Here is a 141,846-nt window from a genome sequence, read left to right as displayed (position 1 = left end):
GACACCAGGCCATCCTCCAAAAGTCTTCTTCTCTCTGTGCATGCAGATGCACTCACATCTGCCTGCTGCCATTCCTGAGCAAGCTCTGCACTGGTGGTGCCCCGATCCCGCAGCTGAATCAACTTTAGGAGACGGTCCTGGCGCTTGCTAGACTTTCTTGGGTGCCCTGACGCCTTCTTCACAACAATTGAACCTCTCTCCTTGAAGTTCTTGATGATCCGATAAATGGTTGATTTAGGTGCAATCTTACTAGCAACAATATCCTTGCCTGTGAAGCCCTTTTTGTGCAAAGCAATGATGACGGCACGTGTTTCCTTGCAGGTAACCATGGTTAACAGAGGAAGAACAATGATTTCAAGCACCACCCTCATTTTAAAGCTTCCAGTCTGTTATTCTAACTCAATCAGCATGACAGAGTGATCTCCAGCCTTGTCCTCGTCAACACTCTCACCTGTTAACGAGAGAATCACTGACATGATGGCAGCTGGTCCTTTTGTGGCAGGGCTGAAATGCAGTGGAAATGTTTTTTGGGGATTAAAATTCATTGTCATGGCAAAGAGGGACTTTGCAATTAATTGCAATTCATCTGATCACTCTTTATGACATTCTGTAGTATATGCAAATTGCCATCATCAAAACTGAGGCAGCAGACTTTGTGAAAATTAGTATTTGTGTCATTCTCAAAACTTTTGACCATGACTGTAGTTTGTCAGCAAATGGTACTATTGTTTGGAATAAATGCGTCAACTTGTAAAAACCTACAAGTACGTTCCGCTTGGCACATTTGTTCTAACCACTATAGGCATTGGTCTTTGAGCTGATTAAATAATATCAACTCATCCTTCTTGGTTTATGTCGCATAAAACCCTCATGGAATTGTTCACTCTCTCTCTTCCGAACCGAACAGCTGCACCAAGGTGCTAAAAGTGAGTTTGACTCGCTCAAACCGCAGAAGTTATTAAAACTGATGGTGTTCATGGCCTTAACTGACTTGATATTCCGTGCAGAATATAACACTGCTAATTAAATGCAAATGTTAACTTTTTAGTTCTCTTCAGTTAGTGAAAGACAGCGAGATTGAAAGAGAAAAAGCTCCCTCTCTCCCCGTCTAAATGACTAACCGCCTACCAGAGTGTATAGGCATATTCAACTTTTCTTGTGACGTGTTGTAAGGTCGTAACCTAGACATTTGTAATCCCTACATCTTTCTAAACAATGTATGTTTTGTTGGGTTAATGTTAACATAGTAGCCTGTACTGGTGTATCCCACTGGGCACACACTGGTTGAATCAACGTTGTTTTCACGCCATTTCAATAACATTACATTGAACCAACGTGAATTGACGTCTGTTCCCAGTGGAATGTTATCAGTGGCTACACATTGAGTTTAACCACGTCACAAGCTGACGTGATACTGGTTCCCTGTTGTGTAATACTGATAACAGCATACCACCGTATTCCCTTAGCGTGAGTGGTGATGATTATAGGAGCCGCCTCCCATATTGTACTGTCCCACACTATCATCCTATAGTCCCAAGGCAATGGTTATGTTTGTTATAGCCTTTGTTATGATGCAATTCAGCCACAGCCAAAATCCTTGGATTTGGCAATTTTGTCACTTGGTGTTCAATGAGCTTAGGATATTCTCCAAAATAAAAATTAACACAAAAAAATAAAAAAAAATAAACCACTTTAAACTGAATAGACTGTCTGGTAATGAACTGTTTGTGGTCATACTTGCCGTTTGTGGTTTAATTTGTCTGTTGTGGTGTGATATTACTGATCCTTTTTTTTCAACTTCCCCTCTGCTAGCGAGTGAAATTGTAAGTGATTGCTGATTCTTCTCCATAGCCGTTTGCGCCTTAAAACCCTTTAGGTGCATTCATTTTAACGCTTGTTCTAAGGTTGTACCCTAAAAGCAAGTTTGTGTTTGTACCTGTACCTCTCTATTCGGAATAGATGTACTGTTTTGCAGAAGAATAGCCTACTAGGTGTAAACTGCTGTTGGCTCCTCCTGGTGATATTTTGGACATTGCTACTAAGTTTGTAACTGGTAACCTGGAGTCTCTGTATTATTGCCTCTCTCTCTGAGTCGAGGTACTGTTTTTGCTAACAAATGTAGCTAAATAGGCTGTACAGTGTTTGACTGGTAGCCTACGGTTATTGAGCTGCTGCTAGCAATAGAGTATGGTCTGAATATCCACCCTATTGTTAAGAATTTTCTGCTAGTGAGTGCAAGGGGGGTTGCCATGCTTCCTCATCGAGACTAGATTTGACTTAGTCGTACATTTTGATTTAGACACTTATCTTAAGGTGATAATCTATAACTGTGGTGTCTCCAAGTACCCTTCTCATTGAGGTAGGTGTACACTTTTATTTTACCGAAGGAATGTTCAGTGTCAACTAATATCGCCATTGATTGTCCTGCCAGTAAGTGAAGTGAGGCTGAGCATCCCCACTTGCCTATACAACTGTGACTAAGATGTTTGTTTTGGCACTCCTGTAAAGGTGAACCTAACTATTGTGCCCACTAGTATCCATCTCTTTGTATTGGGCGTACTGTTTTTGCGTGTCCAAATTAGCATCGCTAATAGTCAAAGCCTATCCATGACAACCCCCTGGGCACACCCTGGTTGAATCAAATATGTTTCCACGTAATTTCAATGAAATTACGTTGAACCAACGTGGAATAGATGTTGAATTGACGTCTGTGCCCAGTGGGAAGGTACACAACCTTATTTATATAATAATTATAGGAGCCACATCCCATATCGTATTGTCCCACACTAACATCCTGTAGTCCCATAGTTTGGTTATGTTTGTTATAGCTAAATGACTTGTAAATACTGTAGCTATTGAAATAGCTGTTCTATGATACAGCCTACAGTAGCAGCCAATGTGTGATGTTCCATGTAGACATACATTCCATGAGCCTTTTGAAAACATTAACCTTTTTAGCCACTTGTCCTTCAGACAAGTACACTATATATACAAATGTATGTGGACACCCCTTCAAATGAGTGGATTTGGCTATTTCAGCCACGCCTGTTGCTGACAGGTGTATAACATCTAGCACACAGTCATGCAATCTCCATAGACAAACATTGGCAGTAGAAAGAGCTCAGTGACTTTCAACGTGGCACAGTCATAAGATGCCACCTTTCCAACAAGTCAGTTCGTCAAATTTCTGCACCGCTAGAGCTGCCCCTCCACACAACCAATTTTTCCCCTGCTAGAGCTGCCCCAGTCAACTGTAAGTGCTGTTATTCTGAAGTGTGTCACGTTCGTTGATGAACGGGTCAGACCAAGGCGCAGCGTGATATGTAAACATGTTTATTACACGAATAAACACACGACAAAACAATAAACCGACGTGACGTCCTAAGGCACACACAACAAACCTCACACGGAACAAGATCCCACAACCCACTAGTGCCAATGGGCTGCCTAAGTAATGGCCCCAATCAGAGACAACGAGCGACAGCTGCCTCTGATTGGGAACCACACCGGCCAACATAGATCTAGACATACTAGACTTATAACATAGACCTACACCACATAGAAAATACACACCCTGACTCAACAAATAAGAGTCCCCAGAGTCAGGGCGTGACAAAGTGGAAACATCTAGGAGCAACAACGGCTCAGCCGCAAAGTGGTAGGCCACACAAGCTCACAAAATGGGACCGCTGAGTGCACGTTAAAATCGTCTGTCCTCGGTTGCAACACTCACTACCGAGTTCCAAACTGCCTCTGGAAGCAACGTCAGCTTAAGAACTGTTAGTCGGGAGCTTCATGAAATGGGTTTCCATGGCCGAGCAGCCGCACACAAGCCAAAGATCACCATGCGCAATGCCAAGCGTCGGCTGGAGTGGTGTAACACTCACCGCCATTGGACTCTGGAGCAGTGGAAACGCGTTCTCTGGAATGATGAATCACGCTTCAATGCCCATGATTTTGGAATGAGATGTTAGACGAGCAGGTGTCCACATACTTTTGTTCTCAAAGTATGAACGAATTCACTGTCCTTTTAACCAAATTCAAGCAGAAACTCATGTCCAACCTGAAGGAAAACACACCCAGATTGTAATCTAATCTAGATTGTAATCTAATCAACTAAATTTAAATGATAGGATTTAAACTGTCGCTCCTTCTTTGAACTATCTGCTGTCCAATGAACTGAATAACACAGTTTTCCTGTAACACAACCTGGTCTCAGATTATTTTGTATTATTCTGTACGTAAATTCGGGAGACCCCATTTAGTATGATATGTTACGTTTCGTATGGTATGTATTAATTTGTGGATGTCCATCATCCATTTTGTATGATATGTTACGAATTACAATTTGTATATGTTATGAATTGCAATTAGTACAATATGTTACGAAGTGCAATTCGTACAATATATTACGAATTTGCAAATTGTACAATATGTTACGAATTTGTAAAACGTATGATATGTTACGAATGACGTTTTGTTGTTGCTAACGTTAGCTAGGTGGCTAAAGCTAACGTTGAATAGCTGGCTAACGTTAGCTAGGTTAGGGGTTAGGGTTAAGGTTAGTAGTTAGGTTAAAGAGTTAAGGTTATGGTTAGGGTTAGGGGAAGGGTTAGCTAACATGCTAAGTAGTTGCAAAGTAGCTAAAAAGTAGTAAGTAGTTGAAAAGTTGCTAATTAGCTAAAATTCTCCATGATGAGATTCGAACACACAACCTTTGGGCTGCTAGACTTTCTCGAATATGCCTACCTATCCACTCCGACCAACCACCCTTCTTTAGTTTTTTGCCTTAAGTAATCTTCTGTCTTATGTAGGGCTGTTATGGTGAGCTTCATGAAATGGGTTTCCATGGCCGAGCAGTCGCACACAAGTCTAAGATCACCATGCGCAATGCCAAGCGTCAGCTGGAGTGGTGTATAGCTCGCCGCCATTGGACTCTGTAGCAGTGGAAATGCGTTCTCTGGAGTGATGAATCACGCTTCATCATCTGGCAGTCCGACAGACAAATCTGTGTTTGGCGGATGCCAGGAGAATGCTACCTGCCCAAATAGTGCCAACTGTAGAGTTTGGTGGAGGTGGAATAATGGTCTGGGACTGTTTTTCATTGTTCGGGCTAGGCCCCTTAGTTCCAGTGAAAGGAAATGTTAACGCTACAGCATACAATGACATTCTAGATGATTCTGTGCTTCCAGGGACCACCTATACGTAAAAATGTATGCGCACATGACTGTAAGTCGCTTTGGATAAAAGCGTCTGCTAAATGGCTTATTATTATTATTATTAACTATGTGGCAACAGTTTGGGAAGGCCCTTTCCTGTTTCAGCATGATAATGCCCCCGTGCACAAAGCTAGGTCCATACAGAACTGGTTTGTCGAGATCGGTGTGGAAGAACTTGACTGACCTGCACAGAGCCCTGACCTCAACCCAATCGAACACTTTTGGGATAAATTGGAACGCCGACTGCAAGCCAGGCCTAATCGCGCAACATCAGTGGCCGACCTTACTAATGCTCTTGTTGCTGAATGGAAGCAAGTCGCAGCAGCAATGTCCCACCATCTAGTGGAAAGCCTTTCCAGATGAGTGGAGGCTGTTATAGCAGCAAAGGGGGGACCAACTCCATATTAATGCCCATGATTTTGGAATGAAATGTTTGAAGAGCAGGTGTCCACATACTTTTGGTCATGAAGTGTATGTGACTGAAAATGTTGTTGTATTGTGTTGTATGATGCAAGAAACCACAAGACGAAATAAAATGCATTATTATTCCCATACCATTAACATTAAAGAGAGTCAGACAAAAACATAAGCTAGCCTTTGCCTATTGGCTTAGCTTATTCAAGCCTGTCTCAAAATACAACACTGCCCCTTTAAGATATAAAAAATGCTGTTTACCTGACTTGCTTATCAATGATGCCTAGAAATGTACATGTTTTGTGCTCTTGCAGGAATCAATCACTCCCCAACTCACTAACTAGCAAAGAATATGCACAAATGTGCACACGCGGCTACATACATTGATCTCAAAACAAGCGCAATAGAATCCTCCTCCGGTCTGCTCTGCTTAAAACAAAATCACATACTAAGTCTTGTGTTTTTGGTATGTTTCATTGAAAGCGGCTAATATTATGTTGATTCGATCACAATTCCCACAGTACAGGGAAAAGTTGATATTATAAACCACAGGTGTCAAACTCATTCCGCCGAGTGTCTGCGGGTTTTCGCTCCTCCCTTGATTGATTAATTAAGGTCACTGATTAGTAAAGAACTATCCTGACTAGCAGACACTAGGCCCTACATGTATTGAGTTTGACACCCCTGGTGTAAACTAACGGGGCAAACTCTAGTAATCTCATGTGACTCTGCACGGGCTTGTATAAATCAGCTTAGAGGAAACATTGCTTCTGAAATCCGTTGTTTTGGACTCTGCGTGCTTGGAGAGTTCTCTGAAGACCGTTGGTTCCAGACAAATATGTAAGAGAGTTGTCCAGCTCGATCTCATCTTCCCAGATTTTAATGTGAGCGTGTAATCTGTGTTTGTTACTTTTGTATCTGTTATTATTGGATATCTTTCCCTTGAAAATTGCTGTCTCTATTCGTATTCAGGACATTCAAACTGCTTCTCTTTTTTCCATTTCATGAAATGATATGGAAATACCCCACATATTTTCCCTTCCTTTCTTAGTTTGATTCCATTTAGCATTTTGCCAAAATCTTTATTATTCATTCATCCTGTACATTCAGCACATTTCTTAATAAATCTGTTGTTTATAAAGTATCTACTGTTCTCCATGAATGCATTGCCTTGTCATTTAAAAGTACTAAATTGCCTTCAGATAGAATTATGTGATAAGTTGTATTTATCCCTTGTTGCTAAATGATAGTTTCTTAATGACTCAGAACAAACAAGTGGTGCCCGATTTAATTCACATAGACACTCCTTTACACCTGGGAAGTGCGGGAAGCGTCAAGGGGAGGGAAATGGTATGGTAATGTGAACTGTGCTGCCATGAGACTTAGCACCAGTACCTGTGGTCTCTTCTGGTGAGTGACAGACCACCTCCCCCACCACCACCACCGCACTCAGGCCCTCCAGCCAGCGCTTCAGAGGGGCCGCATCACACCTGCACTCCCATGGGTTCTGCTGCAGGTCCACCTGGGAGGAGATAATGACAAAAGGAATGTGATTGGTGCCGTACAAAATGATACATATCTGGACTTGTCCAGTTAGATGCTCTAGGATCCCCTTTACAGACAGACTGACACACACATCTGTGCCCATACACTTAACACTTTACACACAAACACCTATACCCATACACACCGCCCCACAACACACACCCTGTCTGCACACACACGTAACCCCCTACAAACACCCCTCCCCATCCCTTCCTCCCCATACCTGCACCAGTCCAGTGAGGTGCTCTAACACCCCCTCTACAGGCAGGCTGAGGAAGTGGTTGTTGCGGAGGTTGAGGCGGGAGAGGGAGATGCCCTGGAACACTCCAACAGGAAGTGACCTCAGCAGGTTAGCGTTGAGGAAGAGCAGCTGGAGAGACGGCATGGGGCTGAACACTCCCGCCTCCACCACACTGATCTCATTGTACTCAAAGTACAGGTACCTACAGGGAGACATGATCATATAGAAGCCAGGAGCGTGTGTGTGTGTTTGTGTGTGTGTGTGTGTGCATGTGTGTGCCTGTCAGTCCTACCTGAGGTTAAGAAGACCCAGGAACATGTGTGGGCTAAGCCTCTGCAGGTTGTTGTCGTTCAGGTAGAGACTCCTCAGGGTCGGCAGGCTGGAGAGCGCTCCCTCCTGGAGAACCAGACAGAGAGAAAGAGAGAGAGAAAGGAGAGAGAGTGACAAAGAGAGAGAGAGAGAGGGGGGGGGGAGAAAGAGACAGAGAAAGAGAGAGAGCGTGACAGACAGAGAGGGAGAGAGAGAGCGAGCGAAAGAGAGAGAGAGAAACAGAGAGGGAGCAAAAGAGAAGGTAAATACAGGGGCGTCTTGCCCATTGCGCTACAGGGCCCCTCAATTTTATCCATGTGTACGCTGTAATCTAGGTTATAGGCCTATTGTTTATTTTTTACGCATAATTAAATCATAGATATCAAACGTGGCCATTAGTGCTCCCCGTGTATGAAGCCTCTGGCAAAACATAATCTGAACCCTAGGAGATCCTCTGGCTAAAGATAACCTGAATAAAGGAGATCCTCTGGCTAAAGACAACCTGAATAAAGGAGCTCCTCTCGCTAACGACAACCTGAATAAAGGAGATCCACTGGCTAACGACAACCTGAATACAGGAGATCCTCTGGCTAAAGACAACCTGAATAAAGGAGCTCCTCTCGCTAACGACAACCTGAATAAAGGAGATCCACTGGCTAACGACAACCTGAATACAGGAGATCCTCTGGCTAATGACAACCTGAATACAGGAGATCCTCTGGCTAACAACAACCTGAATAAAGGAGATCCTCTGGCTAACAACAACCTGAATAAAGGAGATCCTCTGGCTAACAACAACCTGAATAAAGGAGATCCGGTTGTTTCCCAGGTGAAGTAGATCCAGACTGGAAAAATTCCAGAAATCTGACTTATAGATCCACTGGATGAGGTTGCCGCTGAGGTACAGCTTCCGTCCGTTGAGGGGGCGTGGCGTGAGCTGGGACACGTTATGGAAGCCCCTCTCCTTACAGTTGACTGTCAACCCTAGGTCTGGAACAATTATAGTGAATCAACTTTATTTGTACAGCTCTTTTCATACAACATTTCAGCCCAAAGTGTTTTGCATTGAGCACATATGCAAAGGTAGTCTCAGCAGTATGACATCATCAGACACAGCGGGGCGACTTCCTGTTTACAGACAACAACATCATTCAGATTTGTCACTGCTGGTGCGTAGTGCCATGATTGTCCCTGTAGTTTGTGTCCCTTGTGGCAAGGCCACATTGTGAAGAGCCCAATAGTAGCAGTCTTGGCCTATTCACATTTTGTTGTTGTTTATATCTATGAGCAGGAAGTCACCCCGCTGTGTGTGATGATGTCACACTGCTGAGCCAAAGAGGTACCATCCAAACTGTACCTGAGATGTGGAGGTTACAGGTGCACCCCAGGGGACAGATGATGGGGATGGGGGGGCGAGTCTGGTACCCCGCGATGGGAGGGGGCTGGTTGAGGAGAAGGCTACGCTGGGTGGGGGTCGTCCTGGAGGGCCGGGGACGCTTGGTGGGCCGAGGGGACCTGTCTCTCTCCCTCCGCTCCGCTGATGATGAAGACGTTGACGAAGATGAGGTATGTGTGTTCTGATGGTGAACCATGGAGGATGGCTTGGTGGGTCTGGGCATCCCAGGGTTGGGGTTCGCTTTGGGGTTAGAGGGCGGATGCTGAGGAGGCTGTACCCCTCCTTGCTTCTCCCTCTCTCCCTCCTTCTCCTTCTCCTTTTCCCCATCTCCCTCCACCTCTCCAGCACACAGCTCTTTGCGTGGTATCTCCCTCAGGTCTTTCCCGTGCAGGTGGAAGGGGTATTCGCAGGTGATGTCCCCCACCACCGCAGTGTAGGGGATGTGTCCCAGCCAGGTCTGCAGCTGGACAGCCTCACAGCCACAGATCCAGGGGTTCTCCTCCAGCTGGAGCTCCATCAGGCTGCGGCCCACGTACTCCAGGGTCCCGGCGTAGGCCAGGCTCTTCAGACGGTTCCCCCGCAGGTCCAGGTGGGTCAGAGACACAGATCTGGGGGTGGAAGGGATCATTAGGGCTGGGGTCAATTCCATTTCAATTCAGGAATGAAACTGAAATTCCAATTTCCACATTGCGAAAAATTGGAATTGGAATTGGTGATCATGTTATTGAAGAATAAGGAAAATTGTTATAAATGTGATTGAAAACAACTTTTTCAGACAGTTACAGTGGGGAGAACAAGTATTTGACACACTGCCGATTTTGCCGGTTTTCCTACTTACAAAGCATGTAGAGGTCTGTCATTTTTATCATAGGTACACTTCAACTGTGAGAGATGGAATCTAAAACTAAAATCCAGAAAATCACATTGTATGATTTTTAAGTAATTAATTTGCATTTTATTGCATGACATAAGTATTTGATCACCTACCAACCAGTAAGAATTCCAGCTCTCACAGACCTGTTAGTTTTTCTTTAAGAAGCCATCCTGTTCTCCACTCATTACCTGTATTAACTGCACCTGTTTGAACTCGTTACCTATATAAAAGACACCTGTCCACACACTCAATCAAACAGACTCCAACCTCTCCACAATGGCCAAGACCAGAGAGCTGTGTAAGGACATCAGGGATAAAATTGTAGACCTGCACAAGGCTGGGATGGGCTACAGGACAATAGGCAAGCAGCTTGGTGAGAAGGCAACAACTGTTGGCGCAATTATTAGAAAATGGAAGAAGTTCAAGATGACGGTCAATCACCCTCAGTCTGGGGCTCCATGCAAGATCTCACCTCGAGGGGCATCAATGATCATGAGGAAGGTGAGGGATCAGCCCAGAACTACACGGCAGGACCTGGTCAATGACCTGAAGAGAGCTGGAACCACAGTCTCAAAGAAAACCATTAGTAACACACTACGCCGCCATGGATTAAAATCCTGCAGTGCACGCAAGGTCCCCCTGCTCAAGCCAGCGCATGTCCAGGCCCGTCTGAAGTTTGCCAATGACCATCTGGATGATCCAGAGGAGGAATGGGAGAAGATCATGTGGTCTGATGAGACAAAAATATAGCTTTTTGGTCTAAACTCCACTCGCCGTGTTTGGAGGAAGAAGAAGGATGAGTACAACCCCAAGAACACCATCCCAATTGTGAAGCATGGAGGTGGAAACATCATTCTTTGGGGATGCTTTTCTGCAAAGGGGACAGGACGACTGCACCGTATTGAGGGGAGGATGGATGGGGCCATGTATCGCGAGATCTTGGCCAACAACCTCCTTCCCTCAGTAAGAGCATTGAAGATGGGTCGTGGCTGGGTCTTCCAGCATGACAACGACCAGAAACACACAGCCAGGGCAACTAAGGAGTGGCTCCGTAAGAAGCATCTCAAGGTCCTGGAGTGGCCTAGCAAGTCTCCAGACCTGAATCCAATAGAAAATCTTTGGAGGGAGCTGAAAGTCCGTATTGCCCAGCGACAGCCCCGAAACCTGAAGGATCTGGAGAAGGTCTGTATGGAGGAGTGGGCCAAAATCCCTGCTGCAGTGTGTGCAAACCTGGTCAAGACCTACAGGAAACGCATGATCTCTGTAATTGCAAACAAAGATTTCTGTACCAAATATTAAGTTCTGCTTTTCTGATGTATCAAATACTTATGTCATGCAATAAAATGCAAATTAATTACTTAAAAATCATACAATGTGATGTTCTGGATTTTTGTTTTAGATTCCATCTCTCACAGTTGAAGTGTACCTATGATAAAAATTACAGACCTCTACATGCTTTGTAAGTAGGAAAACCTGCAAAATCGGCAGTGTATCAAATACTTGTTCTCCCCACTGTACCTTGGTCAGAGTGAGAAACAGACCCATCATGTGGACATGGTAAGGCACGTGTAACACAGTGAAGGGTTAATAAGCAGGTAGATACCTGAAGAGGTGAGGAGGTAGAGCAGGGATCAGGTTGTCGTTGAGGATGAGAACGCGTAGTTTATGCAGGTAGCGTAGCGCCCCGCTGTCGATGCGTTTGATGACATTGTAGTCAGCCTGTAGGTAGAGGGGATAGAGGTAAAGTCAAATGACATTATGACACAAACAGGAACTCATCCGGCTCAGGAGATCACACATAACTTATTATCGTTGTCACAGTAAGTATGGATGATGACTGATCACAGTGATTATTGATGAGGATTGATCACAGTGTTTATTGATGGTTCTGATGGGTAGTAATGATGGCAGGCCTACCTGCAGGTACTCCAGTGCCTCCAGGCCAGAGAAGGTGTCGTTGCGGAACACCTCCAGTTTGTTCTCGTGGAGGTAGAGGCGTCTCAGTGTCCCCAGACCATGAAACGCTCCGGCGCGGATGTCCTGCAGCGCGTTGTTGCCTAGGTTTATCGCCACGGCATTGCTTTGGTGCAGGAAGCCGTTGCTATAGAGACGCCTCAAGGAGTTCCTCTGCAGGTTGAGCTTGAAGGGGCGGAGCCAGGACTGGGACACCTGATTGATTGATTGGTTGGTGGACATTATTTTTATCATATACAAATGCAGTACAGTGCAGAACAGGGCTGTTTATTAATATACTACTGCAGTATGTATATTATAATATGAAGTACATTAGATTAAGGTAATCACCTGGCTGGCGTTAGTGAAGCCCCGCCCATCACAGTGCACGTGCAACACGCCCTCTTTGACCTCGCACGTGCACGGCTCGAAGCACGGTTCGTCCACCTCCTCCTCCGAGCTGTCCACCATAGGGGTGTGTGTGGAGGTGGGCGTCAGGGTGTGAGTGTGTGTGTGTGTCGGGGTCACACACCCCAGGACCACCACAGACAGCAGGGAGAGCCACAGCATCCTGCCTCCTCTGCCTTCAGCCCAGCCCAGGGCAGCTGCACACACCCACCCCTCACCGCACTGCATACAGAAACACACACACACACATGGCTACTGTTAAATGGAATTCTACCAAACCCACCAGAGTGATGTTAATGCATGTCCCTTTGTTTAAGAACTACTGGCACCATCGCGTTAACGTTACTGTACCTAGTACTCTGGTTTCACATCCTGGAACCACCACTTGGACAGGTACCAGAATTAACTTGGTCTTCACATGAGTGAAAATATAGTTTTATATAGTTTTATTATATAGATATATGAGTTATAGTGCTATATATATTATTATAAACTGGGTGGTTCGAGCCCTGAATGCTGATTGGCCGTGGTATATCAGACCGTATACCACGGGTATGACAAAACATTTATTTTTACTGCTCGAATTATATTTGTACCCAGTTTATAATAGCAATAAGGGCACCGTCGCGTTGCATCATGCTTAAGAACAGCCCTTAGCCGTGGTATATTGGCCATATACCACACCCTTAATTATGATATAGTTATAGTTTATAGTATATATAGTTATATATAGGCGTTATAGCACGGTTCAGGGTACCTAACGCTCCAGGTTCCATACCAGACAATGACTTCAGAAAACACCCATTACATTCATCAACAAGGAACCTTCAACAGCAATCCAAATCCATTATAATAAATTAGGTTGATTACCATGATAATACAGCAAATAGCATGAGAGGGGATCTGAAGACCTCTTCGGGACATAAGAGGCTGCTTTAAAATCATAATGACAGTCAGAGCGATGCTGATGAAGATAATCAAATAATATATTAGAAACACGGGCCGGATGGATGAGAGGAGAAGACTGCACTAGAAAACAAGAGCTGCAATTTAATTCTACGCTGTCTTTCACCAGGAAAATAACATCTAAATCAGGAGTCTCTCTTTGCCTGCCTCATGTAACTTGGAGGCCACCATGCAGAAGGTAATGGGCTACTAATAAAAAATCAATAACAATCAGAAGCTACTAGCTAGTTCAGTAGTAACCTCGTCCCCAGGCTCAATTGCTCCTGCATATAGACAGACAGAGAGCCGGCCCCAGGCTCAATTGCTCCTGCATATAGACAGGCAAAGAGAGCCGGCTGGCTGGTGGACGAGATTAGTTTAGAAGCAGCTAGCACACACTTAAGAAGGCCATGATAATGAAGGTTTAAAAAAAAGAATGACAAGGTAATAATATTGATAATGCAATGATGGATAAGAGCGTTTGCTAAATGACTAAAATGTAAATGTAATAACAATAACAGCAATTACAACAATGATAGAGTAACAATAAGGATAATGTAATAAAGGGCAGTGATAATGTAACAATAATGATCATGTCATAAAGGGTAATGATAATGTAACAATAAGGATAATGTAATAAAAGGTGATGATAAGGTAATGACGTGAATCAGTGGCTGGGAACATACTGCAGTACGATAAACAGACAACCTGAGATGAGATGTCAGAGAGGTGATTATGACAGAGGGATGAGAGGAAGAGGATGAGGGGAGAGAAGAGGAGAAGGGGAGTGGAAAAGAGAGGGGGCGAGGAGAGGATGATAGATATGAGAAGAAGAGTGGAGAGCAGGGAAGAGAAGAGGAGAGAAGATTGGAGGAAGGGGAAATGAGCAGAGGAAGAGAGGGAGCAGAAGAGAGAGAAAAGAAGAGGAGAAAATAAGAGAGAGGACTGAGGGTCTTCTGAGAAGAGGAGGAGAGGAGAGGAGGAGCAGAATGTTATGCTGAAGTGAGAGGATTGATTGCGTAACCATGAGAAACCGTGAGTCAGTCAGTCAAGGCTATCGTGTCTCTCTTTCTCTCTCGCTATATCTCACTCTCTCTCTCTCTCATACACACGCACACAAACACACACACACACACACACACACACACACAGGATAGCTCCAAGTGAAATGGCTCAAATCTATTGATATTGATTGTATCAAAAGCCTTCCTTCTCCCTGCACACAGTGTTCCCTGGCTGGAGAGAAAGAGAGAGAGAGAGAGAGAGAGAGAGAGAGAGAGAGAGAGAGAGAGAGAGAGAGGGGGGGGTTTGTAGATTCAGTGGATAGATACATGCAAGTTTGTATTGGGTGGATAAATACCTGCAGGTTTGTGGACTCTAGTATCCTTTTCACACTATAATTCTGACATTAAACATATTGTGCTGGATCGATAATTAAATAGCCACTATTGAAGTATTGCAATTTGGTCCTCGTTGGGGAATGACTGTCTGACCTACAAGACAACACTGTTTACCTGCTCTAGCCACTTGATTGGCTAATAACTCAGCCCCCTCTCTCTCTCCTGTCTCCTGCTCTCATTTTTCATCTCTCTCTCTCACAGAAATCTATTCATCCATCCATCCACTCATCTATCCATTCATCTATGCATCCAGAACAGGTGTGGTTAGACCTACTTTGTTTTTCGTTCGTGACTCTTCTTCCTTCCTTGTTTCCTTCCTTCCCCTGTTCTCCATCCCAAGGCCCTGGACCCTGGCGCAAACCAACCAGCAATGATCGCGGCAGCTGCTTATTACAACACATATTCATGTCACATAATCCCAGCGTCTACCTTCGCTCACGAGCCCACTGTCCAACCAGGGCCGATACAGAGCTTTCCCTGCCTGGCGCAACCCGGCCCCTCTTCCCTAGAAACACAACGCACCATCCAAAACCAAGACTATGGAAATAGCTACATCCATCCAATAATGTCAATTAGTAACATTACTGGGCACAATTGTAATTATATAATTAGTGCGTGTCCAAATAGTCATTAATATAACCTATTAAGGCACTAAATCCTTGGCACTAAAGCAAACCATTTATATTCGCCTTTGTCTTCCTCCCACTTCCCCTCCCACTAGCGCTAAGAACCATACAGCGGCAGTGGAACTGCAGAGACACGGTCTTTACTCACTCAGGTCCCGCGAAGAAATCAACGAACAGCCGATGGGAGACTTTATGCGTTGGCTGTCGACATGCCTGTTTGCTTTTCAGCTGCACTCTTCCTTCCCTCTCTCCTTTCCTCTCCAGGAGCGGTTGAGGCGGATGGGGGGAGCAGAGGGAACGTGACAGGACTGCAATGTGGATGAGAGAGAGAGAGAGAGAGAGAGAGAGAGAGAGAGAGAGAGAGAGAGAGAGAGAGAGAGAGAGAGAGAGAGAGAGAGAGAGAGAGAGAGAGAGAGAGAGAGAGAGAGAACGCACGGCTTTAACGGCTTTAGAATGCAGGTCTGTCCCCTCTCCAGCGTTCAACAGTGCTGCCCGCGGGAACTCAGCTGCGGCGCGGGACTGCCACCTAACACGCACATGATGCTGCGCGGATTATATTAAGGAGGATGACTTGTCTCTCCATCTTTGATAACCGGGTAGCCTAATTAAAGTAAAGAAAAGGAAGTAGCCTAAAGGACAAGAAAATAAAGGAGGAATGAGTGGAGTGGGTAACTGGGGAAGTATTCGAAGAAGAAGCTGGGCAATAGGTTAGGTTACTCCGCTAAGAAATAGTTCAGTACTAGAGCGGTGGATCCTGCATGCAATGTAAATGTAATCGGTATCCATTTGGCTATTTGTAAATAAGGGTTTAAACGTCAAAGTAGGGTAGGTCTGTAAAAGTGACAAAATATTATTCGTTTTGAATTATTCCTCAATCGACGGCTGTTGACAGATGACGCTACGCATACATTAGGGCCTAATGATTAGGCTACCTAACCTGTAGGCCATGTGTATCTTCACATGCACAGATGAAAAGCACCCTACCCAGGCATTCAGCTTTACCGACAATAATTCATCATCTCATTACTTTATTCATCTCTGCTCATGCCCTTAAACACCAACAACAGATTTCTAGAGAACCGGTGTTTAGTTACCATGGCGACCCGCGCCAGCCGGTATCCTTGCAGCATCCTTGCACACCTCGGTAGACTGACTTATCTTCTGCTGTTCTACTGTACTGTATACACATAATCTACTGTATAGACCGGTTGTACACACAAACACACACACACTAGTTAATAATAAAAAGTGGAATCGGGCTAGAACAGTAATGTGCAGGAATGCATGGAGAAAGACTGGCCATAGTAGCCAACATAGATCAATGCTACCCCATGGTAGGGCAAGGCCTGAGTGCACTCTTCCCTCCCAGATGCTGATGAGCTATCCCCAGGAGGAGAGCCACCACCCTGCACTGTAAAGGGGTTGCCATTAATTTAACAGTAACTTCAAAGCAGCTCATTGGCAAGTAAGTTACCTTATTTCATATAGCAGTACACCTACTGTAATCTAAATACAGAATCAAAGCAAGAACTGTGTAATGACACAGTACAATACTGTAGAATTTACTGTATTATACAGTAATAAAGTAAATGCTACTGTAATCGTAATGAATGAGTGAATTAATGAAATTCATTGAGGGGAGATGGGGTTTCTAATTCACAGTATTCTATTGTAATTACATATAATTGGTGCAAGCAGGTTATAGCACGTCAATGAATATATGCTGTTTTTTATTACTTACGCTTCTGGAGGCCTTATTAGCAAAGGCTTCCAAAGTGGCAGTGACTAAAAGGCCAAACAGACCAACAGGACATGGCAGAATGCTCAACCATTAATGGTTTAATAAGAGCTGCTGCCACTCCAATTTGCTCCCTATACATTTTAAATTGATGAAGCACTACTAGGTGACGGGTGCAACAAACATAGCCTCTGACAAGGCACGCCTCAAAATATGTTAATGAGCCAGAACAAAAATACCATGCACCCACTAGTGGTCCCCCAAAAATTTGTGCTCCGAAAATATGGTATGGTGCTGTATTCTGTGGGATGGAATTACACAACCATTTGAAATACAGCAATTCTTTCCCTGGCCACAACATTTCACCCACTATGAACCATAATTTACAGTATGCTGCAGTAAAATGTATTTTACTGTTGATAATGTCCAAAATTACTGTATAAATTACAGTTTTCTTTTACAGTGTGGGTCTAACAGCACATCACAACATGTACATGCAGGCCTGGCCTACATACCATTACAACCATTTCCAGTTCAATTTCACATTGATCTCAGCTTACATTAATGTGAATTACCTACGGGTAATGGAGTAGTACTTACATCTCTCTTTCTCTCTCTCTTTCTCTCTCTCTCGCTCTTTCTCTATGTCTCTCTCTCAATCTCCTGACAGAGATTTAAAAAAAGGGGACTCTTTCCTCGTAGATGTTTATCAGAGAGAGAGAGGGAGAGACTGAGGCACTTCCAGTAATGTCAATGTGTGTGTGTGTGTGTGTGTTTGTGTGTGTGTGTGTGTTAGATTATGGTTATAGATTTCAGAGCTCTCAGGTGCATTAGAGTATGATAACAGTTTTCCCACAAAGCTATAATGCACAAACAATGGAAACACACACACGTATACGCACGCGCACACGCACGTGTACGCACACACGGTATAGGGCCAGATACAGTGCATTCGGAAAGTATTCAGACCACTCAAATTGTTCCACATTTTGTTACATTCTAAAATGGATTAAATTAATTTTTTCCTCATCAATCTACACACAATACCCCAAAATGACAAAGCGATTGCGAATTTATAAAAAATAAAAAACAGATATCTTATTTACATAAGTATTCAGACCCTTTGCTATGAGACTCGAAGGTGGATCCTGTTTCCATTGATCATCCTTGAGATGTTTCTACAACTTGATTGGAGTCCACCTGTGGTAAATTCAATTGATTGGACATGATTTGGAAAGGCACACATCTGTCTGTATAAGGTCCCACAGTTGACAGTGCATGTCAGAGCAAAAACCAAGCCACGAGGTCGAAGGAATTGTCCGTAGAGCTCCAAGACAGGATTGTGTCGAGGCACAGATCTGGGGAAGGGTACCAAAACATTTCTGCAGCATTGAAGGTCCCCAAAAACACAGTGGCCTCCATCATTCTTAAATGGAAGAAGTTTGGAACCACCAAGACTCTTCCTAGAGTTGGCCGCCTGGCCAAACTGAGCAATCGGGGGAAAAGTCCTTTGTCAGGGAGGTGACCAAGAACCCGATGGTCCCTCTGAATGAGCTCCAGAGTTCCTCTGTGGAGATGGCTCCCGAGTGACGCAGTGGTCTAAGGCACTGCATCTCAGTACTAGAGGCGTCACTACAGACCCTGGTTTGTTTCCAGGCTCTATCACAACCGGCCGTGATTGGGAGTCCCGTAGGGCGGCGCACAATTGGCCCAGCGTCGTCCGGGTTACGGTTTGGCCGGGGTAGGCCGTCATTGTAAATAAGAATTTGTTCTTAACTGACTTGCCTAGTTAAATAAAGGTTAAATAAAAAAAAAGATGGGAGAACCTTCCAGGAGGACAACTATCCCTGCAGCACTCCACCAATCAGGCCTTTATGGTAGAGTGGCTGGACGGAAGCCACTCCTCAGTAAAAGGCACATGACAGCCCGCCTGGAGTTTGCCAAAAGGCACCTAAAGGACACTCAGACCATGAAACCAAGATTGAACTCTTTGGCCTGCATGCCAAGCGTCACGTCTGGAGGAAACTTGGCACCCATTCCTTTGGTGAAACATGACGGTGGCAGCATCATGCTGTGGGATGTTTTTCAGCGGCAGGGACTGGGAGACTAGTCAGGATTGAGGGAAAGATGAACTGAGAAATGTACAGAGATCCTTGATGAAAACCTGCACCAGGACCTCAGACTGGGGGTGAAGGTTCACCTTCCAACAGGACAACGACCCTAAGCACACAGACAAGAAAACGCAGGAGTGGCTTCGGGACAAGTCTCTGAATGTCCTTGAGTGGCCCAGCCAGAGCCCGGACTTGAACCCGATTGAACATCTCTGGAGAGACCTGACAATAGCTGTGCAGCAACGCTCCCCATCCAACCTGACAAAGCTTGAGAGGATCTGCAGAGAAGAATGGGAGAAACTCCCCAAATGCAGGTGTGCCAAGCTTGTAGTGTCATACCCAAGAAGACTCGAGGCTGTAATCGCTGCCAAAGGTGCTTCAACAAAGTACTGAGTAAAGGGTCTGAATACTTATGTAAATGTTATATTTCAGTTGTTTTATTTTATTTACAGAACATTTGCAAACAATTCAAAAACAGTTTTTGAATTGTCATTATGGGGTATTGTGTGTAGATTGATGAGGGAGGGGAAAAACAATTTAATACATTTTAGAATAAGGCTGTAACATAACAAAATGTGGAAAAAGTCAAGGGGTCTGAATACTTTCCAAATGAACTGTATGCATTGATCCCCCAGGTGGTTCAGGTTACGATTGGAGTACACAGTAATCTGATCCTAGATCTGTGGTTAGGGGCAAATTGTAAGACAGAATCCTTTATTTTTTTAAACACTCAGTGTCCCCAAATTAAGGACAAAGTGCCATTTACTGGTTCTAAAAGCCGACCAATCAGCTTGCTGCTGGCTCTTAACAAACCTTTGGAAAAAATTGTGTTTGACCAGATACAATGCTACTTCAATGTGACCAATTGAACAACAGACTTTCAGCATGCTTATATGTATTTGTATTTATTATGGATCCCCATTATCTGCTGCCAAGGCAGCAACTACTCTTCCTGGGGTCCAGCAAAAATGAAGGCAGTAGTATACAGTTGAAATCAGAAGTTTACATTCACTTTAGCCAAATACATTTAAACTCAGTTTTTCACAATTCCTGACATTTAATCCTAGTACAATTTCCCTGTCTTAGGTCAGTTATGATCACCACTTTATTTTAAGAATGTGAAATGTCAGAATAATAGTAGAGATAATGATTTATTTCAGCTTGTATTTCTTTCATCACATTCCCAGTGGGTCAGAAGTTTACATACACTCAATTAGTATTTGGTAGCGTTGCCTTTAAATTATTTAACTTGGGTCAAACATTTTTGGGTAGCCTTCCACAAGCTTCCCACAATAAGTTGGGTGAATTTTGTCCCATTCCGCCTGACAGAGCTGGTGTAACTGAGTCAGATTTGTAGGCCTCCTTCCTCGCACACGCTTTTTCATTTCTGCCCAAATAGGATTCTATAGGATTGAGGTCAGGGCTTTGTGATGGCCACTCCAATTCCTTGCTTTTGTTGTCCTTAAGCCATTTTGCCACAACTTTGGAAGTATGCTTGGGGTCATTGTCCATTTGGAAGACCCATTTGCGACCAAGCTTTAACTTCCTGACTGATGTCTTGAGATGTTGCTTCAATATATCCACATAATTTTCCTTCCTCGTGATGCCATCTATTTTGTGAAGTGCACCAGTCCCTCCTGCAGCAAAGCACCCCCAAAGCATGATGCTGCCACCCCCGTGCTTCACGGTTGGGATGGTGTTCTTCGGCTTGCAAGCAACCACCTTTTTCCTCCAAACATAACGATGGTCATTATGGCCAAACAGTTCTATTTTTGTTTCATCAGACCAGAGGACATTTCTCCAAAAAGTTTGATCTTTGTCCCCATGTGCAGTTGCAAACCGTAGTCTGGCTTTTTCATTGTGGTTTTGGAGCAGTGGCTTCTTCCTTGCTGAGCGGTCTTTCAGGTTATGTCGATATAGGACTTGTTTTACTGTGAATATAGATACTTGTGTACCTGTTTCCTCCAGCATCTTCACAAGGTCCTTTGCTGTTGTTCTGGGATTGATTTGCACTTTTCGCACCAAAGTATGTTCATCTCTAGGAGACAGAACGCTTCTCCTTTCTGAGCGGTATGACGGCAGCGTGGTCCCATGGTGTTTATACTTGCGTACTATTGTTTGTACAGATGAACGTGGTACCTTCAGGCGTTTGGAAATTGCTCCCAAGGATGAACTAGACTTGTGGAGGTCTACAATTTTTTATCTGAGGTCTTGGCTGATTTATTTTGATTTTCCCATGATGTCAAGCAAAGAGGCACTGAGTTTGAAGGTAGGCCTTGAAATACATCCACAGGTACACCTCCAATTGACTCAAAGTATGTCAATTAGCCTATCAGAAGCTTCTAATGCCATGACATCATTTTGTGGAATTTTCCAAGCTGTTTAAAGGCACAGTCAACTTAGTGTATGTAAACTTCTGATGCACTGGAATTGTGATACAGTGAATTATAAGTGAAATAATCTGTCTGTAAACAATTGTTGGAAAAATGACTTGTGTCATGCACAAAGTAGATGTCCTAACCGACTTGCCAAAACTATAGTTTGTTAACAAGACATTTGTGGAGTGGTTGAAAAACGAGTTTTAATGACTCCAACCTAAGTGTATGTAAACCTCCGACTTCAACTGTACATTATAATACCATTTTTAAACATTAAAATACATTTTACAACGGATTTCACAATACATTAACTGTGTGCCCTCCGGCCACTACTCTATTACAATACAGGGCACTCAACATGAGAAGGGCACTCAACGTGTACTGCACTAACACAAATGACTGATGATCGGCTGAAAGAAATTGTCATGGCTTTACATCTACCATATCATGGGTTGAGAGCTATCTATCCAATATAACACAGAGGGGCTTCTTTAATGGAAGCTTCTCTAATGTAAAACATGTAGTGTGGTATTCCGCAAGGCAGCTGTCTTGTTCCTTTACTGTTCTCTATATTTACTAATGGCATTAAACAAAACCTGTGGGTCTATGTATGCTGATGATTCAACATTATATTGTCAGCAACCACAGCTAGTGAAATCACTGCAACCCTAAACAAAGAGTTAGACTGTAAATTGTCAATGTCAAGGCATATTGATTCAATTGTTGTAAAGATGTGGAGAGGTATGTCTGTGATAAAGAGATGATCAGCATTTTCAACACCACAGTCGACCAAACAAGTTCTGCAGCCTCTAGTTTGATTTAATCTTGACTATTGCCCAGTGAGATGGTCAAATGCTGCAAAGAAGGACCTAGAAAAGCTGCAGCTGGCCCAGAACAGAGCAACACGTCATGCCCTTCAATGTACCCAGATGTCAATGTCAACAGTATGCATGTCGGTCTCTCTTGGCTCAAAGCAGAGGAGAGATTCTTTTTTCTCATATAGCGCAACTGAACAGCAAACCTGATTTCAAAAAACTAATAAAGCAACTCCTCACATCACAACACCACTCCCCCATGTGACCAAATGTTTATGTGTATGTACTGACATGTATGTATAACTGATAGACAAACGCACACTTTAGTTGTCGTTTTTTAAATATTTATTTATTTATAAGTCTGTAATGTCTATGTTCATGTTTTAAATATATGTAAATTGTAAAGTATTTTTGTCTGTAATGTCTTTTTTTGTTATGTGTCAGACCCCAGGAAGACTAGCTGTCGCCATTGGCGTCGCCTAATGGGGATCCTAATAAAAATCATAAATCATAAAGGGAAGCCAACAGAGATGCTAATCAGATACCTCCGTCTATTCTCTGGGGGTAGAGCTGTGCACTGTGTGTGTGAGTGTACTTTTTAGACTGTTGGAGGAGCATCTAAAATAGGTAGTCTATTTATACTCAGCTGCTATCTATGTTAAGAGCTGTCCAGCACTGAAATGGAGTGCATTACGTCCCTCTCTTCTCTTCCTCTTTTTTTGTCCTTTCCTCTGCACTGTTAACCCTGACAAATACCTCTTCTTTCTTTCTTACCATACTCTCCTCTTCTGTGGACTGTACCCAGCCAGAGACAACACACCCTGCTCTGGCTTGTACTCACCTCTAGTCTCTTGCATTTGGTTCTGGAACACACACACACACACACACACACACACACACACACACACACACACACACACACACACACACACACACACCAGCTAATTAATTAAACCTCCTGCTTTAATTAGGGTTTTAATCAGTTGCCATGGGAACCTTGGCCCTTTAGAATCTAAAGTCAGACTAAGTACACACACATGTACACACGTACGCACGCACACACAAGCACACGCAGGCAGAGAGACAAATATAATATAAATAAATAGCATAGAATTACATAGAGTAGAATAGAGTAGGCTGTATTTTTTAAAGTATTGTTGAATCCTCCCTGGCCTGGTCCTGCATTAAACAGACTGAAGTCTGTGGTTTCATTAGTCATTATCAGGATATTCAGCACATTATCATTAGTCTTCAGTCTGTTCAGGAGAATGAGAGTGTAATCTGTGTCTCTGAAAACGGCCCAAAAACAAGGTCATGTCTTAAGCAGTCACTCATTCAACTGTAAGCCTACAGACCATCAACAGACAAGCTCTATCAATATCTGCCCTGTAGTCGCCTACCCCCTAGCGGCTAAACACTACCTCTGGAAGGTTTGGAATTTAGGAAGCAATTCAATAGAACGTATCACTTGTATTCTACTGTATCTGCATCACAATGTACAGTAGCCTATCTCAAGCCTATCCATGGACAAGCCAACAAGCGACTGTAACTACATCGATGTTGTTTTTATTACGGTGCAATGAATGAGTGCTGAAAAATATAAACTCATTATGGATTGCTGTAGCGCAGGACTGTGGTAAGTGTCGGTCCTTCCAGACAACTTGGCGACATTTTCCATTTGGTTGTTGCTGGTAGTGCTACAGTACTTGTTAGTTACAATGTAACAAACAGTCGCGTGTTGCTGCTACAATGTAACCACAATGTGAAGAGTAGAGAAGTTCCCACATGTCGCGTATTTCTGCCCAATCACGATGGTTCAAAGTTCCCGTAATCACGCCCCTGGGTGTGTCTGCCTTTTTTCGGAGCAATCAAATATTGTAATGTTGAAATGCTCTTAGTTTTCGACGAATCAAGGCGCTCCTTATTGCAAAAGGATCACCCTACGGGAAACATTAGGTGCCCTCCTGATTACAAGAAGCAAGGTATGGAAACATCGCCGGGGCCAACGCTATTTCTTTAGCTGTCAAATTTGACCAAGCATACGTGTCATTTCTAGGACATAGAGCCAATTTGAAGTATACGTTCCTGCAGTAGAAAAGTTGGGCGGGGGTTTGACGCGTATTTTGTGAGTCGCTAGCCTAGAAAAGTCTAAGGCTTTTTTGATAGACTGTTGTCGGTCGATCATGGTGAAGTAGCCTGTAGCCTGCCAGCTGTGTGTTACTGTATCTTACATTTTATTGCCATTTTGTAACCGATGTCTCGCTTGCTATAGTTTGCTACTAGCGGTATAAGTTGTCTGACTTGCAGTGCTGACTGAGCCTATATAAAGCCCGCAGTGAGTCGAGCCGGGGAAGGTGTAGTGTAAGGCACTGGGGGACAGTTATTTTTTTTTTTTTTGCTGACACACAGCTGAATACGGGCGAACAAACCAGGCAGGCGTTGGGTGAATAGATGTATTGTCGCCTCATCCCTCCCTCTCTCATCCCTCCCTCTCTATCTCCCTCTGCTTGGGCGTGAACTGGTCATTGCATCTGTTGACTGGCATGATCATAAGATTTTGACAGCTGATCAAACTAATAAATAGATGTTTGCTTCACAGAGTCTTACTTTCAATCACTGTCATTTATTGCACTTCTTGACAGACATGTCATTAAAATAAAATATTCGCAGGGTAGCCTGGCTTAAGCAATCCTTTTAAATTAATTTAAATCCAGCCCATCACCATTGCTGTCCTTAGAGTGACGCGCTGTGTCACAGTGTTGGCCAGTAGAGCAGGGCTATTCAGCTCCAGACCTGCAGGGCCCAAAGCCCTTTGGTTGTCATCCTTCCCTGCTAATCAGGGACTGAGTCAGACCTGGCACACAAGGTGAGTGGACTCTGCCCAATCAGTCACATGAATCAGTCAATTAACTTCCAAGCAGAGAATAGTCCCTCCAGACCTGGAGTTGAATAACCTGTCTATAGAGTAGGCCTATTGGTTTCCCAGTGTCCCATTCACCGTGGCTCGCTGTTGTCGCCCCACAGTACCAGAGTGTCATCGCTGTTCAGAATGCCACAGACCAACAAGTCCAGAAGTGCCTCGGCCAGTGGCTCTAATACCGGACCGGGCCGAGGGGAGGAAAGAGGAGGAGAAAGAGAGGCTGAGCAAGAGCCAAGGGTCCAAGTACAGGAAGCAGGGGATGGAGGAGGAGAGGAGAACACTGGAGACCCAGAGATCATCAAGTCCCCTAGTGACCCCAAACAGTACAGGTAACATCAAAGTTTACCTTACACACCAACGTGTGTGTGTGAGAGAGACTGTGTGTGTGTGTGAGACTGTGTTTGTCTTTCTGGCTCTCTTTCCATCTGAATTTCTGTCTGTCTGTGAGACTCTGTGGGGTGTCTCGGGGCGTAACAGGTCACATGTAGGCCAAGGAGCGGTGTAAACAGGACATCCTGCTGTCATTTAAAACCAACTGAAGCACACAGTAAACAGTAAACAGCAAACAGCTGGAGGGCCAAACTGTGTGTGTGTGGTTGTGTCAGCATCTTAGAATAAGAGAATAGTGTTTACCTCTGTCTAACCCCTCCCACAGGTACATCGAGCTGACCAATGGGCTTCGAGTTCTGCTCATTTCAGATTTCACTGGTCCCGCCTCCTCTGGAGATGACGAATCAGAGGAAGAGGAGGAGGAGGAACTGGGGGAGGAGGAAGAGGAGGAAGAAGACTCAGGAGAGGGAACAGAGGAAGAGTATGAAGAGGAGGATGACAAGGACAGTGACTTTGAGGATGACGAGGATGGAGGGAAGAGGAAGAAGGGACACTCAGAGAAACAGGTGAGAGGGAGAGCTGGAGATTAGGGCCCAGAGTGACCTGAACAGGAAATAATAGCGCATTAGCAGCAATAGTAATAAGGATATTGATTATTGTTTGATTGTTTGTTTATGTGTGTGTTTGTTTATGTGTGTGTGTGTGTGTGTGTGTGTGTGTGTGTGTGTGTCAGTCTGCAGCAGCGCTGTGTGTGGGTGTTGGCAGCTTCAGTGACCCCAATGACCTCCCAGGCCTTGCCCACTTCCTGGAACACAGTGAGTATGATGACCCCTGACCCTTAAGGATGAGATTGTTTGTTTTGTTGTGATAAATCTGATGCAATGCTGTGTTTGTGACACGAGGGGATATCAAAATACTTTCCTCTCCTCCCTCTCTCCTCTCCTCCTCCTGTAGTGGTGTTCATGGGCAGTGAGAAGTACCCGTCAGAGAATGGTTTCGATGCCTTCCTGAAGAAACATGGGGGCAGCGACAACGCCTCCACGGACTGTGAGAGAACCGTCTTCCAGTTCGACGTCCAGAGAAAGAAATTCAGAGAGGCTCTGGACAGGTCAGCAACACACCATCATTATAGTCTCTGTGTCTTGTCTCTTGATTCGGATTGGTCTATCTGATTCTATCCATGTCTCTGATTGGTCCCTCTGTCTCTGTACCTGTCTGTGATTGGCTCTCTCCAGATGGGCCCAGTTCTTCATCTGTCCTCTGATGATCCGAGATGCCATCGACAGGGGAGGTGGAAGCTGTCGACTCCGGTGAGAAGCATTCTGGGAAATTGTTGCTGTTGTTGTTGACCTTATTCAGACCTTATGCACTGGTTATGTAGTATCCTGTTCCCCCTTCTCACTTTCTCAGAGTACCAACTGGCCAAGCCGTCTGACTCTCACAGGAAAGAGATGTTGTTTGGGAGTCTAGCGAAACCAGGTCACCCCATGGGGAAGTTCTGCTGGGGTGAGGACAGACACATACACACAATTTCATATGTTTGTCTTTGTTTACCTTCTGTTAATTAGAGGCTCCTGGTTAGTCTGGAGAGCCGTCCCTGTGTTGTAGTTTAGAGATGTGATCAATCTATACAACGCTCTGTAGGACTACAAGTCGTTTACTGTGGTTGAGATATCGGCAGTAAGAGACAGGGTGTGTAGAGCTGGAGAAGAGAGAATGAGACAATGGAATATTGAGGGGAAAGGGAGCGAATTGAGGAGAGGAGGAGAGAGAGATGATTAGAAAGAGGCAGAAGGGCTAGGGAGGAACAGAGAAGGGGGCTGTAGAGTCGTAACATTCAGGTTGCATCCTCTGTGTTGTTATGTTACTGCACCTGTTGGACTAGTTCACTACCTGTTGGACTAGTTCACTACCTGTTGGACTAGTTCACTACCTGTTGGACTAGTTCACTACCCAGAGAGAGAGCTTTTGGGTTGCATCTTCTGTGTTGTGTTGAAATATATTGTAAGTATTACTGTACTGGCAGGACCAGTTTAGACTCCTGACAAACCCCTTTCAGCCCTGGCCTTCTGGAGACAATAGCACTGTGAGGAGAGGCACACACACGCCACACAAATACACACACAGACTAACTACTCTGACTACTGTGTTGCATGTGTAAACGAGACAGATGTTGTGTTATGGTGGTATGTGACTGAGCTGTTGTCATGGTTTCCCCAGGTAACGCCCAGACTCTGAAGACAGAGCCCAGGAAAAAGAAGATCAACGTTTACAAGAGGCTCCGCTCCTTCTGGAAGAGACATTACTCTGCCCACTACATGACCCTGGCTGTGCAGTCTAAAGGTGACGCACACACACACACACACACACACACACACACACACACACACACACACACACACACACACGACCCGGCCGTGCAGTCACACATGTAACTCTGTTGTCCTCTGTCGGTTTGTGTGTGTGTGTAGAGAAGCTGGACACTCTGGAGGAGTGGGTGAGGGAGATCTTCAGTGGAGTGCCCAACAAGTGAGTCTCAGCTGTACATAAATCCCTCACCATTCAACCATTCATATTATAATATGGCCATTTAGCAAACACTTACTGAACCCTGTTCCTCAGTGCTCAGCCCAAGCCGGACTTCTCTGAATTGCTGGATCCCTTTGATACTCCAGCCTTCAACAAGCTCTCACAGAGGTAGGAACACCTGCTCCATTGAGCTGACTTGTACAGAATTATCTCCTGATCTCCATTAGCACCGTACAGCTTCAGTTCAATTCATCTCAATGCTGTGTGTGTGTGTGTTTCAGTGGTTCCTGTGAGGAAGGTCCATGCTCTGACCATCACCTGGTCCCTGCCTCCTCAGGAGAAACACTACAGGTAAGAAACACAGCTACAGATAATACAGCTACTACAGATAGTACAGCTACTACATATAACACAGCTACTAAATATAATACAGCTACCACAGATAATACAGCTACTACAGATAATACAGCTACTACAGATAATACAGCTACTACAGATAATACAGCTACTACAGATAATACATCTACTACAGATAATACAGATAATACAGATAATATAGCTACTACAGATAATACATCTACTACAGATAATACAGCTACTACAGATAATACAGCTATGTAATATAGCTACTACAGATAATACAGCTATTACAGATAATATAGCTACTACATATAATACAGCTACTACATATAATACAGCTATGTAATACAGCTACTACAGATAATACAGCTACTACAGATAATACAGCTACTACATATAATACAGCTACTACAGATAATACAGCTACTACAGATAATACAGCTATGTAATACAGCTATGTAATACAGCTACTACAGATAATACAGCTACTGATAATACACTACTACAGATAATACAGCTACTACAGATAATACAGCTACTACAGATAATACAGCTATTACAGATAATATAGCTACTACACATAATACAGCTACTACAGATAATACAGCTACTACAGATAACTAGGTTCTAAATACTCTAGGTACCACATATACACTGCTACAGGTGGTTGACCCTCAGCTGCTACATCCACAGGAACTACAGTTGAGAGATACTACAGTTGATGATGCACCTCTCTCTCAGCCTCTCTGTCTCTGCCTCTCTCCGTCTCTCTCTCTCGCTGCCCCACCACATCCCGCTCTCTCTCGTCTCTGTCTCTCTCAGGGTGAAGCCTCTCCACTACATCTCTTGGCTGATTGGTCACGAGGGCACAGGCAGCATCCTATCAATTCTCAGGAGGAAGTGAGTCAGAACTACAGCAGACAGGACTACATAACCCATAATGCACCGCTTTACAGCTATGTTAATGTGGTAACTGTACTTAGGTGCTGAGCTGTGTGTGCGTGTGCGTGTGTGTAGGTGCTGGGCCATGGCTCTGTTTGGAGGGAACAGTGAAACAGGCTTTGACCAGAACTCTACCTACTCCATCTTCTCCATCTCCATCACACTCACTGACGAAGGATTCCAAAACTTCTACCAGGTTGGTACACGCAAACACACACACACACACACACACACACACACACACACACACACACACACACACACACACACAGCTATGTCTTACTATACTTGTGAGTATATCTTTTTGGGGAGCAACAATTGATTCCCATTCAAAATCTTATTTTTCCTAAACCTAACCCTTACCCTAATTATAACCCTAACCCTAATTATAAACCTAACCCCTAAGCCTAAAATAGTATTTTTACAAGTGAGTACTGGCAAAATGTCCTCACTTCTCTGAATTTTAGTTGGCTTACTATTCTTGTGAGCACTTCTGGTACTCACAATATATAGTAAAACGTACACACATTATCTGTGTTTCTCTACAGGTGGCTCACCTGGTCTTCCAGTACCTCAAGATGCTGCAGAGCCTGGGCCCCCAACAAAGGTACTTTACATTTTAGTCATTTAGCAGACGCTCTTATCCAGAGCGACTTACATCTTTTTTTTTTTTTTTCATACTGGCCCCCCGTGGGAATCAAACCCACAACCCTGGCGTTGCAAGCGCCATTCTCTACCAACTGAGCTACACGGGGCTTCACTATAGGCATGTGAAATGCAGAATATGTTGTCTATTTATACAGTATATGAGTATCTCTCTCGCTCTCCCTCCCTCTCTCTGCCTCTATGCCTATCACTCTCTCTCGCTCTATGTTTGTAGGATCTACGAGGAGATTCAAAAGATTGAAGCCAATGAGTTTCACTACCAGGAACAGGTAAATACTAGGTTCTATAGGTCCTCTGTTTTTAATGCATTCTCCTCCTATCTACAAGTACAGGAATGAATGCACCCAACCAACCGATGCACTCCTGTGTGTTTCAGACTGACCCTATAGAGTACGTGGAGGATATCTGTGAGAACATGCAGCTGTTTCCTAAAGAAGACTTCCTCACCGGAGACCAGCTCATGTTCCAGTATTCACCTGAGGTACGGTGTGTGTGTGTTTAGGTGATCGTATGCGCCTTAACCCTGCTTACTAAGCTAACCTGGTGTGTGTGTGTGCTGTTTAGAGAAGGTGCTTTCTGTGTCCTTAAGTGTCCATGCATACAAAGACCTTTGAAATGTTTGAATCCTTCTTGAATGTAATGTGATTTGTTGATTCAAATAAAGTATTTATAGTGTGTGTGTGTTTTGTGTGTGTGTGTGTGTGTGTGTAGGTGATCAGTGCGGCCCCTGTCCTTGCTGACTCCAGACAGATCCAACCTGTTGCTGCTCTCTCCAGACCATGAAGGCCACTGTCCCCTCAGGGAGAAATGGTTTGGGACACACTACAGCGTAGAGGGTGAGACACACACACACACACACACACACACACACACACACACACACACTTACACGGGCCTACTACAGTGGCTTCAGAAAGTATTCATACCCCTTGATTTATTCCACATTTTGTTGTGTTACAGCCTGAATTCAAAATGGATTAAATACATAAAACATCTCACCCATCTACACACAATACCCCATAATGACAAACTGAAAACATGTTTTTAGAAATTTTAGAAATGTATTGAAAATGAGTACAGAAATATCTAATTTACAGAAGTATTCACACCCCCTGAGTCAATACATGTTAGAATCAACTCTAGCAGCGATTACAGCTGTGAGTCTTTCTGGGTAAGTCTCTAAGAGCTTTGTACACGTGGATTGTACAATATTTGCACATTATTCTTTTTTAAATTCTTCAAGCTCTGTCAAGTTGTTTGTTGATCATTGCTAGACAGCCATTTTCAAGTCTTGCCACAGATTTTCAAGCCGATTTAAGTCAAAACTGTAACTAGGCCACTCAGGAACATTCAATGTCGTCTTGGTAAGCAACTCCAGTGTATATTTGGCCTTGTGTTTTAGGTTATTGTCCTGCTGAAAGGTGAATTTGCCTGTGCTTAGCTCTATTCCGTTACTTTTTATCCTAGTCATGCCGATGACAAGCATACCAATAACATGTTGCAGCCACCACCATGCTTGAAAATATGAAGAGTGGTACTCAGTGATGTGTTGGATTCGGCCCAAACATAACACTTTGTATTCAGGACATAACGTTTATTTCATTGCCACATTGCAGTTTTACTTTAATGCCTTACTGGAAACAGGATGCATGTTTTAGAATATTCTGTATTCTGTACAGGCTTCCTTCTTTTCACTCTGTCATTTAGGTTAGTATTGTGGAGTAACTACAATGTTGTTGATCCATCCTCAGTTTTCTCCTATCACAGCCATTAAACTCTGTTTATTTATATTTTTAACCAATGGTGCCCTTCTTTGCGAGGCATTGGAAAACCTTCCTGGGCTTTGTGGTTGAATCTGTGCTTGAAATGTACTGCTCGACTGAGGGACCTTACAGATACAGTTGAAGTTGGAAGTTTACATACACTTAGGTTGGAGTCATTAAAACTTGTGTTTCAACCACTCCAAAAATGTCTTGTTAAAAAACTATAGTTTTGGCAAGTCGGTTAGAACATCTACTTTGTGCATGACACAAGTAATTTTTCCAACAATTGTTTACAGACAGATTATTTCACTTATAATTCACTATATCACAATAATTCCAGTGGGTCAGAAGTTTACATACACTAAGTTGACTGTGCCTTTAAACAGCTTGGAAAATTCCAGAAAATGATGTCATGGCTTTAGAAGCTTCTGATAGGCTAATTGACATCATTTGAGTCAATTGGAGGTGTACCTGTGGATGTATTTCAAGGCCTACCTTCAAACTCAGTGCCTCTTTGCTTGACATCATGGGAATAATCAAGAGAAATCAAACATTATTAAAGTGACTATTGTTCCATTTATGAAAGTGGCCAGTGATTTTGAAGTCTGTATGTAGTCAGCATCCTCTCTGTGCTAGTGATGGCTGTTTAACAGTCTGATGGCCTTGAGATATAAGCTGTTTTTCAGTCTCTCGGTCCCAGCTTTGATGCACCTGTACTGACCTCGCCTTCTGGATGATAGTGGGGTGAACAGGTCGTGGCTCGGGTGGTAGTTGTCCTTGATTAACTTTTTGGCCTTCCTGTGACATCGGGTGCTGTAGGTGTCCTGGAGGGCAGGGAGTTTGCCCCCAGTGATGCGTTGTGCAGACCGCACCACGCTCTGGAGAGCCCTGCGGTTGTGGGCGGTGCAGTTGCCGTACCAGGCGGTGATACAACCCGACAGGATGCTCTCAATTGTGAATCTGTAAAAGTTTGTGAGGGTTTTAGGTGACAGGCCAAATTTCTTCAGCCTCCTGAGGTTGAAGAGACGCTGTTGCGCCTTCTTCACCACACTGTCTTAGTGGGTGGACCATTTAAGTTTGTCAGTGATATGTACGCCGAGGAACTTAAAACGTTCCACCTTCTCCACTGCTGTCCCGTCGATGTGGATAGGGGGGTACTCCCTCTGCTGTTTCTATACTTTCTGAAGGCACTGTTTGTGTTTGCATTATTTGAGGACCAGATCATATCAACATGGTCCCAACATGTAGAGAAAGAGAGTGTCCTGATAGGTGTCTACTCTCTGTCCAGAAATCCAGCAGGAGTGGAGAGAGCGCTGGAACGGAGACTTTGAGCACAACTCTGACCTGCACCTCCCTGTTGAGAACAAGTTCATCGGTGAGTGTGTGTGTGTGTGTATGTATGTGTGTGTGTGTGTGTGTGTGTGTGTGTTGTGAACCTTCCTAATGTGTTTATTTTTTGTGTCTTCCTTCCAGCGACTGATTTCAGCCTGAAGCAGTCTGACTGTCCTGATACTGAGTTGCCAGTCAGAGTAGCTGCCAGTGACCGAGGATGTCTCTGGTACAAGAAGGACAACAAGTTCAACATACCCAAAGGTGTGTGTGTGTTAGGGCTGTGACGGTCATGGAATTTTGGATGACTGTAATTGGCCAGCCAAATGACGCAGTCTCCGTAATAACCGTTGGAATAGTAATTTTAAAAAATAGAATGGGTGTCCCCATTCAAGTCACTGATGGCATAATGGGTGGACTGGCAGCCATTGCGAGAGTACCCACAGGAGCAAAGCAGGAATTAAAAGCAGGAACAACTTTATATCAGAGTTGTGCCTGTTGTTCACACACGTATCTGCCCTCTCATTGGCTAGAATGGTCCCACCTGAACGACTTCCATCTTTGAGGACATGTATTTCTATTGTTAGAGCGGTCACTCCACTATCTTGTCAATATAATCAAAAATCTTTGATTCAACTCAACTGACATTACAAAAAATAAATGTCATTACAAGAGCCACATCAGTTATCATTTGAATCAACATTCTACATTACCATGGACATTATTACATCACAATACAGCCATTGCGAATGTACCCATGAGTTTACCAGTCAAATTGCCAGAGTTAGAGGTTCCAAGTATAGAGATCCTATAAAATTATTATTCTAATTCATAATTCTATGGTTCCAAGCCCGTTCTATTCATGTGTCCTGCTGCTGCCTAGGCAACTCGAAGACTCATTTGCTACAACCAACACCTTGCTTGTTTCAACTAGGAGCAACAAAGTTTCATCATGTTGTTTAGAGTACATGTTACCGCAGAAATGGACTTAACCGCACAAATTCCAGGCCGTCCCTTCTTCAGTCAGCTGTTCGTTCCCCAAAAACAAAATGTATCACGGTTATTTTATTTTCGTGATGGTTTTCATCCATATGGTAATTGTGCCAGCCCTAGTGTGTGTGTGTGTGTGTGTGTGTGTGTGTGTGTGTGTGTGTTATAAAGTAGTTCGTTTTTTAAACAATCTTGCCTCAATGTCCACATGTTCTCTTAAAGGAAAATTCCACCCCAAAACGTTTTTTTCATTAGTCCATTGTTGATATAGTTCAAAATGTTTTCCATGTCAGCAGTTTATAGCTTTCAAAATAGAGAAATACAGCAGGCAAAATGCATCATACCGGCTGTATTTCTGTATTTTGATTATATATCTTGAAAACATGATTGCTGACATGCAAAACATTTTGGGACTATATCGACAAAGGACTAATGAAACAAATACCAGAAGATAGTTTTTGGGTTGAGTTTTGCTTTAACAGTGAACAATTAAAATGGTCAATAGCTATACTATTACATTGATCTTTCATTTATTCTCTCTCTCCTCCATTGATCTGTCGTTTCTACTCTCCCTCCGTTGATCTGACGTCTCCTCTCTCTCCGTTGATCTGACGTCTCCTCTCTCTCCTTCAGCGTACATCCGCTTCCATCTCATCTCTCCGGTCATCCAGCAGTCAGCCAAGAAGTAAGTCCAGGGTTTAGTTAGCCATTAGCCAACAATTGTTTCCCAGGTAGAGATTGTTCTAAAATCGTTAGCCTCTCGAGAATGCAGCCATAGCTAGGAACAGTTTTTCACAGTATTTTAATCCTGTTTCTCTCTGCTTATCTCTCTCTCTCCACTCTCTCTCTCTCATCCCCAACCCCCCTTCCCCCCTCTCTCACTCCCTCCCACCCCTCTCTCCACCCACACCTTCCTCTCTCTCTTTTACCCCTCCCTCTCTCTCTCTCTCTCCCCTCCCTAGCCTGGTGTTATTTGACCTGCTAGTGAACATACTAGGTCATAACCTAGCAGAGCCAGCATACGAGGCGGACGTGGCCCAGCTGGAGTACAAGCTGTCAGTAGGAGAACACGGGCTGGTTATCAAGGTCAAAGGCTTCAACCACAAACTGCCTGTGAGTTAGACACAGACACACTGCACCGCACGCCACACCACACACACTGCACCACACTCACACGATGATGATGATGGTGGTGTTGGTATCTTCCTCCTCTGTAGCTCCTGTTCCATCTGATCCTGGACCATCTAGCTGACTTCTCTGCCTGTCAAGATGTCTTCAGTATGTTCTCTGAGCAGCTCAAAAAGACCTACTTCAACATCCTCATACGACCTGGAGAAACTGGGCAAGTACGTCACGTGTGTGTGCAGCGGGGGTGGGGGGTCTGTTTGTATGTGTGTGTCCCAACTCATCATTTTCTTCTCTCTCCACCCCCCCCACACCCCCCCCTCCCTCCTCTCTCTCTCTCTCTCTCTCTCCCTCCCTCCCTCCCTCCTCTCTCTTCTCTCCCTCTCTCTCTCTCTCCCCCTCTCCTATCTCCGTCTCTCTCCCTCCCTCCCTCCCTCCCTCCCTCCCTCCCTCCCTCTCTCTCTCCCTTTCTCTCTCCCTCTCTCTCTCTCACACCAAACACACACTCTCAGGGACGTGCGGTTGTTGGTCCTGGAGCATGGTCGCTGGTCCATGATAGAGAAGTACCAGGCGCTGACAGACGGTGGTCTGACTGTAGAAGAACTGATGGAGTTCAGCAGAACCTTCAAGACCCAGCTCTATGCAGAGGGACTGGTGCAGGGGAACTTCACTAGCCAGGTGACTGGACCATGAACACACACACATCCACACACACATTACACACCCTTTCCACCAAACCCTCTTGTATAATTTCTGATGTTGTGATCTGTTTTCTCTACAGGAGTCAATCCAGTTCCTGCAGTACGTCACTGAGTAAGTTTATACACACATACACGCACGTGCAGGCATACACACACACACACACACACACACACACACACACACACACACACACACACCTATCTTTACTGTCCTCTCTCCCTGTCCTCTGTCAGTAAGCTGCAGTTCTCCAAGCTGCCAGCAAAGGTCCCTGTGTTGTTCAGAGTGGTAGAGCTGCCTCTGAAACAGCACCTCTGTAAGGTCAAAGCACTGAACAAGGGAGACGCCAACTCCGAGGTCACAGTCTACTACCAGGTACACACAGTCACACACTGGTACAATTCATCTGTTCATGACTCGCCTGTCATTCATTCACTCTATTCTCTCTTTCTCCAGTCTGGTCCTAAGAACCTCAGAGAACACACACTGATGGAGCTGTTGGTGGTGAGTACACCAACAACCATTCATCCTTTCATCCCTAACCCCTCATCCCTTCTTCCTCTGACCTCTGTGTTGTTGATATTGTTGTCGTTCCAGATGCACATGGAGGAGCCCTGCTTTGACTTCCTCAGGACCAAAGAGACTCTAGGGTCAGTGTCTGTCTTTCACTCTTCTCTCTCTCTCTGGTGACTAAATAGCCCATGGAACCTATGGAAAGAGTAGGAGTGTTAACCCCCTTCCTCAGTGTCCCAACCTTCCTCAGTGTCCCAACCTTCCCAGTGGCCCAACCTTCCTCAGTGTCCCAACCTTCCCAGTGTCCCAACCTTCCTCAGTGTCCCAACCTTCCCAGTGTCTCAACCCTCTCCAGCTTCCAATTGGCTCTGTCAACTTAACCCTCTCTCTCCTTCTCTCTCCTCCAGGTATCATGTTTATCCAACCTGCAGAAACACGTCTGGAGTCCTGGGCTTCTCCGTCACCGTGGAAACACAGGCCACCAAGTTCAAGTGAGATCCTCATACTTACTGTATGAACCAATGACTGCAGTGATTTTGATGTGGCCTTCCTGAGGCTGTAAGTACTATATCTTAGGACCTGTAAATGCCTTGTCTCTTATAGCAATGACAGTGGGCTCTCTCTGTCTCTCTCTCTCTCTGCCTCCCTCTCTGTCTCCCTCTCTGTCTCTCTCTCTGTCTCTCTCTCTGTCTCTCTCTGTCTCCCTCTCTGTCTCTCTCTCTCTGTCTCTCTCTCTCTGTCTCCCTCTCTGTCTCTCTCTCTGTCTCTCTCTGTCTCTCTCTCTGTCTCTCTCTTTCCATCTCTTTTCTCCATCTCTCTTTCAGTACTGAGCTGGTAGAGTTGAAGATAGAGGAGTTTCTGTCTTCCTTTGGAGAGAAGTTGAGTGCTCTGACTGAGGAAGCCTTCAACACACAGGTGTGTGTGTGTGTGTGTGTGTGTGTCTGAGTATATATGTCTTACACAGATGAGTTTACTTGTTAAGCTGAAGGTGTGTGTGTGTGTACAGGTGACTGCGCTGGTCAAGCTAAAGGAGTGTGAGGACACACACCTGGGAGAGGAGGTGGACAGGAACTGGGCCGAGTGGCTACACAGCAGTATGTTTTCAACAGGCTTCACAGAGAGGTGAGATACACACACACACACACCGGACAATTCCGTTTTTCAGTTTTTCTGGTGTGTGCAGAATTTGACATTTTCTGTAGTTGCTGCAGACGTTTCATGTATTTCATGTGTGACTGTGTGTGTGTGTGCTTATGTGTGTGTGTGAGTAGATTGAGGCCCTGAAGCAGATGACCAGAGCAGAGCTGGTATCCTGGTATCTGGAGCACCGCGGACACAACTGCAGAAAACTCAGTGTACATGTAAGTGTTTGTGTGTTGTTTTGTGTTGTTGTTGTGTTTTTGTGTGTGTGTGTGTGTGTGTGTGTGTGAGCAATGTAATCCATGTTTAAGAGCTGTGTGTGTGTACTCTAACATCGAAACCTAGGTGGTGGGTTTTGGGCCGGAGGAGGGCGACCCCCTGGAGATGACAAGCAGAGTCGTCATGGCAACGGAGAGAGGGATGAGGAAGAGTGTGGCAGTTCGTCCCTACGGAGAAGTGTCCAAACTGACCTTCCTCCCCGCCTCGCCCAAGATGGCCGCTACATCCATCATGGACATTCCTTCATTTACCCAGAGCCTTACCCTCTTCCCATACCACAAGATCATCCTATAGACTACCAATATCTATTTTCTCAATATTTCTTTCAAACTCTCTCTCCTTCATTGCCTGACCATAACATCATCTAATAAACTCAATGAGATACACTATCACTGTCTTTGGGGCTGACTCTCTTTATCACACACAGGGGCGCAACTTTCACATGTCCCACACACATTCTGGAAATTGCAATATATCACAGCTTATTGTTCATTACTATAATATCTCATAAGGCTTTAAAACTGCACCTCTATAAGGTGCTATGCATGTTTATCAGGCAATGTAACACTTCACAAGTGCATTTAGTAGGGTTACAACACTTTCTATGAATACAGTATGTAGTATACCTCTAATGGAGAATGCTTTAATGGGATGTCCTATCTCTGCATAATGTATAGCTTATGTAGACTTGTTATAAGCATTCATAACAGCTTATTGTCAGTCAGCAACCAGCTCCCTGCAACATTCAGGTAAGGGTCAAACATGGACGTGTCCTGGCCTGTCATATTCAACATGTCTCTCACTGCAGTCACCCTCCTCTCACACAACACACTAGGAATCAAAGATGGTCTACACACAGTTACATTAGATTTGTATTCAGCCAAACAAACTATTTTGTGTTTGGAATGCCACTGGTAAATCAGTTGGTGCTATTGACTCATAGAGTCAGGTGTGAGTACGCTGGTGTTCCTTTAAGTGCCCTGACCGACTGAAACTTCCCACACTGGGGACAGTGATATGGCCTCTCTCCTGTGTGAGTACGCTGGTGTATCTTTAAATGTCCTGACTGACTGAAACTCTTCCCACACTGGGAACAGTGATATGGCCTCTCTCCTGTGTGAGTACGCTTGTGTGTCTTCAAATTACATATCTGTGTGAAACTCTTCCCACACTGGGTGCAGTGATATGGCCTCTCTCCTGTGTGAGTATGTTGGTGTACCTTTAAGTCTCCTGATCGACGGAAACTCTTCCCACACTGAGAGCAGTGGTGAAGTCTTGGCTTCCCTGTGTCTCTGTTTCTGGGTGGGAAGTGTGATGGGGGTGCGATCTGAAGTTGTTGAACACAGCTGAGAGCCACTGGGTGGTGCTAGTGTCTGTGATCTAATCCCTCCACTCCTCAGCAGCCTGACGTACTCTTCCCTGTGGCATCTCTTTATGTGCTTGTAGAGGGAGATCTGAGCCGTGAAGGAGAACAGACAACCAGAGCAGGAAAAGATCTGAGACTGGAACGACTCATTCACACCTGAAAGGAAGAGGGAGGGAGGGAAGGAGAGAAACGGAAGGGGTGTTCAGAGAGGTCAAAGAGAATAGCAAGCTTGACAGAGAACTGAAGGGGTGTTGAGAGAGGTCAAAGAGAATAGCAAGCTTGATAGAGAACTGAAGCAAATACTGAAAGAAAAAGAAAGACTGATGATATCATTATATTCCACTTCACTTGAATAGAGAGATGGCAAGAGAGGGAAAATTGAACAGGTAGTTCTAGAGCAGTGGTAGTCACTAATATTTCTGGGGGAGACACTTTTCTGAAACAAACTCACTGGGTAAGCCGCCATAGCCAACTCATCGGAGAATGGGAGTTGGGGGGTCACAAAGTCAAATTGATTCATATAAATTACATGCTATTTAGAATACTATTAACATGGACCATGAAGCTATTTGATTCACAATTTCTGTACACTTGGGGGTATCATTATCTCAATAAAAGCACACAAATATGTCAAATCAGATAATGCCAAATTTCAGTCTGAAGGAAGTATGTTTTGGGGTGATTGAAATGCATCACAAAGGTATTGGAAAGTTCAGGAAAACATTAGGGATGCTCATCAAGCAATCTGTGTGTATGGTCTTCTGTGGATAATCCATTTACCTCCACTAGTCATTCAGTGCAGATACATTCACATCACTCTGCCTTCTAACAAGGCCTGCACAGCCTGTGTGCGTCGTAGATGGAAACAGACATACGTGTTCCTGAGTGTCTTAGCTTTCAGGCATGGGGTCATAGTTGCTAATAGCGCCAACCGTTCAAAAGCTAGAGCCACATTTGTCGGGAGAAAACTATTTCAAGACGCGCTAGAAACCGCTGTTACCTCTCCGTTTGCCCCAGCCGCTATAGCGGATATCGGAGATTACTCACGTAACCACGGTTCTATGAAGTAAGTGGTGCATTCAGCTGACTGAGGAAAACACATTCCTTCAGATTATTGCACAATGAATGTTCTAGAGGGTTGAGGAAAGGGAATAAGCAGAGAGGTAGAGAGAGAAAGCTCAAAAGTACCTCTAGCTGAGCTCTTTTTGTCCCAGAGGAAGTGGAAGATGATGCCCAGGTCTCTGGCGTACTCCTCTCCGTACCACACCAACATCTCCTCTTCCAACAGCTATATGCTTACAGCAGCGGTACAGAATCCCTCCTCTGTACTGGAAGGCCACCAGACTCTGCTCTTCTTCACTACGGGCACAGTTCACATACCTGACAGAGAGAGGAGGAGTGGTAAGAGAGAGGGAAGGTATTTTATTAGGATCCCCATAGCTGTTGCAAAAGCAGCAGCTACTCTTCCTAGGGTCCACACAAAACATTAAACATTACATAATACAGAACATTAATAGACAAGAACAGCTCAAGGACAGAACTACATACATTTTTTTTTTAAGTGGGAGAGACAATAAGAATTAAATCAATTTAGGCCAACTCAACATCATCGAACAAGATGAAAACACAGAAGGATAGAAAGATGTAGAGATTGGGAGAAAATAAGATGGGAGAGATGGAGAGAGGGATGGATGGAGAGAGGGACAGATGGAGAGATGGAGAGAGGTGATGGAGATGGAGAGAGGGACAGATGGAGAGATGGAGAGAGGGATAGATGTAGAGATGGAGAGAGGAATGGATGGAGAGATGGAGAGAGGAATGGATGGAGAGATGGAGAGAGGGAAGATGGAGAGAGGGAGAGATGGAGAGAGGGATAGATGGAGAGATGGAGAGAGGGAAGGATGGAGAGAGGGAGAGAGGAGAGAGGGACAGATGGAGAGATGGAGAGAGGGATGGATGGAGAGATGGAGAGAGGGATGGATGGAGAGATGGAGAGAGGGATAGATGGAGAGATGGATGAGAGAGGGAGGATGGAGAGATGGAGAGAGGGACAGATGGAGAGATGGAGAGAGGGATGGATGGAGAGATGGAGAGAGGGACAGATGGAGAGATGAAGAGAGGGAAGATGGAGAGAGGGATGGATGGAGAGATGGAGAGAGGGAAAGATGGAGAGATGGAGAGAGGAGATGGAGAGATGGAGAGAGGGATGGATGGAGAGATGGAGAGAGGGACGGATGGAGAGATGGAGAGAGGGATGGATGGAGAGATGGAGAGAGGGACAGATGGAGAGATGGAGAGAGGATGGAGAGAGGGACAGATGGAGAGATGGAGAGAGGGATAGATGGAGAGATGGAGAGAGGGATGGATGGAGAGTGGAGAGGGAGAGAGGGATGGATAGAGAGATGGAGAGAGGGATGGATGGAGAGATGGAGAGAGGGATGGATGGAGAGATGGAGAGAGGGATGGATGGAGAGATGGAGAGATGGAGAGAGGGATGGATGGAGAGATGGAGAGAGGGATGATGGAGAGAGGGATGGATGGAGAGATGGAGAGAGGGATGGATGGAGAGATGGAGAGAGGGATGGATGGAGAGATGGAGAGAGGGAAAGATGGAGAGATGGAGAGAGGGATGGAGGTGGAGAGAGGGATAGATGGAGAGATGGAGAGAGGGAGATGGAGAGAGATGGAGAGAGGAGATGGAGAGATGGAGAGAGGGACGGATGGAGAGATGGAGAGAGGGATGGATGGAGGGGAAGATGGAGAGAGGGATGGATGGAGAGATGGAGAGAGGGATGGATGGAGAAATGGAGAGAGGGATGGATGGAGAGATGGAGAGAGGGACAGATGGAGAGAGGGAGAGATGGAGAGAGGGACAGATGGAGAGATGGAGAGAGGGACAGATGGAGAGAGGGATGGATGGAGAGATGGAGAGAGGGATGGATGGAGAGATGGAGAGAGGGATGGATGGAGAGATGGAGAGAGGGATGGATGGAGAGATGGAGAGAGGGATGGATGGAGAGATGGAGAGAGGGATGGATGGAGAGATGGAGAGAGGGATGGATGGAGAGATGGAGAGAGGGACAGATGGAGAGAGGGAGAGATGGAGAGAGGGACAGATGGAGAGATGGAGAGAGGGACAGATGGAGAGAGGGATGGATGGAGAGATGAGAGAGGGATGGATGGAGAGATGGAGAGAGGGATGGATGGAGAGATGGAGAGAGGGATGGATGGAGAGATGGAGAGAGGGATGGATGGAGAGATGGCGAGAGGGATGGATGGAGAGATGGAGAGAGGGATGGATGGAGAGATGGATGGAGAGATGGAGAGAGGGACAGATGGAGAGATGGAGAGAGGGATGGATGGAGAGATGGAGAGAGGGATAGATGGAGAGATGGAGAGATGGAGAGAGGGATGGATAGAGAGATGGAGAGAGGGATGGATGGAGAGATGGAGAGAGGGATGGATGGAGAGAGGGGTGGATGGAGAGAGGGATGGATGGAGAGATGGAGAGATGGAGAGAGGGATGGATGGAGAAATGGAGAGAGGGATGGATGGAGATGGAGAGAGGGATGGATGGAGAGATGGAGAGAGGGATGGATGGAGAGATGGAGAAAGGGATGGATGGAGAGATGGAGAGAGGGACAGATGGAGAGATGGAGAGAGGGATGGATGGAGAGAGGGATGGATGGAGAGATGGAGAGAGGGACAGATGGAGAGATGGAGAGAGGGATGGATGGAGAGAGGGATGGATGGAGAGATGGAGAGAGGGACAGATGGAGAGATGGAGAGAGGGATGGATGGAGAGAGTGATTGATGGAGAGATGGAGAGAGGGACAGATGTAGAGATGGAGAGAGGGATGGATGGAGAGATGGAGAGAGGGACGGATGGAGAGATGTGAAAGAGATGGAGAGAGGGACAGATGGAGAGATGGAGAGAGGGACGGATGGAGAGATGGAGAGAGGGATGGATGGAGAGATGGAGAGAGGGACGGATGGAGAGATGGAGAGAGGGATGGATGGAGAGATGGAGAGAGGGACAGATGGAGAGATGGAGAGAGGGAGATGGAGAGATGGAGAGAGGGATGGATGGAGAGAGGGACAGATGGAGAGATGGAGAGAGGGATGGATGGAGAGATGGAGAGAGGGATGGATGGCTGGAGAAAAGACACACCTCATCCAGTTGGGAGTGAGTGTCTCTCTTGGCATCAATGCACTCGTCACTCTGCTTGTTTTTGTAGATCTGAGGACCAATTGCATCTCAGCAGTTATTTCACCCAGCCAATCAGAACTTGGTGTTGCGCTTTAATCAGACAGATAGTCAGACAGACAGACACACACACTCCTCTCACCACCCAGGAGTATCCACTCTCCATGGCCAGCTCCTTGTCTGTTAGTTCTCCTTCATAAGGTCCGTAGTGCGTCCCTTGGGGCACGGTGTGTCCGTGGTTGAAGACCCCCAGACCAGCTCCAGGGATGGCTGATGTCCTGACCTCCAGGCCGGGCATCAGGGTGAGTCAGGCCCTGTCTGGGGCCCCCAGGGGGGCAGGGGTGTCTGGGATGAAGAGGGGGGGACCGTGGAGCTCACACTCCTCGATGAAGAAAGACTTGCACTCCTCACAGACTGATAGAGATGAGAAGCAGATTCTCTACACAATATACACACTAACCATTAGTTACAGGATTGTATCATGTGTATGCTAACCAGTAGATAAAACAAGACATTAGGGGCAATTTAACCAAAGATCACAAAAATACTGCATCTATAAAGACCTTAAAATGGGTTCATGAAGGTTTCACATAGAGATACACTGTATTTAGATTGAGACTCACAGAGGTGATCTTCGTCTCTCAGCTCCTCTTCCTCAGTATAGCTGACTCTGGCTCTGCTGCGGAGGTTCACACCTCGAGTGTATCTCTTCACCTCTGACATCTGCTGCCTTAGCCATGCCCTCTTCATCTGCTCTGACACACACCCTGGGTCCTGTAAGGACGAGGAGAGGAGGAAATCGTTACAGAGTAACAACAGTGGTGTGGCTCACACCTGAGTGGAGTTGTTATTACTCAGATCCATGTGTTACTGCGGATTACTAAATAGGATATGTTCATGGAATTAGCCAACATTAATAAAATATCCTCTCTCCTTCGCTCCCGCTCTCCTCCTCTCCCCACTGTTCCACTCCATCTCTCCTTCGCTCCCGCTCTCCTCCTCTCCCCCACTGTTCCACTCCATCTCTCCTTCGCTCTCCTCCTCTCCCCCACTGTTCCACTCCATCTCTCCTTCGCTCCCGCTCTCCTCCTCTCCCCCACTGTTCCACTCCATCTCTCCTTCGCTCCCGCTCTCCTCCTCTCCCCCACTGTTCCACTCCATCTCTCTTTCGCTCCTCCTCCTCTCCCCCACTGTTCCACTCCATCTCTCCTCCGCTCTCCTCCTCTCCCCCACTGTTCCACTCCATCTCTCCTTCGCTCTCCTCCTCTCCTCCTCTCTTCCACTCTGACTCCATCTCTCCTTCGCTCTCCTCCTTCTCCCCCCACTTTTCTCCTTCTCTCTCTTCGTTCACCTCCTGCTCTCCTCTTCTCCCCCACTGTTCCTCCATCTCTCTTTGTCTCCGCTCCTCTCTCCCCTACTCTCTCTCTCCTCTCCTTCTCTCTCTCCAGTCAGCTCATCCAGGTGAGGTTGTATTGAAGGTTCTCTTCCCATTTTGTAACTGTCCCAATCAGTCCACATCCAGGTGTAAATACGTGTCACCACTGGCCCTCTGCTCAGCTGTGGTCTGGCCGGGGTCGAGGGGTCAGACCTTATAATATATCATATAATATATAATGCCATTTAGCAGATGCTTTTATCCAAAGCGACTTACAGTCATGCGTGCATACATTTTGGTGTATGGGTGGTCCCGGGGATCGAACCCACTACCTTGGCGTTACAAGCGCCGTGCTCTACCAGCTGAGCTACAGAGGACCACCTTGTGGTCACCTGTGTAGCAGTGGGCGTGGCTAAGGTTGGGGTCACCTGTTTGTTAGATGTTCTGGTCATTTCTGAGCTAGTCGAGGTTTTAGGTGTGGCTGAGGTGTCAGAACGTTTGGTTTTGGTTGGGGATGAGGTTAAGGTCTGTGTCACAGTAGGGGTTAAGGTCTCTGTGTTGAGGGTTTTGGTTGAGGCTGAGATAGCAGGGGAGATACAGGACCCTGTAGTCACAGATGTTTTAGGTGTTCTGGACTGAGGGAGTTTTGATGTGGAGGCTGTAGAAGGTGTTCTGGACTGAGGGGGTTTAGAAGTGGAGGCTGTAGAAGGTGTTCTGGACTGAGGGGGTTTAGAAGTGGAGGCTGTAGAAGGTGTTCTGGACTGAGGGGGTTTAGAAGTGGTTGCTGTAGAAGGTGTTCTGGACTGAGGGGGTTTAGAAGTGGAGGCTGTAGAAGGTGTTCTGGACTGAGGGGGTTTAGAAGTGGAGGCTGTAGAAGGTGTTCTGGACTGAGGGGGTTTAGAAGTGGAGGCTGTAGAAGGTGTTCTGGACTGAGGGGGTTTAGAAGTGGAGGCTGTAGAAGGTGTTCTGGACTGAGGGGGGTTTAGAAGTGGTTGCTGTAGAAGGTGTTCTGGACTGAGGGGTTTAGAAGTGGAGGCTGTAGAAGGTGTTCTGGACTGAGGGGGTTTAGAAGTGGAGGCTGTAGAAGGTGTTCTGGACTGAGGGGGTTTAGAAGTGGAGGCTGTAGAAGGTGTTCTGGACTGAGGGGGTTTAGAAGTGGAGGCTGTAGAAGGTGTTCTGGACTGAGGGGGTTTAGAAGTGGAGGCTGTAGAAGGTGTTCTGGACTGAGGGGGTTTAGAAGTGGAGGCTGTAGAAGGTGTTCTGGACTTCTCCCTTCTCCTTTGAGTTTTACCCTGCTGTTGTCTCTATAGGTGAGGGGTCCATTCTTCCTCCTCCTCTTCCTCCACTGTGTCACTAGGTCCTGTTGGGGGTGGTCTATGTGCTTTCTCCCTCTCCTCCCGGCAACGCCTCAGAAACACAGGGACCAGCGGCTGCAGACCTGGGGTGTATTCAGAGAGGTGGAACAATCGGAACTTTGCACATAGAAATATAATTAATAGAGCGGTCACGATTCCCTGATCTACCTTATAGACAATTATATCTGTTCTACACAACACATTTCTATCTGAGGCTAATGTCCTGAAACAGGCCCCTGAGGAACAACAGAGAGCATCATTCTTCATCACAATAGTCATGGCCTCATAGAGATATATAGTACCTATAGCCAGCATGGCCAAGTGGTTCCTCTTCATGTTTCTGTAGCGCTTTTTCTCCCATTTAGCCAAACTGGCCCATTCACTCTGGGAGAAATACACCTTCATGTCCTTACAGTCATCCTAAGAGTTAGCACAATACAGACGTGCCCACAGACACACATAGCATCGGCCTAGTTAATTTAATTAGCACCAAGACATCCGAGACTTAATAGATGTTAGAAAACAAATTGACGTTGGTGCTACATACTAAGGTTAGGCCTACTGTTGTCCGTTTTGAACCTCACCTCATCACAGAACTCATCTCTCTGCTGGTGTAGCACGTGTTCGCTTTTTTTTGTCCTCTGCTGCCTAATAAAGCTAAAACAAATACAATGTGAAGCTGCTAATTTACCCGTTACACTGAATGCCTAAAATCACGTAAAATAAAAAGCACACGTAGGCATACTACTGGTGGTCTACCTGCCAAGCCCAGGCGAGCACTTAGGATTTGTTTTCTACCCGACGTTCTGAGGGATATAGCCCACATTTCTGGTAAATAGGCCTGGGACTAGATAACTAGTGCACGCAGTTAGACATTTCGAATTGAAAGTTATCGTTGACTGTCTTTCTGACACTGTAATAAAATACCTTACTAATTATCTAGTCCCAGGCCTATCATGTTTGGGTCGTGGGTGCCCAGTGATGGTAGGTCAACAGAAGTTTTCTTAATATTTACTTTTCTTGGCAATACAATTGAGCCCTGCCGGGTTCTGCCTTAAGTGCAAGGTCAGTGACGTAAGCCCAGTTTATGATTTAACGCTTTCATAGCGGCCTTTAACCTACCATCCTCGGGTGTAGGATAGATATGGTTGTTCCTGGAAGCTGATCTTAGGCCAGTTTGAAGTTAAAATGAGAGGTTTAAAGTTAGAATGAGAGGTTAGGTAATCTGATTCTAGATATATTCTTAATTCATTCCTTACTTAGATCTGTGTGTATTGGGTATATGTTGTGAAATTGTTAGATATTACTTGTTAGATATTACTGCACTGTCGGAGCTAGAAGCAGAAGCATTTCGATTCACCCACAATAACATCTGCTAAACACGTGTATGTGACAAATAACATTTGATTTGATTTGATTTAGATCAGCAGAATCCACCCAGAGCGCCGTTAGACATCCATACAGTAGCATATCGCAGTCTGTTGCGTTTTCCCCAAGGGAGTAGCACTACCCGTAACAGTAGCCATTCTCCCCAACCCCACAGTCTCAGCGGTGTGATGGATAAAGCCTCCCCGACCACAGACAATCTCTGCCCGGATCAATGTCTCTGTGTCCCTGCAGACACCATCTGGGAGATGCCATGAGCTATCAGGTGGGTTATTTCTCACGTCTTCGCCGTCTCAGTACAGGTGAGAGTGTGGAAACAAGGGATAACGGAAAAGAAGGATAACATGAGAGTTCGGTTATAGCGCGAATTGACTACAAGCTGCTGGAGCGAACGGTGGAAACGATTTGTGCTATCGTACGGTGTAATACAGTAGGCTAGTTAGTGCACTATTGACCATCTCACCATCACACCGACAGTGTCCTAGGGAATAACCCAACCACAGGTTTGGGAAATACCAGGATACGGGCTTATCTGACAGGTACGTAAAAAATAATAATAATACAATAATTGGTCCTGGGTGTCCCCACGGTGTGTGTGTATGTGTGTGATTACATTAATTATTACTATTATTAGTTGTTATTATTCTTAACACCTTACCTATAATTTCACTGTAGCTGATATTATGTTCATGAATACCCTGGCATCACTGACCCAACTGTCTCAGTTTTGTCCTTAGATGAGTGACAGAAGTGCTATCAGTTTAAAGGTAGTGCAGGTCTATACCCAGGAAACTACTACATGTACATAATGGCATTGTGTGTGGGGTACAATTAATGTTATAGGAAGGGGAAAACGAACAGAAACACTGTTTTGAATGCATCATTAATTCAAAGGCAATGTTTCAAGACTGTTGAAGACAAGTAGTGGTCCAGTATGTTTGTGCTCATGTCTCAACCGTTCTGACAATGTTTACATTGACCTGTGTTGTGCTGAAGATGTCATGTTCCTCTTCCCAGGGGGCTGTGCAGTGTCATCCACTCCTGACCTACAGGATGCCATCCCCCTAGTGCTGATTTACACAGGTGAGATATTTGTGTGTGCGTGTTCATATCACAAAATTGTTGCATATAGCACCTTTAACGCAATAAAAAGTCAACTCCAAACACTGGGACATATAGTTAGAGTCTATTGGCAGCCATACAAGACCTGGTATGAGTGAATTCCCTGTAGACTTTTCTCTCTTCTCTCCTCCTCCTCTTCTGCCATTGTTCATTTCTGCAGGTGGTGCGGCTGTCCTAGACACACACACACACACACACACACACAGAGAGAGAGAGAGAGAGAGAGAGAGAGATTAGGAACGAGTGTGTATCTCTACTTACACGGAGAGAAGAGTGCTTTCAGAAGAGGGGAGAAGAGAGGGAGAGAGGAGAGAGGAGAGAGGGAGAGTCTCGCCTTGACTACCTGGCTAAATTGTCCCCTGATGGAAAAATATTGTTGCAGGAATGATTTTTGAATAATTGAACGCCCAGGGCTTTAAAATTGCAGGCTCACCGAGATTTATTCCTGTGAAAAGTTAGAAACCGCACACACACACACACACACACACACACACACACACACACACACACACACCGCAACGAAATATTAATATCATTATATTTCAAAGAAGATATAGCTAGGATCTACAATGATATTGCAAGTCTCTTCTCTTCTCCTCTCTTCTCCTCTCTTCTCTTCTCTTCTCCTCTCTTCTCTTCTCTTCTCTTCTCTTCTCTTCTCTTCTCTTCTCTTCTCTTCTCTTCTCTTCTCTTCTCTTCTCTTCTCTTCTCTTCTCTTCTCTCTCTCTTCTCTTCTCTTCTCTTCTCTTCTCTTCTCCTCTCCTCTCTCTCTCCTCTCTTCTCTCCTCTTCTCCTCTATTCATCTCTTCTCCTCTCTTCTCTTCTCCTCTCATCACCTCTCTTCTCTCCTCTCCTCTCTTCTCCTCTCCTCTCCTCTCCTGAATTCCTTGTAGACTATTTTACGTAGGTAATATAGTGATCCCGTTTTTCTCCTCTCCTCCATGGTCTCTCTTTTTCCTCCTGGTTAATAGTTAATGGAGTTTTTGGCAGATCCCTCCTGAGACCACAGGTTCCTTTTAGGTCATACAGTACAGGAGTGTGTGTGTGTGTCTTCACAGTCAAATCCCACAGCACTTTCTGACACAGTGTGTGCTGTGATGGTCAGAAAGGGTAGAGGGGTGAATCTTAAACCCTATATTTTATTCCAGGCTTAACTCTCTCCCTCTTCCTTTCCTCCCTATCTCTCTCTCCATTGTAATGAGCCCCTGTTGTGTGATGAACTGCTTGGACATGGTCCATAGAGAGAGAAGGGGGTGAGGAGAGGGGGTAGAGAGAGGTAGAAGGTTGGGAGAAGGAGAGAGAGAGAGGGGGAAAGAGAGAGAAAGAGAAATGGAGACTTCACATTGCTTTTAAGGGCATTAACCTGCCCGTGCTGTATATAATTTAGAGCAGTGGTGACATAGAGGAGGAGCTGTCTGATGGACACAGATGCACGCACGCACGCTGATTTGTAGAATGCCCCTTCTATCTCTCTCTCTCTCTCTCTCTCTCTCTCTCTCTCTCTCTCTCTCTCTCTCTCTCTCTCTCTCTCTCTCTCTCTCTCTCTCTCTCTCTCTCTCTCTCTCTCTTTTTCCTCTCTTCTCTCTCTCTCTCTCTCTCTCTCTCTCTCTCTCTCTCTCTCTCTCTCTCTCTCTCTCTCTGTCTCTCTCTCTTTCTCTCTCTCGCTCAATTCAATTTCAATTTCAATTTAAGGGCTTTATTGGCATGGGAAACATATGTTTACATTGCCAAAGCAAGTGAAATAGATAATAAACAAAAGTGAAATAAACAATCAAAAAATGTACAGTAAACATTACACTCAAAAAAGTTCCAAAATAATAAAGACATTTCAAATGTCATATTATGTGCAATCTCTCTCTCTCTCTTTCTCTCTCACCTGCTGATAGGAGACTGATGTAGATGGAATTGATGAAGAGATCCATGTTTTATCTTCTAACTCTTCTTCCTGCAGGAGATCCAACCAGAAGAGGTTTTGAGGCTGCCACCCCCAAGACCTCACAGGACCCCGCCCCCTTCTCTGGCCCCTCCCCCTCTCCACCTCTACCTGTCTCCTGATGTGAGTTCTGGGCCTGTATCCACAAAAAAGAGTCTCGGAGGAGTGCTGATCTAGGGTCAGTTTAGCCTTTTAGTTCATGATGAATAAGATTGTATGGACAGATCCTAGATCAGCACTCCTACCCTTAGGCACATGGTAGATATGGGGCCTGGCCTGAGTTCATTTAGATCATTGTTCTTTCCCAACCAAACTAATTTAGGTCCTTTGATTGTCTTTGTCCTTGCAGGTATAGAACCCATTGCTGAACGTAAGTATTACACTCCTTTAATGCGCTGTCAAGTTGTAGCTAAGAACATACAGTATAACTAACTTCTGTAGTTTCCCCCCACCCCTTCTCTCTCTCTCTCTCTCTCTCTCTCTCTCTCTCTCTCTCTCTCTCTCTCTCTCTCTCTCTCTCTCTCTCTCTCTCTCTCTCTCTCTCTCTCTGCCTCTCTCTCTCTCTCTCTCTCTCTCTCTCTCTCTCTCTCTCTCTCTCTCTCTCTCTCTCTCTCTCTCTCTCTCTCTCTCTCTCTCTCTCTCTCTCTCTCTCTCTCTCCCCCTCTCTCTTTCTCCAGGGTTTGATGGAGAGTTATAACCAGTTTAATGTCAGCAGGAACAGTAGTAATAAGCGGAGGACTTCTCGCCACAGTCATCCTGCTCTGTATTGTAGCAGTGCTGTGCTACTGCAGGCTCCAGGTAACTTGTGTGTGTGTGTGTCTGTCCATGTGACTGTGTGTGTATGTGTGTGTGTTTGTGTGTGTGTTTGTGTGCGCGTGTTTTATCTGCACATTCTTTCATGAACAATAAATGATCAGAACAAAACCTCACCCCCTTCACTAATTCCAGTACTACTGCTGTAAGAAAAATGAGTCGGAAGTGGACTTGGCCTCCGTGGCTGGAGGAGATGGAGGAGGGGAGACTCAAGGGGAGGTTCAGGCTCACTTTGCCTGCAATGCGTGCAGCACCCCTGGGATGGACACCCTGGCTGTCACCCCTCTCTGCCTGGAGCCCCTGGAGGTTAGAGTACAGCACTAACACGAAACCCTAGACCTAAACCTAGAGCTACAGTAGTAAGTTGATGCATACATCGAATTGGAATGACTCATTCTATTTCAATCATTCTATTTCTATGGTGATTGTGTGTGTTCCAGGTGGGCCCTCCCCCCAGCTACTGCCCCACCTGCTCCCCCTTCTGGCTACGCCCGGGACTTAGTGACGAGCTGCACAACGGAACAGAGCGGCTGGGATTCCATACGTATCACTATGACAACCCCGGAGTGTGTCAATCACTGCCCCTGTCAGACACGCCGCAGGCCCCCTTCTTTTTGACCCAGCCCGGCCAATCCCCTTTGAGCTACTATAGCCCCGTTGACACCTACCCTAACACACCCTGCACTAACAGACGCCCCTACAGCACACCGGTTTGACACACACACACTGACGTCACACACACACTCATACAAACACACTCCTTCTCCCAGGGGAAAGAGTACCACGCATCCAGGGGAGAGAGCCACACACTGAACCCACAGACAGAGCCTCCTGATCGGGACAGAACCACAGACGGACCCTTGTCTGGTGCAGCGGTGTGGAAGTCTGTAGGCCATCTGGTAACCCTACAGTGGAGGAGATGTTGGTTTTAACTATGGGAGATTACTACAGATGATGTGAGAAGGTAGACTGGAACAGCAACACTGTTGTTTCTCTCTCTCTTTCTCTTTCTCAATGTCTTTCTCTCCCTCCTTTTCCATATTGTTCTCTCCATCTCTCTCCTCTGCCTGAAACCTGATAATGTGAAAGAGGTGACTGACATGAGGGCTATATGTGTTTTCATTGTAGGTTTGGTTTACGTCTGGAATGTCTAATTACAGTACCGGTACATTCAACGACTAAAGCGCAAAGATGTCTTTTTTAAAGGAGCAGTATGAGTTTAAAGGAGCAGTATTTCCCTTGTTTGCCCCCTTTGACCCTTAGGAAAAAAAACACATCATATTGGAAGTTTCACATTTGATTTTTTCATGTTTTTTTTTGTAAGGGTATGCATTATGTATCATCCTGGCTACAACAATACAAAAACACACTAACATTTTCGTCAACGAGGGCATCTGTTTGTCCAATTCAATCATGTTTCACTTAGCGCTTACACTTCAGTCCTTCAAAACAAAAAACAGAGTTACTGTACACTTACTAAAAGTTGTTAATTATGACACTGTTGATAATATAGACTAGTATTGATAAAAGAGATGTTTTACTGTTTTCACACAATGCACTTTCCCCTTTTCTCATAGGTTTTGTCCCAAATGGCACTGTATTCCCTATATAGTGCACTACTTTTGACCAGGGCCCATATGGGTCTGGTCACAATAGTGCACTATCTAGGGAATAGGGTGCCATTTGGGTCAAGCCGTAGTCTTCACATCTTAGTCTTCCTCACTTCTCGTCCTTTTGTGATTCTTTGTTAGAGAGTTTATGGGGAAATGGACATCTATCTGTTCATGTGTTGATTTACTGTAAAAGACCACTCAAAGTTTGTGTTCACTGCTATGTAGTCAGATATTCACACAAAGACACTGCTGCCTGTAGTCTGGCAATGAAGATAACTTTAATATTAAATCACAAATTCTATAATATACAGTCCCAGTCAAAAGTTTGGACATACCTACTCATTCCACGGTTTTTCTTTATTTTTACATTGTAAAATAATAGTGAAGACATCAAAACTATGAAATAACACATATGGAATCATGTAGTTACCAAAAAAGTGTTAAACAAATCAAAATATATTTTCTATTTGAGATTCTTCAAAGTATCCACCCTTTGCCTTGATGACAGCTTTGCACACTTGGCATTCTCTCAACCAGCTTCATGAGGTAGTCACCTGGAATGCATTTCAATTAACAGGTGTGCCTTGTTAAAAGTTAATTTGTGGAATTTCTTTCCTTCTTAATGCGTTTGAGCCAATCAGTTGTGTTGTGACAAGGTAGGGGGGGTATACAGAAGATAGTCCTATTTGGTAAAAGACCAAGTCCATATTATGGCAAGAACAGCTCAAATAAGCAAAGAGAAACGACAGCCCATTATTACTTTAAGACATGGTCAGTCAAGAACTTTGAACATTTCTTCAAGTGCTGTCGCAAAAACCATCAAGCACTATGATGGAACTGTCTCACATGAGGACCGCCACAGGAAAGGAAGACCCAGAGTTACCTCTGCTGCAGAGGATATGTTCATTAGAGTTACCAGCCTCAGAAATTGCAGCCAAAATAAGTGCTTCACAGAGTTCAAGTAACAGACACATCTCAACATCATCTGTTCAGAGGAGACTGCGTGAATCAGGCCTTCATGGTCGAATTGCTGCAAAGAAACCACTACTAAAGGACACCAATAAGAAGAAGAGACTTGCTTGGGCCAAGAAACATGAGCAATGGACATTAGACCGGTGGAAATCTGTCCTTTGGTCTGGAGTCCAAATTGGAGATTTTGGGTTCCAACCACTGTGTCTTTGTGAGACGCAGTGTAAGTGAACGGATGATCTCCGCATGTGTAGTTCCCACCGTGAAGCATGGAGGAGGAGGTGTGATGGTGTGGGGGTGCTTTGCTGGTGACACTGTCTGTGATTTATTTAGAATTCAAGGCACACTTAACCAGCATGGCTACCACAGCATTCTGCAGCGATACACCATCCCATCTGGTTTGGGCTTAGTGGGACAATCATTTGTTTTTCAACAGAACAATGACCCAACACACCTCAAGGCTTTGTAAGGGATATTTGACCAAGAAGGAGAGTGATGGAGTGCTGCATCAGATGACCTGGCCTCCACAATCCCCTGATCTCAACCCAATTGAGATGGTTTGGGATGAGTTGGACCGCAGAGTGAAGGAAAAGCAGCCAACAAGTGCTCAGCATATGTGGGAACTCCTTCAAGACTGTTGGAAAAGCATTCCAGGTGAAGCTGGTTGAGAGAATGCCAAGAGTGTGCAAAGCTGTCATCAAGACAAAGGGTGGCTACTTTGAAGAATCTCAAATATAAAATATTTTTGGATTTGTTTAACACTTTTGCGGTTTCTACATGATTCCATAAGTGTTATTTCATAGTTTTGATGTCTTCACTATTATTCTACAATGTAGAAAATAGCTAAAATAATGAAAAACCCTTGAATGAGTAGGTGTGTCCAACCTTTTGACTGGTACTGTGTATATTTTTTATACTAAAAGTGGACTCTGAAAAATGACATCATCATACACAGCAGGGCAAGTTCCTGCTTACAGACAATTTGCACTGTTCGTTGAGACATGCCCATATTGGGAAGAGCCAGTGACAGATTAGCATTTTGCTGTTGATGATGTCTCTAAACAGGAAGTTGACCCGCAGTGTATGATGACGTCATGTAGCTGAGTCTACCTTTAAAATGAACTCTCTGAAGATAAATTCCACGTTTAACACACAATGTTCCTTTTGGAAGATAAATAAATATTTATATCAGCCTGGACTCGTCTGTCTCTCTTCACTAACAATTAATATAAACTGGGTGGTTCGAGCCCTGAATGCTGATTGGCTGACAGCCGTGGTATATCAGACCGTATACCACGGGTATGACAAAACATGTATTTTTACTGCTCTAATTGTTTTGGTAACCAGATTATAATAACAATAAGGCACCTCGGGGGTTTGTGGTATATGGCCAATATACCACGGCTAAGGGATGTCTCCAGGCACTCCGCGTTGCGTCGTGCAAAAGAACAGTTCTTACACTTTGATCGCACCGACAGCGTCATTGCATTTTGGTACACCAGAAGTACATTAATTTCCAATGGAACGCTGCATTTGCCATGCAGCATTGCGTTGCAGAGGCAGTTGCAGTGCGTTCTGTGTGGTGCATACGTTGGATTTATCGAACGGATGGGTCAAACTGTATGCGTAAACGGGTTGACAGAAATGGTAGCAGAAGGTGAATGCTGAACTTTTGTTGCACACATATCTAGATGATGCTGCATACTATTTTGTGCAATGACGCAGTCGGTGTGTTCAAAGCTAGCCGTGGTATAATGGCCATATACCAGAAGTACCTCTGGCCTTATTGCTTAAATATACGCCATTTAGCAGACACTTTTATCCAAAGCGACTTACAGTCATGTGTGCATACATTTATTATCCCCGGAATCGAACCAACTACTCTGCCGTTGAAAGCACCATGCTCTACCAACTGAGCACCACAAATTAAAAGCAGACTCAGAAATAAATCAAATCAAATCAAATTCTATATGTCACATGCGCCGAATACAACAGGTGTAGACCTTACCGTGAAATGCTTACTTACGAGCCCTTAACCAACAATGCAGTTCAAGAATAGAGTTAAGAAAATATTTACTAAATAAACTAAAGTAAAAAAAAAAACATCTAAAAGTAACTCAATAACTGTACATAACAATAACGAGGCTATATACAGAAGGTACCGGTACCGAGTCAATGTGCGGGGGTACAGGTTAGTCGAGGTAATTTGTAAAGTGACCATGCATAGATAATAAACAGCGAGTAACAGCAGTGTAATATGACTAATACATAGCGGGTCTTCCTGACGCATAGCGGGTCTTCCTACTTCCTACTCATAGAAATAAACAACAACACAATGCTAATCTAGATGCCAGTGTTATGATGCGTTGACAAAACCTGGATATCCTGTGGGTTTTCTTTAAAAGTAGTTGTATGGTGTAGTGTCCATGAGTTGTGTGAACAAGACTTGTTCATGATCACCTGTCTCCCTCTGTTGTTGGCAGATGGAATAACAAAGACAGCACTGCAACCTGGAGTCAGACTAGGCAGTTTTAAAACGGTAATAGTAGAACAAATAGTAAGAACAAAGGATCATAAATGGTCAAAAATAAGTAAAGACAATTTCATATGTTTGTCTTTGTTTTTCCTTCTGTTAATTAGAGGCTCCTGGTTAGTCTGGAGAGCCGTCCCTGTGTTGTAGTTTAGAGATGTGATCAATCTATACAACGCTCTGTAGGACTACAAGTCGTTTACTGTGGTTGAGATATCGGCAGTAAGAGACAGGGTGGGTAGAGCTGGAGAAGAGAGAATGAGACAATGGAATATTGAGGGGAAAGGGAGAGAATTGAGGAGAGGAGGAGAGAGAATGATCAGAAAGAGGCAGAAGGGCTAGGGTTGTAGAGTCGTAACATTCAGGCTGCATCCTCTGTGTTGTTGTGTTACTGCACCTGTTGGACTAGTTCACTACCTGTTGGACTAGTTCACTACCTGTTGGACTAGTTCACTACCTGTTGGACTAGTTCACTACCTGTTGGACTAGTTCACTACCTGTTGGACTAGTTCACTACCCTGCACACTGACAAAAAGGAGAGAGAGAGAGTGAGATAGAAAGAGAGAGAATTCTGCAAAAACATCCTCCGTGTACAACGTAAAACACCAAATAATGCATGCAGAGCAGAATTAGGCCAATACCCGCTAATTATCAAAATCCAGAAAAGAGCCGTTAAATTCTATAACCACTTAAAAGGAAGCGATTCCCAAACCTTCCATAACAAAGCCATCACCTACAGAGAGATGAACTTGGAGAAGAGTCCTCTAAGTAAGCTTGTCCTGGGCCTCTGTTCACAAACACAAACAGACCCCACACAGCCCCAGGACAACAACAACAACAACAACAACAACACAATTAGACCCAACCAAATCATGAGAAAACATAAAGAGAATTACTTGACACATTGGAAAGAACAAACAAAAAAACAGAGCAAACTAGAATGCTATTTGGCCCTAAACAGAGAGTACACAGTGGCAGAATACCTGACCACTGTGACTGACCCAAACTTAAGGAAAGCTTTGACTATGTACAGACTCAGTGAGCATAGCCTTGCTATTGAGAAAGGCCGCCGTAGGCAGACCTGGCTCTCAAGAGAAGACAGGCTATGTGCACACTGCCCACAAAATGAGGTGGAAACTGAACTGCACTTCCTAACCTCCTGCCAAATGTATGACCATATTAGAGACACATATTTCCCTCAGATTACAGCGATCCACAAAGAATTCGAAAACAAACCCAATTTTGATAAACTCCCTTATCTACTGGGTGAAAAACCACAGTGTGCCATCACAGCTGCAAAATTTGTGACCTGTTGCCACAAGAAAAGGGCAACCAGTGAAGAACAAACACCATTGTAAATACAACCCATATTTATTTATTTATTTTTCCCATTTGTACTTTAACTATTTGCACATTGTTATAACACTGTATATATACATAATATGACATTTGAAATGTCTTTATTCTTTTGAAACTTCTGAGTGTAATGTTTACTGTTAATATTTATTGTTTATTTCACTTTTGTTTACTATCTACTTAACTTGCTTTGGCAATGTTAACATACGTTTCCCATGCCAATAAAGCCCTTAAATTGAAATTGAAATTGAAATTGAGAGAGAGAGAGAGAGAGAGAGAGAGAGAGAGAGAGAGAGAGAGAGAGAGAGAGAGAGAGAGAGAGAGAGAGAGAGAGAGAGAGAGAGAGAGAGAGAGAGAGAGAGAGAGAGAGAGAGAGAAGAGAGAGAGAGAGAGAGAGAGAGAGAGAGAGAGAGAGAGAGAGAGAGAGAGAGAGAGAGAGAGAGAGAGCTTTTGGTTTGCATCTTCTGTGTTGTGTTGAAATATATTGTAAGTATTGCTGTACTGGCAGGACCAGTTTAGACTCCTGACAAACCCCTTTCAGCCCTGGCCTTCGGAGACAATAGCACTGTGAGGAGAGGCACACCACACACACACACACACACACACACACACACACACACACACACACACACACACACACACACACACACACACACACACACACACACACACACACACACACACACACACACACACACACACACACACACACACACACACACACACACACACAACACAACACACACACAACAACACACACACACACACACACACACACACACATACACACACACACACACACTAAACACTCCAGGGTAAATATCCTAAATACCAGGCATAGAACAGCATGAACCTCTCAGTTGACAACACCAGGGCATCATGAATATGTGTGTGTTGACTGGGTTGGGGGGTTTCAGGGTTGGAGAAGTGTGAATCTCTTTACAGGGGAGCAATAGAGAGGGACTGAGAGGAGGGTGAGAGAATGAGAGCGGGGAGGACAGCAGTAGGTGTGCCTCTGTCACACACACCTCATATATATAAACCCTGTCAAACCTGTCACTCTTCATATGTTTCTGTGTGTGTGTAGTCCACTGCTGTACCTGCCTGCTAGCTGGAGTGTGTTTGTGTCTATGTGTGTTTCATACACATGTTGGACTATGACCTTGGACTTTACCTTTGGACTACCTGGGTTTTAGCTATAGCAGACTTTCCCTGTTTCTTACCTGAGGTAGTTTACCTGGCTTTCACCTGTTGCCGAAGCTCACCAAGTTTTTCAAAGGTACCGTCTCATACCTGCTGGAGTTAAGCTGTCTCCGGGTGTTGACCTGTGTATATCTGACTGACTGGGAGTTACTACCTCCTCTCATCTGTTGGAATTCACCTGTTAGAGGGAGCTCAGCACCTGTTAGAGGGAGCTCAGCACCTGTTAGAGGGAGCTCAGTACCTGTTAGAGGGAGCTCAGCACCTGTTAGAGGGAGCTCAGCACCTGTTAGAGGGAGCTCAGTACCTGTTAGAGGGAGCTCAGTACCTGTTAGAGGGAGCTCAGTACCTGTTAGAGGGAGCTCAGTACCTGTTAGAGGGAGCTCAGCACCTGTTAGAGGGAGCTCAGTACCTGTTAGAGGGAGCTCAGTACCTGTTAGAGGGAGCTCAGCACCTGTTAGAGGGAGCTCAGCACCTGTTAGAGGGAGCTCAGTACCTGTTAGAGGGAGCTCAGTACCTGTTAGAGGGAGCTCAGTACCTGTTAGAGGGAGCTCAGCTGTGTATCAACAAGCGCTTCTCTCTGCTACTGGAGTTTACCTGTGTGAAGGAGTTTACCTGTCTGACTGGAACACCTGTTGGAATTCTGACCAACTAATTAATTGGAGCTTCTCTCTCCTACTGGGGTTCACTTACCTGAGAGTAGAGACCTGCATCCTCCAGCTGTGTGTGTGTGTGAGCGTGTGTCAGGATGATGGAAGAAGTGTCTATCAGGGTGGCGTTTGACGCCCACATCGTAGACCAGATGGCCGAGGAGGAGATACTCGCCTGCCTGATGGCCGAGTCTATACCCAAACACACGGTAAGACCACAAGCATTATACAACCATAACACAACCATAGCCAAACACACGGTAAGACCACAACCATAACACAACCATAGCCAAACACATGGTAAGACCACAACCATAACACAACCATAGCCAAACACATGGTAAGACCACAACCATAACACAACCATACCCAAACACACGGTAAGACCACAACCATTATACAACCATAACACAATTGCTGCTGTGTCGTAGAGCATGTGGTCATACAACAACAACAACAATAAGAACAATCCTCTACTGCAGTATCTATAGGACAGCCCTCTATTGGCCGTGCAGACTAAACTCTTGTACCATCTCCCCTGCTCTAAAGGATGACATTCACAACAAGGACCAGGGTTACTAAGCATTGGCACCAGGTGTAAAGATTGAACCTGTTGTTATCTTTTTAGGAGGTGTGACTGTTACATATGAAAATGATTTTCTTCCATGCGTTCTCTCTCTCTCGCTCTTCTCTCTCGCTCTTCTCTCTCTCTCTCTTAATTCAATTCAAGGGCCTTTCTTGGCATGGGAAACATATGTTTACATTGCCAAAGCAAGTGAAACGGATGAACAAAAGTGAAATAAACAATAAAAAGTAAATATTACACTCACACAAGTTCCAAAATAACAGAGACATTTTAAATGTCATATTATGTCTATATACAGTGTTGGAACAAAGTGCAAATAGTTAAAGTACAAAAGGGAAAATAAATCAACATAAATATGGGTTGTATTTACGATGGACTTTGTTCTTCACTGGTTGCCCTTTTCTTGTGGAAACAGGTCACAAATCTTGCTGCTGTGATTGCACACTGTGTTTTTTCACCAAATAGATATGGGAGTTTATCAAAATTGGATTTGTTTTCGAATTCTTTGTGTGTCTGTGTAATCTGAGGGAAATACGTGTCTCTAATTTGGTCATATATTTGGAAGGAGCTTAGGAAGTGTCTTCTCTTCTCTCAATAGCAAGGCAATGCTCACTGAGTCTGTACACAGTGAAAGATTTCCTTAATTTTGGGTCAGGTATTCTGCCACTCTGTACTCTCTGTTTAGGGCCAAATATAATTCTAGTTTGCTCTGTTTTTTTGTAAATTATTTCCAATGTGTCAAGTAATTACACTACCAGTCAAAAGTTTGGACACACCTACTCATTCAAGGGTTTTTCTTTATTTTTACATTGTAGAATAATAGTGAAGACATCAAAACTATGAAATAACACATATGGAATCATGTAGTAAACAAAAAAGTGTTAAACAAATCAAAATATATTTTATAATTGAGATTCTTTAAATAGCCACCCTTTGCCTTGATGATAGCTTTGCACACTCTTGGCATTCTCTCAACCAGCTTCACCTGGAATGCTTTTCCAACAGTCTTGAAGGAGTTCCCACATATGCTGAGCATTTGTTGTCTGCATTTCCTTCACTCTGCGGTCCGACTCATCCCAAACCATCTCAATTGGGTTGAGGTCGGGGGATTGTGAAGGCCAGGTCATCTGATGCAGCACTCCATCACTCTCCTTCTTGGTAAAATAGCCCTTACACAGCCTGGAGGTGTGTTGGGTCATTGTCCTGTTGAAAAACAAATGATTGTCCTACTAACCCCAAACCAGATGGGATGGCGTATCGCTGCAGAATGCTGTGGTAGCCCATGCTGGTTAAGTGTGCCTTGAATTCTAAATAAATCAAAGACAGTGTCACCAGCAAAGCACCCCCACACCATAACACCTCCTCCTCCATGATTTACAGTGGGAACTACACATGCAGAGATCATCCGTTCACCCACAAAGCGTCTCACAAAGACACGGCGGTTGGAACCAAAAATCTCAAATTTGGACTACAGACCAAAGGACACATTTCCACCGGTCTAATGTCCATTGCTCGTTTTTCTTGTCCCATGCAGGTCTCTTCTTCTTATTGATGTCCTTTAGTAGTGGTTTCTTTGCAGCAATTTGACCATGAAGGCCTGATTCACACAGTCCCCTCTGAACAGTTGATGTTGAGATGTGTCTGTTACTTGAACTCTGTGAAGCATTTATTTGGGCTGCAATTTCTGAGGCTGGTAACTCTAATGAACTTATCCTCTGCAGCAGAGGTAATTCTGGGTCTTCCATTCCTGTGGCGGTCCTCATGAGAGCCAGTTTCATCATAGTGCTTGATGGCTTTTGCGACTGCACTTGAAGAATCTTTCAAAGTTCTTGAAAGTTTCCATATTGACTGACCTTCATGTCTTAAAGTAATGATGGACTGTCATTTCTCTTTGCTTATTTGAGCTGTTCTTGCCATAATATGGACTAGGTCTTTTACCAAATAGGGCTATCTTCCCCCCCCCCCACCTTGTCACAACACAACTGATTGGCTCAAACGCATTAAGAAGTAAAGAAATTCCACAAATTAACTTTTAACAAGGCACACCTGTTAATTGAAATGCATTCCAGGTGACTACCTTATGAAGCTGGTTGAGAGAATGCCAAGAGTGTGCAAAGCTGTCATCAAGGCAAAGGGTGGCTACTAAATATATTTTGATTGGTTTAACACTTTTTTGGTTACCAAGAAACGATTCCATATGTGTTATTTCATAGTTTTGATGTCTTCACTATTATTCTACAATGTAACAAATAGTAAAAAATAAAGAAAAATCCTTGAATGAGTAGGTGTGTCCAAACTTTTGACTGGTAGTGTATATTTGTTTTTTCTCTCTCTCTCTCTCTGTCTGGATCAGTTAGATTCCTGTCACTCAGACTTCATATCACTCCATCTCTGTTTGTGTGATATAACTTTCTCTCAATCAAACTTGGTTGCTGTTTATGTATGATGAGCCTGTGGACCTTTCTCTCACTCAACCTTGACTGTTGCTGTTCTACAGGTTCCCAGTAAGAAGGCCAAGCTGAGAGAGAACCAGCCGCAACAACAGAATGACCACATAGACAGATACCAGGTAGGACCAAACCGTTAGCACTATGATACGTATTAAACCTAACCCCTCCCTCCCACCTCTACCCCACCACCCAACAATACACAGATACCAGGTACAGCAGAACCCCACCCACTATCACTACTCCCCTCCCCACCTAAACAGGTAGCACCGCCATGCACCCCCCTTACACCCAAAACCAGCACTCTCTCTCTTTACCCTCAAATCCACCGGACTGTTTGTTCCACATTCTAGAGCAATCTATAGGGAGAACCTAACTGTGTTCCATGTTCTGTGCGTTCTATGGAGGTAGAACCTAACTTTGTGTTCTCTGTTCTGTGTGTTCCTGCAGAGGGAGAACTGTCAGCTGCAGCTGGCCAGTGTCCGTCTGGAGCAGGAGAATGATGTTCTGGCCCACAGACTGATCACCAGCAAGATCTCCCTGAGGACCGAACTGGACCAGGTACACCACTCAACTACCCACATCAACCCCACATTAACCCTTAGCCCCCTACTTCCTAGTCACTCCCCCTAGCCCCCATACGTCCTAGTCACTCCCCCTAGCCCCCTACCTCCTAGGCACTCCCCCAGCCCTCTAACTGTAGGCACTTCCCCTAGCCTCCTACCTCATTTGCACTTTCCCTATGGACAATAACATTTTCTACACTCTTAGAAAAAAGAGTTCCAAAAACGTTTTTCGGCTGTCCCCACAGGAGAACCCTTTTTGGTTCCAGGTGAAAAGGGTTTTACATGGAACGCAAAAGGGTTCTACCTGGACCAAAAATAGTTATTCAAAGGCTTCTCCTGTTTAATGTTCTAGATAGCACCTTTTTTTTCTAAGAATGTAATCTAATCTAGCGCCTACCTCCTAGATACTCCCCTGGCCCCTATCTCCATAGGCACTTGTGTAGACAGACAGACAGACAGACAGACAGACAGACAGACAGACAGACAGACAGACAGACAGACAGACAGACAGACAGACAGAGAGAGAGAGAAAGAGAAGAGAGAGAGAGAGAGAGAGAGAGAGAGAGAGAGAGAGAGAGAGAGAGAGAGAGAGAGAGAGAGAGAGAGAGAGAGACAGACATACATACATACATACATACATACATACATACATACATACATACATACATACATACATACATACATACATCTGAGTGTGTTGGTGTACCCACAGGCGGAGGACAGAGTGGATGAGCTGACCAAAGAGCTGCTGAAGACCAGAAAGAGATTGAAGGACGCGGAGGTAGAGAAGAGAGGGAAGGAGGAGGAGGCTGCTCAGGTAATCTCTTCTATTCTATCCATCCGTCCTGTATGTTTACATACTTCCATGTATGGTAATAATGTAATATTGTATTCTATTTATGGTAATAATGTAATATTGCATTCTATTTATGGTAATAATGTAATATTGCATTCTATTTATGGTAATATTGTATTCTATTTATGGTAATAATGTAATATTGTATTCTATTTATGGGTAATAATGTAATATTGTATTCTATTTATGGGTAATAATGAAATATTTAATTCCATGTATGGACATCTATTTACCGTTTCACAGTTGAAGGAGGTGTTAAGGAAAGAGCTGGACAAAGCCGATCCAGAGGTGAAGAGGAGCTCAGGCATCATCTCAGACTACAAACAGGTACAACACGCACGCACCCACACACACACACACACACAAACACACACACAAACACACACAATCCTAATACTATGTTGTTCCCTCTGTCTGTCAGATCTGTTCCCAGCTGACCAGTCAGGTGGAGAGACAGCAGGCAGCACATCAAGAGGACCTGGACAAACTCAGGGTGAGGATGAATACTGTATGGCACCATCTGATGATGTCACAGTTTGACAATCACACAGTTTAATGATGTAATTGGTTCTGTATGGATATCACCCCTCACTCTGCATGTTCATGATAAAACACTTTTGAACTCTCTCTTGTCACACCCCTCCCACCCCTCTCCTTCCTCTCTCAGAATGCTGTGCTGGCGTGTTCTCGCTGCCGACAGGCTCTAGATTCTCCTATCATGGAAGGCTCCGGTTCCACAGCCCCGGACCAGAGAAGTATCAGCACCAGAGAACCAGACCAGCAGAGAGACCAGGAAACAGAACAAGACCAGCAGACTACTGGTAGCAGGGAACAAGACCAGGAGAAGGTGTGTCTGAGTGGCCAGGTCACAGAGCTGGAGAAGGAGCTGGCCCAGACTAAACTACAGATGGTGGAGGCCAAGTGCAAGATCCAGGTCAGCTTATAGCGTACACTACACACTTCAGAGTGTACACTACACACTTCATAGTGTACACTACACACTTCAGAGTGTACACTGCACACTTCAGAGTGTACACTACACACTTCATAGTGTACACTACACACTTCAGAGTGTACATTACACACTTCTTAGTGCACACAACACACTTCATAGTGCACACTACACACTTCAGAGTGTACATTACACACTTCATAGTGCACACTACACACTTCAGAGTGTACACTACACACTTCAGAGTGCACACTACACACTTCAGAGTGTACACTACACACTTCATATTGCACATGTTCACAGTACATACAGTGGGGAGAACAAGTATTTGATACACTGCCGATTTTGCAGGTTTTCCTACTTACAAAGCATGTAGAGGTCTGTAATTGTTATCATAGGTACACTTCAACTGTGAGAGACGGAATCTAAAACAAAAATCCAGAAAATCACATTGTATGATTTTTAAGTAATTCATTTGCATTTTATTGCATGACATGAGTATTTGATCACCTACCAACCAGTAAGAATTCCGGCACTCACAGACCTGTTAGTTTTTCTTTAAGAAGCCCTCCTGTTCTCCACTCATTACCTGTATTAACTGCACCTGTTTGAACTTGTTACCTGTATAAAAGACACCTGTCCACACACTCAATCAAACAGACTCCAACCTCTCCACAATGGCCAAGACCAGAGAGATGTGTAAGGACATCAGGGATAAAATTGTAGACCTGCACAAGGCTGGGATGGGCTACAGGACAATAGGCAAGCAGCTTGGTGAGAAGGCAACAACTGTTGGCGCAATAATTAGAAAATGGAAGAAGTTCAAGATGACGGTTAATCACCCTCGGTCTGGGGCTCCATGCAAGATCTCACCTCGTGGGGCATCAATGATCATGAGGAAGGTGAGGGATCAGCCCAGAACTACACGGCAGGACCTGGTCAATGACCTGAAGAGAGCTGGGACCACAGTCTCAAAGAAAACCATTAGTAACACACTACGCCGTCATGGATTAAAATCCTGCAGCGCACGCAAGGTCCCCCTGCTCAAGCCAGCGCATGTCCAGGCCCGTCTGAAGTTTGCCAATGACCATCTGGATGATCCAGAGGAGGAATGGGAGAAGGTCATGTGGTCTGATGAGACAAAAATAGAGCTTTTTGGTCTAAACTCCACTCGCTGTGTTTGGAGGAAGAAGAAGGATGAGTACAACCCCAAGAACACCATCCCAACCGTGAAGCATGGAGGTGGAAACATCATTCTTTGGGGATGCTTTTCTGCAAAGGGGACAGGACGACTGCACCGTATTGAGGGGAGGATGGATGGGGCCATGTATCGCGAGATCTTGGCCAACAACCTCCTTCCCTCAGTAAGAGCATTGAAGATGGGTCGTGGCTGGGTCTTCCAGCATGACAACGACCCGAAACACACAGTCAGGGCAACAAAGGAGTAAGAAGCATCTCAAGGTCCTGGAGTGGCCTAGCCAGTCTCCAGACCTGAACCCAATAGAGCATCTTTGGAGGGAGCTGAAGGTCTGTATTGCCCAGCGACAGCCCCGAAACCTGAAGGATCTGGAGAAGGTCTGTATGGAGGAGTGGGCCAAAATCCCTGCTGCAGTGTGTGCAAACCTGGTCAAGACCTACAGGAAACATATGATCTCTGTAATTGCAAACAAAGGTTTCTGTACCAGATATTAAGTTCTGCTTTTCTGATGTATCAAATACTTCATGCAATAAAATGCAAATTAATTACTTAAAAATCATACAATGTGATTTTCTGCTTTCTTGATTCCGTCTCTCACAGTTGAAGTGTACCTATGATAAAAATTACAGACCTCTACATGCTTTGTAAGTAGGAGAACCTGCAAAATCGGCAGTGTATCAAATACTTGTTCTCCCCACTGTACTTCATAGTACATACTCCTTAATGCACAGTACACACGTTTATGTGCACAGTACACACTCCATAGTGATATATGATGTGTTGTGTTGTCCCCTGTGTAGGAGCTAGAGCACCAGAAGGGGGTGCTGCAACGTGATCTCCAGACAGCTAGGAACAGCTGGCTCAGTAAGACTGTGAGCTCCATACGGTCAGCCGGAGGGGGCCTGCAGAGCAGCAGCCTACCCAGGGGGAGAGCCTCGGCGATGGGGCGTTCTCTCCATGGCCTTCCCCTCTCAGCCTGGAGTTCCAGGAGACTGTCATGGGCCCCCAGGGAGGCCCGGGGGGGAGACGTCTGACAGAGAGATGGAAGGGAGGGGGAGAGACAGCAAGAGGACAGATTGAGGGTTATTATGATGTTGAGAAGTTCAAGATGCAAGAATTTACTTAGACATTCTGTGGAGATTTTATACCAAGTATTTATTGGATCATGAGCTCGTAGGTTCATCTAACAAACGGACATGGCTTTGCCCTTCGTCAGTTGAACTAACTTGAACAAAGGAAACACTCTACCTTATATACCTTCCATTACCCTCTTCCTGGCATACATCTGGTAAGTCTCCATGGGCACTCCCTGTCTTTGATGTTCATTACTCTTTACCCCAAGTCACTATCCTGCTCATCACTCATGCTATCCTAAACATCACTAATCTACCTTGACATAAGGAATGTAGACTTCATGACCCCAAACCACTTATCTCGTAACTCTACCTCTGTCCTCACAATACTATGACATGACATCATTACAAGGGTATACATATATGTATTGGAATGATTATATATGTCTCTTGGTGACTGTTTGTTTCTGCATTCTAGTCCCTATTTTGGTTTTATTTGTTTGTGTCATTTTTTACTTTCAATCTTTTCTTGTACAGGAGTATTATGTGTGTTTTATGTATTACTTTGGCTGCGTTGGGTTGTCTCTTTCATAAAACGTGTGAATAACTGAATCCAATTATCAAACTGTACTTTCCAGTGCTAACACTCCTTTCTGCATGCACACACATGCAAATGCAAACACACACACACCAACTTCCAGACAGACACGTGAAAAATGTGGTGAATTTTCTAAACTCTTAGAACAAAACTCCAAACTGTTAACACTTTTAATGCACCCAGTCTTACATTCAAAACCTTTCCTTGTAAATACATGTTTTGATTTGATTGTGATTTGATTTGTTACATAATAGTACGTCTCTGATCTTGTCAATATCAGATATTTTTCAATCTTACTGTGAAGTAAAATCATAATAGTCATCATCATAGTAGTACATTCGAGTATATATCATACTTTTTATGTTTCTACTTTACAGACATACATTTTCATTAAGTAGTTCTCGAAATCTGTAGTAGACAAAAAAGTTCACATGTAAAGTCAGCCAGGTCACCCGTGATACAAGTCAGTATTCGACATCCATCCATGTCTGAGGATGTCGTGAGATGACGTGGAAACCGGCCACTAGGGGCAACAGTGAGCACTGTTACCTTCAAGTAGGTTTCGGTTTTCGTAAGCATCTGCCTCTGATTCCAAAGGTTGGAAGTTCAAATCCAGCAATAGAAAGTTGTTTTTGAGATTGTTTCCAGCCTATCCCAAACCTTAACCCTTACCTTAACCATTTGGAGTTCATGCCTAACCTTAATATTTCGGAGTTAATGCCTAAACTTAACCTTAAATACCTTGAAATTTGATGTTCGCAAACAACTTCGAAATTTGACGTTTGTGAAACATGGATGAACGTCTAAATCTGAAGTGAGACTGTGAGAGCTAGTTGTGTAAGGTATAGGTTTACCAAACATGTAACTGATCATCAATTTAGATCAGTCTGATTAAGTAATAATAATATAATAATAATAATAAGAAATATAATATCAAGTAATAGTAAAATGTATGTTAACAAAAGAGAAGAAAATCATATAAAAAGTTAGCATTATATTGTGAAAGGCAATTACGTTATACGAACATGTATTGCAATGTGAAACATATTTCTAGATGAAACACTGATTAAGTTTGGTGAAAATGAGACTGTATGATTTTGTGTGTTATACTTAGTCAATTGAAAATCTGCTTAAAGTTTTGAAACAACTGCCTTTTTGATGATCTGTTTTGAGTTTTGTACAAAGAGTAGTAAAAATGTACCACATTGCCTACTTGTGAAAATTGCACCAAAGCGATAAATAAAACTGTAAATCATCTTATAAACAAGGACTTTATTAATCACATTGAATTTCTTTGTACTTAGTCAAAATAGACGAGACAGAATGGAGCACAGATGAAGGGAACAAGTTGAGCTGCGTCTTAAATGACACTCTATTCCCTATAAAGTGCAATACTTTTGACCAGAGCAACGTAGGACTGACACATAGGATTCTGGCCAAAATAGTGCATTATAGGGAATAGATTGTTATTTGGGATACTACCTTTATGTTAGACAACAAACCCCCCATTACACACACCAGGGTCACGTTCAGGACAGGAGGGGGCAACATACTGAAAGTAAAGCTGACACGATTCCTATTTACTCTACATGTCAGATAGAGACATGTTTGTTCATCATACAATACAACGTTCCACAATCTGAATGTGCTCCGCTGAATGAGGCAAAAGCTTCTGTTCTCTCTCTCCTATTTCGCTGTTTATCCTTTTCTCCTCTCCTCTTCTTACAAACACTTAAGAACATAGAAGTTGCAGGTCGTCCCACGCGGACACCCGCACAGCGTTCCGACACGTGCACCCTTGCGGACAGCGCACTGCTCGCCCGCGTCACACTGAAAACAAACAAACAGTTAATTTTTTTAATTTGATGATGATGATGATGATGATGATGATGGTGTGGCATCTGTCTCCATACTATTTGATTCTGACACATCTACGATGGACTTCCCAGAACCAGATTAATCCTAGCAACTCCTAAACTATATAGAAAAACACGCAATATAAGGCTAGACTCAATGAAGAAATAAAATGCCTGACACAGACAGGTTAACTACTTCAAAAACGGTTGATAATAGGACTTTAACCACTTTAAAATGGTTGACCATGTCTATTCTTACCGACGGCAGCCAGCCGAGCTTCTTCTCTGATAACGGCATCTGTTTGTTCTTCAGTTTCTCCAGAACCTCTTGCAAAGCTTCAATCTACATGACAGAGAAAAACAAAAACGATGGGCAGATATAGATATAGCTAGAAAACAAGTAAAAAGAGAGGGATGCATAGGCTAAACTAACACACTGACAAACGCACAAACCAAACAACTTCACAAACATAAAAAAATTAAAACTTACCAGATCCTTCTCTTCTTGCGATTTGTGGGGGAACTCTAGAGCGCGAGTCTCAAACTCCAATGAGGTGTCGCCTTCAGCGAGACAGAGACACGTGCAGCAGGAGGCGGCGAGGAAGAGCAGTAGAACGCTGGCCATGGTGCTGAAACAATCAGAAGGGATGGAGATACAGCCGAGCCTCTGCAGGTGGTTAGCAGGGGCTTGGTGAACACTGGGCGGGTGAAGTGGGCTATAATTCGGGGTGATAGACGCGGGGGCTTGATTTTATAGAGTTTGCTGACATCATACAGCTACTGTAATATGTATGACCACTGTAATATGTATGACCACTGACATGAGCCGAGCGACAGAGGTAACCACTGACCGGAGAGCGTCACACGCACATACACGCGCCAGAGGATGATGTGATGGGGAGGCGTTGTCTGATAGAACACCTCTGTTCACCTCTTTCCAATAATCACAGGTCACAGCCCCTGGCTGTTGAGACCAATCTTTAATCAGCATCCAATTTCCTCTTGGGTGTGTGTGTATGCCTAACCTCTCATTTGGTCATTTGGTCCAGGATACCTGTGTACACAGTGAGCAGGCCTGAGACTCTACATCACAGGCTAATCTCACCAGACCACTTAAAGAACCCACGTCTCTCTCTCTCTCTCTCTCTCTCTCTCTCTCTCTCTCTCTCTCTCTCTCTCTCTCGCTCTCTCTCTCTCTCGCACGCACACGCACACGCACACACACAAGACTATTTCTCAAGCAAGAATTCTGCTTGGGAGTGGTTTAAGTGGGGAGGGGAAAACTGAAAACTAGCTGTTATTGGCAGAGAAGTTTGGAACTCTCTTTGTCTATTAATCAATTTACCGCATTGTGATGTCACCATGGAAAGCTGAAACTCCCGCCCATGCAAACCTGCTGATTAGAAGGTCCTGTGTAGATTATATTTTCAACCAGCAACTATCAGGAAATAACGCTGATCGTTTCATCAGCTGTTGTTGTACAATACAGGGGCGCAACTTTGGTTTTAGAAATGGGGGGGACATAATAATAATAATTCTTATATTTGTGTTTTTATCAAGTCTGATAAACACTCCAAACAGCCTACCCGACCGCTCGGAGGCGTCCACATGGTCCTAAAGCACACCCAGCCTCGTTTCGTATCACATTCCAATGATAAAACTGGGGGGGGGACAGAATGTGGGCAGGACATGTCGTCGTCCCCCCCCCAGTGAAAGTTGCACCCATGGTACAATATGATATAAAACACAGGAAAAACTGAATGTTGACTGCACTGGGCCTTTAAAGTTAACCTTTTGATCCAGTGCAACCCAGCTGAACCAAAGTAGTCAACACTAGAAAATAAAGATAAGTCAGATATGAAGACAGCTGTGTTGTGTGGGCATTTGTGCATGTGTACTTTTGTGTGTGTGTGTGTGTGTGTGTGTGTGTGTGTTCTATTTGTCTGAACAGGATTCTTTTCAGATATCAGCACCTGCTAATATCATTGGAACTAATCCAATATTTACTGATGTTCGTTGGTTGTTGGTGGATTTCATGCCTAATACTTTGAATACATAATTATTGGTGAACTATATTAGCTTATGACCTGAAGTGACTTATTTACTTGATGTCATAAATCCATACTGCCAAGATTTGTCTGACAGTCACTGGCATGTAGCCTATCCTAATTTATGCTGACAGTGTTGTTGTTTGCCTCGACAGTGTAAAGACACAGCACATCAGTTGCAACCTTGCAGGTGACTCAGTTTCCAATTCCCGTTACTGTAGGATAGTATTTGACTCATTTAGTCATTTAGCCTATAAATCCACATCTAGAAGCCTATTTAACTACAGTACTAGGCACAAAGGTTAGAATTGGGCCATTTCGGCCTCATGGCAAGCTTGAGGTACAGTATGTTCCAGCTTTAGCTTTCAGTCTTTTCTGTCCCAGAACTGGGGCCCAGAGTTTTTCTTTCTGTCTTTTCTGTCCCAGAACTGGGGCCCAGAGTATTTCTTTCTGTCTTTTCTGTCTCAGAACTAGGGCCCAGAGTTTTTCCTCTAGTCTATTTCAAAGCAGGAGTTTCTCTCTCTGAGGTATGTGGAAAACCAGTAGAATGTAGCCTTAGTATGCTATTTAATGCTTGTCTTTCCTACCAGGTGTCTTTCATACCATAGTTCAGGACAGATACCAGGTATGTAGAGGCACAATGCAGACAACCGGTTAAGGAGGACCATTCGTTGTTATCTTTTGTTGAATGTAATAAAATGTATCGTTTAGACCAAGCATTCTGATTGGTCAAAGGGCGACCAAGCCATGCCAATGCTGACATTATACCATAACTAGATGGAATCCCACACTACCTGAACTTTGAAATCCTGTGGTTGAACAAAGATTTTACCTTTCACGAAAAAAGACACTTGAGAATGTTCTGATATCAAAGTAGCATTGGTTGCTGTTCATTGGTTGCTGGTGGACTTCATGCCTAATATTTTGAAGACAATTATTGATTAAATATATTAGTTTATGACCTGAAGTGAATGATTTACTTGACACTGTTGTTGTTTGCCTCGACGGAGTAAAGACACAGCACATCAGTTGCAGTCTTACAGGTGTGTCAGTTTCCAATTCCCGTTACTGTAGGCTAGTGGTTTTTCTTTACAGTTAGTCATTTCTGTTACTGTAGGCTAGTGGTTTTTCTTTACAGTTAGTCATTTCTGTTACTGTAGGCTAGTGGTTTTTCTTTACAGTTAGTCATTTCTGTTACTGTAGGCTAGTGGTTTTTCTTTACAGTTAGTCATTTTGCCTGGATTAAACATCTAGAAGCCTATTTAACTAGTAGGTGTCACGGTTTCGGCCGAGGCTGCCTCTCTTCCTTGTTCGGGCAGGCTTCGGCATTCGTTGTCTCCGGAATACTAGCTGCCACCGTTGTATGTTTCATGTTCGTTTGCTTTGGTCTGTTTGTTGTGACACCTGTTCTCGTTTAGCGTAATTAGTGTCCTATAAGTTTCTCGTTGTGTTTGTCTAGTGTTGTGTGTGATTGATTTATTTCTGTCGTGTGTTGTGCTTGTATTTGCTTATTCGCTCGGTTGAGCTTCACTCCACTTTGTTGGAGCGTTTACGCACATGTTTAGTGCGCCTTTTGTTTGTGTCGCCTTGTGCGTAGTTTCGCCCTTCGGGCAAGTTTTGTTCGTATTTTCCTTGTTGGAATTTGAACTAAAGTCTTTTGGACTATACTTCGGTGTCCTGCGCTTGATTCCACCACTACACCCACCTACAGCATTCTTGACAGAATCACACACCATCAAGAATGGAATCAGCAGGAGCCGCAGCAGCCCAGGCGACGCTGGAGGACAAGGTCCGTGAACAAAGTGACCAGATCCTGCAGATGGGGTCCGCACTGCAGGAGGTGATCACCACCATCCGAGGCTGGGGGACTCCTCCACCGCCATCCTCCCTGCCAGCACCATCGGCCAGTCAGCCCATTCCCGTTCCGGAACCCCGAGGAGTTCGACTCTCGCTCCCGAGGGCCTACGATGGGACCGCGGCCGGGTGTCAGGGATTCCTTCTCCAGGTGGAGCTGTACCTGGCCACCGTGCACCCGGCGCCCTCGGGACATGAGAGCGTGTCCGCCCTGATCTCCTGCCTTTCCGGGAAGGCGTTGGAATGGGCCAACGCGGGAGTGGAGGAGGATCGACGCGGATACCATCACCTACGACGAAGTTCTCCCGCCGCTTCAGGGCGGTGTTTGACCATCCCCGGAGGGGAAAGCGGCGGGGGGAGCCGTCTGGTCTTCCTCCGGCAGGGGAGGAGGAGTGCCCAGGAGTTCGCCCTAGAATTCCGTACTCTAGCGGCAGATGCAGGGTGGAATGAGCGGGCTCTCGTCGATCACTACAGATGTAGTCTTCGCGAGGACGTCCGTCGGGGAGCTGGCCTGTAGGGACACCAGCCTCTCGTTCGACCAGTTGGTCGACATGTCCATCAGGCTGGATAACCTGCTAGCTACCCGCGGACGTTCCGAGGGGGTCCGTCCATTTCACCCTCCAGCGCCTCCGAGCCGTGCCCCATGGAGCTCGGGGCGCTGGCGCTAGAGAGAGGAGGGGTCGAGCTTACGAGGGGGTCCATCTCCTGCACCAACTGTGGTCGGGGAGGACACACCGCGGCTAGGTGCTGGGGATGGCCTCCTAGGGGAGAGGACGACAGGTCCCGCACTGGGGATTCCTTCCAGGTGAGTAGGCGCCCACTCACCCAGAGCTCTCTGTTGCACATTTCTGTATACCTGTGCGTTTTCCACAGGTAGCACCTCATTCCCAGCATAAGGCGCTGGTAGATTCAGGCGCGGCTGGGAATTTTGTTGATAAGAAGTTTTGTTTAGCCTTAGGGATTCCCCTTCTTCCTGTTGATGTCCCTTTCCCCGTTCATGCCCTAGATAGCCGTCCGTTGGGTGCGGGCTTGATCAGGGAGGTCACTGCGCCACTTAGGATGTGTGCGCAGGGGGGTCATCAGGAGATGATTCAGCTATTTCTGATTGACTCGCCTGCGTATCCGGTGGTGCTGGGCATGCCCTGGTTGAGTACCCATAACCCATCTATTTCGTGGCAGGAGAGGGCTCTGATGGAGTGGTCTGCCCAGTGTGTGGGTCGATGTTTGGGCGTTTCCGTAGGGGGCTACCTCGGTGGAGAGTCCAAACCAGGTGCCCGCATTGCACGTTCCCCCTGAGTATGGGGATTTGGCTATTGCGTTTAGTAAGTCGAGGGCGACGCGGTTGCCGCCCATAGGCAGGGAGATTGTGCGATAGACCTCCAGGCAGGAGCTGCGCTCCCACGGAGCCATGTGTATCCTCTGTCTCAGGAGGAGAAGAAAGCTATGGAGACTTACATAGACGAATCTCTGAGACAAGGATACATACGGCCTTCCACTTCCCCTGCGTCCTCGAGTTTCTTTTTTGTGAAGAAAAAGGATGGTGGTTTACGCCGTGCATCGATTACCGTGGTCTCAATCAGATCACGGTGAAGTACAGTTATCCACTCCCGCTGATTGCGACCATGACTGAGTCATTGCATGGGGCGCGTTTCTTCACTAAATTAGATCTCAGGAGCGCGTACAACTTGGTGCGCATCAGGGGGGGCGATGAATGGAAGACAGCCTTTAGTAACACCTCGGGCCATTACGAGTATCTTGTCATGCCATACGGGTTGATGAACGCTCCGTCAGTTTTCCAATCATTCGTGGATGAGATCTTCAGGGACATGCAGGGGCAGGGGGTGGTTGTGTACATAGATGACATTCTCGTGTACTCGCCTACCCGTGTCGAGCATGTGGCCCTGGTGCGCAGAGTGTTGCGGAGGCTGGTGGAGCACGACCTGTATGTTAAGGCAGAGAAGTGTCTGTTTTTCCAGGAGTCGGTCTCCTTTTTGGGGTATCAGTTGTCTGCGTCAGGGGTGAAGATGGAGGTAGACCGGGTGTCAGCCGTGCGTAATTGGCAAACACCAACCACTGTGAAGGAGGTGCAGCAGTTTTTGGGGTTTGCAAATTACTACCGGAGGTTTATCCGGGGTTTTGGACAGGTGGCAGCTCCCATCACGTCTCTTTTGAAGGGGGGTCTGGTGCATCTGCAGTGGTCTGCCGAGGCGGACAGGGCGTTTGGGAGGCTGAAGGACCTGTTTACCTCGGCCCCGGTGCTGGCGCATCCGGATCCCTCTTTGCCATTTCAGGTAGAGGTGGACGCGTCTGAGGCCGGTATAGGAGCCGTGCTTTCACAACGGTCAGGCGCGCCACCTAAACTCCGCCCCTGTGCTTTTTATTCCAAGAAGCTCAGTCCGGCAGAGCGAATCTATGACGTAGGGGACAGGGAGCTGTTAGCCGTGGTACAGGCCCTAAAGGTGTGGAGGCACTGGCTTGAGGGGGCTCAACACCCTTTCCTCATTTTGACGGACCACCGTAACCTGGAGTACATCCGGGCAGCGAGGAGGCTGAACCCTCGTCAGGCTAGATGGAATATGTTTTTGACCCGGTTTACATTTAAGATCACGTACATCCCTGGGTCACAGAACGGTAAGGCAGATGCGCTGTCTCGGCGGTATGACACGGAGGAGAGGTCCGTGGAGCCCACTCCCATACTGCCGGAGTCGTGTCTGGTGGCACCGGTAGTGTGGGAGGTCGATGCTGAGCTCGAGCGGGCGTTACGCACCGACCCTAGTCCACCGCAATGCCCGGAGGGTCGGAAGTACGTTCCGCTCGAGGTTCGGGATCGATTGATCTATTGGGCTCACACGTCACCCTCCTCTGGACACCCTGGTATCGGCCGGACAGTGCACTGTCTTAGTGCCAAGTACTGGTGGCCCACGTTGGCAAGGGATGTGAGGGTTTATGTTTCCTCCTGCTCGGTGTGCGCCCAGTGTAAGGCGCCTAGACATCTGCCTAGGGGTAAGTTACTACCCCTGCCCGTTCCACAACGACCATGGTCTCACCTCTCGGTGGATTTCCTTACTGACCTTCGTCCTTCACAGGGGAATAACACTATACTGGTCGTTGTGGACCGGTTTTCTAAGGCCTGTCGTTTTCTCCCCATGCCGGGCCTTCCTACCGCCCTGCAAACTGCCGAAGCACTATTCACCCATGTGTTCCGGCACTACGGGGTACCCGAGGATATTGTGTCTGATCGAGGACCCCAATTTACCTCCAGGGTCTGGAGAGCCTTTATGGAGCAGTTGGGGGTCTCGGTGAGCCTCACCTCGGGTTACCACCCGGAGAGTAATGGGCAGGTGGAACGCGTGAACCAGGATGTGGGTAGGTTTCTTAGAACATACTGCCAGGACCGGCCGGAGGAGTGGGCAAGGTACGTTCCCTGGGCCGAGATGGCCCAGAATTCCCTACGCCATTCCTCCACTAACCTAACCCCTTTCCAATGTGTGTTAGGTTACCAGCCGGTTCTGGCACCTTGGCAGCAGAGCCAGATCGAGGCTCCTGCGGTGGATGAGTGGGCGCGGCGCTCGGAGGAGACATGGAACGCTGCACACGTCCACCTGCAGCGGGCCCTCCGACGTCATAAGGCGAGCGCCGATCTCCACCGCAGTGAGGGACCGTGTACGCACCTGGTGATCGAGTCTGGCTCTCTACCAGAAACCTGCCCCTCCGCCTGCCCTGTCGGAAACTGGGTCGGCGGTTTGTAGGGCCATTTAAAGTCCTGAGAAGGTTGAACGAGGTGTGTTACAAATTACAACTACCTGTTGAATATAAAAGTATTAACCCCTCGTTCCATGTGTCCCTTCTCAGGCCGGGTGGTAGCTGGCCCACTCCAAGAAAGTGAGATCAGGGGAGACTCCTCCGCCCCCATTGGACATCGAGGGGCACCGGCGTACTCCGTGAGGTCCATCTTGGATTCGAGGCGTCGGATGGGGGGTCTCCAATATCTAGTGGAGTGGGAGGGTACGGTCCGGAGGAACGGTGCTGGGTGCCGAGGAGAGACATTTTGGACCCGTCTCTCCTGACGGAATTCCATCGTGGGCACCCGACGCACCCTGCTCCGCGTCCTCCGGGTCGTCCCCGAGGCCGGAGTCGGCGCACGTCTGGAGCCGCGCGTCAAGGGGGGGGTACTGTCACGGTTTCGGCCGAGGCTGCTTCTCTTCCTTGTTCGGGCAGGCTTCGGCGTTCGTTGTCTCCGGAATACTAGCTGCCACCGTTGTATGTTTCATGTTCGTTTGCTTTGGTCTGTTTGTTGTGACACCTGTTCTCGTTTAGCGTAATTAGTGTCCTATAAGTTTCTCGTTGTGTTTGTCTAGTGTTGTGTGTGATAGATTTATTTCTGTCGTGTGTTGTGCTTGTATTTGCTTATTCGCTCGGTTGAGCTTCACTCCACTTTGTTGGAGCGTTTACGCACATGTTTAGTGCGCCTTTTGTTTGTGTCGCCTTCGTGCGTAGTTTCGCCTTCGGGCAAGTTTTGTTCGTATTTTCCTTTTTGGAATTTGAACTAAAGTCTTTTGGACTATACTTCGGTGTCCTGCGCTTGATTCCACCACTACACCCACCTACAGCATTCTTGACAGTAGGCATAAAGGTTAGAATTGGGCCACTATACATACAAAAGTATGTTGACCTTTTCCAACAGTCTGACTTTGAACATCTGTAAGAAAACCAAAATAAGGGAGACATACAGTTGAAGTCGGAAGTTTACATACACCTTAGCCAAATACATTTAAACTCAGTTTTTTACATTTAATCCTAGTAAATATTCCCTGTCTTAGGTCAGTTAGGATCACCACTTTATTTTAAGAATGTGAAATGTCAGAATAATAGTAGAGAGAATGATTTATTTCAGCTTTTATTTATTTCATCACATTCCCAGTGGGTCAGAAGTTTACATACACTCAATTAGTATTTGGTAGCATTGCCTTTAAATTGTTTAACTTGGGTCAAACGTTCCAGGTAGCCTTCCACAAGCTTCCCACAATAAGTTGGGTGAATTTTGGCCCATTCCTCCTGACAGAGCTGGTGTAACTGAGTCAGGTTTGTAGGTTTGTAGGTTTGTAGGTTTGTAGGCCGCTTTTTCAGTTCTGCCCCCAAATTTTCTATAGGATTGAGGTCAGGGCTTTGTCATGGTCACTCCAATACCTTGACTTTGTTGTCCTTAAGCCATTTTGCCACAACTTTGGAAGCATGCTTGGACCCATTTGCGACCAAGCTTTAACTTCCTGACTGATGTATTGAGATGTTGCTTCAATATTTCCACATAATTTTCCTTCCTCATGATGCCATCTGTTTTGTGAAGTGCACCAGTCCCTCCTGCAGCAAAGCACCCCCACAGCATGATGCTGCCACCCCCGGGCTTCACGGTTGGGATGGTGTTCTTCGGCTTGCAAGGCACCCCCTTTTTCCTCCAAACATAACGATGGTCATTATGGCCAAACAGTTCTATTTTTGTTTCATCAGACCAGAGGACATTTCTCCAAAAAGTAAGACCTTTGTCCCCATGTGCAGTTGCAAACTGTAGTCTGTCTTTTTTATGGCGGTTTGGAGCAGTGGTTTCTTCCTTGCTGAGCGGCCTTTCAGGTTATGTCGATATAGGACTTGTTTTACTGTGGATATAGATACTTTTGTACCTGTTTCCTCCAGCATCTTCAAAAGGTCCTTCGCTGTAGTTCTGGGATTGATTAGCACTTTTCGCACCAAAGTACGTTAATCTCTAGGAGACAGAACGCGTCTCCTTCCTGAGCGGTATGATGGCTGCGTGGTCCCATGGTGTTTATAATTTCGTACTATTGTTTGTACATATGAATGTGGTACCTTCAGGCGTTTGGAAATTGCTCCCAAGGATGAACCAGACTTGTGGAGGTCTGCATTTTTTCTCTGAGGTCTTGGCTGATTTCTTTTGATTTTCCCATGATGTCAAGCAAAGAGGCACTGCGTTTGAAGGTAGGCCTTGAAATACATCCACAGGTACACCTCCAATTGACTAAAATGATGGCAATTAGCCTGTCAGAAGCTTCTAAAGCCATGACATCATTTTCTGAAATTTTCCAAGTTTTTTAAAGGCACAGTCAACTTAGTGTATGTAAACTTCTGACCCACTGGAATTGTGATATAAGTGAAATAATCTGTCTGTAAACAATTGTTGGAAAAAGTACTTGTGTCATGCACAAAGTAGATGTCCTAACCGACTTGCCAAAACTATAGTTTGTTAACAAGAAATGTGTGGAGTGGTTGAAAAACGAGTTTTAATGACTCCAACCTAAGTGTATGTAAACTTCCGACTTCAACTGTAATTACTGTTTGGATAACCTTATTAACTATTATGTATACATTTTTTTACAAATATTTTTTACTTTTGTTTTTACTCTTTATGCGATGCGCACTGCAGAGAACACCGGAAGAAGAATTATCACTGAATTATCACAGTGAATTATTGTAATGTTTGTTTATGTGTCAATTAGTCCCATAAGGGATGGGTTGCCAACTGCCGATTTGACACAAAATTAAAATTGCATTAATTCATACATTAATTCATAGGATGCCACTTTTCCAACAAGTCAGTTCATCAAATTTCTGCCCTGCTAGAGCTGCCCCGGTCAACTGTAAGTGCTGTTATTGTGAAGTGTAAACGTCTAGGAACAACAAAGGCTCAGCCGCAAAGTGGCAGGCCACACAAGCTCACAGAATGGGGGAAGCAAGTCCCTGCAGCAATGTTCCAACATCTAGTGGAAAGCTTTCCCAGAAGAGTGGAGGCTGTTATAGCAGCAAAGGGGGGACCAACTCCAGCATTATCATGTTGAAACATGAGGTGATGGCAATGAGCCTCAGGATCTCGTCATGGTATCTCTGTGCATTCAAATTGCCATCAATAAAATGCAATTGTGTTCGATGTCCGTATTTTATGCCTGTCCATACCACAACCCCACCACCACCATGGGGCACTATGTTCACAACGTTGACATCAGCAAACCACTCGCCCACACGATGCCATACATGTGGTCTGCGGTTGGAGGCGGCCTATGGTAGAGAAATGAACATTACATTTTCTGGCAACAGCTATGGTGGACGTTCCTGCAGTCAGCATGCCAATTGCAAGCTACCTCAAAACTTGAGACATCTGTGGCATTGTGTTGTGTGACAAAACGGCACATTTTAGAGTGGCCTTTTATTGTCCCCAGCACAAGGTGCACCTGTGTAATGATCGTGCAGTTTAATCAGCTTCTTGATATGCCACACCTGTCAGGTCGATGGATTATCTTGGCAAAGGAAAAATGCTCACTAACAGGGATGTAAACAAATGTGTGCAAAATAATTGATAGAAATAAGCTTTTTTGGCATATGGAACATTTCTGGGATCTTTTATTTCAGCTCATGAAACCAACACTTTACATGTTGCGTTTATGTTTTTGTTCAGTGTAGATGTTTTATTAAACCTTAGTATGTTATTTATTGCTTGTGTTTCCTACCAGGTGTCGTTCATATCATTGTCCCTCGTTGTCGACGTCATGAGTGTCAGTGCTGTGAGGTCCAGTCTGTTGCTTGTTAATGAATTTTGTTCTCAAGTTGACTTAATGTATTGGTTTACTAAAAGGTAATAAAGTACCATTCTATTCTATTTTTAGTTTATTGTTCTTTCAGCATTAATACAGGCTTTTACAAACAGTTGTCATTAAAAACCCTGAATTACTTTTCTGTTACAATAAAAAACATAAATGTTCAAACTAAACTTCAAAGTAATAAAAAGGAATATGCTAAATTTGTACATTCTATTTGATTCCATTCTATTCAAAGGCAGCTTCCACTGCTACTCGACTTCAGCTTTCCATAACCACTGCAACCGCCAGGGACCCACCATACTTGTGGCCTACAAAAAGACTGGGTTTGTTTTCGGAGGTTACATCAGTAAGGACTATGCCGAGACTGGACAGGCGATCCACGATGATAAGGCCTTTCTCTACAGCATGTCTGACCAGAGAGAAAAGCCACTGCGTGTGTCCAGTACCAATGGCCAGTACTGTTTCCCAGATGCAGCCTAATGTTGGTGCCTTGTGGTTTCTGAATTGCAATAAAGCACAGGTCAGTTGTATCCCAGGAAATCATTACAAAGTCAATGCTGCAGAGATGTATGGCAACAACCTGGTGTTGACAGAGTGTGAGGTCTACAGAGTGGAGGGTGAGTGACAGTCACCTAGGACACATTTCACATGGTACCCTACTTCCTTTATAGCGGACTACTTTTTCTACTTTTTTAATGTAATGAACAGGATTAGATTTACAGACCTTTCAAGAGAAACGCACTTTGGACATCTGAGTAAGTATTACTGTCTTTGAACATAACCACACACATGCCTGTACACCACATACCAAAAATATAGCAATTCGGTTATTATTGAAAGTTGTAGGAATAGAGAACAGTTGAAGGAGACCATCCAGAACTATAGGCCTGAGGCAAAGTCAGTGGTTCAGGCCAGAGTTCTGTTGGTGGGTCAGGTCGGGGCTGGCAAGTCCAGCTTCTTCAATTCCATCAACTCTTTCTTCAGAGGAAACATGCCAGGCCATCGCTGGCAGTGCAGACAGAAGCCTCACCACACAGGTACGGTGTGTGTGTGTGTCTGTGTGTGTGTGTCTGTGTGTGTGTGTGTGTGTGTGTGTGTGTGTGTGTGTGTGTGTGTGTGTGTGTGTCTGAAAGCAACATTTTATGTGCTGACTATCTTGTCTTTCCATAGTTCCGTACCTTCTCCATTAAATCAGGGAAAGGCGGTAAGCCTCTACCCCAGGTCCTGTGTGACACCATGGGCCTGGGGGAGGCTACAGGGGAGGGTTTGGACATGGATGACATAGTCAGCATATACAAGGGCCACGTTCAGGACAGATACCAGGTATGTAGAGGCACAACGCAAACAAACGGTTGAGGGGGACCATTCGTTGGTATCTTTTGTTGAATGTCATAAAACTGATCGATTAGACCAAGCATTATGAATGGTCAAAGGGCGACAGAGTCGTGCCGATGCTGACAATATACCATAACTAGATGGAAACCCACACTGCCTGAACTTTGATATCCTGTGGTTGTATTGCCTTTCACAATAGAAGAAACTTGAGAAAGTTCTGACAGCAAAGTAGCAAGATGTCAGGCTTTCATATTTACCAAGTTCAGCTCACCCTAGAACGTTGGACCAGTTCTGGAAGATCCCTGACTCATAATTCTGTCTCTGTTTGTCATTTACAGTTTAACCCCATGGCTCCCTTGCAGCCGGATGTATCTGGAAATCGCAAGCATGCAACTCTGAACGACCAGATCCACTGTGTGGAGGACGTGGTGGACGCCAGCAGTTTCTCTGATGTCTGCTAAGATGGTGGATAAGTTGGCTGCTATCCGCAAGAAGAGCAATCAGAAACCGTGCCAGGGAAATAAAACCAATGCATCGATTGCTGCCATACCTTGTCCATAGACTGCTTACAGGGTTAGGAAACCAATGTGTCATTTTGTAATTTGGGTGAAATATTCCTTAAGGTAATTCCTAAATGTGTTTGTGTGTCTTTCAGACCCAGGAGTTGAGTGCGCCCCTGAGCATTCCTGTGTCTTGTATTCAGCCAGTGAAGAACTACAGCCAGGAGTGTGATCTGGATCAGGACACTGATATCCTGCTGCTCAGTGCTCTGAACCAGATGTTTAACTATGCTGACTACTTCTTCGAAAATCAGCCAGAGGAGCCTGAAGAGCTGCACGCATCGAAGCCCCCGCCCCAAACCTGAGTCAACAGAGACAAGTACTGTTACATGCACACAATAATGCGGTTATTGTGGATAGTCAGATTAATTTAATAATTTGATTTAAATGTTTACTTGCTTTGCCTAGAATAACTATTTCCCTAATGATCCTGTTTGCATGGACACATCTGATATCAGACTATGTGATGGCACACTGATAAATGCAGAAAGTTGCCAATCAAAATAAACGATCTACCACAGCAACCATGTTCTTTTTGGGAAGAATATTTGATTCTGAGTTCGGACATGTAAAGTTTGTATGTGAAAACTACTTAGAAGACGTATACATTCAGTTGTTCCAAACTCACTTCACTCCCACTAAAGACGGAGGATCGCTCGGCTGGTGCTAGCACATACACAGATGAGCGAATACATCACTGGAACGGCGATTAAGGTGTTTGCTTACTTCGATTTTGACCTTTACGCCAATTAAGATAAGCAGAGTAAGGTGTTTACATGACTATTGCGTAATCAGCCTACTGCCATAATCAGTTTAATATCAAATTATTAGTGTGGATGTAAACATACTCAAAGAAGATTGTTTGACTTACCTATATTTCCTGGGTAAGATGTAGTAATGCGACCAAGTATAGGTTTCGTGCATCTATATGTTGTTGGTCTGTGTCTATCTTCTCCAAAAACCCTTACTTTAACCGGCCATGTTAATAAGGTCCAGATGGATTGAGGTAGCTCACCTGTACTCCGCCAGGTCAGCCAGAGGTGGGGCACCCCATCTATAGTCCCGTTCCCCAGCTTCTAAGATACTACTGTTGTGGAAATTCAACACAGGGACACTCAAAGTCAATATTCAATGAATCATTGTTTATTAACAGCAAGCTGGATAGGTCACAGTCAAACTTAGATGCATAAATGACCGGTCTGAAGTGAGTTCCCCGGGGCAGTCCCGTTAGATCCTTTATATACTGCTTACAGACACGTTATATAGGCATAGGGTTGGTTCCGGCATGTGGCTGAAACCATCTTATATCTTAACTTATAGGACATATTCTGGGTGTTCTGCCAGATGGTGCTAAGGAGGGGGTCATGTCGACCCCCCTCATATCTTTACCAAGCACAGGCAGGAACCAAGGATTATTTATGACACTAAGACAAGATGAACATTTTCAAGGCTGTCTCTTCACAAGATAAAATCATCCATCACACTACTTTCATTATTCAAGACATTATCAGCATTGTTGTTACTGGTTAATGTTTTTACCATAGTCCTTTAATATTTAATTAAAATGATTTACTCTTCTGCTTTAACTCAATGATTGTTGTAAAATTTTTGCTGTTTGTACCAGGCTGCATCTCTACATGAGTCTTATGTTGGATGTCTCTCACTGTCTGTGCCAGGCTGCATCTCTACATGAGTCTTATGTTGGATATCTCTCACTGTCTTTCTGAAAGTTTGGACAACTGTAGAGCAAGTCTGAGTGAGTCAGGCCCTAGATATGTGACAGATATTTATTCAGTAATTAGTGTTGTTATATGAAAATACTGTATTGAACAAAGTACAATGAGCAGTATACAGTTGAATGTCTTATCTGACCAATAGCAGCACAGACTCTGCAGAGATGTGTTGGTAGACAACCTTACTACATACACATATTGTATTTAATTACAATATACACTGAGTGAACAAAACATTAAGAACACCTCTTTCCATGACAGACTGACCAGGTGAATCCAGGTGAAAGCTATGATCCCTTATTGATGTCACTTTTTAAATCCACTTCAATCAGTGTAGATGAAGGGGAGGAGACAGGTTAAAGATGGATTTTTAAGCCTTGATACAATTGAGACATGGATTGTGTATGTGTGCCATTCAGAGGGTGAATGGGAAAGACAAAATATTTAAGTGCCTTTGAATGAGGTATGGTAGTAGGTGCCAGGCACACCGGTTTGTGTCAAGAACTGAAACGCAGCTGGGTTTTTCACACTCAACAGTTTCCCATGTGTATCAAGAAAGGTCCACCACCCAAAGGACATCAATATTAGGAAGGTGTTCCTAATGTTTTCTATACTCAGTGAAAATTGTAACTGGGAAAGTCAGAATGGAATAGCCTCGGAGAATTAAGATAAAAAGGTTTATAAAGCAATAACTAAAAGTTACCATTTAAACACATCTAGGATCAGTGTATTGCCCTGATCCTAACCTTAACCATTAGAAGGTCAAACCCAAAACTGACTTCAGATCAGTAACACACCTACACCCCTAGTCACTCAGACTTCTGGTCCCCAGCCTGATCATCAAAGTAGTCGTCAGTGTAGCGAAGCATCTGGACCACGGCAGTAAGCAGGAGGATGTCTGTGTGGATGTCCAGCTCAAACTCACGACTGTAGTTCTTCACTGGCAGGACACACGACTGGGACACACCCAGACAAACACTCACCTCGCGGGTCTGAAACAAACACACACACACACACGGCATATGAGCACACGTGCAGACACACACAAATGCATGCACACACACGCACACACATTCACGCACACACACACACACACACACACACATATGGTTGACGTTAAGTAAACGTGGTGTACTATGTGTGAATAGTGATTCATTCCAGACTCAGCCATGCACTCACCATCCTCTCTATGTAGTGGCTGAGGTAGACGTTGGTCAGGTCTTCTCTCACTAGAGGACAGGCCTCATCCACCTTAGTAAGCAGGACCAGCTGGGGAACACCTAGTGACACAAAAAACATGTTAACACACACACATGCACAGACACGCACAGACACGCAAACACTCACTTCCTTCCTTACCCAGCTTGTTGATCCCCTTGCGGATGGCGGCGAGCTTGTCCACCATCTTGGCAGAGAGCAGAGTGACCTTGCAGGCGTCCAGTACGTAGACCACACAGTGGATCATGTCCTTCAGGCTGGGCGACTTACAGTACCCAACACCATCCGCCTGGACAGACATGGACGGGTTGAACTGGGGGAGAGAAACAGGACATCAGCCCTCAAGATAAAGACAGTGCCTTCGGAAAGTATTCAGACACCTTGACTTTTCCACATTATGTTCCGTTACAGCCTTGTTCTAAATATGATTAAATATTTTTTTCCACTCAGCAATCTACACACCATACCCCATAATGACAAAGCGAAAACAGCTTTTTAGAAATGTTTTCTAATTTATTTAAAATAAAAAACAGAAATACCTTATTTACATAAGTATTCAGACCCTTTGCTATGAGACTCAAAATTGAGCTCAGGTGCATCCTGTTTCCATTGATCATCCTTGAGATGTTTCTACAACTGGATTGGAGTCCACCTGTGGTAAATTCAAATGATTGGACATGATTTGGTAAGGCACACATCTGTCTATATAAGGTCCCACAGTTGACAGTGCATGTCAGAGCAAAAACCAACCCATGAGGTCGAAGGAATTGTCTGTAGAGCTCCGAGACAGGATTGTGTCGAGGCACAGGTCTGGGGAAGGGTACCAAAACATTTCTGTAGCATTGAAGGTCCCCAAGACCACAGTGGCCTCCATCATTCTTAAATTGAAGAAGTCTGGAACCAACAAGACTCTTCCTAGAGCTGGCCGCCCGGCCAAACTGAGCAATCGAGGGAGAAGGGCCTTTGTCAGAGAGGTGACCAAGAACCCGATGGTCACTCTGACAGAGCTCTTGAGTTCCTCTGTTGAAATGGGAGAACCTTCCAGAAGGACAACCATCTCTGCAGCACTCCACGAATCAGGCCTTTATGGTAGAGTGGCATGGTAGAAATTATATTGGAAGAGCGACTGCAGATTCTTTCAAGCAACAACTTTATTATAAGATTTGCAAAAATGAAGCAATCAACAACCACTCAAATGGTTCATGGTTGAAAAGCTCAATGAACAGAGTGGTCTCTCTCCTTTTATAGAAAGTATATCCTCGTATCTATGTGACAGTTAGCAGATGTGCAGAACAGGCCCTGGGAACAGAGTTGTATCGCCACCATTCTCTGTTCCTCCCTGCAATTCCCACGTAGCTACATTCCTGCCGATCGTTAACACAGGAGGTCACATACTGCGGTCGTACCCAAATGACTCATAAATCTGTACGCTCAGATTTATCACACATGACAAGTTTGTATCAGTAAATAATACTAGAATATAACAATGGACAATCTTTAAGTAAAAAACAGCATAGTATGTCTAATTAAACAGTATAGTATGTAATGGATATCAATTTCCTCCACAGTGGCCAGACGGAAGCCACTCCTCAATAAAGGGCACATGACAGCCCGCTTGGAGTTTGCCAAAAGGCACCTAAAGGCTCTCAGACCATGAGAAACAAGATTCTCTGGTCTGATGAAACCAAGATTGAACTCTTTGGCCTGAATGCCAAGCGTCACGTCTGAAGAATCCTGGCACCATCCCTACGGGGAAGCATGGTGGTGGCAGCGTCATGCTGTGGGGATGTTTTTCAGCGGCAGGGACTGGGAGACTAGTCAGGATCAAGGCAAAGATGAACGGAGCAAAGTACAGAGAGATCCTTGATGAAAACCTGCTCAAGAGCGCTCAGGACCTCAGACTGGGGAAAAGGTTCACCTTCCAGCAGGACAACGACCCTAAGCACACAGCCAAGACAATGCAGGAGTGGCTTCGGGACAAGTCTCTGAATGTCCTTGAGTGGCCCAGCCAAAGCCTGGACATGAACCCGATCGAACATCTCTGGAGAGACCTGAAAATAGCTGTGCAGCAACGCTCCTCATCGAACCTGACAGAGCTTGAGAGGATCTGCAGAGAAGAATGGGAGAAACTCCCCAAATACAGGTGTGCCAAGCTTGTAGCGTCATACCCAAGAAGACTCGAGGCTGTAATCACTGCCAAAGGTGCTTCAACAAAGTACTGAGTAAAGGTTCTGAATACTTATGTAAATGTGATATTTCAGTTTTTTATTGTTAATACATTTGCAAACATTTCTAAAGATTTGTTTTTGCTTTGTCATTATGGGGTATTGTGTGCAGATTGATGAGGGGAAAAAAACGAATTTATCAATTTTAGAATAAGGCTGTAGCCTAACAAAATGTGGTAAAAGTCAAGAGGTCTGAATACATTCTGAATACACTGTATACTGCTACTGCTACTGCTATTGCTACTATCAACCACATGCTTTTCCTACCATGAGGCTGGTGCTACTTTAAGTCGGAGGACAGGCTCATTGTAATGCCTGGAATGATTGGTATCAAACATATGAAATCATCTTTTTGATACATTTCTATTCATTCTATCTTCCTCCACCAGCCACCACTGCTACCATTTGCCAGTTTTACTCACCTGGTACCGGTCTTGTACGTGGCCCTTCAGGATACTGGTGATGTCATCTATATCCAGCCCTGCGCTGGGTCCTTCCTCCAGGCCCATGGTGTCACATAGGACCAGAGGGAGAGCCTTCCCACCCTGCTCTGCCTTGATGCTGTAGGTACGGAACTACAGAGAGAGAGAGTTGGAATGTTAAGTCCAGTACAATAGTGATGCTCCAGAGGTTTTGTATAACCAGTAGTTTTGAAAGTAGTGTTCACGAGCCAAAATGGGTCCCTGAAAATGTTGCACAACATACAATATGTTTTGTAAGTGCTTAAAGAGCAATTCCACCGCTTTTCAACCTCATGTTCATTATCTCCATATGTGAAAACAACGCATTTCTTCGTTTTGTAGAAAAAAATAGAAAGTTAAAAAGTTCTACTTGTTCTATGCAGTGGGGGGTGGTCTTGGATGGTTGAGGGGCAGCTCTCGGGGGGACTGTGGGAGGGTCTTGGATGGTTAAGGGGCAGCTCTCGGGGGGACTGTGGGAGGGTCTTGGATGGTTGAGGGGCGGCTCTCGGGGGGACTGTGGGAGGGTCTTGGATGGTTGAGGGGCAGCTCTCGGGGGGACTGTGGGAGGGTCTTGGATGGTTGAGGGGCAGCTCTCGGGGGGACTGTGGGAGGGTCTTGGATGGTTGAGGGGCGGCTCTCGGGGGGACTGTGGGAGGGTCTTGGATGGTTGAGGGGTAGCTCTCTTGGGGACTATGGGAGGGTCTTGGATGGTTGAGGGGCAGCTCTCGGGGGGACTGTGCGAGGGTCTTGGATGGTTGAGGGGCAGCTCTCGGGGGGATTGTGGGAGGGTCTTGGATGGTTGAGGGGCAGCTCTCGGGGGGACTGTGGTAAGGTCTTGGATGGTTGAGGGGCAGCTCTCGGGGGGACTGTGGGAGGGTCTTGGATGGTTGAGGGGCAGCTCTCGGGGGACTGTGGGAGGGTCTTGGATGGTTGAGGGGGCGGCTCTCGGGGGGACTGTGGGAGGGTCTTTGATGGTTGAGGGGTAGCTCTCTTGGGGACTGTGGGAGGGTATTGGATGGTTGAGGGGCAGCTCTCGGGGGGACTGTGGGAGGGTCTTGGATGGTTGAGGGGCAGCTCTCGGGGGGACTGTGGGAGGGTCTTGGATGGTTGAGGGGCAGCTCTCGGGGGGACTGTGGTAAGATCTTGGATGGTCGAGGGGCAGCTCTCGGGGGGACTGTGGGAGGGTCTTGGATGGTTGAGGGGCAGCTCTCGGGGGGACTGTGGGAGGGTCTTGGATGGTTGAGGGGCAGCTCTCGGGGGGACTATGGGAGGGTCTTGGATGGTTGAGGGGCAGTTCTCGGGGGGAACTGTGGGAGGGTCTTGGATGGTTGGTGGCCTGGCGGTTGGGAGCTTGAGCCAGTGGCCCGAGAGGTCACTGGTTCGGGTCCCCGATTCGACTTGGTGGGAGATCTGTTGATGTGCCCTTGGCCGGGGCGCTTGACCCTGGTTGGTCCTGTGGGTCACTCTGGATGGGAGTGTCTGCTAGATGACTGAACGTAATGTAAATGTTGAGCAGCTTCACTGCAGATAGATTGTATGTTTAAAAATGCAATATATATACAGTGGGGAGAACAAGTATTTGATACACTGCCGATTTTGCAGGTTTTCCTACTTACAAAGCATGTAGAGGTCTGTAATTTTTATCATAGGTACACTTCAACTGTGAGAGACGGAATCTAAAACAAAAATCCAGAAAATCACATTGTATGATTTTTAAGTAATTAATTTGCATTTTATTGCATGACAAAAGTATTTGATCACATACCAACCAGTAAGAATTCCGGCTCTCACAGACCTGTTAGTTTTTCTTTAAGAAGCCCTCCTGTTCTCCACTCATTACCTGTATTAACTGCACCTGTTTGAACTCGTTACCTGTATAAAAGTCACCTGTCCACACACTCAATCAAACAGACTCCAACCTCTCCACAATGGCCAAGACCAGAGAGCTGTGTAAGGGCATCAGGGATAAAATTGTAGACCTGCACAAGGCTGGGATGGGCTACAGGACAATAGGCAAGCAGCTTGGTGAGAAGGCAACAACTGTTGGCGCAATAATTAGAAAATGGAAGAAGTTCAAGATGACGGTCAATCACCCTCGGTCTGGGGCTCCATGCAAGATCTCACCTCGTGGGGCATCAATGGTCATCCAGAATGCCGCAGCCCGTCTGGTGTTCAACCTTCCCAAGTTCTCTCACGTCACCCCGCTCCTTCGCACACTCCACTGGCTTCCAGTTGAAGCTCGCATCTGCTACAAGACCATGGTGCTTGCCTACGGAGCTGTGAGGGGAACGGCACCTCCGTACCTTCAGGCTCTGATCAGTCCCTACACCCAAACGAGGGCATTGCGTTCATCCACCTCTGGCCTGCTGGCTCCCCTACCTCTGCTGAAGCACAGTTCCCGCTCAGCCCAGTCAAAACTGTTCGCTGCTCTGGCACCCCAATGGTGGAACAAGCTCCCTCACGACGCCAGGACAGCGGAGTCACTCACCACCTTCCGGAGACATTTGAAACCCCACCTCTTTAAGGAATACCTGGGATAGGATAATGTAATCCTTCTACCCCCCCCTTACCCCCCCCCCAAAAAAAAATACACACAAAAAAAACAAAAAAACATTGTAAAGTGGTTAACCCACTGGCTATAAGGTGAATGCACCAATTTGTAAGTCGCTCTGGATAAGAGCGTCTGCTAAATGACGTAAATGTAAATGTAAAATGTCATGAGGAAGGTGAGGGATCAGCCCAGAACTACACGGCAGGACCTGGTCAATGACCTGAAGAGAGCTGGGACCACAGTCTCAAGGAAAACCATTAGTAACACACTACGCCGTCATGGATTAAAATCCTGCAGCGCACGCAAGGTCCCCCTGCTCAAGCCAGCGCATGTCCAGGCCCGTCTGAAGTTTGCCAATGACCATCTGGATGATCCAGAGGAGGAATGGGAGAAGGTCATGTGGTCTGATGAGACAAAAATAGAGCTTTTTGGTCTAAACTCCACTCGCCGTGTTTGGAGGAAGAAGAAGGATGAGTACAACCCCAAGAACACCATCCCAAATGTGAAGCATGGAGGTGGAAACATCATTCTTTGGGGATGCTTTTCTGCAAAGGGGACAGGACGCCTGCGCCGTATTGAGGGGAGGATGGATGGGGCCATGTGTGGCCAACAACCTCCTTCCCTCAGTAAGAGCATTGAAGATGGGTCGTGGCTGGATCTTCCAGCATGACAACGACCCAAAACACACAGCCAGGGCAACTAAGGAGTGGCTCCGTAAGAAGCATCTCAAGGTCCTGGAGTGGCCTAGCCAGTCTCCAGACCTGAACCCAATAGAAAATCTTTGGAGGGAGCTGAAAGTCTGTATTGCCCAGCGACAGCCCCGAAACCTGAAGGATCTGGAGAAGGTCTGTATGGAGGAGTGGGCCAAAATCCCTGCTGCAGTGTGTGCAAACCTGGTCAAGACCTAGAGGAAACGCATGATCTCTGTAATTGCAAACAAAGGTTTCTGTACCAAATATTAAGTTCTGCTTTTCTGATGTATCAAATACTTATGTCATGCAATAAAATGCAAATGAATTACTTAAAAATCATACAATGTGATTTTCTGGATTTTTGTTTTAGATTCCGTCTCTCACAGTTTAAGTGTACCTATGATAAAAATTACAGACCTCTACATGCTTTGTAAGTAGGAAAACCTGCAAAATCGGCAGTGTATCAAATACTTGTTCTCCCCACTGTAATATATATATATATATATAATAATAATTTCATCAAAAGTACAAAAATATATACAGTGATTATCAAACACTATGAGATTTGTGGTGACGTGGAGAGCAAGAAAATACCCTCCCTCTGGCTATAAACTCATTGCAGGTTTTGAAAATCACTGTGTTTTTTAAACTTATAATCCTACTCTGTGATGTCACAGAGAAGTATTTTTTTGAACATTTATTTAATCTTTCTAACCACAGATCACAGAAACACGCCATTTTCCCATACGTAGACACTGATATGGAGCTGGAGATAATTAATATGAGGTGAAAAGTGGCGTAATTGCCCTTTAAGATCCCGGACTGCATCTTTAAGCCACAACCACACACACACTCATGCACGCACACACACAGTACCTGTGTGGTGAGGCTGTTGCCTGCGCTGCCGGTGTTAGCCTGCCCGGTAACATGTCCTTTGAAGACAGAGTTGATGGAGTTGAAGAAGCTGGACTTGCCAGCCCCGACCGGACCCACCAGCAGAACTCTGGCCTGGACCACAGACTTTACCTCAGGCTTATAGTTCTTGATATAGTCCATCAGGCGGTCCTTGGTGCTAGAGATGGATGGAGGGATGGAGAAAGGAAGAGAGAGATGGGTGATAGACTTGATTGATTGATTAATTGAAGTATATTGACTGGAACAGCAGAAGTAGTACTAGATGCATCAGTAGTTGCAAAGTATTATGATTTTTGTACCACTTTTGAGATTTAACATACCCATATCCTTCCCAGTCAATTTTCCTCCAAGGAGTCTCCAGAAAGCCTCCACAGTCTGCCAGAAATTGAGACAAACAACAAAACAATCAGATTTAATCAATACAGTAATTGCTTCACCTTGCCTTCTGACTGGTTAGAATATTTTGCCATATTGGTTACATGTATCCAATCGTAGTGCCTAAGGAGTAGGGGCTATAAAAGGACCACTCACCTTCCACTCTGTACACCTCACACTCTGTCAGCTGCACGTCATTGCCATGCATCTCTTCTGCTTCAAAGGTGTAGCTGTTCCCTGCAACAACTTGAACTGTAGCGGTGTTATTATAAAGAAACCACAAGACACCAACATTAAGACCATGGTTTCCATCTGTGAAACCGTACTGGCCATTGGTACTGGACACACGCAGTGGCTTTTCTCTCTGGTCAGAGATGCTGTAGAGAAAGGCCTTATCATCGTTGATCTCCTGGTTAGTCTGGGCGTAGTCCTTACTGATGTAACCTCCGAAAACAAATCCAGTCTTGTTGTAGGCCACAAGAACAGTGGGTCCCTGTTGGTTGCAGTGGTAGTGGAAGGATGAATTTGAGTAACCGTGGACACTGGCTTTGGATAGAAGAGAATAGAATAGTACCTTTTACTAAACCAATCGCTTTGTTCTGGCTGCACGGAAGGTATCTGGCCTGAGAATAAAATGAATCCCATAAAATGTCATACAAATAAAGATTTAATTTAAATTCAGTCCATTGTTCCGACAAACCTTTGTAGAGCAGGTGGAGTCTGACATGGCCAAACAGAGACAGCAGTTTCTTCTCCTGCTCTGCTGACAGACTGGACCTCACAACACTCATGATGTCACCAAGGAACTGAGGTAGAAAGACCAGAAATAAATAGTAACATAAACATGGTCATACTGATTAACCTCACCTCACTGTATAGACACACACACTGAGGAAAGTGCGAAAGGCATGTAAAGAGTGGACAACAACCTGTCATATTTTCATAGATGCTACCACACAGATATCTGTTAGAATTGCTTCTTTTGAAGCACTTTCTTTAGATTGTAATGATGATGATGATGATGATGAGGTAGAAGTTCTTACTGTTTGTAACTGATGATCGTGTTAGAAATATAACTCCTCTAATGCAGTGGGCTGCTGGGCTTCAATCAATCACAATTATAATCAGCCACATGTCGCGCAATCCCAACAAGTATAATCAACCACAAAATCCAGGTATAATCAACCACAAAATCCAGGTCGCGCAGCTCCAGTATAAAACAGAGGCGTTTCAAGCTTTCCTTTTCTTAAAATCGAAACTAAAGCTGCGTTGAGTCACTCAACTTGCCTTTCTTTTTGTTTAAAATACAGGAAAGGACCGCTAGAGTGCGCTTGATAGAGCTCTGCTGGCGCGCCAGGTGGGCGGGGTTAGCATTTTTTTTAGTAGCATACCTCGCTGTGCAGCCCGGAAGAGGGAGTGCGTCTTGCACCGCCTGTAGCCTTCCCTCCACAAGTCATGTAAGGAAATCGGGGGCTTCTACAGTAGGATAGAAGACTGGGAATTGCACAGGGCTTTGAAATAAAACATAATGGTATTTAATTAACAATGAGTTGTAATTCTATCTGAGGCTAGAGAAGCTTCTATGGTCACTTTCAAATGACCTGTAAAATTCTCAGGTGTGGATGGATGTGTGTGTGTGTGTGTGTGTGTGTGTGTGTGTGTGTGTGTGTTGTGCAAAGAAGACAAGGAGCAGGCCAGAACACAGGCATTATTATCATATTTTTATTAATGTTGTCTACTTTTCAATACTATATTTTTTAACAGCAATATCCACAAAAATATTAACAGTAAAGTCTTAACAGTAAAGTATTTAACTGTAAAATATTAACAGTGTGCAAGAAAACATGAGTTATGGCACATCAGAGCGACCAGATACAAAAAATATATATTTTTCCTTCATAATCAATAACTGATCATTCACAATTAATCAAGGCAAAAAGATACAGTAACGCTTTACTTTACAGTCCTGTCCCAGCTGGAATGAACACATTGTGGTAACAATGGGGACTTTCAACCTGGTACCAAATAGTCCATGCTTGCAACGAAACAGATGTTTTTACCATGTTATTTCTAAGCAAATACCAAGTTAAAGGGGACTGTAAAACAAAGCGATACCAGAGATACATACTGTATATGCATACACAGGAGATAAAAACACAATGATGAGTCCAGGTAAAACTGACCTGAGATCAGTGTCTAGGGCCAGAAATTAGTTTTAGGGGTCTAGCGTTCTGCTCTGGGTAAGATATAGGATCAGATTCCATTCCTCAAATCCTGACATAATCTTTAAGGGGAGAAAACGTTAAACGGACTTAGATCAGCTATACTGAATGATGTGGGAATGGGAACACCACAAGAGTTCCATTCTAGAGCTTTGTATCCTCTTTAAAGACTGTTCACTCAAATACTCTCAACTATTCTCAAGTCTAGGGCTAGAATGTTGTTCCTGACCATGTGACCTGACCAGGTAAAACTCCTGGTCCTAACCAGCATACAACACAATACACCACAACAAGGCGAACCATCAATCAACCAATCAATCAACCAATCAATCAATCGATTCTGATTGCAAAATAACCGTCCGTGGAATGAATGAATTAAGAAATAACAAGATTGACCCTCAAAATAATCACTTTTAAAAGACATTAGGAAACTGTGTGTGTGTGTGTGTGTGTGTGTGTGTGTGACAGTGTTTTAATATTTCAGGTTTGTTTCTCACAGTGCTGTGCCATTGTATAAGAAGCTATGCTACGAGTACGGCCACTTCACTGCTTTGTAGATTTGGTTGGCTCCCCATTTAGTCACTGGGGGATTGTGTGTGTGTGTGTGTGTGTGTGTGTGTGTGTGTGTGTGTGTGTGTGTGTGTGTGTGTGTGTGTGTGTGTGTATCAACCTTCCTCAAGCTGCATGAGGAAACAAACAGAGTAAATTCTGACGGAAGGGAAACATTTACGCAAAAATTGTACGTCCACAGAAAAGATTCTGCGACAGGCTGACATTCAAGAAAAGCACATTTTGTTTTTTGGGGTGGAAAATGTGTGATGCACTTTGATTGAATTCTGGCCTTGGTTTTATCTTACAAACACTGTACAGTTTGAAAATAATACTCGACTGACCTGCTTCCATTTAGAAAGAAACTCAAACCAAACCCAAAACAGCTACTCTCAAAATGTATCACTTCTGCACATGGCTTAAAGAAAGTTTATACACCTTTATTTAAATTTTCTCTAGTGTCTTTTTAATTTTTTACAATCAAGTTTGGTTTGGGAGAAGAGGAGGGGACTGTGGAGGTGGGGACACAAGACACCACTTTGTAATTGGCTCCTGTTCCTCAATAGAATACATGATGAGCCAATAAGCAAAGCCCATGATGTGATGCTGGCTCTCATTGGCAGAACTAGTGATGCATCTAACCACTGATACAGGATCAGATATTTGTACACACCCCTTATGGTTCGAGTTAGGATTGGGGATGATAATCTGATCCTAGATCTGTAGTTAAGGTAAACTTTTGCTTCAAGTGTAAAGTTAAGGAGTGAATGGAAACCTACAGTATATGCTATGTGTATGGCAATAAATTGACAAAATATCGAAACGATAATTAATTAAAAAACATATATTTTTAAAAGAATTGAAGTAAACTTCTGGGGTTAAAAACTTGAACACAGTTTAACTATGACCTCTCAGTATTCGTCAGTACTCAAGATAGAAGTTTCATCAGGCTGCGTTTCCACAGGCAGCACAATTCTGATCTTTTGCCCAATTATTGGAAAAAGAGCTGATCTGATTGGTCAAAAGACTAATTAGTGGAAAAAGTTCTGAATTAAGCTGCCTGTGTAAACGCAGCCTTTTAGACACAGATCTAGCATCAGATTACCCTCCCTAAATCCTAACCTTTACCATTAGAGGGAAAACACAAGACTGATCATAGATCAGTGTCTAGGGGCAACTTACTCCACAAGTCGACACAGCCGGCATTTTGGCAATGTAGAAAACCCACTGACCAAGAATTCAAAACCAAAGCAGTAACACTGTTGATATATAACCTTAGCTAGAGTGGGAGTGTATGTAGCCTAGGCTTTAGCTCAGTGGGCTAACACAGTCTTGTGGCATTGCAGATGATCCGGATTTAAACCCAGTGGGTACATATGCAGCATGTACCAACCTCCTCAGTGTTTCAATGCCATGTTCACGAAAACACAATGTCTCGTGGAAACATTGACATTACCATTGACCCAAGGTTTCAGGAAGGTGCGATCACCATTGTGATATTTAGCAAGCCATTGGCAAGTCAGTCACTATATGGCTAACAAACACACCATGTATAGCCACGGTGGTTTAGTGATGGGTAACCATGCCTGAGACATGAAGACTTGTATTAGCTTCCACAGATAATGGCTAGGCTTTAGCTGAGAGGGTTAACACATCTTGCATCGACCCAGGTTTTACCCCAGATTGGTCACACATACACCCCCCACCTCACTCCTTACCCTCATGTACCTTATACCCCTCACTCCACATCACCCAGACACATGCTATCAATCAATTGATTCATCAATCAACCGATCAATCAATTAATCAATAAATCATTGATTGACTAAAATACATGCTATACATCAGCCTATAACTTCATGTAGGCGACTGTGGATTCCTATTAAGATAATTGTCCTAACCCCTTTTTGAAGTTAATCTGCCATCTCCAGTTGAGTGTCACTATCTCTGTGGGTGAGTCAGTAACCAGTATGAGTTAGGGCTACATGTTAGTACAGGCCTCAGCACCACAGTGACACAACTCAGGGCTAATGTCACTAATGTGGTAATGTGGTCTGCAAACACAGACACTACCCCCTAGCTGTGGCTATGGAGTATGGCGCTTTTACAGTGGCTATTTTGTTCCTGTGTGTGTGTGTGTGTGTGTGTGTGTGTGTGTGTGTGTGTGTGTGTGTGTGTGTGTGTGTGTGTGTGTGTGTGTGTGTGTGTGTGTGTGTGTGTGTGTGTGTGTGTGTGTGTGTATGTGTGTGTGTGTGTGTGCTCTATGTATAGACTGACAGAGCTGGGCCTTGTTGGCTGTTGCAGAGTCAGCCGGTGGGAGTGTGTGTATGGGCAGAGGTGTATGTGTGTGTGTGTGTGTGTGTGTGTGTGTGTGTGTGTGTGTGTGTGTGTGTGTGTGTGTGTGTGTGTGTGTGTGTGTGTGTGTGTGTGTGTGTGTGATGGGCAGAGACGAGTGTGCAGCTATAGGATGATGCAGGGTTTCTTGTCTTTGAAAGGGTTTTCTGACGTTGGGACACCAACGAGGAGTGGGTCGTTACGGGCGTGCTGCTCACAGTAACTCATCAGGTCTGCTGCTGCTTTAGACACCTGGAGAGAGAGAGAGAGAGAGAGAGGGACAGGGAGAGGGGAGGGGGAGAGAGAGGAGGGGGAGAGAGAGAAGGGGGATAGGGTAGAGCGAGCGAGATAGGAGGGGTAGAGAGAGAAGGGGAGAGAGGAGAGATAAGGGAGAGAGGATGAGAGGGAGAGAGAGGAGGGGGGAGAGAGAGAGAGAGAAAGAGAGGAGGGAGAGAGAGAGAGAGAGAGAGAGAGAGAGAGAGAGAGAGAGAGAGAGAGAGAGAGAGAGAGAGAGAGAGAGAGAGAGAGGAGAGATAAGGGAGAGAGGATGATTGGGAGCGAGAGGGGGAGAGAGGAGGGAGAGAGAGAGAGAGAGAGAGAGAGAGAGAGAGAGAGAGAGCGAGAGAGAGAGAGAGAGAGAGGAGAGATAAGGGAGAGAGGATGAGGGGGAGCAAGAGGGGGAGAGAGGAGGCAGGGAGAGGGATATTGTGATGCTATGGTAACAGTGGATTGCTCCTTACATGCGAATAACAACCTTAGCTTTGACACACACAGACACACCTTAATACGTTCGATCCCTGCCTCGATCCTCAGTTGTTCCACCAGTTTCCTGGCCTGGGCGATGTTGTTATTGGTTGACATCCTGATCCATTAATACACACACCCCCACTAGGTAGAGGGAGAGTGGGAGGGGAGGAGGAAGAGAGGGGGATGGGGGGGGGGGGGAGGACGGAGAGAGAGAAATATTTAAAAATAAGCTTTATACTGCCCTCGTGGTTTTCTGCTACAGTCAACATGTTTTCCTCAGGCTTTATTGTGCATGCACTGTCCTAAATCACACACACACAAACACACACATATGACACATGGGCGTGTACGCACGCACACACACAAACACACGCACACACATACCTAGCGGATGGTGTGCAGATCGGAGTCTGCTCCAAGGGCCGGCCTAGACAGCTGTGTGTTGGGTTGGTAGACCGGTGTACCAGGTAGGGCAGGTGTGTGTTGGGTTGGTAGACAGGTGTACCAGGTAGGGCAGGTGTGTGTTGGGTTGGTAGACAGGTGTACCAGGTAGGGCAGGTGTGTGTTGGGTTGGTAGACAGGTGTACCAGGTAGGGCAGGTGTGTGTTGGGTTGGTAGACAGGTGTACCAGGTAGGGCAGGTGTGTGTTGGGTTGGTAGACAGGTGTACCAGGTAGGGCAGGTGTGTGTTGGGTTGGTAGACAGGTGTACCAGGTAGGGCAGGTGTGTGTGTGCAGGGGCAGGGCTGACCAGGTGAGTTGGGTCACTCAGCTGGACAGGAGTGGTTGTGACCTCAGGTCAGATGGTCAGCTGTAAACCTTCACCTCCTGCAGAGTAGAAGTTTCAAGATTCAAGTTTTTAATGTCACATGCACAAGTACAGTGAAATGCCTTTCTTGCAGACTCAAAACCCAACAATGCGATAATCAATAACAATGTAATACTAGAAAAAAACACGAGAAATAAGAAGGGTCAGTTCCAATACCATATTAACAATGTGCAGGAATACCGGAGTGATGGAGGTAGATATAACATTTTGTGACTATTTTATTTTACAGTCATATACACATTTCAACTACATAGTAATTAATAACTGCATCAAGCGCTATAAAGTTACCATTATTTCAATACATTAGTAAATATCAAGTTGTCACAGGGCTGTAAAATAAAGTACTGTACCAAACTATTCACCAGAAAAAATGGCCTCTCTCTCACTCTCTTTCTCGCTCTCTCTCCCTCTCTCAGGAGTCCTACTGTAATTACTCTACTATGGAGGACCTTGAGATTAATGTCTCTAATTAGGGCTGTGTGTGTGTGTGTGTGTGTGTGTGTGTGTGTGTGTGTGTGTGCGTGTGTGTGTGTATGTGTGTTTGTGTGCATGTGTGTTTGTGGGAGTATATTATGTATGAGCTACTAACTATATATAACGTTTTACAGTTTAAAGGCAGTAAATGCACATGATAAAATATAAGGCATGCAAAGAAAACGGTCATACATGCTGTCATATCCTTTCAAACTTTTCAGAAACTGTAGGCCTATCCATTGAGCCCACCTGTTACCACAGAGCTAATTTCATACGCCTGTTGATTTTCCAAATAGTTTCAAACTTTCCTAACGAGGGTATATTCTCTCATTCCCAGACAAAGGGTAAGTGACCTGAAGCATTGTTTGACAACCTATATAATTATTTTCGACCCTCAGAATTATATCTTGGCCTATAGGCCACCGAATTGCCCGTTAGAAACAGTATCGCCGTGTCTTGTGCAGTGTTCTAGTATAGACCAACACATTAGTAGCCTAACTTGATTAGGCAATACACGGTATTAATCAGGTCATGGTGATTCCACTGGTAGACTAATGATATGGCTGAGCATCCAATATGGACCCTATAGCTGACGCGACACGCGTAAATTCCCAACAATGGACTACATGGGTCTCTCTGTGTGTGTGTTGCCCCTGCATGCACAGTAGGCCTGTTCTGCCGATTGAAAATAAAATGCGGGCATTTTGACGGATGGAACAGTGTGTCCTCTTCCTTAGCCACACACGCACGCACACACACACACACACACACACACACACACACACACACACACTTGGCACTTACAGGCCTACTACGGTAATAGGCCTACTGCATAGTCTAGTTGAATCTCAGCTGGGAGAATGGGCTGTTGACATGTCGTTAGAATGCGTATGGAAGCTATTCGCCTGTTGGAAATAATGCATGCCTTGCAAATAGCCTATTAAGCAAATTTGACACTTCCCTCAATAAAACATCCAGCTGTTTTAGACATCGCTGCTTCCCTCTGATATCTATCAACTACAGTGTGCGCTACCGACGTTTTGATAACGTTTCTCGGTCAGACCCTGTCCCCCAGTTCCTCTCCTCCCCACCCTCTCTCGGCCCTGGCTTGGGAAACCCGAATTCGTGACCGATGACTCTCTCTTTCCCGTAAGCGCTGCTATTCTATGGCCAACATCGGGAAGGCAAGACCACATAACCGTCAAATAAGTACATGGTTATGTAAAGAGGTGATATAAACATATAAAATACACTGATATTTCCCAAACTCACCTCCGAATGCGCTGTATTCCTGATTTAAAGGGGCAGCTTCGTTGGTTCCACAGTCTGTTCGTTCAATCTCGGTTTTTACCGAATCAAACGCCACCCCCTCTGTTGGCTAGCGGTGTCTGTCCACCCTATTCCCCTCCCTCTCCCTCTCTCTCCCTTCCTCCGCCGCTTCTGACAACCAGCTAGCGCTCTCACACACTAACTTGATTTCCCCCCTTGAGAAAACCAGAAGGGTTGGTTCAGAACGTAAAGGATGAAGTTGCTCCTACACGTCGATCTAAGTTCAGTTTTGCGTTTTTCCCACCAATGGTTAAGGTTACGTTTGGGGCGGATGAGCAGATCCTAGATCAGTGGTTACGGGAGTTCAGTAAGGTGGCCCTTGTTCAAAATCGAATACCAATCGGTATTGTACAATTGCACAAACATTTAGGTTGTGGCGCTTTATGTAGGTCTATCGAACATCAGACATTCATTTAAGTATTTTCTCTTTGCGGTCGTGTGTGCCCGGAGTGTGAGCTGCTTTCAATGTATCCGCTAAACGCATCTGGACACAGAATTGATACAGGATCAAACAGCAGGGTGCAGTAACACATATTCACTCAGGGAGGCGCCCTTACTCAATGTTATTTACAAAGGGAAAGGACTCTTCATTCCCACTGATATACAAGCTACATACTAGGCCTGGTCGGTAGACAGGAAATCGCTGCCGTATTTTCACCTATAGTCGATCACGCAAACACACACACACATTCACACAAACACACACGCACACACACACACATACACACACGCAGCTCTGCAGGCCCAGGTTTCCCCTACAGTGGCAGTCTATAGTCATTCCCCACTCTAGTGGGCTTTTTATACCCACCAGAGAGCTAAAAATAGCAGGGAGAGGGGAGAGAGAAAGATAGAGAGAAAGGGAGGGAGAGAGGGAGAGAGCATTTACTGCATTGGCCTCATTTCTACTGAAGTGTGAAATTATGCTGATGGTACATTTAGCTTTCATTTCCTCTCCTTTGATGTCTCTCTCTCTCTCCTTTCTCTTTTTCCCTCCATCTTTCTTCCATCTCTCTCGTTCCTCTCTTTCTCCCCTCCCTCTGTCTCTCTCTCTCCCTCCCTCTCGCTCACCCCTCTCCCCTCCCTCCCTCTCGCTCACCCCTCTCCCCCTCTCGCTCACCCCTCTCCCCTCCCTCTCTCTCCCTCTCTGATGTGAGCAGCATCAACATCAGATGTAGCTGAAGCACAAACACAAACTACAGAACATTGCAGTATGCTAAGAATCTAGATCAGTCCTGAATTGGAATTCTCACAGTACTATTTGGATTCTAGTTCAGTTTAGCAGTATTTGAGCATGTAACAGAGATAGTTTGGTGAACCAAGCTCCTGTGATGAGTAACCAAACCTGGGACATATAGATTCGTGTTAGCTCCAAACCTAGGCTTTAGCTCACCGGGTGAACACAGTCTTGTGGCGTGCAGATGACCCGGGTTTAAACCCAGTTGTTCAAAAGACTAAGGACTGTATTTCTGTTAAATTAGCTGGGTTTAAAATCCTCACCATCCCCTGAACTGTTACTAGTCAGTAGCCCCCAGCAGGTGCTAAAATGGCTGCCACAGAATGATGTGATGTTATCTAAGAGCATTATCATGGTTATGTGTTGAAACCACAATGGCCATAGTCTCTCTATACAATATATAACTCACGAGTGGTGACTGAAGGGGCACTCTCTCGCTCTCTCCCTGTTCTTTCTTCCCACCTCTCTCTCTGACTCATAGACCGCTGTGAGAAACTCCATTCTCTCCATGAGATGGCCGTTAACTTCATTAAACCCTGGGTTGGGTGTGTGCGTCTTGTTTGTGTTATAGCCTCTATGTTAAAACAGGGTGAACTGTGTTTGTGTTTTTGATGGTGTATTTTAAAACAGTATTAACGGTGTGTGTTGTATGTCAACAGCATCTGTCAGTGATTTTTGAGGCTAATTACTTTTACACTTTAACAAGGATGGCATCAAGAGTGTGTGTTGTGTAACCCCGGAGGCACGTGAAGGGTGTGTGTGTGAGTGTGTGAGTGTGTTATCAGGGTGTGTGTCACCCTCATTAAGATCCAACAGAGGGCTGCTAGCCTCAGATCTCCTCACATTACATTACAGCCTGACATACACATACACACACACACACACACACACACACACACACACACACACACACACACACAAACACACACACTCTGCCTAGAAGATCTATAGCTGTCATAACGCATCACCTGGGTCACACCACATTCTGACGTGGCAACCGTCGCCGTCACTGAGTCGCCATAGCAACCTCACTGGGTGAAGAATCCTCAAACAGATAGAGAAAGAGAGAATGTGCTTTGCTTTGCAGGCATGCTGTCAGGGAGTGGAGAACAGTATGACACAGTATGAGGCTGCAAGCTGCTGAGAGAGCTGTTGTCACGGTGCGTTCAAGACAACTGGGATCTCTGAAAAAAACAAGCTCAGATTGGGAACAATCGTGACGTCAGTGATCTTCAGGTCTGAGAAGTCGGGGCTCTAGGATGATGCCAGAGTTTCTGACTTGTAACTCCGAGTTGGATGACCTTTCCAAAATATTTTTCCCATTCGGAGATCCTTAATATATAGATATTTTTTTAATGATATATTTTTTGTTGTTGTCTTGAACGCACCGAAGTCGGAAGTCAGAGATTTACTAGTTCCTAGTTGTCTTAAGCGCACAATCAGTCCACGTAGGCGACCTAGTATCTAACCCCCCCCCCGGGTGCACGTTTTGGTTTTTGCCCTAGCACTACACAACTGATTTAAATAACCAATTCATCCTCAAGCTTTGATTATTTGAATCAGCTGTGTAGTGCTAGGGCGAAAACCAAAACGTGCACCCATGAGGGCCCCAGGACCGAGTTTGGGAAACCCTGATCTATACAATGCAAGACCATGTTAGCCCACTAAGCAAAATCCTAGGTGTTCAATTTAGGAGCCAACAGGAGTCTTCGGGAGTCTTCAGGTCTCAGACCTGGTTATCGCTCCGTCATCTCTCACACACCGTGTGAGGAAATATCACACAAAAGGCAGATTCTTAATTGTTATGTTTATTAGGAAAATCATTTTGCAGATTCAATATGATAATTTCTTCATATACAGTACCAGTCAAAACTTTGGACACACCTACTCATTCAAGGGTTCTTTATCTTTACTATTTTCTACATTGTAGAATAATTGTGAAGACATCAAAACTATGAAATGTTAAACAAATCAAAATATATTTAGTAGCCACCCTTTGCCTTGATGACAGCTTTGCACACACTTGGCATTCTCTCAACCAGCTTCATGAGGTAGTCACCTGGAATGCATTTCAATTAACAGGTGTGCCTTGTTAAAAGTTAATTTGTTGAATTTCATTCCTTCTTAATGTGTTTGAGCCAATCAGTTTTGTTGCGACAAGGTATGGGTGGTATACAGAAGATAGCCCTATTTGGTAAAATAACAAGTCTATATTATGGCAAGAACAGCTTAAATAAGCAAAGAGAAACGACAGTCCATCATTACTTTAAGACATGAAGGTCAGTCAATACGGAACATTTCAAGAACTTTGATGTCTTCACTATTATTATACAATGTAGAAAATAGTAAAAATAAAGAAAAACCCTTGAATGAGTAGGTGTGTCCAAACTTTTGACTGGTACTATATATGACATCTCATAGTTAGGATGCATTGCCACAGTACATTATAGTAGGAAGACTATTGCTAGAATAAATAGCTAGAATAATAATTATAATAAAAAATAAAATAATGTCTATACATGATCATTATGTAAAAAAAAGGTTCAAACAAAAAACATTTTTACAAAAACAATATGAGATTAAAAACAGTTACACTTTTCAAACCAAAGCCGTTATTAATGCAGAAGAATTATAATAACAAAATACAAATATGGTAATTTCACAGTTTGTGTCCTTATTGGTTCTCATGCTGGCTGGGAGAAACACTTATTGGGGCCATGCAGGGAAGGAAGGGCAAAGATGGAGGTTAGCAGAACTACACTACCCAGAAGTCATTGCACCCCTCAGAGGTCCAGTCCAGAAACAACTTCGAGGCACTTCCACGTTTTGTGTTTGGCAGAGCAGACAAGTGTAAACAATATGGCGGAAGTTCCCCAAAGCCTAATATTTAACCCTGTCCCCTATCCAGTCCCTTCAGATATTTGAACTGCTAGGGGTTAGGAGTTGTTACTGGGCTAGGCTGATAGTATGATCTGGGGTGATGCAAAAATTCCAAACTGCATCCCTGGTAAGCTTGAGTTTATAGAACATGTTTCTGATTAACTACACTTAATGAACTACTCTACCCATAGTCCTTTGTGCCGCTTCTCTTCCACAACATGACCAGTACCCTGTTTCCAGCTACATGACTTTCTGATAACACACATCAGTGAAAGACTTTGGGGGCTTTTTTCAGGTAGAAACTACGTTAGAACAGACACCACTATCTGGCTTGTATAATCTATTCTATAATCATTTCAGCTCTGTTCTGTGTTTCAATCTTGGCCATACAGCAGCCTCTTTGTCCATTCCTTAGTCATTATAGGAATGCTCTCTGAACCCATTCCTAATTTGACATACAACAAAATCAGACTTTCACGTAAATCATGTTATTGATATATTTGTGAGAAAAGTCTAGATTTGTGACAGGATCCAGCCCTCTGTACTACACACCCGAAAAAGACACCCTCTCATTGGGTCATCTCTGGAGGACTCCACCCATTTGGGCTTTGGCCAGTCCCCCAAGGTGTTCAACCAATGACGAGAGAGAGATCTTCCTCAGGGCCCATCCCTTCTCTGATTATAATAACGTTCTGTGGAATCACAGTTGGCAGCTCTACAAAATGGCCGCCTTTTCACTCCTAAGAAGACTACACTACCCACAATCCTTTGAAGAGGGCAAAGGCAGCCATGATGTCACAATTCCCTAACGTTCCTAAATCATCTATAGACTCTATATCCACCTCCAGCTATATAACTCTAATTGCTATTTACAGCTATCTACAGATGTGGAGTGAAGGGGAGTGGTAAAACTAACAGGAACCGTACAACAGACGGGTTACAGGGTGACACAGTAGTGCAGAAAAACAGACAATGTGGAAACCTCACGACACCCTATTCCCTATGTAGTGCACTACTTTTGACCAGAACCACATCGGATCAGGGGATAGGGTGCCGCATGAGACGCAGATAATGAGGTTTCTGTGGCACCGAGGACTGCTCTCTGTCTGCTTGGTATGCATGTGTATTCATGTGTCGGTGTGTACTGTGTACAGTACGTGTGTGTGTGTGTGTGTGTGTGTGTTTGTGTGTGCATGAGCCTGAGCAGTCTGACTCATGCAGAATGTGTGGGTCATCTCCACAGGGAACCTCTGACAGACACTTCATAAAACTGCATTAACACACACACACACACACACACACACACACACACACACACACACATACACAGTAGCAGCAACAACAGTGAATATTGGCCTTTGGCAGATGCAATGAGACAGGTTGTGGGAGGATGGGGTAGAGGTGTCCGTGCTGATTCAAACTAACACTGCTGAGTGCACTGTACACACACACACACACATCTCAAACGGCACCCTATTTGGGCTCTGGTCAAAAAGTAGTGCACTATATAGGGAATAGGGTGCCATTTGGGAAGCAGACTAACCTTCTGTCTGTTTCATTACAATACCGTGCTATACAACCAACCCACAGCCTTATGATGCCTTTTATAGACATTTAAATACCGTACACTGTTTACATTACAAGTCACCTGGAATAAGAGCTACTGGATAGCTCCTCCCCCCTTCCCCAACCTCTGTTCTAAATATAGATAACGGAACACGGTAAAACAAAATCTTGATAAAATGATTGTGCTTTTAACTCTCCTGTAAAGTAAGAAGTTGGATGACTTTGTCCATAAATGCTGATCTAAGATCCGTTTTGCATTCACCCCCTAATGGTTAAAGTTATGATTTGGGGAGTAAGCTGATCCTAGGTCTGCGGTTAGGGGCAACTTCCACCTGGAGTCTATATTCTGTACTATGACAAACAACCTTATTGCTTTACATAAACCAATAGAGGTGTCTGCGAAAATAATATAAAACATTTACATAATAATATCGCTCCTTTTTCATTTACATACTATGTAGGAATACACTTGGTGATTGACCACTGGTCTCCAAAAAACGTGTGTGTGTTTGTGTGTGTGTGATATAAAGTGCAATGTGATGTTATTTGCATGGCGTTAAACTAATCAAGTGTCTTTCCACCGTTGAGTAGTCGTCACTCCATCCTCTCTGTGCTTCTCTGTGTATGAAGAGGATTCAGCTGCTTGGCATGGGAAACACAAGGCCAACAGAAAGGCTCCTCACATGAAACAAGGGCCAAAGCCAACCGACGCAAACATTCCCAACGACATCATCCACAGTATTCCCAGTCCAATTACGATTTTCACAGCCAATCTCCCAAATCCCACCTCGAACATATCTAATACCTCTTCACATGCACCAAGTCCACTCCAAATATTCCAAGTCCATCATCCATCCAACCAAAGTCCAACTACCAAGTGTCCCAGGCAGACTTCTTAACATTTCAGTCCAACTACCAAGTGTCCCAGGCAGACTTCTTAACATTTCAGTCCAACTGCCACGTCTTTCTTTCCCAGGATCCCTTTCCTCGGATTCCAGGTCAGACGTGAACCACTGTCCTTCCCTTGTTTGACACGGAGCTAAAGTCTTAGAGGGATTGTTGATGTCAGACATTTCTCCAGTTCAAATAATGATTTAGAAGCCATTTTGAATCCATTTTGAATGATGCGTTAAGAGGATTCTCCATTTTGCATGATGACAGTTAGAGACGGTTAGGGGGTATATTGTCTGTATCTTTCAGAGGGGATCGGGAGGGAGGCCGTGTATACATAGGATATGTACATTATGTTGTAGTGTCCCTAGTGTAACATCTAGTGACCTCGCCAAGAAGTTGGGACCTCACGGTGTAATGGCTGAGGTGTTGGACTGATGCTGACAGATGCAGGGTTGCGGGTTCGAGTCGTGTTCAGACAAGCCCCAAATCTTTTCACTACAGTGGGACTGTATGGCGGGTTAGGACCCTGGTCAGGCAGACAGGGGAAGAGAGAGGAGGATACTGAGGGAGAGGTATAGAACCCAACAGTGGTCCTGAGGTCTATTCACGCTCTTCTCTTTCCCTCTCTTCTCTCCCTCTCCCATTCCCTCTCTTCTGTGTGTCTTCTATCCTCACTTCTTCCTTGTGACCTCCTTCCTTCCTTACCTCCTCTCTCTTCCTCTACACTCCATCCCTCTCTCCTCTCCTCCTCTCCTCCTCTCTACATGACGCTACATTTTCCCTTCAGTCTCTCGGCTCTGGACTGTTTTCCGGAGCGTTTCCCGTCGATGTTGAGACTCATGTTTCTCTTCTTGTCCAGGTTGAGTAGCTCCTGGAACAACTCAGTCACGTTGTGGTTGGTCTTAGCTGACGTCTCCATGAACGCACACTTCCACGTGGTCGCCTGGGAGACCACACAATAGGATTATTATTATTGTTATTAACAGGAGTTAGTAGAATGTCCTTATAAGAGGGAATTCGCTTTACAGCAATCGGCCCAACAATACCAGACCTGGGTAAAATATACATATCAAATACCTTGAGGTGAGCTTTAGTTAACTTGGTGTTTGCACTTTTGACACTATTCCAAACTGAATCAATATTTTCAAGTATTTTACATTATGTAGGCCTATTGAACCCAGGTCAGAAAAATACAAAATTGTAACATTTCAGACCTGTGCTTCTCCATCTTTAGTCTCCACCTCTCTCTGGGTCTCATCACTCTTGTTGCCCACCAACATGATGGGGATGGCCTCTATGTTCCCCTTTATGGCTATCACCTGGACAACAGAAGAAGAGATTAGAACACACACACTCACACTCACTCACTCACTCACTCACACACTCACACACACCTACCTGTTGGTAGATAGGTTTGAGTTCCTCCAGTGACTGTTTGCTGGTTACAGAGTAGACCAGTATGAAGGCATGTCCTTTAGATATGGACAGCCTCTGCATGGCAGGGAACTGGTGACTGCCTGTTGTATCAGTTATCTGGAGCGTACACACACTCTTATCACAGCTGATCACCTGTAGACACACACAAACATACACACATAACTAGTATGATTAGGATATTACATGGTCATTCATTGACAAACATTGCTTTTACTCAATGCTCTTTTGATCACTAAGTTGTATCATTTGACTTGGTGTATCAGATCATTGGACACACTATGTATGGTAATTATGTCTATGCATCAGATAAAGCAGTTGGCCTACTGCCTATCCCTGATCACCTGCCAATGAATCTTCTCTCTCCCTCCCGTTTCTCTACCTCTCCCCCTTCATCTCTCTACCTCTCCCCCTGTCATCTCTCTACCTCTCCCCCGTCATCTCTCTACCTCTCCCCCGTCATCTCTCTACCTCTCCCCCGTCATCTCTCTACCTCTCCCCCATCATCTCTCTACCTCTCCTCCCTCATCTCTCTACCTCTCCCCCCTCATCTCTCTACCTCTCCCCCCTCATCTCTCTACCTCTCCCCACTCATCTCTCTACCTTCCCTCCTCATCTCTCTACCTTTCCCCCCATCTCTCACCTCTCCCCCATCATCTCTCTACCTCTCCCCCATCATCTCTACCTCCCCTCATCTCTCTACCTCTCCCCCTCATCTCTCTACCTTCCCCCTCATCTCTCTACCTTCCCCCTCATCTCTCTACCTCTCCCCCACATCTCTCTCCCCCTCATCTCTCTCCCCCTCATCTCTCTACCTTCCCCCTCCATCTCTCTACATCTCCCCCTCATCTCTCTACCTCCCCCCATCTCTCTACCTCCCCCATCTCTCTACCTCTCCCCCCTCATCTCTCTCCCCCTCATCTCTCTACCTCCCCCCATCTCTCTACCTCCCCCCCCTCATCTCTCTACCTCTCCCCCCTCACCTCTCTGGTTTTGTCTGAAATGGAACCCTATTCCCTAAAGTGCACTATGTTCAGGCCTTGGTCAAAGTAGTGCACTAAACAGGGATTAGGGTGCCATTCCAGACGCAGCCTCTGTCTTCCTTCCTCTCCTCTCCCACCCCAGCTCACCTGCCGATAGGTGTCCTCCACAGTGGGAATATAGGTGTCCCTGAAGGTGCCTTTAACGAAGCGTAGGACCAGGGAGCTCTTCCCCACTCCCCCCGCTCCAAACACCACCACCCTGTAGTCATTACTCTGCTCAGGCATGCTGCCCCCTACTGCCTGGACACTGTATTAAACCTAGAGAGAGAGCGAGAGAGAGAGAGCGTGAGAGAGAGATATTATTTTGTGGAGGTCTTAAAACATTACAGGTTAGAGGTAAAAGGTGAATAAAAGAGAAGAATAGGATCTAACACTGAGAATAGACAGTGATTCTGTGGACCCCAGGTAGAGACAGCCACATGTACTGACCCCAGGTAGAGACAGCCACATGTACTGACCCCAGGTAGACACAGCCACATGTACTGACCCCAGGTAGAGACAGTCACATGTACTGACCCCAGGTAGAGACAGCCACATGTACTGACCCCAGGTAGAGACAGCCACATGTACTGACCCCAGGTAGAGACAGCCACATGTACTGACCCCAGGTAGAGACAGCCACATGTACTGACCCCAGGTAGAGACAGTCACATGTACTGACCCAAGGTAGAGACAGTCACATGTACTGACCCCAGGTAGAGACAGTCACATGTACTGACCCCAGGTAGAGACAGTCACATGTACTGACCCCAGGTAGACACAGCCACATGTACTGACCCCAGGTAGAGACAGTCACATGTACTGACCCCAGGTAGACACAGCCACATGTACTGACCCCAGGTAGAGACAGCCACATGTACTGACCCCAGGTAGACACAGCCACATGTACTGACCCCAGGTAGGTTTATGCTGTGGTCGGGAGAGGTTGTGTTTTCTCTAGCAGGAGGTAAGCTTGGTTTCTTATATGGTGTTGAGTAAAGCTTAAACCATGTATTTAGATCGTAGGTAGGTAGTTGTAGTTAGGTATTGTAGGTAGTTTATTTAGGTAGTTATTTAGGTAGTTATTGTAGGTTTCCGTAGGTAATTATTGTAGGTAAGTATTGTTTACGGCGGAGCCCGGCGAAGCACGAGGCTAGCTAGCTAGCGGGTAGCTACTGTAACGTTTAGCAACGGTGGAGAGTTGTTTCCAATGTTATTTCACGCTTAAGAGTACCTGTAATTAAGCCAGCTAGCTACCGACCATTCAGCCGTTTTTCTAACCTCATTATCTGAGCCATCAACGTTAGGTAGTTAGTAGCTACTGTACTTAATTACACCTACTGATTGCAGAAGACAAATGTTAGCTGGCGTCGGGTAAGTTTGGCTTTATACATAGCTTGGGCTTTGTCGAGTAAGGCTTAATTATGTATTTAGATTGGAGTTAGGTATTGTAGATCGGCCCGCAGCACGAAGCTAGCTAGCTAGCCGTTTTTCAAACAAAGTCAACACAGTAGCCATTGCTAGCTAGCCAACACGACCAGCTAACTGTACTGTAGTAGCTAAATACAATATACTTGTGCTAGTTAGCCAACGTTTAATTTTTGCTGCGTTATGAAAGGAACTAGACACGGACACGAATTATCTGTTTAGTGTGTTAACACACTATTGGTAGTTTGTTGTAACCAAGTATTGGTGCTAAACTGTGTTTTATTGGATGCTAGCATGCTAGTTAGCTATGGCGTCATAGTTAGGCATCGTGGGCTGTTGTGGGTAGTTATTGTAGGTTAGCACTGTTTTCGGCAGTGCCGGGTGTAGCACGAAGCTAGCTAGCTAGCCGTTTTTCAAACAAAGTCAACACAGTAGCCATTGCTAGCTAGCCAACACGACCAGCTAACTGTACTGTAGTAGCTAAATACAATATACTTGTGCTAGTTAGCCAATGTTTAATTTTTGCTGCGTTATGAAAGGAACTAGACACGGACACGAATTATCTGTTTAGTGTGTTAACACACTATTGGTAGTTTGTTGTAACCAAGTATTGGTGCTAAACTGTGTGTTATTGGATGCTAGCATGCTAGTTAGCTATGGAGTCATAGTTAGGCATCGTGGGCTGCTGTGGGTAGTTATTGTAGGTTAGCATTGTTTTCGGCGGTGCCGGGTGTAGCACGAGCTAGCTAGGTAGCCGTTTTCGAACAGAGTCAACACAGTAGCCATTGTGTGCTGTACTGTGGCAGCTAAATACAATATATTTGTGCTAGCTAGCCAACGTTTAATTATTGCTGCGTTATGAAAGGAACTAGACACGGACACGAATTATCTGTTTAGTGTGTTAACACACTATTGGTGGTTTGTTGTGACCAAGTGTTGGTGCTAAACTGTGTGTTATTGGATGCTAGCATGCTAGTTAGCTATGGTGTCATAGTTAGCTAGCTGAATAAAGTGGGTTGAGTCTATTCCTTGAAACATTGAACCGCTGTGGTTCACAACAATTCTGATTTCTAAAGGTGGAAGTTGGGAGAGTTTTTGTTCGGGTGGTTCAGTGAAACAATTATAGTTTCCGAGGTGGAAGTTTTGGTGAGGGAGGCCCTGCTCTCTCCTCTCCCAGATGTTTAGTTCATTTCATTCCGATCTCCTCTGCATTATTGTAGCCATTTGCTACAGCCTGTCAACTATGCCTCTGCCTATCCCTGTTCTCTCCTCTCTGCACAGGCTACACAAACGCCTCACACCGCGTGGCTGCTGCCTCTCTAACCTGGTGGTCCCTGCACGCACCCCACACCTGGAGTTCCAGGTCTCAGGCAGCCTCTGGAACTGCCGTTCTGCTGCCAACAAAGCTGACTTCATCCCAGCCTATGCTAACCTCCAGTCCCTCGACTTCCTGGCGCTGACGGAAACATGGATTACCACTGAAAACACTGCTACTCCTACTGCTCTCTCCTCATCTGACCATGTGTTCTCGCATACCCGAGAGCATCTGGTCAGAGGGGTGGTGGCACAGGAATCCTCATCTCTCCCAAGTGGACATTCTCAATTTTTCCCCTAACCCATCTGTCTATCTCCTCATTTGAATTCCATGCTGTCACAGTCACTAGCCCATTTAAGCTTAATATCCTTGTCATCTATCGCCCTCCAGGTTCCCTTGAGAGTTCATCAATGAGCTTGACGCCTTGATAAGTTCCTTTCCTGAGGATGGCTCACCCCTCACAGTTTTGGGGGATTTCAACCTCCCTACGTCCACATTTGACTCATTTCTCTCTGCCTCCTTCTTTCCACTCCTCTCCTCTTTTGACCTCACCCTCTCACCGTCCCCCCTACTCACAAGGCAGGCAATACGCTTGACCTCATCTTTACTAGATGCTGCTCTTCTACTAATCTCACTGCAACTCCCCTCCATGTCTCCGACCACTACTTTGTTTCCTTTTCTCTCTCGCTCTCCTCCAACACTACTCACTCTGCCCCTACACAGATGGTAATGCGCCGCCGCAACCTTCGCTCTCTCTCTCCCACTACTCTCTCCTCTTCCATCCTATCATCTCTTCCCTCTGCTCAATCCTTCTCCCTCCAATCTCCTGATTCTGCCTCCTCAACCCTCCTCTCCTCCCTTTCTGCATCCTTTGACTCTCTGTGTCCCCTATCCTCCCGGCCGGCTCGGTCCTCCCCTCCAGCTCCGTGGCTTGATGACTCATTGCGAGCTCACAGAACAGAGCTCCGGGCAGCGGAGCGGAAATGGAAGAAAACTAAACTCCCTGCCGACCTGGCATCTTTTCACTCCCTCCTCTCTACATTTTCTTCATCTGTTTCTGCTGCTAAGGCCACTTTCTACCACTCTAAATTCCAAGCATCTGCCTCTAACCCTAGGAAGCTCTTTGCCACTTTTTTCCTCCCTGCTGAATCCTCCCCCCTCTCTCTCTGTGGATGACTTTGTCAACCACTTTGAAAAGAAGGTTGACGACATCCGATCCTCGTTTGTTAAGTCTAATGACACTGCTGGTCCTACTCACACTGCCCTACCCTATGCTCTGACTTCTTTCTCCCCTCTCTCTCCAGATAAAATCCTGCGACTTGTGACTGCAGGCCGCCCAACAACCTGCCCGCTTGACCCCATCCCCTCCTCTCTTCTCCAGACCATCTCCGGTGACCTTCTCCCCTACCTCACCTCGCTGATCAACTCATCCTTGACCGCTGGCCATGTCCCTTCCGTCTTCAAGAGAGCGAGAGTTGCACCCCTTCTCAAAAAACCAACACTCGATCCCACTGATGTCAACAACTACAGACCAGTATCCCTTCTTTCTTTTCTTTCCAAAACTATTGAGCGTGCCGTCTTTAGCCAACTCTCTTGCTATCTCTCTCAGAATGACCTTCTTGATCCAAACCAGTCAGGTTTCAGGACTGGTCATTCAACTGAGACTGCTCTTCTCTGTGTCACGGAGGCTCTCCCGCACTGCTAAAGCTAACTCTCTCTCCTCTGCTCTTGTCCTTCTAGACCTGTCTGCTGCCTTTGATACTGTGAACCATCAGATCCTCCTCTCCACCCTCTCCGAGCTGGGCATCTCCGGCGCGGCTCACTCCTGGATTGCGTCCCTACCTGACCGGTCACTCCTACCAAGTGGCGTAGCGAGAAGCTGTCTCCGCACCACGTGCTCTCACCACTGGTGTCCCCCAGGGCTCAGTTCTAGGCCCTCTCCTATTCTCCCTATACACCAAGTCACTTGGCTCTGTCATATCCTCACATGGCCTCTCCTATCATTGCTACGCTGACGATACACAACTAATCTTCTCCTTTCCCCCTTCTGATAACCAGGTGGCGAATCGCATCTCTGCATGTCTGGCAGACATATCAGTATGGATGACGGATCACCACCTCAAGCTGAACCCTGGCAAGACGGAGCTGCTCTTCCTCCCGGGAAGGACTGCCCGTTCCATGATCTCGCCATCACGGTTGACAACTCCGTTGTGTCCTCCTCCCAGAGTGCGAAGAGCCTTGGCGTGACCCTGGACAACACCCTGTCGTTCTCCGCTAACATCAAGGCGGTGACCCGATCCTGCAGGTTCATGCTCTACAACATTCGGAGAGTACGACCCTGCCTTACACAGGAAGCGGCACAGGTCCTAATCCAGGCACTTGTCATCTCCCGTCTGGACTACTGCAACTCGCTGTTGGCTGGCCTCCCTGCCTGTGCCATTAAACCCCTACAACTCATCCAGAATGCCGCAGCCCGTCTGGTGTTCAACCTTCCCAAGTTCTCTCACGTCACCCCCTCCTCCGCACACTCCACTGGCTTCCAGTTGAAGCTCGCATCCGTTACAAGACCATGGTGCTTGCCTATGGAGCAGTGAGGGGAACGGCACCTCCGTACCTTCGGGCTCTGATCAGTCCCTACACCCAAACGAGGGCATTGCGTTCATCCACCTCTGGCCTGCTGGCTCCCTTCCTCTGCGGAAGCATAGTTCCTGCTCAGCCCAGTCAAAACTGTTCGCTGCTCTGGCACCCCAATGGTGGAACAAGCTCCCTCACGACGCCAGGACAGCGGAGTCACTCACCACCTTCCGGAGACATTTGAAACCCCACCTCTTTAAAGAATACCTGGGATAGGATAAAGTAATCCTTCCACCCCCAAAAAAAAAAAAAAAAAAAAAATTATTGTAAAGTGGTTATCCCACTGGCTATAGGGTGAATGCACCAATTTGTAAGTCGCTCTGGATAAGAGCGTCTGCTAAATGACGTAAATGTGCCCTTGAGCAAGGCACTTAACCCTAATTGCTCCTGTAAGTCGCTCTGGATAAGAGCGTCTGCTAAATGACTAAAATGTAAATGTAAATGTAGAGACAGCCACATGTACTGACCACAGGTAGACACAGCCACATGTACTGACCCCAGGTAGAGACAGCCACATGTACTGACCCCAGGTAGACACAGCCACATGTACTGACCCCAGGTAGAGACAGCCACATGTACTGACCCCAGGTAGAGACAGCCACATGTACTGACCCCAGGTAGAGACAGCCACATGTACTGACCCCAGGTAGAGACAGCCACATGTACTGACCCCAGGTAGAGACAGTCACATGTACTGACCCCAGGTAGAGACAGCCACATGTACTGACCCCAGGTAGACACAGCCACATGTACTGACCCCAGGTAGACACAGCCACATGTACTGACCCCAGGTAGAGACAGCCACATGTACTGACCCCAGGTAGAGACAGCCACATGTACTGACCCCAGGTAGAGACAGTCACATGTACTGACCCCAGGTAGAGACAGCCACATGTACTGACCCCAGGTAGAGACAGCCACATGTACTGACCCCAGGTAGAGACAGCCACATGTACTGACCCCAGGTAGAGACAGCCACATGTACTGACTAAGAGGTTATCCCTGATGAAACAAAAGCTTTGAACTACAGTTAACTTACCACAACTCATCTTTCTGTATCTGAATCTAGTCCTCAAATACGATTCTGCTTTCTCTGCAGCGTGTGTGTGTGTGTGTATTATTGAACAGCTCTGGGGCTAAACACTGGTTATAAGGACCTCTAACACCAAATGACAACACTCAAATTATAAACCCACTTCAAACTAGAACAGAAACACTAGATGCAGACATACTAATATTCATGGAACAATGTGGGAACTTCAGTCTAAAGATCCACACACACCCTCTTCCGTCCCTTGACACTAGGGCACAGAGATTGATGACACTCCTCCCAAATGGGACTGTCTCACTCTGACCATCTTTCTTTCCTGCCCTTCTCTGATGAATAGAGATGGAAGGATAGAGTGCTTTAATGAGTTAATGGTATAAATCCATCTGGACCAGCCCAGCCAACTCTACATTAGGAGATCACTTTGGCACAGACCAAGACTCCTCTCCTCTGCTTTTGTCCTTCTCTCTCTCTCTCTCTCCCTTCCTCATCTCTCCTCTCCTCTCCTCTTCTCCTGTGTGTGTGTGTGTGTGTGTGTGTGTGTGTGTGTGTGTGTGTGTGGCTGTGTGTGTATGTGTGTGTGTCTGTGTGTGTGTCAGTCTCACTGGTTAGCTGCCTGCCTGCCTGCCTGCCTGTCTGCCTGCCTGCCTGCCTGCCTGTCTGTCTGTCTGCCTGTCTGTCTGTCTGCTTGTCGCACGCACACACACCTGTCAGCTTTTTGTGTATGTGTTATTGTGTGCATGTGTTATTGTGTGTCGCCCTTATGAATGAATGCAGTTTCACACCCCCTTGGCTGACGTCTGCAGGCAGATCTTATCACAGCTAGAGGAGGTGTGTGTCTGCAACCAGGGGAAATACATACTGATACTCTGTGTACACATGAGTTCAGGCATCTTCCATTCTCTCTCACTCACTCACTCACTCACTCACTCACTCACTCACTCACTCACTCACTCACTCACTCACTCAGATGTATAGATGTATAGAATGGAACCAAACTCTGACTGGGTTTCTCCTGTTCACCTCTCATCACACACTGCTTCAATGCTTCATCTGTTCTCTCTGTGGGTGTGCGAGCATGCATGCGTGTGTGCCTGTGCATGGGTGTGATGGAGAGTGATGCAAACAGAGGAAATAAGCATTAAAATCTCAGTGTCCCACATGTATATTTCACATTAGAAAGCTTTGTTTGTAGAACATTAAAACCACCTCTTCATCCCAGTTCTAGACAACAATCCCTTCATTCCATCACTCCAACAGATTGCCCCGACATTAAGATGGGCTTTGTGTGAGTGTGTGCGCGTGCGTGCGTGTGTGAGTGTGTGTGTGTGCGTGCGTGTGTTTGTATTTATTAAGTGTGTTTATGTGTGTGTGTGTTACAGATTGCACCACAGGGGTCTAGGCTTAGCAGCTAATCATTGAGCTTAACCTCTCTGTTCTTCTGGACTGTCTGCATTGACCCAATTCCCAGGTCTTAACTTAGTAGCACACCTCCTTCACACACACACACACAGTGGACATACAGACAGCAGGAGAGGAGAGGACAGACATACATACAGCAGGAGAGGATAGACAGACAGAAGGAGAGGAACAGACAGACAGCAGGAGAAGAACAGACAGACAAGAGGAGAGGAACAGACAGACAGACAGCAGGAGAGGAGCGGACAGACAGACAGCAGGAGAGGAGCGGACAGACAGAAGGAGAGGAACAGACAGACAGCAGGAGAGGAGAGGACAGACAGACAGACAGCAGGAGAGGAGCGTACAGACAGACAGACAGCAGGAGAGGAGCGTACAGACAGACAGCAGGAGAGGAGCGTACAGACAGACAGCAGGAGAGGAGCGTACAGACAGACAGACAGCAGGAGAGGAGCGTACAGACAGACAGCAGGAGAGGAGCGGACAGACAGACAGACAGCAGGAGAGGAGCGTACAGACAGACAGCAGGAGAGGAGCGGACAGACAGCACTTCAACCAGTGTGAGCCGAGGTGCAGCCAAAAATCAAATGAACATCAGAGGAAATAGGTGGCACTCATAAAAACGTGCTTATTATACTTTCAGGACACTCATGCGTCATTCTTAAAAAGGAATCAGAAACTTGCTGGTCACCATATCACCATGCTAGAACAGACAGTATATGGGTTTGTAACTATCTGGCTATGCTAGAAAGGTCAATACGATGCTTCCTAACCACCAACACAACTATTAACCATTACTAATCCTAACTCTGATGTGTCCTCTGATGCAACCATAACGTGGGCATGGAAGATGACACACACACACATTTCCTCCAACACCCACCTACACACATGCAGCCATGGTCCAATCTCTCTTTACTACCCTCTGCTATACTACAAAGCTTAATCACTGGAATTACTGTCATCCCTCCCCCTCTCCACTCCCTCTTCCTCCTCTCCCTCCCCTCTCCTCTCCTCTCCTCCCACTCTCCTCTCCTCCGCCTCTCCTTCCCCTCTCCTCCTCTCCTCTCCTCCCCTCCCTCTCCTCCTCTCCTCTCCTCTCCTCTCCTCTCCTCTCCCAATTCAATTTCAATTTAAGGGCTTTATTGGCATGGGAAACGTATGTTAACATTGCCAAAGCAAGTGAAGTAGATAGTAAACAAAAGTGAAATAAACAATAAATATTAAAACAGTAAATATTACACTCAGAAGTTCCAAAAGAATAAAGACATTTCCCCCTCCTCTCCTCTCCTATCCTCTCCTCCCCCTCCTCTCCCTCCTCCCCTCTTCTCCTCCCCTCCCCTCTCCTTCCCCTCTCCTCCTCCTCTCCCTCCCCTCCTCTCCTCCCCTTTCCTTTCCTCCCCTCCCCTCCCTCCTCTCCCCTCCCCTCCTCTCCTCTCCCTCCCCTCCCTCCTACTATGAACCCACACAAACACAAGGATCGGGAACAAACACACACACCTACAGTTACAGGATAGTCATGGAAGAAAGCCTGCCATAAACAGCACATATAATGTTAATCAGGCATGCGTACAATGTCCAGATGGACCGCATGAAAATATGGAGGGATTAAAAATGGTTTAGCATAGGCCTACTGTTAGAGGCTATGCGTCACGTTGCCATCGTGTTGGTGGAATGTAGCCTAATGTGTGTGTGTGTGTGTGTATGTGTGTAATAATGCATGTCCATGGCGGGCTTGCAGCAGGGTATGCTATAGGCAAAGTAAGAGTTAAAAACGACCTCGTTTGTTGTCAGTGGGTCTAGAATACGACATCACAGGCTAGCCTACTCTGCCCCTTTCATTCATAAATACCACAGGAAGAAGGAACGCCATCTCGCTTTGGTGGCGGTGGCATCATTTCACAGGCGCATCACATCCTCCAAATCCTCCTTTCATCCTCAAAACGAGACATGTTAGATCCCTGCATAGAATATCATCCACTCTCCCATTCCTGGCGATAATTCACACGGTTTATGATGCATTAACAGCAACATACATGTCCAGATGAATTTTAACATATGGTAGAAATAACGGTTTGCAATCAAAAAACTCTTGCCCCATATTTACCATGGCAAGAATCGCGTGCGTAACCGTCTAAGTGAGGCAACGCCACACAATATCAACATTCTCTAACCGACATTGCCTAACGGATTTTTCTAAAGATGGATCTGGTTGTGGTTCCGTGTTACATACCTGAACTTGATGTGTAGTCCCGTTTTAGTGACTGTCTTCGGACAAGACGTGTGTAAGGCAAAACGCTGAGTCTTAAAACATTTTATACTATTTATGTAGAGATCTCATGTCGTCCGCGAATTCACAGCCCGTGCTCACACTCTCTCTCTCTCTAATTGTTGAAGCTATATTTATCTCTTTCTCTCTCTACTTGATATTCCCATACACTACAGGTCTAGTGCCACGACGTCTTCCTTCCCTCTATCAGTATGTCTCCATCTATACCAGTCTCCCTCGATCCCTCTATAGGCTTGCGGAGCATCGCGTCATCACACAACACACATAGAAACGCACAGATAGGTGCGCCCCCCCCCCTAACTTTCTGCCTCTCTCACATCCCCCGCTTAGACGACCACCAGCCCACAAGCCTGTGAGCCCAACATCTACCTGGCCTAGGATCCAACCACCAGTCCACCCACTGACCCGCCCACCAGACCCCTCCAATCAAGCCACAATACTCCAGAATCCATCCATTCTCCTATCCTGCGATCACTCCACCATTCCTCCTGGCTGTCACTCCTGCCCTACTGGACTCCCTAATGTTTTACTGCTCTGTGTCTTAACCCCATGTATTTCCCTGTAGCCTACTCGGTCTTGCCCCTTCATGTTGTGTCAATGTACACTCTGTATGTCTGCGGTTTCTCTATTTTTGATTTCTTTGCTGTTTGTTTTATTTTTATATTATCATTTGTTTGTAAAGCGTATTAAGACATGTTTAAATGCACTTTAAATAAATGGTGATTTGATCTGTATCTCTCCAGGACCAGGGCTGGAACTAAAGCCTGTACTGCATGTAAAGAGTATTTGTCTCCCTCTGTCAGTAGTTGAGAGTACTGCAATCCCTTCACACTGCAGTCCCGAAGGGAAACTGAAGACCACACACACATGTATGTATGCATGGACAGCAAAAGGCAGTCTCCAGAGTAAGGGAACAGCAGGGGAGAAAAGCCTCAGGAAGGTAGGAAGGGAGAGAGAGAGAGACAGTAGGGGACACGTTAGCAGAGCATTGCATGTCTATCTCCCCCACAGTCTGGCCACTATTCTTTGATCAAAGGGAGTGCATTTAGACTTTTGTCAGGTTCCCACATTACTAAGCACACAGCACACGCATACACACAGAAAACACACACACAGTCCCTGGGGCAATGTGTGGCCATTCTCCATCCGTCAGTTTAGTCAGACATTACACTCCCAGCATGGACACAAGAGGCTTCCCATTCAGACTCGTCTGAGCGTGAATGTTCACCAAAACACTCACTACATCCCGGATGATTACACTTCCTGTATACCTGTAAATGTACTGAGCACAGGTCAACAGGGCATAGCAACGTCTTAGTGCAGGGCTATTCCACTCCAGCCTTGATATATGCAGTACTGCTGGTTTTCCTTTCTCCGTGGTAGTTAAATTGATTGATAATTGAATTGCCAGATTCCTCTGACACAGGGGGTATGCCATAAAGTAGGATCAATGAGTTAGCTAAATAGTTTGAAATAAATTCATATTTCAGAATTCCTAAAGAACTGAGAAAGGCATGGTGTAACAGACTCTAGTTGTGGAATAGTGTAAACAATGGAGTACAGACGGCACATTACTCAAGTTCCAGTTTGATTTATTCAAGATAAGATGAGAATAGAGAGACCATACTAAACAAAGACTTTCCAGTTCAGTTTACATACATAATCATTTTTTCAGGACAGGTGATGGAGTTAAAATCTTTGGCACAGATCTGCAGACATTATTGGGACATGCTACTGTATGCACTAAATACAAGAGACTGAAATAACAACATGGCTACCTTGTAGGAAATGATGACCTGGCTCAGAGATATGGCCCTATACCAAACATACCCCTAGCCTCTACTCCCTAGACACTTCCATTAGCCCCTGGTACCGTGTTTCCCAATCCATTCATATGGGGAAATGTTTGCTCTAGCCCATCTCTAACCCACCTAAATCTTTGATTCATTGAATCTGGTGAATTAGTACAGAGGTAGGTCGAATAAGGAAGGGGCTAAGGGTGGATTTGTGATTGAGTAAGTCAACGTGTCTCAGTGGAGAGTCCGCTCATTTCAGAGCATATTTACATACCGTGAGCTCCAAATGTATTGGGACAGTGAAATTATAACTTATCACAAAGTCTGATTTATTGAATCTGGTGTGTTAGTGCTGGGGTAGTTCAAAGGGGAGTAGGCTAAGTGTGGATTTGTGAAGTCAACGTGGCTGATTCACAGACATGGATTTCCTGATAGTAGGCTACAGATAACATTGAGACATTCACATTGTTTAGAGGTCAGTTAGATTGTGTAGTGGCTACTCTAAGCTTCTGGTTGCATTCCAACCGGTCTTTAAAAACAGTCACGCTGCGCAGATTATCAGATGCTACAATGCCTGGATTATCGGAATTTTATCATATAACATTGACACATGCGACTGTTAAAAAGACAGACTAGAAAGCAGAAAATGCCTTAGAGTGACAAAATAAACAAGTGCTTATTCTGTGTGCAGCAGGGTGGTCACCAGCCACTGATCACATGACAGGGTCCATTACCCTTCATCACGGGACATCACACACTGTTTTGTTCTGTGTGTTTATCGGAGTCGAGACGTCTTTGAGGCTTGTGGTCATACATCGGTCAGTCACTGGTTCTTGTCATGGTTGAGAGCCAGGTTGACAGCTTTAGAGAAAAACATGAGTTAGTTTGACTGACACAGATCTGGTGACCATGTGTGTATAGCTAGATTTACATTGCGGAGATGCGGGATAACTAGGTATCATACCTTACATGTGAATTAGAGTTCGGAGCAGTCAGACTGCTTCAGATGCCTTTTCTGAAGCAGTCAGATTCTCCCAGAGAATATTGTTGCCTGATGTGCTATCACTTTACGTTTGCGTGCGCCATTGGGTGACCATTACTCGCACCAGTATTAATTTTACGTTGGCCGTGTTGGGGAAAAACCGAGGTGTCGGGAGCTGGGACTGTTGTTTCCGCATCTCCACAATATAAATCTAGTTTATGGGTCTGTGTCTCACCTTCTTTAGTGACAGTATCAGCCATGTTCTTGGCCTTATCACTCAGGTTGTTGACGACACTGTCCAGGGTGGCCTGGTGTCTGAGGAACACGGGACGGACCACACGGGAGTAGAGAATAGCAGAACCGTTCCACGTCACCGGAGCCATACACCACAGCAGGAACAAACACTGAGGCAGAGGGGGATTGAGAGAGAGGGAGAGAGTGATTCTATTATGTTTTGGCCTCCTGTATATTGAATGTTACACACACACACACACACACGTACCTTGCCAGCATAGTAGAAGGGGAACCAGGAGAGGAAGATGTCAGAGAAAGCCTCGGCAACACTGAAGAATCCGTAGACCACCCAGTAGGTCAACCACTGAGTGTCATCATCTTTCTTCTTACTCTCTATGGCCTTGATTCTGATTGGATGACAGGACAGGTGATGAATCAGGTTTAATCCTTCACCTGGAAGCATATGATGTGAGCATGACAACACCACTTTTTAGATTTGTTTTGAGGTGCTACTTACGAGAGGTACGCCGGGTAGACAAAACCAATCAGGTTACAGAGGAGAGAGGCTCCATAGCCAAACAACAGATACAGACTGATCAGAGAGACCACACCTGGAGACAGAGAGATTCTTACCAGATATCTGCAGACAGGTCAAACCATCATGATACATCTTGTGTGTGTGTGTGTGTGTGTGTGTGTGTGTGTGTGTGTGTGTGTGTGTGTGTGTTAGAGCAGGATGTTGGATGAATAAACAGGACAGGGCGTCGCGTGAAACTCAATTCAAACGCTGACATTCACAAATTCAAAGTTGATGTACATAAGACATCTAGTGTAACCATGTGGAATATGAACCATGGAACAGGAGTGGGAGAGATTCCACATAGATACTGGTCCGCTCTAACCTAAACCAACAAACTAGCAACTACATTTCCTCTGCAGCGCAAACCAGGTCCAGGGAGTTCAACCTACAGCCGTGAAAGTCCCTGTCTGTCAATTAACTCTTCACACACTTTAGTCAACACATGTACAATGGATTCCCATGGGAGAAAAAAAAATTGGCTCAATCTGTGAGTTTTCGAGCTGGACAGAGAGAAGCAGCTGCTGCCTGCTACTGTAACCCTAGCTAGCAGGTAAACGGCTTCTGTTTGGTTTAGCTCCTGTTTGCATAGGGAAATCATTTACACCTATGGCACCAGGCTTTTCCTCTGCAGGTTGTCTCATCAGTGTCGGTTATAGTCCAATACATAATATGCCATTTAGCAGACACTTTTATCCAAAGCGACTTACAGTCATGTGTGCATACATTTTTACGTATGGGTGGTCCCGGGGATCGAACCCACTACCCTGGTGTTACAAGCACCATGCTCTACCAATTGAGCTACAGAGGACCACATCAATCAATCTAACCAAAAATCAATACACTGCATGATCTTCAAGACTGATGACTAGTTTCAGTTATGGGCAGAAGGCTATATATGGTCACAAAACTATGATTTGGTAAAGCAACACTGAGCAAATCTAAAGTATTCTCAAATGTGTCAATGGTGTTTTGTTAAATTCCTGATTTGGAGTGCATCCAGTGTTGGCACTCTCCCCACATACAGACCGGGACGCTACAGACTTAATCAAAAATCCATTCCCCCATAACAGGCAAAACAGAACAGAGACTGTTTAAATACTTCACTATAAGTGTCCTTCATTCCCCTGCTGCTTGTAGCCAAGTCGCAGAGTAAAGCCAAGTCGCAGAGTATAGCCAAGTCGCAGAGTATAGCCAAGTCGCAGAGTATAGCCAAGTCGCAGAGTATAGCCAAGTCGCCGAGTATAGCCAAGTCGCAGAGTATAGCCAAGTCGCAGAGTAAAGCCAAGTCACAGACCTGTCAACCTTGGGAATTTCCCTGAGCCCTAGTTTGGACATGACAATAGTCCTAGGCAGCATTAATGTGGTGACTACCCAACGCCTTCCCCCTCCTCCACCCAACAGTTTACACTGCCCAGTGGACAACATGTCTGAATGCTTGGTGATGTGATCAGAGTCCCTCCACAGGCAGCGTAGCGCAGACAGAGTCACTCTCTGACATTGATGGAAGACTAACGGGCTGGCGTTCCTTCTCCAGAAGAAGAGCTAAACTGCACAGTATAGCCTACAGGCTCCTCTGAACACACATTGGCCGTAGATAATTTCACACCAGACGTTCAATTACTTCACTTCATACTTGACCAGACCAAGGCGCACACACACCCCTAGGGTATAGACTTATCTTTACTGCATATTAGGTCCAGTTAATCCAGTAGTAAACAGAAAGTCCATCTCAGACCAACGTAACATTCGGTTTTTGCTCTCAGGTAATTTCCATAAACATCAGTACTGGCAGACTGTGTACGTGTGTCAATAGCACCTCAAAAAGGCCAACATTACAACAGCAACAGAACTAGACTGGTCCCAGATCTGTTTGTGCTCGTCAACTCCATTGTTGTCAATGTCAACAATGAGTGAATGAGTAGGCATGATGGCACAAACAGACCGGCACAACAGCAGAACTTCAGAAGGAGCACAACTCAACTATAGACAGCAGGTCACCCTAGAATCTGCCATCTCAGCATAGCAGTTCGTATTTCTGTAGGAGGTATAAATACACCCCTTGGCTAGGGACCAGCTGCTAGCTAGACATTAGAAGCAGCTAAATCGAAATCTAATAGTGGCTTAACTGAAATCTGTTGGGCCTATCCGACCTTTGCTATTTCAAATGAGTGTCGTAAAATCATCTTGTAAGCAGCCTAGGCCTATATGGTCATTAACAGTCACGTTACAACAATAACATTTGGTCTGGTGACACCGTTTGTTTTCTGTGGTTTGTTTGTGTTAGGCCTAACTGGGCTAGTCTGCGTTACAGTTTATCAGTTACAACTGTTGTTGGTAGGCTAGTTAGGTAATGTGACATGTCAGCCAAAGAACTGTCATATGTGCTGACCTCGTCAAACTAGCCAACGTTGTATAACGAGAAAGTATCCACTAGCGGGTAAAGTTACAATGTTTCAACATTGACAGAGTGCAACATTATAACCAAGCAAATGGCAAAGTTCTACAGTGCAAATGGATTTATTATTAATTATTACCTGAAGCGATATATTTTCTCTGTACCCCAGTTTTCTCCTCCATCGTAGCTAGGAGATCTGTCACAAAGTTATTTTCATTCAAAAAAGCCTCATAGCGGTTATGAAGTTGGGAAAACATTGTTGTAGTGGCGCGGTGTTGAACTTGTTGATTTTCGAATGCTTAGCCTACACAAACACAAATCAAACCAAAATGTTACGGTCAATTAACAAGCGAAAAACGTTATAATATTTCATATGGTTAAAGTTTTACACCGAATTATTCGTGCGTACAAGCTGTCGGGCATATGGTTCCATGCGAAGCGAGAGGGAGGAGTTTAATTAAGGTACAACCAATCAGAAATCTATTTTGTTGCCACCTAGTTGAAGCAACAGGTGATGAAGTTCATTGTTTATTGCCGCCAGTAAAGTTCAGTTAACCATTATGCTACTAATATCTGGGGAGTGGTGACGTTTATACTTTTCTGTCATTGCTAGGGCCATGTGTTTTGGACTATAATGTCACATGACCTAGATTTTAACCTTTATTTTAAGCCTTTTCTAGAAATGAGAATTAGAGCAAAAATGAAAGCAACTGTCTGAGGATGGTGCCAGACCATCTGGCATTAAAACAGAAGGGGACAGTTTGATGAAAAAGCTTTAAACACAGGTTAAAATCCAGGTCATGTGACATGATTGTCCATAACACAGGGCCCTAGTCCTTGCACATCTATCTAGTTGTTTACGTCAAAAAGCAATACAAGAGCTTGCAGGCCCAGTCTGGAATCAGTGGAGGCTGCTGAGGGGAGGACGGCTCATAGTAAGGGCTGGAATGGCATCATAGTAAGGGCTGGAATGGCATAAATGGAATGGCATCAAACACATCAAATGTGGTTTCTATGTGTTTGTTACCATTCCATTGACTCCATTCCAGCCATTATTATGAGCTGTTATCCCCTCAGCAGCCTCCACTGTCTGTAATTCTACCAACAGTTGACGCTGAGCCTGCCACTGTTTGACAAATAACTTTATTCTCTGTCTGAATTGAACTTCAGCGTGACGCCATTTTAGCACAAGAGGGCGCCATCAACCTGTAAATATCAGCGTCATCCCTATACACTGTATAGTATAACAGTAATGAGTAAGGCTCCAGTTAGGCTAGGCATCACCTTTAGGCCTATCCATTTGTGCAGTCTTTTGGATCCTGGCTATTAACATTTGACGAATGGTATACCAGCGGGAGGTTCATCCTGAAAACAGATACAATTTGGGCTCAGCTTGACATAACACCCTTTGTATGTAATAGAATGTCTGACACATTTTTTTTTATTTGGTGGTGAAACCTACCCTTTAATACATTATTTAGTTATCATCCTATAGTTGACCCCTAGAATGGAATAACTCATAGCTAACAGCAAAATAACAGATATAAAAGTTATAAGTATCTCTCTCTTTCTCGATCTGTCTCGCTGTTTCTCTGTCTCCTCTCTCTCTCTCTCTTTCACACCCAGCAGGTGTGTGTTTGCCTATAGAGTGGTGTTTTGCATAGCTGTTGAACCTCACTGCTCCTGACACTAAGACTGCAGCGTTATCATCGTTGGGTTCAGTCTGTTCAATCTTCTTAGAGCCACAGATGATGCTGATGCAGATTACGAAGATAATATCACTGATTCCACTGCTGATTATGCTGGGGTTCCTCCAGACTCAGGGTGAGAAACTCTCAGCATCTCTCATTGTGGTCTACTGGTTTTTAAAGGTTTTAATGGGCTTCTACATGTTTGCACATGGAACACGATTCCAATGCCTTTATTTAGATTATTGTGACTAATCAAAGATAATTATCCTCAATTTCAGAGTCATCTGCACAACGTGTTCTGAATGAAGATAATTAATCAACGTCTGTTCGTCTGGGAGAGAGTGTGTCTATCAGTGCTGTTGCAAGTTCATCTGGTATTGATGATGACATGAGCTGGTATCTGCTGAAACCTGGACAGGCTCCTAAACTCATCTATAGAGTAAAAACCCTTCAGTCTGGAACACCGTCTAGATTCAGTGGCAGTAGATCAGGTACTGACTACACTCTTACAATCACTGGTGAAGAGCTGATGATGCAGGAGATTACTATGGTATGGGTGATTATGGAGGCACAGAGCTCTTCACACAGTGATTTAGAGTCATACAACAACCTCCCTCAGTCAGACTGCACAGTGACTTTCCTGCTGCAGCTAGCACTTACTGCAGGTGCTGAGGGGCAGCAGTCTATGACATGGAAAGCTGGTCCACTGAACACAGAATTGAGATCCTCACACAGCGTTAGACAGTCCCACACCAGGACAACATTACTCTGGTTACATCATGACAGGAGCATAGTTCACCCAACCACCTCCTCTACACAACCATAACCATTACTTCACCTCCATATAGAAACCACCACTTTACTACCACACCATTGACCTTCCCCTCTGTCTGCTGTTTCTCTGTTTTTGATGTGATTTGATCTGTAGCTAGCTCTGCAGGACCAGGGCTGGAACTAAAGCCTGTACTGCCTGTAAAGAGTATTGAACTCCCTGTCAGTAGGTTAGAGTACTGCAATGCCTACACACTGCAGGCCCTCAAGGAAACTCAAGACCACACACACACACACACACGTGTGTATAATGGCTGGGGACAGTAAGGGAACAGCTGGGGAGAAAAGCCCCAGGGAGGGAGGGAGAAACAGGGATAAGCTAGACATGCAAGGCTCTGCTATCCACCCCATACCCACACAGTCTGGCCTCTGGTTTGAGCAAAGGGAGTGCATTTATAGACTTTTGTCAGGTTCCCACATTACTACACAAAACACACACACACACACACACCACACACAGTCCCTGTGGCAGTGAGTATGTGTGGCCATTCTCAATCTCTGTCCGTCAGTTTTTCCAGACATTACACTCCCAGCATGGACACAAGGGCCTTCCCATTCAGACTCGCCTGAGCATGAACGTTCACCAAAACACTCACTACATCCCGGATGATTACACTTCCTGTATACTTGTAAATGTACTGAGCACAGGTTAACAGGGCATAGCAACGTCTTAGTGCAGGGCTATTCCACTCCAGCCTTGATATATGCAGTACTGCTGCTTTTCCTTTCTCCCTGGTAGTTACATTTATTGATAATTGAATTGCCAGATTCCTCTGAAAGGGGGTATGCCATAAAGTAGGATCAATGAGTTATTTACCTTTCCTAAATAGTCTGAAATAAATTAATTTCTTAAAGAACTGAAAAAGGCATGGTATAACTGACTCCAGTTGTGGAAAAGTGTAAACAATTGAGTACAGACTGCACATTACCTCTTCTATTTACCCAAGTTCCAGTTTGATTTGTTAAAGATAATAAGATGAGAATAGAGAGACCGTACTAAACAAACAAATAAACAAACAAAGACTTTCCAGTTCAGTTTACATACACAAATAATAATTTTTTCAGGATGGGTGATCAAGTTCAATTTTTTGGCACAGATCTGCAGACATTATGGGGACATGCTACTGTATGCACTAATTACAAGAAACTAAAAAAAAAACATGGCTACCTTGTAAGAAATGATGACCTGGCTCAGAGATATGGCCCTATACCAAACATACCCCTAGCCTCTACTCCCTAGACACTTCCATTAGCCCCTGGTACATTTTACATTTTAGTCATTTAGCAGACGCTCTTATCCAGAGCGACTTACAGTTAGTGAATACATATTTTTTTTTATACTGGCCCCCCGTGGGAATCAAACCCACAACCCTGGCGTTGCAAACGCCATGTTCTATCAACTGAGCTACATCCCTGCCAGCCATTCCCTCCCCTACCCTGGACGACGCTGGGCCAATTGCGCGCCGCCCATTAGTCTCCCGGTCGCGGCCGGCTGCGACAGAGCCTGGATTCGAACCAGGATCTCTAGTGGCACAGTTAGCACTGCGATACAGTGCCTTAGACCACTGTGCCACTCAGGAGTAGGCACAGTAGTACCTTGTTTCCCAATCCATTCATATGGGGAAATGTTTGCTCTAGCCCATCTCTAACCCACCTAAATCTTTGATTAGTTGAATCTGGTGAATTAGTACAAAGGTAGGTCGAACAAGGAAGGGGCTAAGGGTGGATTTGTGATTGAGTAAGTCTCAGTGGAGAGTCCGCTCATTTCAGAGCATGTTTACATACCTTGAGCTCCAAATGTATTGGGACAGTGAAATTATACAATGACTATGAGGTTAAAGTGAGACATTCAGCTTTAATTTGAGGCTATTCTCATCCATATCGGGTGAACTGTTTAGAAATTACAGCACTTTTTGTAGATATATTATTTTGTGCCAAATAGAAATGAATGGTAAATAATGTCATTTGTGCAGATCTAGCTCTGACTTTGCTGATAGCTACTTTATTGAGGAAATGTGTACTTACTACTCCTGTCCCACCTAGCTATCTTAAGATGAATGCAATAACTAAGTCGTTCTGGATAAGAGTGTCTGCTAAATGTAAAAATGTAAATGTACAATAAAAAAAGTGACTCCAAAATGACACAATACATTATTTAACATTCATTTCTATTATAATGAGAAACACAACCTAAACAAAAAGTGTAATTCCATTAATGTTACCATGGAAATGCCCAACTACAATCAACCTCACTCACATGATGACAAAACCATGCCAAGTAGCTTGCTAGCTAACTTCCACTACTAGTTCTTATCATTACATGGTCGTATCATTCACTGGCTCGCTAAGCTAGCTACAAACTTTGGCATTTGTTTACAGCCTTTAGCTAACGTTAGCTAGCTGGTGATCATTGTTCTTCCCGGGGAAAAAGTGCCATCCAACTTAGTTTGGCCAACGCTTGATGCAATCATTACGTGCTAGGGATATTGGACCAAATACTACACATAAGTGAATTTGTCCCAATACTTTTGGTCCCCTAAAATGGGGGGACTATGTACAACAAGTGCTGTAATTTGTAAACGGTTCACCCGATTTGGATGAAAATACCATCACATTAAAGCTGACAGTCTGCACTTCATAATTGTATAATTTAAAATCCAAAGTGCTGGAGTACAGAGCCAAAACAGAATACTTTTGGAGCTCACTGTATATCTACAGACATGGATTTCCTTACAGTAGGCTTCAGATTACATTGGCACATTCATATTGTTTAGAGGTCAGTTAGATTGTGCAGTGGCTGCTCTTAGCTTCTGGTTGCATTGCAACCCGTCTTTAAAACAGTCACACTGCGCAGATTATCAGATGTTACAATGCCTGGATGAGTGTTTAACATCTAAGGAACCACATTAATAGGATATCGGAATCTTAACATATAAGATTGATACATGCGACTGTTAAAAATACAGACTATAAAGCAGAAAATGCCTTAGAGTGACAAAATAAACAAGTGCTTATTCTGTGTGCTGCAGGGTGGTCAACAGCCACTGATCACGTGACAGGGTCCATTATCATCCTTCATCACGGGACATCACACTCTGTTGTGTTGTTCTGTGTTTATTGGATTTGAGGAGTCTTTGAGGCTTGTGGTCATACATCGGTCAGTCACTGGTTCTTGTCATGGTTGAGGGCCTGGTTTTTGTCATTGTTGAGGGCCTGGTTCTTGTCTTTCTTGAGGGCCTGGTTCTTGTCTTTCTTGAGGGAAAACATGACAAGAAAAACATAAGTTATTAGTTTGACTGACACAGATCTGGTGACCATGTGTGTATAGCTAGATTTACATTGTGAAGATGCGGGATAACTAAGTATCGTACCGTACATGTGAATTAGAGTTTGCGGCAGTCAGACTGCTTCAGATGCCTTTTCTGAAGCAGTCAGATTCTCCCAGAGAATCTTGTTGCCTAATGTGCTATCACTTTACGTTTGCGTGCGCCATGGGTGACCATTTCTCGCACCAGTATTCATTTTGCGTTAGCCGTGTTGGGGAAAAACTGAGGTGTCGGGAGCTGGGACTGTCGTTTCCCGCATCTCCACAATATAAATCTAGTTTATGGGTCTGTGTCTCACCTTCTTTAGTGACAGTGTCAGCCATGTTCTTGGCCTTATCACTCAGGTTGTTGACGACACTGTCCAGGGTGGCCTGGTGTCTGAGGAACACGGGAAGGATAACACCTGGTTTCCAGGTGTTTGATGCCATTCCATTTTCTCCGTTCCGGCCATTATTATGAGCCTTCCTCCCATCAGCAGCCTCCTGTGACACAAACACACACAGTTCCATACCTTGACAGCGTAGTAGAGGGGGAACCAGGAGAGGAAGATGTCAGAGGTGACACTGAAGAATCCATGTCCAATGAGTGTAATCATCTTTCTCCTTACTCTCTATGGCCTTGATTCTGATTGGATGACAGGACAAGTGATACATTATTTTTAACCCTTCACCTGGAGCATATGATCTGAGCATGACAACACCACTTTTTAGATATGTTTTGAGGTGCTATTTACGAGAGGTACGCTGGGTAGACAAAACCAATCAGGTTAGGGATGAGAGGAACTCCATAGCCAAACAGATACAGACTGATCAGAGCATCTAGAGACAGAGAGCGAGAGAGACAGTGAGTGAGTGTGTGAAAGAGATTACTTTTACCAGCAATCTGTCAAGCTGCATAAATGTCAAATCATCTTCATATAATGATTCATCTTCTCTGTGTGTGTGTGTGTGTGTGTTAGAGCAGGATGCTGGATGAATAAACATGACAAGGCTCGCGTGAAACTCAATTCAAATGCTGACATTCAAATTAGACACAGAAATATCTAGTGTAACCATGAAAAAATATGAACCATGGAACAGGAGTGGAGAGATTCCACAGATACTGGTCTGCTCTAACCTCTAAAACCAACAGACTAGAAACTACATTTACTCTGCAAACCAGGTCCAGGGAGTGTAGCCTACAGCTGTGAACGTTTGTCTGTCCGTCAAATCAATTATTCACACGCCTTCAGTCAATGTAGCCTATGTACAATGGATTTCCCAAAAAAACCTGTCTTAATCCGTTTTTGACTGTCCAAGATGGACAGAGACACAGACAGACAGACAGATAGGAGAGAGGCAGCTGCTGCCTGATATTGTACACCTAGATAGCAGGTTAATCATACATTCAGTGGCCAGTTTATTAGGTATTTCACCTCCAGAACAGCCTGAATTCTTTGGGGCATGGAAACATTGGTCAATTAGTATCAAGGAAACTAACGTGTGCCAGGAAAATATTACACCTCTGCCACCAGCCTGTACCTTCGACACCAGGCAGGATGGGGCCATGGACTCATTCTGCTTACTCCAAATCTTGACTCTGCCATCAGCATGACGCAACAGGAACCGGGATTCGCAGACCAGGCAATATTTTTCCACTCCTCAATTGTCCAGTGTTGGTGATCGCACAACCACTGGAGCCACTTCTTGTTTTTTAGCTGATAGGAGTGACACCGGCGATAATACCGCTCAGTCACATAGGTCACTTGTTTTGCCCATTCTAACGTTCAATCTAACAGTAGCTGAATGCCTCAATGCCTGTCTGCCTGCTTTATATAGCAAGCCACAGCCATTTGACTCACTGTCTGTAGGAGCGAATCATTTGTGAATGGGGTGGTGTACCTAATAAACTGTGTACTTTACATTTCTGATTTGAAGTGCAGTGTTGGCAATCCACAAACATGCTGGCATTCTCCCTACGTACGGACCAGGACGCAGTGACGTTACACACTTAATCAAAAACCCATTCCCTCATAACAGGCAAAACATAACAGAGACTGTTTAAATACTTGCCTATAAGCGTCCCTTTATTCCCCTGCTGCTTGTAGCCAAGTCGCAGAGTAAAGCCAATGTCGCAGAGTAAAGCCAAGTCACAGAGTAAAGCCAAGTTGCAGAGTAAAGCCAAGTCGCAGAGTAAAGCCAAGTCACAGAGTAAAGCCAAGTCGCAGAGTAAAGCCAAGTCACAGATTAAAGAGGGTTGCGTTGGCAGACCTGTCAACTTTGGGAATTTTCCTGACATTAACAATAGGCCTAACTGATAAGTCTACATCAATCTAGTGAGGACCCACTACCCAGAGCCTTTCCATCCCTCCATCCAACAGCTTACATTGCCCAGTGGGACTAAATGGCTGGTCCAAGACCCTCCACAGTCAGTGGTAGTGCAGACAGAGTCACTCTCAGACATTGATGTAAGACTATGGACTTTCTCTCCAGAAGAAGAGCTAGGCTATACAGTATAACCTAAGGCAACCCCCTCCTCCTCTATGCTCCCAGTAATGAACACACATGGGCCGTAGAGAATTCCACACCAGTATTTCCCTTCGTATTTGACCACACCTAGGATTAAGCATCCTACTGTGTGTGTGTTCTTGTTTTGTTGACCTTCTGGGGACATTGTCCCGTTTGCACACCTTCCGTCTGGGGACGTCTTGACAAACTAGGGGACAAAATCATGGTCCCCACAAAGCAGACCATTGGAACTGATAGAAAATGGAATGCTAATATTCCTAGTGTGAATATCCCAATTGGGTTTAGTCCCCAGAAGCTGCTGTGTGAGAGTGTGTATCCAGAGGGGCCCTGTAGGTGGGTCTTGGTACTACAGTGTGCATATTTAATGAAGCTCCGCCTGCATTTGTATAACATTAGTATGTTTGGGGGACTTGAGGAAGAGGTATCAAAGAGGAACTTTCTCACTCAGCAATAACTGAATAAGAGAGAGCATTTTTACTTTCATTTTTTACAATTGAGTTTTTTATGTATGTCAGTTATCCATAAAAGTGCATTAATAAAATATCAAATTATACCTGACCAGAAGCGTTCTGATAAAAAAATAGGCTGAAATATCAAATCCTTTCAGACACATTATATATTAGGCCTATGTTATATAGTAAAAGTAAAACTAAATGCATTATAAGAGCAACCAAAGAATATCAGATAGGTTTGCAAAACCCCATTGATAAACAAACACCAATCAGCAATGATTTGCCATTAAAACAGCACCCACGTTGTAATTCATGTTAGCATTGGTTGCTAATGTTAGCATAACACTAGCTGGCTAGGTAGCATAATGGTTACAAACTTAGATTTGCATGGCCCCTCTCCCCAGAATAGAGCAGTACACTCCCCAGATGTTCCCCCATCCTTAACACCACACCAGAACTAGACCAGAGGAGGTTGGCCAGTGGACATCAGACTGGTAGAGGTCAAAGATCAAAGTCAGAGGTCAGATGTCAGTGCTGTCTTAAAGCTAATTTCCTGCAACTCTACACATACAGTGCCATGCAAAAGTATTCAGACCCCTTGGATTTCTTCACTTGTTATTGTGTTACAAAGTGGGATTAAAATGGATTTAATTGTCATATTTTGTCAACAATCTACACAAAATACTCTGCAATGTCAGTGGAAGACAAATCCTATTTTCTTTAAGATCAATAAAAAATGTATAACTAAAATATAATCGATGCATAAGTATTCAGCCCCTTCGTTTAGTCAAGCCTAAATTAGTTCAGGGGTAAAATGTGCCTTAACAAATCACATAATAAGTTACGTGGACTCACTCTGTGTGAAATAATAGGGGGTTGACAAGATTTTTTTCATTACTAACCCTTCCTCTGTCCCCATACATACATTTACATTTCAGTCATTTAGCAGAAGCTCTTATCCAGAGTGACTTACAGGAGCAATTAGGATTAAGTGCCTTGCACAAGGACACATTGACAGATTTTTTCACCTACTCCGCTATGGGATTCAAACCAGCGACCTTTTGGTTACTGGCCCAATGCTCTAAAGTGCTAGGCTACCTTCCGCCAATCTGTAAGGCCCCTTAGTCAAGTATTGAATTTCATGCACTGATTCAACTACAAAGACCAGGGAGCTTTTCTAAAGCCTCATAAAGAAGGGGCAGTAATTGGTAGACGGGTAAACAATAACAAATCAGACATTGAATATCTCTTTAAGCATGGTCAAGTTAATAATTATGCTGTGGATTATGTATTAAACCACCCAGACACATCAAATATACAGTCGTCCTTCTGAACTGAGCTGCAGGACAGGAATGAAACTGATCAGGGATGTTACCATGAGGACATTGATGATTCTACAACAGTTACAGAGTTTAAAGGCTGTGATGGGAGAAACTGAGGATGGATCAACAACATTGTAGTGACTCACAATAAGGACATTAATGACAGAGTGAAAATAATAATATAAATATACAGTATATATTTTTTAAACATTCCAAAACATGCATCTTGTACACAGCAAAGGAATACAATTTTTGGCCTAAATGCAACGCCTTGTTTGGGGCAAATCCATCACAACACATCACTGAGTAACTGCCTCCTTATTTTCAAGCATGCTGGTGGCTGCATCATGGTATGGGTATGCTTGACATCGGCAAGTACTGGGGAGTTTTGATAGATTAATTTGTATTTTAAGAATAATGACTAAAGGATTTCACCCCAAATACAGTATAAATGTGTGAACGGTGTTAGAGTTATAATGTAGTGTCAACCCACTAACAGAGGGGGGAGTTAGAAACTGCTGAGAAAACATTCCAGGGTGAAGGGGACTGAGAAACTGTTAAAAAAAGCCTCCTAAAGGTGGGCGGAGCAAAGTGCCTTTGTGTGTCAAGGGGTATAAAAGCTGTATATGTACTTTTTGGCGCAGAGCTCTCCATGATTAAACATACAGATCATTCTTGCCGGTTGTGGACATTTGTTTAATTAATGATTAAACCTTACATCCTCTTGGAATTATTCAGAGCATTAAGTTTGATTAATTAGAGATAGAAATTCTCGTGACAAATGGTCCTTCGAGCGGAGCTCAAAATACGTCTTTATCGTTCTGAGGACACCGAAAACCGTGCACGGGCGGATGATAGCATCCGTATAGAATAGACCTGGCCTTCGACGTTAAGGTTATAAACAGGCCGGTGATGAATCTTATGAACGATAAAGATGTTGACGAGATCTGAAAAAGCATTTAAATCCCAACTGCAAGGAGAAGGTCAGTAATATTTATTCATGGATTTTGGTGAAATCTTTTGAAATTGTATGAGAATAGTAATTATTGTGAAGGGCAGAAAATAGTTACCAAAATCTCATAGGATAGTTAAAAGGAAGGAAGGGGGTCTGAAATGACTCAAGGTAAATGGCCATTACCAAAATAAACTAGTTAATATTGAGATTGTACGGGGTACAGTGTTTACAATATAAACAGGAAGGGAGATAATTATCATTGTGTGAGATAGATACATTAAACAAGTCAAGAGTCATAAACAACTGGGGATTTGCTCTAACTCTGTCTATTTCATAGAACTGGAGCAGTTACGAACTCTGGGTTACGGATAGTGTTAGCAAAAAATCGTATAAGGCTGTATACGTGTGAGACCTAATGATCCATCGAAATACGTGATAATTGTTTCAAGGAAGGGACTAAAATAGGTCGCGTGAGAAAAAAATGGTTGTCCCATCCGTTTCATGAAACTGGAATCTTAAAAACTCAGGTTACAGGTTGAATAATTTAAATGGTTTATTACAAAAGCAGATCACAACATTTGCTCAAAAGTCGCACCAAATAATAAGTCCCAAAGAAAATAATTCTTACTAAACGGGGGATTTCTTATTTTTCTACCATGGGAAATAAATATTCTAAAGAGGTCCGAGAATTAACGGGGGAATGAAAGATATATATGTTAGGAAGGGATCAAAGAAATATGTATTATGGATCCATTTGGGAGAAGAGGTATGGATTTATTGGGCATCTCGATGTAGAGAAATTAGAGGCTATGATTAGGCAGATGCATGTAAATTGCGGAACGGATTTGAAGAAACAGCGAGGGGAGGGGCTAGACACGAGCGAGAGTATGGCTTTTGGAGAGTCAGGAAAGACTAGAGAATTTAAACACAGAGTTGAAGAGATTAGATAGCTATAATAAATCAGGGAGGCAGAATAGGGGAGGAAATAAGAGGAAGTGCTTTAACTGTAACAAGGAGGGTTATTTTGCCAGAGAGTGTAAGGCCCCGTGTAAATACTATAACAAAACAGGTCATAACCATCGCGACTGCAGAGATAAAGGAAAGGGCAGTGTCCGGGAAATGACAGTCTATTTTTTGGTTCCACGGGTAAAATGTTTGAAGAAGTGATTTGTGTCAATTAAGAATTGGTTAAAAACACCACGAAGCGATTATTTGAGAGGTACCTATACAATTCTAACGATATGTATGAACTTTCTCACCCAAACATAGACGTACGTCATGGGTGAGAAAGTAGAGAATATTTACATTTACGGTCATTTAGCAGATGCTCTTGTCCAGAGCAACTTGCAGGAGCAATTGGGGTTAGGTGCCTTGCTCAGGGGCACATCGACAGATTTTTCACCTGGTCGGCTCGGGGATTGGAACTGGCGACCTCTCGGTTGCTGGCATGGCGCTCTTAGTCACTAAGCTACCTGCCGCCCCATATGGGTTTAAGGTTGTGCCGTTGTTTGATTATGTGATATGGTTTAATGGGTAATCGGACCATAACTAATGTGGTTATGGAAGTAAGGTATAATATAGTAGAGAGCCAATAGAGGGTTCCATTTAACTACTATTGTTTATTGGGCATTTCAATGGCATAAGGTGAAATCTGTATGTATGAGTGAATTCAACGGCTGGTATGGGTGGTAACCGGATACTACTGAGTATTTGGTTTGGTGATGTTGAATGGAAGATTTGTAGCGTGGTTTGGGTTAAATAGAAAGACTTACTTATTCAATAGGGAATAGGTGCAGGGAGAGAGAGTTTTTGTGTTGCTGAATGAGGTGAGAGAGCTAGTGCAGTTTTCATTTGGTGACGTCACTTGCTCTATGAACTGGAAGTAGTTGCTTTGAAAGGATCGTGGATTTTGTGGAGTGACTGGCAATGTATGTAGAGGGTCCCTGGTTCGAACCCAGGTAGGGACAGTGGGTAAAGCTTTCGCATTGGGGCTATGGACCTAGATTACTACGTGGATTGAGAAATGTGAAAGGTTGAATTAGATAGCTGAAGTAGAAGTATTCTAGAAAGGTCTATGAAAATATGTTACAAGGTCCCCGCTTCCGTAGTGTAGGAAGGAGAAGGGGAAAGGGGTGAGAGACAGTAAGTAGTTCAAATGATAATAATATAATTAAATGTATGCTTATCAACAATAGCAAGTATTTGTTTTAATTAGGGCCTAATCAGGGGGAACAGTTAAAGAAATTGAATAGCGAACTGAAATTGTGATACAGCTGTGAAAAATTATTTAAGTTGAGGACAAAGGAAAATAATTTATGGTTCTAGTTCCCGGGTAAAAGAGTTGTACTTGCTTGACTGTATCGAGCAGAAGGTTGAATAGTTGAATGGAAAGCATTTCTTTGACAAAGTCTAATGGTTATTACTTTATTGTATAGGTTGGGTAACATCAGTGGGGTATGAAAATAAGTGGTGAATTCTAAAACGATAATTTGGTTTCGATTTACGTGAACAATGGGATATCGTTTTTACTATTAAGATGATGGATTAAATAAACGGTTTTTCTGAGTTATGAAGTTATTAAACAATATGTTTATATTTTATAACCTCAATACAACAGGTTGAGAGGATTAAATTAATAGAAAGGGGTTATAGGTTTATATTAAGAGGTGTAGTGAACTTAATGAAACGTGGTATTATATAGTGTCTTCCAGGATTGATGGAAGTCTCCCTATAGCATTATGTTAAGGGGATGCCTGGGATAAAATATAATGTCTTACTTACACAGAGTATGTGATTGTATTGGCTAATGAATGAAATATGACATTTACAGGGACGACAGGGACAATAGAAGGGGAGACAGATTTTCCTATGGGGTTGATCAAATAATTGATAATGGATCATTTGAGATGAGATCACATGGAGCAGATTTAGGGGTTCAATAATCATTGTGAGATTAGTTATGAGGAATTAGATTGATACAAACGATTATTGATGAGTTAGGACTGGGGATATCTGTATCATGTTTTGTGTGTACTTACCATCTTTAGATTACTGATGGTAATTGAAGGTCAACAAAATGTATAACCAGGAGAAAGAGATTAGCTTATCTCATTGGAATGTTGCCCAGGGCTAGGGGGAGCAGTAGTGAAGTTAGGCAGTATTTAGGTCGTAAAAGGGAGCTACCAAATTAAGTGGGGCCTGGCTATTTTTGGTTGTTGTTTTTCAATTGGGTTTTTTCAAATAAAAAACAACACACCTAGTAGGATGTTTATAAAGGGGGGTTGTTATGTTGAATTTAGGTTTCAACAGTTCATAGGTGATGGGTCTTAAAGGAGCACACACTGTGCATTTTATGGAGTTTTTCGGTTTTTGACTGAGTTTGGAGTGTGCATGATTTCTTGTGGGAGTGGATGTCATGAGGACTTGGTGTTTACTATGCTGTGGGATGGAACGGTTTGTTGGGTGATTTCAATGGCCTCTGGGCTCTGTTTTGACTTTCTGGTGTTGATTGGTCATCCACACTGGTGGTTCTGGGGGCATGAGAGGAGGACTTTGGGATGGTTTATTTATCAAGTTGAGGGTAATTTATAGTGCTGT

General features: G+C 44.8%; 9 protein-coding genes, 1 long non-coding RNA gene and 2 pseudogenes across 15 annotated transcripts in view; 5 read left to right on the top strand and 7 right to left on the bottom strand.

Annotated features, from left to right (window-relative positions):
- LOC121587409 (SLIT and NTRK-like protein 3) overlaps window positions 1-15,665 on the bottom strand; it is a 21,001-nt gene extending 5,336 nt beyond the window's left edge. Inside the window, exons 1-10 of one of the 3 annotated variants that reach the window (XM_045215320.1) lie at window positions 15,479-15,665; window positions 14,979-15,087; window positions 12,303-12,581; window positions 11,916-12,167; window positions 11,602-11,717; window positions 9,086-9,732; window positions 8,528-8,718; window positions 7,712-7,815; window positions 7,402-7,621; window positions 7,029-7,155 (exon numbers count right to left, since the gene is read on the bottom strand). In XM_045215320.1, the coding sequence (XP_045071255.1) occupies window positions 7,029-7,155; window positions 7,402-7,621; window positions 7,712-7,815; window positions 8,528-8,718; window positions 9,086-9,732; window positions 11,602-11,717; window positions 11,916-12,167; window positions 12,303-12,581; window positions 14,979-15,038 (1,996 nt within the window). In that variant the 5' untranslated portion in view covers window positions 15,039-15,087; window positions 15,479-15,665. The remainder of the gene's footprint in view (window positions 1-7,028; window positions 7,156-7,401; window positions 7,622-7,711; window positions 7,816-8,527; window positions 8,719-9,085; window positions 9,733-11,601; window positions 11,718-11,915; window positions 12,168-12,302; window positions 12,582-14,978; window positions 15,088-15,478) is intronic. The other 2 variants (XM_045215321.1, XM_045215322.1) reach the window with 2 other exon arrangements.
- An 8,302-nt stretch (window positions 15,666-23,967) lies between these two features.
- On the top strand, window positions 23,968-38,346 carry LOC121587411 (nardilysin). Its single transcript, XM_045215325.1, is given in 34 exon segments — window positions 23,968-24,008; window positions 25,397-25,621; window positions 25,948-26,188; window positions 26,356-26,437; window positions 26,577-26,730; window positions 26,858-26,909; window positions 26,911-26,932; window positions 27,033-27,128; window positions 27,843-27,965; window positions 28,094-28,151; window positions 28,245-28,312; window positions 28,427-28,502; window positions 29,334-29,411; window positions 29,529-29,649; window positions 30,002-30,060; window positions 30,334-30,388; window positions 30,496-30,607; window positions 30,839-30,955; window positions 33,171-33,257; window positions 33,356-33,475; window positions 34,835-34,886; window positions 35,164-35,314; window positions 35,419-35,558; window positions 35,839-36,004; window positions 36,108-36,139; window positions 36,262-36,400; window positions 36,482-36,529; window positions 36,623-36,675; window positions 36,946-37,029; window positions 37,363-37,453; window positions 37,545-37,611; window positions 37,614-37,660; window positions 37,810-37,899; window positions 38,024-38,346. Coding segments are annotated over 34 exon segments (3,360 nt in total). The 5' UTR covers window positions 23,968-23,982; the 3' UTR covers window positions 38,252-38,346.
- Window positions 38,347-38,894: 548 nt separating this feature from the next.
- On the bottom strand, window positions 38,895-46,639 carry LOC123481320 (annotated as a pseudogene).
- Window positions 46,640-47,719: 1,080 nt separating this feature from the next.
- Window positions 47,720-53,461, top strand: LOC121587230 (protein FAM163A-like). Its single transcript, XM_041904147.2, has 7 exons — window positions 47,720-48,185; window positions 48,664-48,729; window positions 50,720-50,824; window positions 51,051-51,071; window positions 51,379-51,499; window positions 51,650-51,820; window positions 51,955-53,461. The coding sequence occupies exons 5-7, from the start codon at window positions 51,407-51,409 to the stop codon at window positions 52,228-52,230; spliced, it is 540 nt and encodes a 179-aa protein (XP_041760081.2). The 5' UTR covers window positions 47,720-48,185; window positions 48,664-48,729; window positions 50,720-50,824; window positions 51,051-51,071; window positions 51,379-51,406; the 3' UTR covers window positions 52,231-53,461.
- A 5,615-nt stretch (window positions 53,462-59,076) lies between these two features.
- LOC121587412 (rab GTPase-activating protein 1-like) lies at window positions 59,077-67,592 on the top strand. Its single transcript, XM_041904299.2, has 8 exons — window positions 59,077-60,041; window positions 62,916-62,987; window positions 63,316-63,426; window positions 64,144-64,248; window positions 64,531-64,614; window positions 64,709-64,780; window positions 64,955-65,221; window positions 67,238-67,592. The coding sequence occupies exons 1-8, from the start codon at window positions 59,931-59,933 to the stop codon at window positions 67,469-67,471; spliced, it is 1,056 nt and encodes a 351-aa protein (XP_041760233.2). The 5' UTR covers window positions 59,077-59,930; the 3' UTR covers window positions 67,472-67,592.
- A 1,773-nt stretch (window positions 67,593-69,365) lies between these two features.
- LOC121587413 (cocaine- and amphetamine-regulated transcript protein-like) lies at window positions 69,366-70,971 on the bottom strand. Its single transcript, XM_041904300.2, has 3 exons — window positions 70,455-70,971; window positions 70,224-70,307; window positions 69,366-69,938 (listed from the first exon to the last, which is right to left on the bottom strand). The coding sequence occupies exons 1-3, from the start codon at window positions 70,587-70,589 to the stop codon at window positions 69,831-69,833; spliced, it is 327 nt and encodes a 108-aa protein (XP_041760234.2). The 5' UTR covers window positions 70,590-70,971; the 3' UTR covers window positions 69,366-69,830.
- Window positions 70,972-81,416: 10,445 nt separating this feature from the next.
- LOC121587163 lies at window positions 81,417-83,667 on the top strand (annotated as a pseudogene).
- Window positions 83,668-85,630: 1,963 nt separating this feature from the next.
- On the bottom strand, window positions 85,631-94,819 carry LOC121587414 (interferon-induced protein 44-like). Its single transcript, XM_041904301.2, has 9 exons — window positions 94,576-94,819; window positions 94,233-94,338; window positions 93,689-94,078; window positions 93,478-93,532; window positions 93,119-93,314; window positions 88,961-89,113; window positions 86,455-86,626; window positions 86,275-86,375; window positions 85,631-86,087 (listed from the first exon to the last, which is right to left on the bottom strand). The coding sequence occupies exons 2-9, from the start codon at window positions 94,321-94,323 to the stop codon at window positions 85,905-85,907; spliced, it is 1,341 nt and encodes a 446-aa protein (XP_041760235.2). The 5' UTR covers window positions 94,324-94,338; window positions 94,576-94,819; the 3' UTR covers window positions 85,631-85,904.
- A 3,693-nt stretch (window positions 94,820-98,512) lies between these two features.
- On the bottom strand, window positions 98,513-99,859 carry LOC121587415 (guanine nucleotide-binding protein G(I)/G(S)/G(O) subunit gamma-7). The gene is made up of 3 exons (XM_041904302.2): window positions 99,769-99,859; window positions 99,418-99,525; window positions 98,513-98,889 (listed from the first exon to the last, which is right to left on the bottom strand). Exons 2-3 carry the CDS (start codon window positions 99,496-99,498, stop codon window positions 98,764-98,766), a joined length of 207 nt encoding a protein of 68 aa, XP_041760236.1. The 5' UTR covers window positions 99,499-99,525; window positions 99,769-99,859; the 3' UTR covers window positions 98,513-98,763.
- A 7,416-nt stretch (window positions 99,860-107,275) lies between these two features.
- LOC121587416 (GTP-binding protein Di-Ras1) lies at window positions 107,276-121,457 on the bottom strand. The gene is made up of 5 exons (XM_041904303.2): window positions 121,122-121,457; window positions 111,153-111,323; window positions 109,987-110,157; window positions 109,803-109,907; window positions 107,276-109,531 (listed from the first exon to the last, which is right to left on the bottom strand). The coding sequence occupies exons 2-5, from the start codon at window positions 111,288-111,290 to the stop codon at window positions 109,349-109,351; spliced, it is 597 nt and encodes a 198-aa protein (XP_041760237.1). The 5' UTR covers window positions 111,291-111,323; window positions 121,122-121,457; the 3' UTR covers window positions 107,276-109,348.
- Window positions 121,458-122,753: 1,296 nt separating this feature from the next.
- LOC123480958 (receptor expression-enhancing protein 5-like) lies at window positions 122,754-127,669 on the bottom strand. Of its 3 annotated transcripts, XM_045215318.1 has the most exons (6): window positions 127,575-127,669; window positions 127,305-127,469; window positions 124,708-124,801; window positions 124,459-124,597; window positions 124,192-124,360; window positions 122,754-123,835 (listed from the first exon to the last, which is right to left on the bottom strand). In XM_045215318.1, the coding sequence occupies exons 2-6, from the start codon at window positions 127,420-127,422 to the stop codon at window positions 123,798-123,800; spliced, it is 558 nt and encodes a 185-aa protein (XP_045071253.1). In that variant the 5' UTR covers window positions 127,423-127,469; window positions 127,575-127,669; the 3' UTR covers window positions 122,754-123,797. The 3 variants fall into 3 exon arrangements, with proteins under 3 accessions (XP_045071253.1, XP_045071252.1, XP_045071254.1); XM_045215317.1 differs by lacking the exon at window positions 127,575-127,669 and having other exon boundaries at window positions 127,305-127,569; XM_045215319.1 differs by lacking the exons at window positions 124,708-124,801; window positions 127,575-127,669 and having other exon boundaries at window positions 124,459-124,643; window positions 127,305-127,573.
- On the top strand, window positions 127,562-129,238 carry LOC123484726. 2 transcript variants are annotated; one of them, XR_006658658.1, is made up of 3 exons: window positions 127,562-127,627; window positions 128,792-128,989; window positions 129,135-129,238. It is a non-coding gene; the product is annotated as an uncharacterized LOC123484726 (long non-coding RNA). The 2 variants fall into 2 exon arrangements; XR_006658659.1 differs by having other exon boundaries at window positions 127,575-127,627; window positions 128,795-128,989.
- Window positions 129,239-141,846: the final 12,608 nt, after the last annotated feature.

The sequence above is a fragment of the Coregonus clupeaformis genome, unplaced genomic scaffold (assembly GCF_020615455.1).
Source record: "Coregonus clupeaformis isolate EN_2021a unplaced genomic scaffold, ASM2061545v1 scaf0422, whole genome shotgun sequence".
Taxonomy (NCBI): Eukaryota; Metazoa; Chordata; class Actinopteri; order Salmoniformes; family Salmonidae; genus Coregonus; species Coregonus clupeaformis.
Note: the sequence above shows the minus strand (reverse complement) of the source record. Positions and strands in the feature narration are given on the sequence as shown.

What these genes read in the sequence shown, in the direction of transcription:
- LOC121587415 (XM_041904302.2), bottom strand. Translation starts at nt 99,498, where the DNA reads ATGTCAACCAATAACAACATCGCCCAGGCCAGGAAACTGGTGGAACAA. An exon ending in CAGGGATCGAACGTATTAAG is followed by an intron (nt 98,890 to 99,417) that starts GTGTGTCTGTGT and finishes CTCTCTCTCCAG; the next exon opens with GTGTCTAAAGCAGCAGCAGA.
- LOC121587230 (XM_041904147.2), top strand. Translation starts at nt 51,407, where the DNA reads ATGTCAGCAGGAACAGTAGTAATAAGCGGAGGACTTCTCGCCACAGTC. An exon ending in TGTGCTACTGCAGGCTCCAG is followed by an intron (nt 51,500 to 51,649) that starts GTAACTTGTGTG and finishes CACTAATTCCAG; the next exon opens with TACTACTGCTGTAAGAAAAA. An exon ending in TCTGCCTGGAGCCCCTGGAG is followed by an intron (nt 51,821 to 51,954) that starts GTTAGAGTACAG and finishes TGTGTGTTCCAG; the next exon opens with GTGGGCCCTCCCCCCAGCTA.
- LOC123480958 (XM_045215318.1), bottom strand. Translation starts at nt 127,422, where the DNA reads ATGTTTTCCCAACTTCATAACCGCTATGAGGCTTTTTTGAATGAAAAT. An exon ending in GAGAAAATATATCGCTTCAG is followed by an intron (nt 124,802 to 127,304) that starts GTAATAATTAAT and finishes CTCTGTCTCCAG; the next exon opens with GTGTGGTCTCTCTGATCAGT. An exon ending in GTCTACCCGGCGTACCTCTC is followed by an intron (nt 124,598 to 124,707) that starts GTAAGTAGCACC and finishes TCATCCAATCAG; the next exon opens with AATCAAGGCCATAGAGAGTA.
- LOC121587414 (XM_041904301.2), bottom strand. Translation starts at nt 94,323, where the DNA reads ATGAGTGTTGTGAGGTCCAGTCTGTCAGCAGAGCAGGAGAAGAAACTG. An exon ending in ACTCCACCTGCTCTACAAAG is followed by an intron (nt 94,079 to 94,232) that starts GTTTGTCGGAAC and finishes TTCTATCCAAAG; the next exon opens with CCAGTGTCCACGGTTACTCA. An exon ending in ACGTACAAGACCGGTACCAG is followed by an intron (nt 86,627 to 88,960) that starts GTGAGTAAAACT and finishes TCTCTCCCCCAG; the next exon opens with TTCAACCCGTCCATGTCTGT.
- LOC121587413 (XM_041904300.2), bottom strand. Translation starts at nt 70,589, where the DNA reads ATGGCCAGCGTTCTACTGCTCTTCCTCGCCGCCTCCTGCTGCACGTGT. An exon ending in CGCAAGAAGAGAAGGATCTG is followed by an intron (nt 70,308 to 70,454) that starts GTAAGTTTTAAT and finishes TCTGTCATGTAG; the next exon opens with ATTGAAGCTTTGCAAGAGGT. An exon ending in AGCTCGGCTGGCTGCCGTCG is followed by an intron (nt 69,939 to 70,223) that starts GTAAGAATAGAC and finishes GTTTGTTTTCAG; the next exon opens with TGTGACGCGGGCGAGCAGTG.
- LOC121587412 (XM_041904299.2), top strand. Translation starts at nt 59,931, where the DNA reads ATGATGGAAGAAGTGTCTATCAGGGTGGCGTTTGACGCCCACATCGTA. An exon ending in ACCACATAGACAGATACCAG is followed by an intron (nt 62,988 to 63,315) that starts GTAGGACCAAAC and finishes GTGTTCCTGCAG; the next exon opens with AGGGAGAACTGTCAGCTGCA. An exon ending in AGGAGGAGGAGGCTGCTCAG is followed by an intron (nt 64,249 to 64,530) that starts GTAATCTCTTCT and finishes ACCGTTTCACAG; the next exon opens with TTGAAGGAGGTGTTAAGGAA.
- LOC121587416 (XM_041904303.2), bottom strand. Translation starts at nt 111,290, where the DNA reads ATGCCTGAGCAGAGTAATGACTACAGGGTGGTGGTGTTTGGAGCGGGG. An exon ending in TGGAGGACACCTATCGGCAG is followed by an intron (nt 110,158 to 111,152) that starts GTGAGCTGGGGT and finishes GTGTGTCTACAG; the next exon opens with GTGATCAGCTGTGATAAGAG. An exon ending in CTAAAGATGGAGAAGCACAG is followed by an intron (nt 109,532 to 109,802) that starts GTCTGAAATGTT and finishes GTGGTCTCCCAG; the next exon opens with GCGACCACGTGGAAGTGTGC.